The sequence below is a fragment of the Musca vetustissima genome, unplaced genomic scaffold, assembly GCF_032173495.1.
Source record: "Musca vetustissima isolate MV318-11 ecotype Yass unplaced genomic scaffold, APGP_CSIRO_Mvet_v1 utg451, whole genome shotgun sequence".
NCBI lineage: Eukaryota > Metazoa > Arthropoda > Insecta > Diptera > Muscidae > Musca > Musca vetustissima.
In genome coordinates this window covers 78,936-223,114 of record NW_026877818.1, presented here as the reverse complement: position 1 = coordinate 223,114, position 144,179 = coordinate 78,936, and the positions used below count along the sequence as shown (strand labels likewise).

The following is a 144,179-nucleotide window of genomic DNA, read 5'->3' as shown; positions in this document are numbered from 1 at the left end:
ATTTAACGTTATTATTTGCAGATCGAGGCACATTTGCAGTGAAAACCCTGTGGATTTTACATTATGTTCTTTTCCCGACTGGGCGGCAAGTTCGAAAAACAATTCTCGGAAAGAAAGAAATATCTCGCTATACAATAAAGGACTCCCAGAAGACGTTTTTGTTTTTGGGAAAGACTTTGCAAGAATTACACGACCATATTGATTTTTTGTTAAAGATGAAAGAACATATTCAGCCTTTTATATTGGGAATCGGAAGTCTGGACGATATACATGAAATTTTTGTTTATTTTGATGGTGACCTCATACGGTTTCCTAATTTTCTTCGCTCTTTGGATATTTGTTTTAAAATGTTCCATTTATTTAATTTACAATATCCCACAGCATCTGAAACATTTTGGATCTTTTTGGAAAACTACTTTTTTGAAATAAGTTCATGCTCAAAGAAAAAGTCAAAGGTAAGCATCCTCTTGGATGATTTAGAGAAACAATCTGAGTAATTGGTTTCAATTTAATAAGTTATAAATTCTCAGATATTTAAAACACTAAATTAAATAATAATTAAGCTATTTTTATATTGATATCTTCATATCAATTAAAAATAAGTTCGAAAATTAGATTTATGCAAATAACAAACGTTCCTAAATTCCGCAGATTAAAAACTGACTGTGTATTTGAATTACCTCAAGTAATTACAAATAAAGACTTATAGACTATATAAGTAAAGAAAGTTATAGTATTTTATAAGAACTTGTATGCTAAAAATATATTAAATATATTACTGTTAAAAACAAATCAAAATGGACTGAAAAATGAATTATAACTAAGTAGAATTGTTTACAAAATATGATATGTAAGAAGAAACATGAACTTTTGTAACACTGATTAAATAATATTTACAAAATTAATTTTTAAAAACCGCTTGCAAAACAAGTCACAATATGAATTTATTATTTTTGAGTTTAACATAGATATCTAAGACCTCTTTTGTTTGTAAATGAATTAACAAAGATACGTTTTTACAAAATAAAGAAAAATAAAAAAATAAGTATGTGAATATATTCTTGTCTAAATGGTAAATAATGCCTGAACATATTCACACAACAAATGAAACCCGTTCATAAAAAATTAACAATTTCATAAAATCAAAGAAACCCTTTCATTATTTAAATGTACATCATTCATTTAGCATATGAAGGGGTTTCATTTGTTGTATTAATGTTTCATTTGCTGTATGAATATGTTTCATTCAATCTATGAACACATTTCATTGGATTTATGAAGACATTTTATTCTATTCATGAATAAATTTCATTATATCTATGAAGATGTTGCATTGAATTAACGATTATGTTTCATAGAATAAATGAAAGCTTCATTAAATCAATGGATTTATTTCATTACATCAATGAACATGTTTTATTGGGTTAATGACTTTGTCGTTAGTCCAATGAAACTTTTTCAATATATGTGTGAATATGATTCATTCGACGAATGCAACTATACATTAAATATGTGAAGATATTTCATATATTCTATGAACTTGTTTCAATACATCTATGAATGGTTGTCATTAATCTAATGCAATATTTCATCCATCCAATGATGGAAACGTTTCATTAAATAAATGTTTTCGAATCATTCATCCAATGAAATGTTTCTTTGGTCTTTTTTTAATGAAACATTTCATTGGGCCAATGCAGAAATTCATTATATTGATGCAGAAATTTCTCTCAGTGTATATGATACCCTTCACCACTTTGGGTATATTCAACAGATGAATCCTAAGAGACGTCGCATTTTTAAAGGATCAGTAAAATGAAATTCGATCCATAAATATGTCATTCTGCAACCGATTCTAAATTTTCCATTTCATCAAATATAATAGCTATATCTAAATCTGAACCGAATCATATATATTTTCGTCCGATTTAATGTAAATGGTGCACCAAAGTCCCTATATATCTTTCGATTTGCACAAAATTTGGCACAGCGTATTCAACCAAAGTGGTGAAGGGTATTATATAGTAGGCCTCGTGCAAATCAAAAGATATTAAGGGACTTTGGTGCACCATATTTGGGAGCTATACCTAAACCTGGACCGATTTTCAGGAAACTGAACACACATCATTCTAGACCTAATTCATTACGCTGTGCAAAATTTCGTGCAAATCGAAATATATATAGGGACTTTGGTGCACCATTTACCTTAAATCGGACGAAAATATATATGGGAGCTATATCTAAATCAAAACCGATTTTCACGAAACTTAACACACGCCATTCTAAACCTAATTCATTACGCTGTGCCAAATTTCGTGCAAATCGAAGGATATATAGGGACTTTGGTGCACCATTTACATTAAATCGGACGAAAATATATATGGGAGCTATATCTAAATCTTGACCAATTTTCAGGAAACTTCACATACATCATTCTGGACCCAATTCACTACGCTATGCCAAATTTCGTGCAAATCGAAGGATATTAAGGAACTTTGGTGCACCATTTACATTAAATCGGATGAAAATATATATGGGAGCTATATCTAAATCTGAACCGATTTTTACGAAACTTAACACACATCTAAATCTGAACCAATTTTCACGAAACTTAACACACATAATTTTAGACCTAAATCATTACGCTGTGCCAAATTTCGTACAATTCGAAGGATATATAGGGACTTTGGTATACCATTTACATTAAATCGGACGAAAATATATATGGGAGCTGTATCTAAATCTGAACCGATTTCCACGATACTTAACACACATCATTCCAGACCTTATTCATTACGCTGTGCCAAATTTCGTACAAATCTAAGGATATATAGGGACTTTGGTACACCATTTACCTCAAATCGGACTAAATAATATATGGGAGCTATATCTAGATCTGAACCGATTTTTCCCAATTTCAATAGGGTTCATTCTTTGGCCAAATAAATGATCTGTGCCAAATTTCATCCAATGCGAATCATAAATGCGACCTGTACTTTATTTACAATTTAACATGGATAGACGGAAGGACGGACATGCATAAATCGACTTCAAAAGTGATTCTATGCATATTCTCAAAAGGAACCATTTGTCTATCTCGTTTCCTATTGCCTGTTATAAACATATCCACAAAGACATAATACCCAGTACCACAGTGTGGTGAAGGGTATAAAAATTCACCCCTGTGTTGATTAATAAAAAAATATAATTTAAAAAAAATCCGCGCGAATTGATTTTTTGTTTTCTTCCCGCAAACTTTTTTCCTACCCCCAATACTAAAAAAGAGTTATCACTGAAAAGAAAACAAACAAAGAAAAAACAAACCGAACTCACTGTAAACTTTTCAAAATTTTGTTGCAGATAAAATAGAGATTATTTGTCAGGCACAAAAGGGTCGCCACAGCAATGGTGTCATCCACAGCTTCACACAAATGACACAGCATTCGATAGGTTTTACGTCTTTCGATCCAAAAGCTGCGTGTCGTAGGCTGAGCGCGTCCATCAAAACCAAGGTCAACATGAAAAGCCATTAGTTAATAAATGGAGAAGACAAACAAACAGACAAAAGACGACATTTGAAATATGTTTGTATTTACGAGTTTATCTCGTTTCGCTTCGATGTGTTTCGGTTTACCTTTTTCGAATATTTTTCCATGTAATCGTTTAACTGTCGAATCTTGGCCCTCATCGCCACACACAGGCACATTACAAAGACATCGTTAAAACTCCAGGCAAATGTCGAAAGGACATTGATGACCTTGCCGACAATGCCCATAAATGTGGTGTACTCGAAAAAATAAAAGAAATTACTGAAATTCGTAAAAAGGAAACTATTCAGCGGTTCATTGCGGAAGCGTGGGCAACGATTCACATAATAGATAATTGTCAGCATGCTGAGAATGTGTTCGGCTGGAAATTGATGAAAAATACGTATATAAATAAAATAATATTGGAATAATATAAAATTTTTTAAAGTAATTAAAATTTATTAATCATTCTAAATTAGTTTAAAATTTCCATTCGAACCTCTTAATGCCCCCAAAGCTAAAAAAAATAAACTCCCTCTAATATTAGCACCTTCAACATCGAATAACATTAAAAACAAATCCCTGAGATGGTAATAAAATCTCCGCTATTTTCAACATTTTATTACGAAACGAAATCACAGTGAGGGACATAAACTGGCCAGGATATAACCCAAAAGGGATATCTCGCTTTACTGCCCACCATTGTTTGTGTGTGTGTGTGTTTTTTCTTAACTTACTCAGGGAACAAGTGATAGCCACCAACATGACCATTTTGATGCGATGCGACAGCCATGAGCGTTCTTTTTCAGAGGTTTGTTGCGGCAGTGCCCTCTCCACTTGTTGCCATTGTTGCATTAAATCTGGCCATTTACCAGCCATGCGAAAGAAAATGATGGCAATCAAAAATATCGACGTATAAAACATGATACCCTCTGGAAATAGAGAACAGAAAGAAAAAGAACAAGAAGTGAATCTGATGATTGTTGATGACCAGAATAGAAACAGCACACACATAACAAACACCCACAACGGCACGAGGTAGTGGAAAATAAGCTGTAAAAAAATAAGCCGAAAATAGGAATATGAAAATAAATTTAAGCCACAGGCAAATAAAGTAAACAATGTAGCACACAGGAAGTAGGTAACTAAAATCGTAAAATAGAAAGACATATTCTGAAAAAAATATTTATAAACCAGTGAGGGGAGCATTATAGTCGGACGGGGCCGGTCATATGATATCCTACACAACTGTACAAAAAAGTAAGTTTGTGTGGTTCTATATTCTGAGCTTGGGCAATATTTCGCGATATTTGAGGCTTTTAGAAATTTGACCTATAAGTGTACTAAAAGTACTAAACATTACTAAATTTAGTTCTAATTGTATATTTATTGAACATATATAGCTAGAATCTTGAAGAGTTGATGTATGGAAATGGTTTAAGAAATTCGTACTTATTTGTATAAAAAGTACAAAATGGTACTAAATTTGGTACTATTTGCATTTAGTTGAGTGTATATAGATGGAATCCTGAAAATCGAAATTAGGACTACTATTGGAGTACAGGATTTTCGGTAATTTAAAAAAATTGTACTCATGTGTACGAAAAGTACTTAATGGTACTAAATTTGGTGCAAGTTTGATTTAGGTGAACAGATAGGGCTGGAGTCTTCAAATTGGGAATTAAATGATTGTTGCATTGTAGGATTGAGGTAGTTTTCAAAAATTTCATACGTTATTTATGGCGGTACCAAATATAAAATCTTTAAATGGTACAGCATTTAGTACATTTTTGATTTTGCTTGAACGGATAGAACTGAAAACATAAAAATTGGAATTCAGATTACTGTTGAAGATTGATCTATAGAGATTTTTTTGTATTGATGTGTACGAGAAGTACTAATTGGCACTATATTTGGATTTGGGTAACATGTGTTGTTTGGGAAACCTAAAATTTGGAATAATGGTTGCTGTTGGAGTATAGAATGTTAAAAATATCACAAGCATAGTACTTATGTGTACTAAATGGTACTTTATTTTGTACAACTTGATTATGTGTGATCGGATTGAGCTGCACTTTAGAATTTTGGAATAAAATTACTAAATGAAAAACAATAATACTAAATGGTACCAAATAGTTTACAAATTGTTTTGGTATGAGCGGGTAGGGCTGAGATCCTGAAATTTTGATTTAAAATTACAGTTAGAGTACAAGATTGAGATATGTCGGTAGTTTTGAAATTTCGTATTTATGTGTACTAAATTTGGTACAATTTAGATGAAAGTGAACGTATAGACATGGAAAACATAAGTTTGGAATGAAAATTATTGGAATTTCGTACTTATGAATACGAGAAGCACTAAATGGTACTAAATATGGTACAATTTGTTTTGTTTGAGCGGGAATTCAAAAAAATTGAATTAAAATTATAGTTGGAGTGTAGGATTGAGACATGCTGGTAGTTTAGGAATTAAGGTAGTAGTTTAGGAAACTCGTACTTATGGGTACGAAAAGCACAACTTTTGGTACAATTTGGACTTTGGTTAACGGGTAGAACTCGAATCCTGAAAGTTGCAACTTTGGTCACTGTGGGAGTGTATGATTGATATAGGTTTGGAATATGGATACAGAATGGAACGAAATCTGGTACATTTTGGTGAATAGACAGAGCTGGAATTCTTAAATTTGGACTTACGATTGAATTTGGGTACGAAAAGGGGCAATTCTTTGCCATGGTACCAAATCTCGGGACAATTTGGTTTTTAATGAACAGGCAGAGCTGGAACCTGCTGTGTTTGGACATTTCGAGGATCACTATTGTGAAAGCAAGATTGAGGCTACATTAGGAAATTCGTACTTGTGCAAAAAGTACTAAATTTGGTACAATTTGGACATTGGTGGAGTTAATTAATTGATGAAGTTTTAGAAATATTTTGACTTATGAGCTTGATCAGGAGAGATCCAAATGTGTGTAATCAATTTGAATCTGGTGCTAACTACCATGTTTTTTGCTACCGCGACTTCAATCAAATGCCCTTGTCGGATGTATCTACATGAAGGCTTTTTGCAGCTCCAAGAGTTTGTAACGATTTTTGCATTGAAATAAATAAGCGTTGTCCATGACCATATCTGGATCCTCATGAAAATTTTCAAAGCGACTAGCTGAGTCGATCTAGACATGTGTGTCCGTCCGTCTGCCCATTACAATTTTTAAACAGGCCACAGTTATGGAGCAATCTTCACGAAATTTTGCATGTAGGACAGCTTCTGGCCAATGAGGACCCTATTGTTTTTGGTAAAGATTGGTTAATATTTAGGGGATGAAATGGACCATACATTTTTTTTGTCTGATTTTCTGGTCGCTCCAGAGGCCGCAATTATGGTCCGAACATCGTGAATTTTTCATGGAGAAGGGGATCGGGCCAAAGAATAACTATGCTTGATTTGATAAATATAGGTCAATATTTAGCGGGCCAAATGTACCTTGCCTTTGTGTATGAAAAATGACAAAATTTTTATTCTATGGCGTATATATTTACTCCTAAAGGACATAGACCCTAAAGGACATAGTATATCCAAGAGGAGTGGCTGACCTTTAAATTGATACCTATGCTATTGTCGTATGTTCTCGGATGTGGGAGTTACACTTAAATGTGTGCAGGTGCTTACGTATTCATTATTATTTAGTATCCCATTACCACACTAGAGGGCGGAAATACAACCCTAATCTATTTGAAAATTTCCATGAGGTTCCAGTTATGGTCAAGGACCGCGCCTGTATTTTGATGATGATCAGATAATAATTTTGGGGTAAAGTGGACCGAAAATTTAATTTTTTGTGTTTTTTTCGAGTCGGTCTTTAGGCCACAGTTATATGTCGAACATCACCATATAACCCACGGTGAAGGCAATCTGAAGAAGTACTTAAAAGGGCTGTATGGATTATTAGTAATATTCGGAAAATATGTCATTGTAAGGAAGAGGTGCTGTTGACCTCTAATCGGACAAGAGGGTGCAAATGCCACGACATATTGTCCAGGCTCGAAATGAACATCCGCAGAAACTTAGAACTCCGTAGAAGTTTTGTAGGGTATCATATGGGCGGCCCCGTCCAACTATACTGCTCCACTCACTAGTTTATTATACACACACACTGTGGTACAGGGTATTATAAATTATTGTAAAAAATACGTTTGTAACAGGCAAATAAATTATTTAAAAAATCCACGCTATTGACGTATGGCTCCTTAAATTATTTAAAAATGCATATAATCACTTTCTGAGTCGATTTATGCATGTCCGTCCGTCGCATTTTTAATCCGATTTGGATGAAATTTGGTATAGCTCATTTGTTTGGTCCTAGGACGAACCCTATTGAAATTGAGGAAAATCGGTTCAGATTTAGATATAGCTGCCAAAGTCCCTATACATATTTCGATTTGAACGAAATTTGGCATGAAGTACTAAATTGAGCCTAGAGTGATGTCTGCAAAGTTTCGTGGAAATCGGTCCAGATTTAGATATAGCTCTCTATTTGCACGAAATTCTACATATCGTAGTGAATTTAGTCCAGAATGACGTGTGTTAAGTTTCGTGAAAATCGGTTGAGATTTAGATATAGCTCCCTTATATATTATTGATTGATTTTGAGCAATATTGATATTTGTTTGAAGTCGATTTAGATAATATCACATATTTCTGTTCATCCAACTTAATGTTAATAGTCGTGTTTAATATACCCATAGTGGTGAAGGGTATCATATATAGTCGAACCCGTCCGACTTTACTACTTTTCTTACTGGTTTTTAAATTGTAATTTAATTTACAAATATACTTACCAACCGAATCAAAATTAAACCAACCACGAAAAGCATAAGCAATATTAAATCCCGAGCATATGCCAAATAGAATTGTAACTATAAAGGAATACCAGGTGCGCACCGATCTCCATGTGAAACGTAAATCCTCCGAGGAATTTGAGGTAATGCCTTGGACAGGCATCAAGGCAAATATTTGGGCCATTATTAGAACTATAAAAATAATAATCACAACAACCACAAAAATACGCTGTCATACGTTCATAAACATTGTTTCATTGTAATAAAAATAAGAAAAAACTTTAAATTAAAACAAAAATATGATTAATAATTTCATGACACCTGGACGTATGGCTTCCTGAAAGCTTCCCGCATGCATATAATCCTCTTTACGGCCCCGTCTTAAGATTTGATGTTTTACTGCGAAAAAAAAAGATATTCTCATCTCATTAAGTCTTCAAAGTTAATTTAATGCCACATTCACAAAACACAATGACAAGTTCTTTTCTTTCTTTCTTTTTTTATGTTTTCTGCTAATAAATGTGGTCTTGGGTGGGTGGGTGATGGATGGGTGAGTGAGTGAGAGGAAGTGCTAATTTACTTACATTTCATGATAAGAGCTTTTCGCTGATTTGGCTTCGCATTTGCCGACTTCATTTTGAAAAATATTGAGCTGTTAAATAATAATGAAGAAAAAAATGAAATCATAAATATTAGGGGTTTTTGAAAGGAAATGGATTATTTATAAAATTATGAAAACGGGGCAAACCATATGATACCCTACAAAACTACCATGGTTGTCAAACTTTCTGTCGATTTATAATCCGAGCCTGGGAAATATTTCGGGATATTTGCTCTTGTCGGATTATTCAGTACAATCCTTCTAATTAGTTGTCCAGATTCCCTTCACCGTGGGTTGTGTTGTGATGTTCGGCTTTCAATTGTGTCCTATAGATCGACTCGAAAAACACACAAAAATAAAGTTTTCGGTCCACTTCATCCCAATATTATTATCTGATCATCACCGAAAATTATAGGCGTTGTCCTTGACCATAACTGGAACCTCATGGAAAATTTAAAAGCAATCAGCGCTATATTTCCGCCTTCCAGTGTGGTAAAATGTAACTCCCACATCCGAGTACATACGGCAATATAATTGGTATCAATTTCAAGGCCAACCAATCCTCTTGGATATACTGTCAACTTCTTGGATATATGTCCTTCAGGAGTAAATGCACACGCCATAGAATACAAATTTTGTAATTTTTCACACAAAAGTCAGGGTCCATTTGACTCGCTAAATATTGACCGATCTTTTTCCAAACAGGCATGCTTATTCTTTATCCCGATCCCTTTCTCCATGTAAAAATTCGCGATGTTTGGGCCATAATTGCAGCCTCTGGAGCTACCAGGAAGAGGGACAAAAATTAAGTATTTGGTCCATTTTATCCCTTAAATATTAACCTATCTTTACCAAAAAAAAAAAACAGTAAGGAAAGTAGTGAAGTCGACTATATGCTACCCTTCACCCCTTTGGGTATATTCATCCTTAAAGAGGTCCCATTTTTGAAGGACCATTAACATGAAATTGGAAATTAACTACAGTTCATTGTACAACATTATGTGGCAATCGGACAAATTTTGGGTCTTTAGTGCACAATTTAAATAAAATCGGAAGAAAATACAGAAGCTATGTCTAAATTTGAACCGAAACTTAGCACACATCATTGTAGACCTTATTCAGTGCGCTATACAAAATTTCGTGCAAATCGAAAGATATATAGGTATTTTGTTGCACAATCTACCTTAAATCGGACGAAAATATATATGGGAGCTATATCAAAATCTGAACCGATTTCCACGAAACTTAGCACACATCATTCTAAACTTAATTCAGTACGCTATGTAAAATTTCGTGCATATCGAAAGATATTTAGGGACTTTGGAGCACCATTTATCTCAAATCGGACAAAAATATATATGGGAGCTATTACTACATCTGAACCGATTTTCACGACACTTAGCACACGTCATTCTAGACCTAAATCAATACGCTATGCCAAAATTCGTGCAAATCGAAAGATATTTAGGGACTTTGGTGCACCATTAACCTTAAATCGGACGAAAATATATATGGGAGCTATATCTAAATATGAAGAGAATTTCACGAGACTTCACGTACATCATTCTAGGCCTAATTCAGTACACTATGCCAAAATTCGTCCAAATCGAAAGATATACAGGGGCTTTGGTTCACCATTTACATTAAATCGGAAAAATGTATATGGGAGCTATATCTAAATCTCAACCGATTTCCACGAAACTTAGAACACATCTTTCTAGACATAATTTAGGTACTTTGGTGCACCATTTACTTAAATCGGACGAAAAAATATATGGGAGCTATATCTAAATATGAAGAGAATTTCACGAGACTTCACGTACGTCATTCTAGGCCTAATTCAGTATGTTAAGCCAAATTTCATAATTTACATTAAATCGGACAAAAATATATATGGGAGCTATATCTAAATCTGAACCGATTTTCAACAGGGTTCGTCCTTGGACCAAATTTCATCCAATTCGAATGAAAACTGCGACCTGTACTTTGTTTACAATTTAACATGGACGGACTGTGGAAATGCATATATCGACTCAGAAAGTGATTCTATGCATATTCTCAAAAGGAACCATGGGCCTATCTCTATTACTTTTGCCTATTGCAAACATATGCACAAAGGCATAATACCCTGAACCACACTATGGTGAAGGGTATGAAAATCCTTGAAAAATAATTTTAAACCAGTCGGAAGGGGCCGACCATACGATACCCTACACAACTACCACGGAAGTCTAACCTTTTGTGAATTTTTATTCCGAGTCTGGGCAATATATCTATATAGTTGCACCCTCTTGCCCGATTATAGGTCAATTGCACATCTTCCTTACACTGACCGAATATTCAGTACAATCCTTCTAATTCCTTGTCCATATTCCCTTTACGGTGGGTTGTGTTGTGATGTTCGGCTTTCAATTGTGGCCTATAGATCGACTCGAAAAAAACACAACAAATAAGTTTTTGGTCCACTTCATCCCAATATAATAATCACCGAAAATCATAGGCGTTGTCCTTGCTCATACCTGGATCCTTATGGAAAATTTCAAAGCGATCAGCGCTATATTTCCGACCTCCAGTGTGGTAATGGATTACTAAATAATATCTAAATACGTAAGCACCTGTAAATATTTAAGAGTAACTGCCACTTCCGAATACGCAAGACAATATAATTGGTATCCATTTAAAGGCCAACCACTCCTCTTGGATATACTATCAACTTCTCAGGTCTATGTCCTTCAGGAGTAAATATATGCGCTATAGAATACAAATTTTGTAATTTTTCACACAAAAGTTAGGTTCCATTTGGCTCGCTAAATATTAGCCGATCTTAATAAAAACAGGCATGCTTATTCTTTTGCCCGATCCCCTTCTCCATGTAAAAATTCTTGATGTTTGGACCATAATTGTGACCTCTGGAGCTACCAGAAAAATCGACAAAAATTAAATATTTGGTCCATTTCATCCCTTAAATATTAACCGATCTTTACCAAAAACAATAGTGGTCTTCTTTGGGTAGAACCCATCCTACATGCAAAATTTCGTAAAGATTGGTCAATAACTGTGGCCTGTATCATGTTTACAAATTATAATGGACAGATGGACGGTGGGACACTCCTGTCTGGATCGACTCTGCTGGTCGTGATATGATTATCGGTGCACCAAAAGGACTAGGACCAATATTTCGCGGCGTTACAAACTCTTGGAGGCTGCACAAAGCTATAATACCCTGACAACATAGTTGTGTAGGGTATAAAAAACCAAGCCTTAAAATATTCATTGAAAATTCATTTAAAAATTCCACGCCTAAAAATATTCCTTGAAAATTCATTTAAAAATTTCACGCCTAAAAATATTCCTTGAAAATTAATTTAATAATTCCACGCCCAAAACATATTCCTTGAAAATTCATTTAAAAATTCCACGCCTAAAAATATTCCTTGAAAATTCATTTAAAAATTCCACGCCCAAAAATATGTATTGAAAATTATTTTTTAAGAAATTCGCCTCTAAAAATATTAATTGAAAATTAATTTTGAAAAAAAAAATCCACGAAAAAAGCATGACAAATACTATTGTCTACATTTGCCTGTGACCTGGAGCCCTTTAAAAGCTTTCGAAATTCCTTTAGAAATTCTTTCTTCGTTGCCGGGCCCTTAAATTCGCCACTTTACGATTATTGTTATTAATTGTTAAATTCGTTTCCCTTGCATGTGCTGTTTGTATTTGCCTTTAATAATCGTATTTATAATTGTCTGGTTTTTGGCAGACAAATTGTTGCCGAAACTATGGCTGAGAGAAGAACATTCTCATCTGTTGTCTCATTAGGGTGGAACATTAAAAATGTAAACAACTTTCTCATTAGACATTATTAAATTATGCAAACATTTATTTATAATTAATTATGTCTCTCTCTCTACCTCTCATCCACTACCTCAGAACAATATACAATATTAGTAAGTAGGTCATTTGCAGAACAGAGAATATGCGTGCCATTGCTGTTAGGCCTAAAAGTAGGCTACAGCCGCCCACCCTAAAAGTATGCACAACATTTGCATAATTTAGTATTTAAAGAAAAATTATTTTTCTCCTTGTAAGAAAATAAAGATAAACACAGTTCATATGGTAGGCAGTAGGAACACGTTTACCAACACATACTCACTGGAAGACATTAACCACAAATTACACATACACACACACACTTACTCATGTTCATTGTTTAATATCTGATGTCGTTGCCAAAATTTAATTTCCAACAAATGCCGTTTGGAGGAACTCAAATTACGTTGCTGTGCAAGAATTTTCATAATTTCCCTTTCTTTGCACTTTCCAGCAAAAAAAAACAAACAAATCGGAACACCCTTCGCAAATAACTGATTTGTTCTGAAACGAAAAAAAAAAACTATGACCCACAATGTTGAATTCTCAACATTCCAACTGAAATTGCCGTGTAAATGGCAAAATTGTTTTGAATTATTATTTTTATTGTTGTTGTTGTTGATTATTATTAATATTATTATTGTTGTTGGTGGTTGTTTTTGTGGTTTGCAAAATGTATTTTTTGCATGTTGTTTTTTTGCATTTCGCCATGGTAATTATTACTTTTGTAAACTCATGCTCGTGCAAGCATACCATGAGGACCTGCACATTGTTCACTCACACAGTTAGTCATTGGTTCATTCATGAATTTGGATAAACATTCTGACCATTCATCAACAATGATTGTGAAAAACCTGACGTTTTGGGGGGCCCATCCCTCAAAAGTAGGCAGCAACACTTTAGCAAATTTATTATTTACTGTAAATGTTTTTTTTTTTTTTGCACTTGAAAGTGGCACACCCTAGCTAGCCAGCAATAAAGGATGTGGTTTTGCAATAAACGAGATTTATGAAAAATTATGCAATTTTTTCCTACAAGTAGGTCATTGAAATATTTTATTAAAATAAATTTTAATATATATTTACAAAATTAATTGGCTGTTGTAAAAAAAAATTCCATTTTAAGTTGTTGTTTTAATATAATCAAGAGGATTGATTATTTCATCCGTTAACATAGGCGTGAATTTTTTAATAAATTTGTTCGTCTTTCAACACAAGCGTAATTTTTATACCCTCCACCATAGTATGGAGGGTATATTAATTTTGTTTTTCCGTTTGTAACTCATCGAAATAATCATTTCCGACCCTATAAAGTATATATATTCTTGATCAGCGTAAAATTCTATGACGATATAGCCATGTCCGACTGTCTGTCTGTTTTTTTGTCTGAATTGAGATAAATCACCAAAATTGTGCATGTCTGCAGGCAGGTCAAGTTCGAAGATGGGCTTTATCGGTCCACGTTTAGGCATAGCTCCCATATAAGGGTACCCCCCAATTTTCGGTATTTTGAGGTTCTTGAGCGCGTTTTTCAACTGAATTCGCTGAAATTTGTTACATTGAGTTCTTATTGGGTAGCAAATACCTCCACTAAATATTATAAATATAGGTCCATATTTTCGGATAGCCCCCATATAAGGGTACCCCTAATTTTGCGGTATTTTAGGGGGTTTGATCGCATTTTTCGACCGAATTTGCTGAAATTCGGTACTTTGAGTTCTTATTGGGTAGCAAATCTCTATACTAAAAATAATAAATATAGGTAATTTTTTTTCGGGTAGACCCCATATAAGGATACCCCCCAATTTTCGGTTTTTTAGGGTTCTTGAGTGCGGTTTTCAACCGAATTCGCTGAAATTTGGTACATGGCGTTCTTATTGGGTACCAAATTTCCCCAATAAAATTATATTATAGAAGTGTACCTACGAATTTCCAGTTTTTGGGGGGATTGACAGGATTTTTTCAACGAATTGTCTGTAATTTTGTAATTTGAATTCTTATTGGGTAGCAAACCCTTTCAAAAAAAAATTAAAAATATAGGTAAATTTTTTTCGGGTAGCCCCCATATAAGGATACCCCCAATTTTCGGTATTTTAGGGTTCTTGAGTGCGGTTTTCAACCGAATTCGCTGAAGTTTCGTATTTTGTAGTCGTATATGGTAACAAATCTCCCCACCAAAAATTATAAATATTTACCCCCTTTTAGGGGTAGTCCCCATATAACCCACTTTTTTATATTAAAATAGTTATCTGATTTGTTCCGAGTGTTGCTGTTCGATAGTCGTTACGGGGAATAGATAATTTTTACCCTACAAAGATTATTTAGCCATCTGTTGTAAGCATTCCGACTTCTAAAGATATTGTGATAAGAAAAACTCAAACATGACTATAATGAAATATATCGGCAGACATTTAGGCATCTCCTCAATATAGTGATACCACCCGAAGGAAAGAATTGAGATAAACAATTAAAATATTGGGTTCAAAATTGGCATATACCGGTCATTAATTAAGCATAGCCCTCATATAATGATATCCCCAAATATTCACTTTTTCCTACACTATGTAATCAATATTGGTCCCCCCTAGGCCATGCGTTATCAGCATCAGTCCACTTTTTGGATCTTACAGATTTTAGGAAAAACCCCCATTAAAAATTGGTGAAGTTTGTATTTGGTGTACATAATCGGTTTGTAGAATTATCGGTATATGCCCACTTTTTGGTATGTTCCCTATATTTTCATGTACCTGTCAGTATAACTATGGTGGAGGGTATTCAAAGTTCGGCCCGGCCGAACTTAACGCTTTTTCACTTGTTTTAAAATATTTTTTCCCCTAATAAAAGTCAGGCATGGATTTTTATACCCTACACAACAATGTTGTCAGGGTATTATACCTTTGCTCCGAGAGTTTTTAATGACGCGAAATATTGGTCCTAGACCCACCTTTAAGTATACCGATCGTCATATCTCGACTAGCTGAGTCGATCTGGGCATGTGCGTCCGTCCATCCGTCCGTCCATTATAATTTGTAAACACGATACAGGCCACAGTTATGGGCCAATCTTCGCGAAATTTTGCATGTACGATGGGATGTGGCCAATGAAGACCCCTATTGTTTTTGGTAAAGATCGGTTAATATTTAGGGGATGAAATGGACCAAATACTAAATTTTTGTCGGTTTTTCTGGTCGCTCCAGAGGCCGCAATTATGGCCCGAACATCGTGAAATTTTACATGGAGTAGGGGATCGGACCAAAGAATAAGCATGCCTGTTTTGATACAGATGGGTCAATATTTAGCGTGTCAAATGGACCCTGATCTTTGTGTGAAAAATAACAAAAATTTTATTCTGGGTCGTATATACTTGCTCCTGAAGGACATATGCCCGAGATATGACTTGGACCCTGATTTTTGTGTGAAGAATTATTCTATAGCGTATATATTTACTCCTAAAGGACATAGACCCGAGAAATTGATAGTATATCCAAGAGGAGTGGTTGGCCTTTAAATTGATACCAATTATATTGTCGTATGTACGTGGATGTGGGAGTTACACTTAAATATTGGCAAGTGCTTACGTATTCAGATATTATTTAGTAAACCATTACTACACTGGTGGCGGAAATATAGAGCTGATCGCTTTGAATTTTTCCATGAGGATACAGGTATGGTCAAGTACAACGCCTATAATTTTCGGTGATGATCAAATAATAATTTTTGGATGAAGTGTATCGAATACTTTTTTTTGTGTTTTTTTTCGAAACTTTCTACAGCCCATAATTAAAAGCCAAACATCACAATCCACGGAGAAGGGAATATGGACAAGTAATTAGAAGGACTGTACTGAATATCAGTAGTATTCGAAAAATATGTCAGTGTAAGGAAGAGGTGATGTTGACCTCTAGTCGGTCAAGAGGGTGCAACTATCTCGAAATATATATATTTGGATTTGGACGAAATTTGGCATAGGGTGCTGAATTGAGTTTAGAATGATGCGGGCTGAGTTTGGTGAAAATCTGTTCAGATTTAGATATATCTCCCAAATATAGTTTCGTCCGATTTTATGTAAATGGTGCACCAAAGTCCCTATATATCTCTCGATTGGCACAAAATTTGGCACAGCGTACAGCATTAAATACAGAATGATGTGTGTTAGGTTTTGTGAAAATCGGTTCAGAGTTAGATAGAGCTCCCATATATATTTTCGTCCGATTTTAAGTAAATTGATGTACCAAATTCCCTAATATCTTTGGACTTGCGCGAAATTTGGCATATCGTACTAAATTAAGTACAGAATGGTGTGTGTTAAGTTTCGTGAAAATCGGTTCAGATTTAGATATAGCTCCCAAACATATTTTCGTCCGATTTTAAGTAAATTGATGCACCAAAGTCCCTATATATCTTTCGATTTGCACGAAATTTGGCACAGCGTACGGAATTAAGTGCAGAATGATGTTTGTTAAGTATCGTGAAAATCGGTTCCGATTTAGATATAGCTCCCATATGTCTTTTCGTCCGATTTAATAGAAATGGTGCACCAAAGTCCCTATATATCTTTCGATTAGCACGAAATTTGGCATAGGGTACTGAATTCAGTTTGGAATGATGTGGGCTGAGTTTCGTGAAAATCTGTTCAGATTTAGTCATATCTCCCAAATATAGTTTCGTCCGATTTGATGTAAATGGTGTACCATTGTCCCTATATATCTTTCGATTTGCACAAAATTAGGCATGTCGTACTGAATTAAGTCCAGAATGATGTGTGTTAAGTATCGTGAAAATCTGTTCAGATTTGGATATAGCTCATATATATTATTTCTTTCATTTTTATGTAAATTGTGCACTAAAAATCCAAAGTTTGTTCGATGGCCACACAATTTTGTACAGTGAACTGTAGGTAATATAAATTAATCTCTGGCATGTCTCGTTGAAATCTTTTCAGATTTAGATATAGGTGCACCCAACTCCTAATGTTTATCAGATATTTATCCAAATAATCAACGGGTGTCCGATTGATATTTGTAAGAACCAACTCTATATCTGAACAAATGAATAATTTAGTATAGATTGCAGAATGGCATGTTTATGGATTCAATTGCATTTTACTGGTCCTTCAAAACTGCCACATCTTTTAGGATTCATCTGTTGAATATACCCAAAGTGGTGAAGGGTATCATATAGTCGGCCCCATCCGATTTTACTTCTTTCTTTACTGTTTTAAATTAGTCGTGGATTTTTTAAAATTATTTTCCAAGGCCTGAATTGTTTGAAATAATTTTTCCAAGGCCTGAATTTTTTGAAATAATTTTTCCAATGCCTGTATTTTTTTTAATAAATTTTCCAATGCGTAGATTGTTTTCACCCCACACAGATTCGATGGTAAATTTTCGAAATGGCTTTTCATACGCCAAACCACATGGTATTAGGCTGTCATTACGTTTTACGAAAAAAAATTAACTGACACTCATGACTGTCTAGCTCCATCAATGTCAGATTGTCGACGAATACAACGACATGGCAGCAACTACAACATCTGAAATTCGCTTGCAATGTCAAAACATTTGCATGTCAATGTCAGCGTCACCGCTCGTTTTCGCTTCTTTGTGAAACAAGTTTAGGTTGGCAGTTTTATTTTGAATTTTTGGCTAACCCACCTTCACTTTAAAGCCATTGGCACAAATGAGATGCCAAAAATTTGCCTTAGAAATTGTCATCTTCATTATTACACACACCCAATCTCTTTAGACAATACCGAAGAGAGGAGGTATAAGGAATTGGCAAAAAAAAAAAACTAAATATAAAAATAAAATTATAATTTCATTTGAAACGGAATATTTTATATTTTACGGAATGCGCAAAATGAAAATCCATGAATTTTATTGCGTATTCTTTGAATTCATAAATTTATTCATGTCATAAAATTTACATACATAGCCCGAGCGATATTTATATTATTCGCATAGTTATGAGATTTGAAATTACAATAAATAATATTTAAATAATTTTTTTTTTTTTTTTCAAAAAACCATCTGCCCATAAGGCTTGGTCTAATTTTTTTCAAAAAACCATACGACCATTAGTATGTAATTTTTTAAATATTTCTTTTTTTTATATGACCATCCTACAATTAGGCGTGGATTTTTTAAAGATTTTTTTCAAAGAACCATCCGACAATTAGGCGTGGATTTTTCAAAGAACCATCCGACCATTAGGCGTGGATTTTTTAAAGATTTTTTTCAAAGAACCATCCGACCATGAGGCGTGGATTTTTTAAAGAATTTTTTCAAAGAACCTTTCGATCATTAGGCGTGGATTTTTTAAAGATATTTTTCTAAGAACCATCCGACCATTAGGCGTGGATTTTTTAAAGCTTTTTTTCAAAGAACCATCCGACCATTAGGCGTGGATTTTTTTCAAAGAACCATCCGACCATTAGGCGTGGATTTTTTAAAGATTTTTTTCAAAGAACCATCCGACCATTAGGCGTGGATTTTTTAAAGATTTTTTTCAAAGAACCATCCGACCATTAGGCGTGGATTTTTTAAAGATTTTTTTCAAAGAACCATCCGACCATTAGGCGTGGATTTTTTAAAGATTTATTTTTAAAGACCATCCGACCATTAGGCGTGGATTTTTTAAAGATTTTTTTTAAAGACCATCCGACCATTAGGCGTGGATTTTTTAAAGATTTTTTTAAAGACCATCCGACCATTAGGCGTGGATTTTTTAAAGATTTTTTTTAAAGACCATCCGACCATTTGGCGTGGATTTTTTAAAGATTTTTCTCAAAGAACCATACGACCATTAGGCGTGTATTTTTTAAAGATTTTGTTCAAAGAACCATCCGACCATTAGGCGTGGATTTTTTTAAAGATTTTTTTGAGCTACCGAAATGGGCAAAAGGCGTGGATTTTTTAAAGATTTTTTTCAAAGAACCATCCGACCATTAGGCGTGGATTTTTTAAAGATTTTTTTCAAGGAACCATCCGACCATTAGGCGTGGATTTTTTAAAGATTTTTTTCAAAGAACCATCAAGACAAGGCTTGGATTTTTTAAAGATTTTTTTCAAAGAACTTTCGATCATTAGGCGTGGATTTTTTAAAGATATTTTTCTAAGAACCATCCGACCATTAGGCGTGGATTTTTTAAAGATTTTTTTCAAAGAACCATCCGACCATTAGGCGTGGATTTTTTAAAGATTTTTTTCAAAGAACCATCCGACCATTAGGCTTGGATTTTTTAAAGATTTTTTTCAAAGAACTTTCGATCATTAGGCGTGGATTTTTTAAAGATTTTTTCAAAGAACCATCCGACCATTAGGCGTGGATTTTTTAAAGATTTTTTTCAAAGAACCATCCGACCATTAAGCGTGGATTTTTTAAAGATTTTTTTCAAAGAACCATCCGACCATTAGGCGTGGATTTTTTAAAGATTTTTTTCAAAGAACCATACGACCATTAGACCTGATTTTTTTAAGAATCGTCCCTTCATACGATTTCATTCATCGATATATGGCCTTTAATCGTTCAATAAAAAATCTATTGATATTTGTTTTTTTCAAGTATTCGCATTTTATTAGCCCATCAAAGACCAGCTGTGACATAAATATTGACTTTATGGAAAATAAAAAAAAATACCAGAATATGACACGTCATTTTAATACATAAATCCATTAACAGTAAAATAACACAAATACACATAAAGATTAAACACATAATATTTTTTTGTCCCATTATCTTTTTCCTTTAATCATCCAATATCACCAAAGAGGATAATAAAAAATAGATATTCAACCCTTCCTTTGGTTACAAAGTGGTGTATGGACATCATTGCCATCGACTTGATCGAGTAGCACCAGTTCATAAATAACCAATGTACCGGCCATCTATAAAATATAACAAATATGAAAAAGGGAAAAACAACATATTATTGACAACACGATGAAAGGATATATCCAGGATATTGGAATACATTTGTATGTGTGTGTGTGTTTTTTTAATACTTACAGCCAACATCAGACGACGGGTAAGGAAAAAGAAACCTTTGCCACTCAAGGCTATCAAATCGGATATAATTATTTCATTGAGTCGTTTGAGCTGTAAATATAAAATAAGGGGAAAAGGGAGATATTCAAAATTTATTTAAAAATCTAAGCCTTTAAAAGGTCCTTGAAAAAATAATTTAAAAATAAACGCTTATGGCTATAACTTAAAAATAATTTAAGAAAGTCACAGGTAAATAAGGTCTATAAGAAATTTTGTTTAATAATCCAATCTTATTTAGAATCCCGAAAAAATATTAAAAAAATCCTTCTACAACTATTTAAGGTCCTTGAAAGCAAAAAATTAATTAAAAATCTTGAAGAAATTAATTAATTTATTAATTTTAGTAAGTTTTGTCAATCGGCCTAGGTATGGGTCTTAAGTGCACCATTTACTTAAAAACGGACGAAAGAATATATAAGCTATATGTAAATATTGGAGCTATATATAAATCTGAACCGATTTTCTCGACACTTGGCACACGTCATTCTGGGCCTAATTCAGTACTCTATGTCAAATTTCGTCCAAATCAAAAGATATATAGGGACTTTGGTGCAACATTTACCTTAAATCGGACGAAAATATATATGGAAGCTATATCTAAATCTGAACCGATTTTCAAGAAATTTTACACACATCATTTTAGTCTCAATTCTGGACGCTATGCCAAATTTCGTGCAAATCGAAAGATATATAGGGACTTTGGTACACCATTTACCTTAAATCGGACGGAAATATGTATAGGAGCTATATATAAATCTGGACCGATTTTCAGGAAAATTAAAACACATCATTCTAGACCTAATTTAATACGCCGTACCAAATTTCGTCCAAATCAAAAGATATATAGGGATTTTGGCACACCATTTACATTAAATCGGACGAAAATATATATTGGAGCTATATCTAAATCTGAACCGATTTTTAAAAAAATTTACCCACATCATTTTAGTCTCAATTCTGGACGACATGCCAAATTTGTGCAAATCGAAAGATATATAGGACATTGGCACACCATTTACATTAAATCGGTCGAACATATATATGGGAGCTATATCTAAATCTGAACCGAATTTCAAGAAATTTTACACACATCATTCTAGTCAAAATTCAGTACGCTATGCCAAATTTCGTGCAAATCGAATGATATATAGGGACTTTGGTGAACCATTTACATTAAATCGGTCGAAAATATATATGGGGGCTATAACTAAATCTGAACCGATTTTCAAAAAAAATTACACACATCATTTTAGTCTCAATTCTGGACGCCATGCCAAATTTCGTGCAAATCGAATGATATTTAGGGACTTTGGTGCACCATTTACATTAAATCGGACGAAAGTATATACGGGAGCTATATCTAAATCTAAACCGATTTTTCCCAATTTCAATAGGGGTTCGTCCTTGGGCCAAATAAATGAGCTGTGCCAAATTTCATCCATTTCGAATCAAAATTGCGACCTGTACTTTGTTTACAAATGGACAGACAGACAGACCGTTGGACGGACATGCATAAATCGACTTAAAAAGTGATTCTATGCATATGAGCCATGTGTCTATCTCGTTTCCTTTTGCCTGTTACAAACATATGCACAAAGTCATAATACCCTGTACCACAGTGTGGTGACGATTATAACAGCACACGCCCACATAATTTCCTTAAAAATAAATGTATGTTAACCTTGAAAAAAATATTTTAAAAAAATCTTCTCATATTCAATTCCCCCTATATTTACCTCCAAACACCAATGAGCCGTGGGTATTTCATAAATTGTACTCAATATGCCATAAGCTGTTTCATTTATCGCCGCCGCTGACCACATCATATAGAAGGTACGCACCGCCACATGCAGCAGGGAAAACCAAAAATATATTTCACTCATGAAATTATCACGATAGCTGAAAAGACAAAAAACAACAACAAAGAATCACCAAAAACAAAATTATTGAGGTAGGCAATTTGGTCCACTTATTACTCGGTTCAGTGGTCACATTTGATGCATTTTATTTATGAAGACCCAAACAACCATTACCCCGACTTACAGAAATGCATGAAACGTCTGGACGGCCAAAAAATATAAATTCTGGGCACACGACAGCATCACCAAACCGGACAAATCCGTATCGTAGAGCCACAGTAAATCTGTCAAGGCCAGGAAATCTTTGCGAACACCCAGCCAAAAGTCATTTGACATATGCTGTCAAATGTGTGATGGAGAGGGGAGAGGAGATAAAATAAACAGAAAAAATTATGGGGGGAAGGAAAATGTTAGTGACTGAAATATTAAGGAGATATCTGCTCACGCACACACACACACGTCCATACTCACTTTCTTTTGATGACACTGCACGTGCCATTTGAATTGATTGAAACGTAACGCCAAACTCTGCGATACCAGAATCAAGAAAATATCCACAAAATTCCATATGAAGGTCATCGATATGGTTATCCACTGGGAACAGAAGGGGAAATAGGGAAATGAAAAAAAAACGGAAAATATATATGAGGGTTGATAAGGTAATAATGCTTTTGGACATATTTTATAGTTAGAAGTCTCCAGGGAGAGGTCTTCTTAAGGAGGTCCTTAAAAATCTTCCATAAAAAATTAGTTTTTTGTAGCACTCTAGATGTCTTTTTAGACCTCTCCTCAAGCCTTAGGACCTTCCGGAGATCGTGTTTAGCTGTAGTATTTTATGAAGGTCTCAAGAGAACTCTTATATGTAATACCTCCCAAGACCTCCATCACCTCGCCCTTACCTGCAATAGTGGCACCAGCCATACCGTATATTCGATCAGTGAGAAGAATTGTAAACGTTCCCGCATATAATAGTTTTTCCAAAAGCCCACAGTTAAGTTACACTCCTTGATTTGCAGATGATTGCTATAAATGCCACTGCCCACATAGCACATGTGTTCCACTGGCTCCAGAAATAACAACAACAAAAATCCCAAAACAACAACACAAATAAAATCGACACAATTCAAGCCAGAAACATTTGAACATACCCACCGAACCCACCAAGAAGAGAGTACCTGTCACTCGTATCCGTTGACTTAACATTCGTGATTCCGGACAGGCGGCATAGGGTGGCCGCAAAAAGATCACTTCGAGACGTCGTGTGGTCTTAATCAAATTTGGCCACTTACGTGATAGCCACAGGAAAACAATGAAGCCGGTAAGGCATTCGATGCTAAAGCTTAAGGGCCCTACAAAGTGAAGAAGCAACAAATATTAAATACTTGTTTATCCTCCAGTCCAAAATATTATATACATATGTACGTTCATGTGTGTGTTACCTGTTGTTGTCAGCATTATACCCATTTCTGTTACCACCTTCAGCGAGAGAAACAAATCCATGGTGGCGAAGAGGCACAGGGTGAGTGTCACCAACACGGGCAAGCTACACCATCTGAAGCGTACCAGAGCGACATCAGCCTTTGGCCATACCCCCAATACCGGCATGGTGCCAAAGATACGTGACAACACCAAGACTGAAAAAGAGCAGAAAATGCAAGATGAAGGGGGGTTGGGGAAACTTAAAAAAATCACTGGAGTCACAAAAATGGCACAGAATTTATTTTTGGGAAAATAAATTCCATTTCAGGGAAGCACAAAATCTATGTGTGTATGTGACATTGTTGGAGGGTGTTTTTATATATCCGTAGGGGGAGTAAATGGTTTTTGGGAATAAATGACTTAAGCTAAAATGTCAGATGGTTCTTGGAAAAACAATTCGTTAAAAACTCCATACTAAGGGCCAGCTGATTTTCGAGAAAAAAATAACAAAAATCAAGCCAAGTGGCCAGATGATTATTTAAAAAAATTCTTTAAAAAATCCATGCCTAAAGGCCAGATGGTTCCTTGAAAAAAATCCTTAAAAATCCACGCCTAAAGGCCAAAGGTTCCTTGAAAAAATTCTTTAAAAAATCCACGCCTAATGGCCAGATGGTTACTTGAAAAAATTCTTTAAAAAATCCACGCCTAATGGCCAGATGGTTCCTTGAAAAAATTCTTTAAAATATCCACGCCTAATGACCAGATGGTTCCTTGAAAAAATTCTTTAAAAAATCCACGCCTAATGGCCAGATGGTTCCTCGAAAAAATTCTTTAAAAAATCCACGCCTAATGGCCAAATGGTTCCTTGAAAAAATTCTTTAAAAAATCCACGCCTAATGGCCAGATGCTTCCTTGAAAAAATTCTTTAAAAAATCCACGCATAAAGGCCAGATGGTTTCTTGAAAAAATTCCTTAAAAATCTACGCCTAAAGGCCAAAGGTTATTCGAAAAAAAATTCTTCAAAATATCCACACATAAAGGCCAGATGGTTCCTTGAAAAAATTCTTTAAAAAATCCACGCCTAATGGCCAGATGGTTCCTTGAAAAAATTCTTTAAAAAATCCACGCCTAATGGCCAGATGGTTCCTTGAAAAAATTCTTTAAAAAATCCACGCCTAATGGCCAGATGGTTCCTTGAAAAAATTCTTTAAAAAATCCACGCCTAATGGCCAGATGCTTCCTTGAAAAAATTCTTTAAAAAATCCACGCCTAATGGCCAGATGGTTATTTGAAAAAATTCTTTAAAAAATCCACGCCTAATGGTCGGATGGTTATTTGAAAAAAATCTTTAAAAAATCCACGCCTAATGGCCAGATGGTTATTTGAAAAAATTCTTTAAAAAATCCACGCCTAATGGTCGGATGGTTCTTTGAAAAAAATCTTTAAAAAATCCACGCCTAAGGAAAAGATGGTTCCTTGAAAATATTATTTAAAAAATCCACGCCTAATGGCCAGATGGTTCCTTGAAAAAATTCTTTAAAAAATCCACGCCTAATGGCCAGGCTTAATGAAAAGATGGCTATTTGAAAAAAATTCTTTAAAAAATCCACGCCTAATGAAAAGATGGTTATTTGAAAAAATTCTTTAAAAAATCCACGCCTAATGAAAAGATGGTTATTTGAAAAAAATTCTTTAAAAAATCCGCGCCTAATGACCAGATGGTTATTTGAAAATTTTTTTTAAAAAATGTACACCTAATGCTCTGATATTATTAAAAAAAGTAAAAATCCACTTAAAACTAATTCTTTGTTTTCGTGTCCTCCTCTTCGCTCACCCACTTACATGGTCCCAAGGCATGATGTAAAGTATTTCGAACACTTTTGGTGTTACGTTCATCATAGGACTGCACTTTAACTTGCACCATGTGGTCGGCGTATTCAATTTCTGATCTGATGTGTTCTAGGTTTTTTTACACACACACACACACACACACACACGAATATAACAGTTTTATTTTGTAATTGCAAATAGTTCTCCAGTTACAGAGTTTTTTCGTTCGGGTTTTTTGGTTTTAATTTCCCCAAACTGTTCTCGACAGTAGCTGCAACGTTCCTGCGAATGCCAGAGTTTAGAATTTTATCTACTTGTCCATTTTTTGTTTCCAACTGAATGTTTCAAGTAGGAATTTAAATACCATGCATTCGGTTCTTGTTGAAAAATAAATGTTTATTAAATTAAGATAGAGATCTGATGTAGTGGCAGACATTTCAAAAAAGGGTGATTACCTTTGGAAAGATCTATTTAGTTATCTACCAAAAAAGGTCAAATAAGTATGGGTTTGTATAGGAAATTTTTGGAAGGTTTACCTGACGCAAAGCAAACCATTATTCGACATTTAGCTTTGGATTTTTGAAATAATTTTTTCCCAAGAATCATCCTAACGTGAATATTTTTAGGATATTTTTCAAAGAAGCATCCGAACATAATGCATGAAGTTTTTAATATTTTTTTTAAAGAACCATCGGATCATAAGGCTTAGATCTTTTTTAAGGAACATTAAGATTTTTTTTCAAAAAACCATCTGACCATTAGACGTGGATTTTTTAAAGAATTTATTCAAGAAACCATCCGGTTTTTAGACTAGGACTCTTTAAAGATTTTTTCAAGGAACCATTCGGCCTTTAGGCTTGGACTCTTTAACGATTTTTTTCAAAGAGCCATCCGGTCTTTAGACATGGACTTTTAAAAAGATTTTTTTCAAGAATATTTTGAAAGAACCATCCAACCATTAGGCCTGGATTTGTTAAAGATTTTTTTTCAATGAGCCAACCGGCCTTTTGGTGTGGATTTTTCAAAAAAAAAATCAATGAATCATCCGGGCTTTATGCGTGGACTTTTTAAATATTTTTTTTCAAGGAACCATACGGCCTTTAGGCTTGGACTCTTTAAAGAATTTTTTTAAGGAACCATCCGACCTTTAGGTGTGGACTTTTTAAAGATTTTTTTTCAAGTAACCATCCGGCCTTTAGGCGTGGACTTTTTGAAGAATTTTTTCGAGGAACCACCCGGTCTTTAGAATTGGAATCTTTAAAGATTTGTTTCAAGGAACCATCCGGTCTTTAGACGTGGACTTTTTAAATAATTTTTTCAATGAGCCATCCGGCCTTTAGCCGTGGACTTTTTAAAAAAAAAATTTCAAGGAACCATCCAGCCTTTTGTCCTGGACTTCTTAAAGAATTTTTTCAAGGAACCACCCGGTCTTTAGAATTGGAATATTTCAAGATTTGTTTAAAGAAACCATCCGGTCTTTAGACGTGGACTTTTAAAAAGATTTTTTTCAAGGAACCATCCGGCCTTTAGGCGTGGACTTTTTAAAGAATTTTTTCAAGGAACCATCCGGCCTTTTGGCGTGGACTTTTTAAAGAATTTTTTAAGAAACCATCCGGCCTTTAGGCGTGGACTTTTTAAAGAATTTCTTCTAGGAACCATTCGGTCTTTAACCGTGGACTTTTTAAAGATTTTTTTCAATAAAACATCCGGATCATTAGACATGGCTTTTAATTCTATGAACCATCCGACCCTTTGGCGTGGATTTTTTAAAGAATGTTTTCAAATAAATTCCCGCATATTAAGATTTTTTCAAAGGACCATTCTACTATTAGGCGATTTTTTTAAAGAATCACCCGTACATTAGGATTTATTTTAAAATTGTTTTTCAATGAACTATCAGACCATTGAGCGTGGATTTTTTAATAAAGTTTTCCAGCGACCATTGGAACACAAGGTGTATATTATTTTCTAGAAAACATCGCATCACTAAGCTAGGATATGTTCCAAATTATTTTTCAAAGTATTTTTCGAATGTGTCTCATCACCCCATTTCAATTTTTTTGGTCTGCCTTCGGTTTTACTAATCAAATTCACCGGTTGTCCACGTTTCATGGTCATTGATACACAAGCACACACACATGCACTCTTCCTTATATATTTGACCAGCTTGCATGACTTGATTAATGGGATATGTCGTTTTTGTTGTTGGTTTTTTTTACCTGTGGAGTTTGTAAACTTTAACTGCCGTCACTGATATGTATCTGGTGTCTGTAACATCAACACCCTCCCATAATAGGTACGCTGTGTGTGTGTATGTGTATGCGATGGTCTGTTGTGATTGTTATCCTTTCGAATTGAATTCTGTTCAGTAAAGAATTTAATTTCTTGTGCGTATTTTTTTCTTAATGAAGGTGTAAACATTTAGTTTTTAAATGGAGCTTTGGTTTGGAGTTACAGGACAGGCGTACTCAGGGACACAGTTTTAAATGTGAATAATTAAAAAAAATAGTAAAGAAGGAAATTTCAAAATTTCCATGGTAAAAAAATAACAATTCCCAAAATTATGATCTAGAAAATTTCGAAGACTCTGGAATATCGATTCAGCTTTTAAAACATTTTATACAAATTCAAAAAAAAAGAATTTAAATTTTCACAATTGTCAAATATTTACATGCATTTAATGTCAGCCAATTCGAAGGCCATACTTGGTACTTTAATATTTAACATCTTGCCCTCCCCCAATTTAAACCATTTCACTCAACTGCAATGGAACCAGAAATGCAAATTACATCACTGATTGGAAATTTCCTATTTCCCACAAAGACATTAACATATTTGAATCTCCAAACCTTTTATAACATTTCTTAAATGAACTTAGAAATGTATGTAAATTGTGTGGTCTTTAGAAAATGCAAATTTTCATCTCACCTGTCCAAATGCATGACACAATTTTCCCATACGTAACTTAATTGCAAGAATTCAGTTGTTCACATTAAACTGATTTTTGGTTTATTTGTCAATACGAACATATTCGGAGAATATGTACAAAGAGTCAGGGATAATATTATTTTGAAAAACGAAGATGGTTCCTTGAAAAAAAAAATTAAAACAGACCCACGCCTAGTGGTCGGATGGTTCCTTGAAAAAAATTTAAAACAGATCCACGCCTAGTGGTCGGATGGTTCCTTGAAAAAAAATTAAAAGAGATCCACGCCTAGTCGTCGGATGGTTTTTTTGAAAAATTCTAAAACAAATCCACGCCTAATTGTCCGGTGGTTCTTTGAAAAAATTCGTTAAAAAATCCAAGCCTAATGGTCGGATGGTTCCTTTGAAGAAAATCGTTAAAAAATCCACGCCTAATGGTCCGATGATTCTTTGGAAAAATTCTTTAAAAAATCCACGCCTAATGGTCCGACGATTCTTTGGAAAATTTATAAAAAAAATCCTCGCCTAATGGTCCGACGATTCTTTGGAAAATTTATAAAAAAAATCCTCGCCTAATGGTCCGACGATTCTTTGGAAAATTTATTTAAAAAATCCTCGCCTAATGGTCCGACGATTCTTTGGAAAATTTATTTAAAAAATCCACGCCTAATGGTCCGATGATTCTTTGGAAAAGTTATTTAAAAAATCCACGCCTAATGGTCCGATGATTCTTTGGAAAAGTTATTTAAAAAATCCACGCCTAATGGTCCGATGATTCTTTGGAAAAGTTATTTAAAAAATCCACGCCTAATGGTCCGATGATTCTTTGGAAAAGTTATTTAAAAAATCCACGCCTAATGGTCCGATGATTCTTTGGAAAAGTTATTTAAAAAATCCACGCCTAATGGTCCGATGATTCTTTGGAAAAGTTATTTAAAAAATCCACGCCTAATGGTCCGATGATTCTTTGGAAAAGTTATTTAAAAAATCCACGCCTAATGGTCCGATGATTCTTTGGAAAAGTTATTTAAAAAATCCACGCCTAATGGTCAGATGATTCTTTGGAAAAGTTATTTAAAAAATCCACGCCTAATGGTCCGATGATTCTTTGGAAAAGTTATTTAAAAAATCCACGCCTAATGGTCCGATGATTCTTTGGAAAAGTTATTTAAAAAATCCACGCCTAATGGTCCGATGATTCTTTGGAAAAGTTATTTAAAAAATCCACGCCTAATGGTCCGATGATTCTTTGGAAAAGTTATTTAAAAAATCCACGCCTAATGGTCCGATGATTCTTTGGAAAAGTTATTTAAAAAATCCACGCCTAATGGTCCGATGATTCTTTGGAAAAGTTATTTAAAAAATCCACGCCTAATGGTCCGATGATTCTTTGGAAATAAAAATTCTCTAAAATATCGACGCCTAATGGTCCGATGATTCTTTGGAAAATTTCTTTACAAAATCCACGCCTAATGGTCCGATGATTCTTTGGAAAATTTATTTAAAAAATCCACGCCTAATGGTCGGATGGTTCTTTGAAAAAGATATTTAAAAAATCCACGCCTATGGTTCGGATGGTTCTTTGAAAAAATTCTTTAAAAAATCCACGCCTAATGGTCGGATGATTCTTTGAAAAAATTGTTTAAAAAATCCACGCCTAATGGTCGGATGATTCTTTGAAAAAATTGTTTAAAAAATCCACGCCTAATGGTCGGATGATTCTTTGAAAAAATTGTTTAAAAAATCCACGCCTAATGGTCGGATGATTCTTTGAAAAAATTGTTTAAAAAATCCACGCCTAATGGTCGGATGATTCTTTGAAAAAATTGTTTAAAAAATCCACGCCTAATGGTCGGATGGTTCTTTGAAAAATATTCTTTAAAAAATCCACGCCTAATGGTCGGATGATTCTTTGAAAAAAAAAAATCCACGCTTTAAAAAATCACGCCTATGGTCGGATGGTTCTTTGAAAAAAAAAATCTTTTAAAAATATTCTTTAAAAACTCCAGACCTAATGTTCCGGTGTTCCTTAGAACATTTTCTTTAAACAATTATGTTCCTTTGAAGAAAAATATTTAAAACTTGCAATTTAATGGCTCGTCTAGACCCTCTCTATTTACTTCAGATACTTCATACTAGCCTCGTGTTTTGAATCCTTTCATTTTATGTCCATTTCCTGAGAATGGCCTTCTTTGCAGTTTTATTACTTCTTCGTCTTGGCTGTCGTTATGGTGATTTCATTTGAAAAGTTTTTCAAGAAAGCAAAGCATCCCAATACCACAAAACATTTATTTCAAACATTTGTTCTCTGATTTCGATGTCCGTCAGATGCCAGGTGAAGGATGGGTTGAAAGTTTTGACCTGCACAAATGATTGCCTTGACTCAATAAAAATTAAATTTCATTATTGGAAGCCATTAGAAATCATCAGTAGCCATGTTGAGAGAAAGAGAGAGAGGCAAAGAGCGAGAGAGAGAGACCATCTAAGTGAACAGCAAAACATCTGGTAAGCCTTTTGTAAATATTTATTTGACTGAAAGGAATCCGAAGTGTTAAAGGACCACAACAATTTCTGTTCGAATATTGACACTTGACAGATGTGTAAAATTATTGTTGTCAATATCTCCTTGCCACATCGATTGTGCAACAATCGTGTGTTTGTGTGTGTGCTGGTGTGTAGGCTGTTGTTAGCTATTTGGTCAAGTAGCAATAATTGCTACAGCTTTTCAATGATGCTGCTGTTGTTGCTCTTGTTGTTGTTATTGTTACTGTGGTTGTTGTTGTCGTTGAGAATTACCAAAGTTGTCGTTATTGACTTTTATTTGATATTGGTTTTAATTAAAAATTTATGCCATTATGCTAAAATACAATTATGAGCATTTCTTTGGGTTATTCAAGTGTTATTGTGGTTGTTGTTGTTGCAATATGAATGTCAAAATGTAAATAGTTGACAGTTAGAATGTAATCGAAATGCGTCACAGTTATTCTGATGGCACACGTGTATGGGAAAATTTGTATTTATAATTTTTTTAGAAACATCCGACCATTTGGGGTGGATATCTTAAAGAATTTCTTCAAAGTACCTTTCGATCGTTAAGCGTGGAAAAAATCAAAGAACCATCCGAACCATTAGGCGTGGATTTTTTAAAAATTTTTTTCAAAGAACCATTCGACCATTAGGCGGGGATTATTTAAAGATTTTTTTCAAAGAACCATCCGACCAGTAGGCGTGGATTTTTTAAAAATTTTTTTCAAAGAACCATCCGACCATTAGGCGTGGATTTTTTAAAGATTTTTTTCAAAGAACCATCCGACCATTAGGCGTGGATTTTTTAAAGATTTTTTTTCAAAGAACCATCCGACCATTAGGCGTGGATTATTTAAAGATTTTTTTCAAAGAACCATCCGACCAGTAGGCGTGGATTTTTTAAAGATTTTTTTTCAAAGAACCATCCGACCATTAGGCGTAGATTTTTTAAAGATTTTTTTCAAAGAACCATCCGACCATTAGGAGTGGATTTTTAAAGATTTTTTTTCAAAGAACCATCTTTTCATTAGGCGTGGATTTTTTAAAGAATTTCTTAAAAGAACCATCCGAAACATTAGGCGTGGATTTTTTAAAGAATTTCTTCAAAGAACCATCCGAAACATTAGGCGTGGATTTTTTAAAGAATTTTTAACCATCCGAAACATTAGGCGTGGATTTTTTAAAGAATTTTTTCAAAGAACCAACAACAGAGGAGTGGATTTTTTAAAGAATATTTTTTGAGGAGCTATCATGGGTGTGGATTTTTTAAAGAATTTTTTCATGGACCAACATTAGGCGTGGATTTTTTAAAAAATTTTTTCATGGAACATTAGGCGTGGATCCGAAACATTAGGCGTGGATTTTTTAAAATATTTTTTCATGGACCAACATTAGGCGTGGATTTTTTAAAAATATTTTTTCATGGACCAACATTAGGCGTGGATTTTTTAAAAATATTTTTTCATGGACCAACATTAGGCGTGGATTTTTTAAAAATATTTTTTCATGGACCAACATTAGGCGTGGATTTTTAAAAAAAAATTTTAATGGATCAACATTAGGCGTGGATTTTTAAAAAAAAATTTAATGGATCAACATTAGGCGTGGATTTTTTAAAAATATTTTTTCATGGACCAACATTAGGCGTGGATTTTTTAAAGAATTTTTTTCAAAGGACCATCCGAAACATTAGGCGTGGATTTTTTAAAGAATTTTTCAAAGAACCATCCGAAACATTAGGCGTGGATTTTTTAAAGAATTTCTTCAAAGAACCATCCGAAACATTAGGCGTGGATTTTTTAAAGAATATTTTTTCAAAGAACCATCCGAAACATTAGGCGTGGATTTTTTAAAAATTTTTTCAAAGAACAACATTAGGCGTGGATTTTTTAAAAATATTTTTTCAAAGAACCATTTTGGATTTTTTAAAGAATTTCTTAAAAGCCATCCCATTGTCAGAAGGCGTGGATTTTTTAAAGAATTTCTTAAAAGCCATCCCATTGTCAGAAGGCGTGGATTTTTTAAAGAATTTCTTCAAAGAACCATCCGAAACATTAGGCGTGGATTTTTTAAAGAATTTCTTCAAAGAACCATCCGAAACATTAGGCGTGGATTTTTTAAAGAATTTCTTCAAAGAACCATCCGAAACATTAGGCGTGGATTTTTTAAAGAATTTCTTCAAAGAACCATCCGAAACATTAGGCGTGGATTTTTTAAAGAATTTCTTCAAAGAACCATCCGAAACATTAGGCGTGGATTTTTTAAAGAATTTCTTCAAAGAACCATCCGAAACATTAGGCGTGGATTTTTTAAAGACTTTGTCCTTTGTGGTTCATCATGGTGTATGATTTACATTTCCTAAATTAAATATTGCTCATACGCTCCCTTTGCCGTACTAAGCTCGTGTATGTAAACAAAGAAATTAATAAATCTTTTCCATGTAGTTTATTAACATTTAAATACATTTGTTTAATATTTTTGTTATCGTTAGGAATAATTTATTTAACGTCCTCAAAAATTATTACTTCCATTATAGCTTTAAATTAAGGAAATTTGTTCGGCAGCAGCAGCAGTCTCAGCTAGTGGTTCCTCAAAACGCTCATAATGTTTGCAATAATTTGTCACTTGTTTAATGGCGCCCTCATTAATAACATTGGATACCATCAGCTGATAAGTGACAACAGTGCTGGCCATCTATAAGCAATTTGCAATTTTTTGCACATCATCATCGTCGTCGTTAGCAGCAGAGATGTTGCAGGTCAACACAAATTTGTCAAAAGAAAGAAAAACAAACGAGAAAGCTTCATTAATTAAAATAAGCTGAGGTACAAAAACATCATCGAATATAAATTGTCATTACAGCCAAAATTAGTTTGCGAGTCAATGTAAAGAGACCGGCTGCCGTGAAAGCTGTTACATCCACCGATAGTTGTTGGCTAAAGCGTTGAGTCTTCAAAGGAGATTACAGCACATCAACAACCATCCAAGGGACCAACAATGAAAAACAAAATCCATTTTTAATAACCATTGAATAATGATGAAAAAAAAGAAACTCCCACCCACCTCTGTACACCAGGACCGGGATGGTACATCACGCAAACAGATGATTATCTTCTTCGTATACTCGTCCAGCATTGAGGCCAAAGAAAATGTTACAATCGTTCGGAAAATATTGTAAAGCAACGAGAACCAGAAAGCCATTTCAGCAACCCAATCTACACCAATGTTGCTGTAAAAGAAGAAGAAGAAGAAACAACAAGAACAGAAAAATGCCAAAGGACATGCATTTTGTAAACAGGAATCTAGATTTACAAGCAATGTCCTCATGGCCCAAGGATATAATGTACTTACCTAAAACTGTTAAATAATTGACAACAAATAAAGTACATATTGTTGGCACCTGACAGCAAAATCAGTGCGGACATTTCTTTGTTGAGACTGCGAAGAAGTTTTTTCACCAGCAGATAATGTTCTCGGGTTTCCAGCCAGAAGATTGAGGGCATGGGCTGAATAAAACAAGAAAACTTTTAGGGACCATTTACATTAAATCGGTCGAAAATATATATGGAAGCTATATCTAAATCTGAACCGATTTTCGCGAAACTAGGCAGACGTCACATCAGGTTCAATTCAGAATGCCATGCCAAATTTCGTGCAAATCGAAAGATATATAGGGACTTTGGTGCACAATTTACATAAAATCGGACGAAACTATATATGGGAGCTATATATAAATCCGAACCGATTTTCACGAAACTTGGCAAACATCACTCTAGACTCAATTCAGTATGTTATGCCAAATTTCGGGCAAATCGAAAGATATGTAAGGACTTTGGTGCATCATTTACATAAAATCGGACGGAACTATATATGTGAGCTATATCTAAATCTGAACAGATTTTCACGAAACATGGCAGACATAATTCTACGATCATTTCAGTACGTTATGCCAAATTTCGTGCAAATCGAAAGATATATAGGGACTTTGGTGCACCATTTACATTAAATCGGACGAATCTATGTATGGGAGCTATATCTAAATCCGAACCGATTTTCACGAAACTTGGCAAATATCATTCTAGGCTCAATTCAGCGTGTTGTGCCAAATTTCGTGCAAATCGAATGATATATAGGGACTTTGGTGCACCATTTACATAAAATCGGACGAATCTATGTATGGGAGCTATATCTAAATCTGAAATGATTTTTACGAAACTTGGCAGACATTACTCTAGGCTCAATTCAATATGTTATGCCAAATTTCGTGCAAATCAAAAGATATATAGGTACTTTGGTGCACAATTTACATTAAATCGGATGAAACTATATATGGAGCTTATATCTAAATCCGAACCGATTTTCACGAATCTTGGCAGACATCACTCTAGGCTCAATTCAGTACGTTATGCCAAATTTCGTGCAAATCGAATGATATATAGGGACTTTGGTGCACAATTTACATAAAATCGGTCGAAACTATATATGGAAGCTATATCTAAATCTGAACCGATTTTCACGAAACTTATCAGCCATCATTGTAGTCTCAATTCAGCACGTTATGTCAAATTTCGTGCAAATCGAAAGATATATAGGGACTTTGGTACACCATTTACATAAAATCGGAAGAAACTATATATGGGGCTATATCTAAATCCGAACCGACTTTCACGAACTTGGCAGACATCAATCGAGGCTCAATTCAGTACGTTATGCCAAATTTCGTGCAAATCGAAAGATATATAGGGACTTTGGTGCACCAATTACATTAAATCGGACGAAACTATATATGGGGGCTATATCTAAATCCGAACCGATTTTCACGAAACTTGGCAGACATCACTCTAGGCTCAATTCAGTACGTTATGCCAAATTTCGTGCAAATCGAAAGATATATAGGGACTTTGATGCACCAATTACATTAAATCGGACGAAACTATATATGGGGGCTATAAATCGGACGAAAATATATATGGGGCTATATATAAATCTGAACCGATTTTCACGAAACTTGGCAGACATTATTCTAGGTTCTAGGTTCAAATCGAAAGATATATAGGGAACGTTTACATTAAATCGGACGAAACTATATATAAGGCTATATCTAAATCCGAACCGGTTTTCACGAAAATTGGCAGACATCAGTCTGGACTCAATTCAGTATGTTATGCCAAATTTCGTTCAGATCGTAAGATATATAGGGACTTTGATGCACCAATTACATTAAATCGGACGAAACTATATATGGGGGCTATATCTAAATCCGAACCGATTTTCACGAAACTTGGCGGACATCACTCTAGTCTCAATTCAGTATGTTATTCCAAATTTCGTTCAGATCGTAAGATATTTAGGGAATTTGGTGCACGATTTACATTAAATCGGACGAAAATATATATGGGGCTATATATAAATCTGAACCGATTTTCACGAAACTTGGCAGACATCACTCTAGGCTCAATTCAGTACGTTATGCCAAATTTCGTGCAAATCGAAAGATATATAGGGACTTTGGTGCACAATTTACATAAAATCGGTCGAAACTATATATGGAAGCTATATCTAAATCTGAACCGGTTTTCACGAAACTTATCAGCCATCATTGTAGTCTCAATTCAGCACGTTATGTCAAATTTCGTGCAAATCGAAATGTATATAGGGACTTTGGTGCACCATTTACATAAAATCGGACGAAACTATATATGGGGGCTATATCTAAATCTGGACCGATTTTCACGAGACTTGGCAGACATCACTGATTTGTTTAAATGTATTTGTTCTTACCTTTCCCTGCACCTGTTTGATGCGCATATATATTTGACGAAATCTAGTCGCCAATCCAATACTGACCAAGGCAATAAAGGCATCGGTAAAATTACGTGGATAGGCCAGTGTTAAATTTAGCCACTAAAATTATAGTTTTTGAATTATTTTTGTTTAAATTTTTTGTTCAATGATCTGCATACCTCCAATACAGGCAATAACCAGACATGAAACGGTATTACCAATCTCAGATGAGGCCTTTCACGGTCATACAATGTTTCCCAATAGCTGACATTGAGATTACATTGGGTACGCTCCAAGTCGGCCTTTTGAAAGAAGTTGAAGACCAATAAACAGTGTTCCGCTGAAAAGTGTAATGATTTGGAAATTTTAAACCCAAAATGGCCTCACACATCACTCACTCAATCCACTGCACATAATAATCAAATACCAGAACCATAGCCAAAATTTCATATTAAAGGTGAAATAATTGGGATAGGGTGACTTAAAGAATATCTCCTCCATCTGACGCCATTGCCTCATAAGACGTGGCCATTTGGCGGACATACGCCAAAAGAAATAATGTTCCAGCAAGCAGACCCAAAATAGGGCAATTGTACCTGTAGAAACGTGTATTTTGATGTAAACTTTTTAAATTAAATTATTTTGCCTGTCAATCTCACCCAATGAATGAAAATTAATTCCTCTCACAAAAATATAATAATTGACCGCCACAAATTCCAATAAATTTAGAATCATAATTAGCGATGCATAGGCCACGGGAAAGCTCAACCATTTGTAGCGTAATTTCGCAATATTTTCGTGATAAACATTTGATATGGGAAATAAGGCGAACACCTGTGAGATAAACAAAACTGAAAAGAGAGGGAGAGAGAGAGAGAGAACAGAAACGGTTTTGTTATTTTCGTTTAAAGGTAAAAGTCCCTATATATATTTCGATTTGCACGAATTTTGGTACAGTGTAATGAATTAGGTCAAGAATGATGTGTGTTAAGTTTCCTGAAAATCGAAAATATATTTTCGTCGGATTTAAGGTGAATGGTGTACCAAAGTCCCTATACATCTTTCGATTTGCACGAAATTTGGCACAGCGTACTAAATAAAGTTAAGGATGATATGTGTTAAGTTTCCTGAAAATCGGTTCAGATTTAGCTATAGCTCCCATATATATTTTCGTCGGATTTAAAGTAAATGGTGTACCAAAGTCCCTATACGTCTTTCGATTTGCACGTAATTTGGCATAACGTACTGAATAAAGTTAAGAATAATATGTGTTAAATTTCGTAAAAATCGGTTCAGATTTAGATACAGCTCCCATGTATATTTTCGTCCGATTTAAGGTAAATAGTGCACCAAAGTTTCTAAATATATTTCGATTTGCATGAAATTTGGCATAACGTACTGAATTGAGCCTAGAATGATGTGTGTTAAGTTTCGTGAAAATTGGCCCAGATTTAGATATAGCTCCCATATATATTTCAGACCGATTTAATGTAAATGGTATACCAAAGTCCCTATATATCAATCGATTTGTACGAAATTTGGCATAGCATACTAAACTAAGTCAAGAATTATGTGTGTTAAGTTTCGTGAAAATCGGTTCAGATATATTTATAGCTCCCATATATATTTTCGTCCGATTTTAAATTTTAAAATGTGCACCAACGACCCAAAGATAGGCCGTTTGCATAACCCGTGTCAAGTTTCGTTGGAATCGGTTCAGCTTTATATATAGCTCCCATATGTAGTTTCGTCCGATTTTAAGTAAATGGTGCACCAAGGACCCTAAATATGTCCGATTACCGTAAAAGTTAGCACAATGAGCTGAAGTTACTGAAGTCCAACTTCTGTAAAGTTTCGTTGAATTCGGTTTAGATCTATATATAGCTCCCATATATATTTCAGTCCGAATTTAAGTGAAAAAGCTAAAAATATTCTCTAAAAATAATTTTAACCAGTGATTAATAAGCGGTCCGATTGATATTTGCTTTCAGTATGTCCGGTCCAAATGAAAAGTTTATTATAGGCTGCAGTATGCCTTGAAAAATACTTTTAAAAAAATCCACGCCTAAAAATAAATTTGAAAATATCCACACCTAAAAATATTCTCGAAAAAATAATTTTAACCAATGACGACCATATGATACCCTACATAACTTCCATGAACATCTGTGGAACCACATTCTGAGCTTGGGCAATATTTCGTGATATTTGCACCCTCTTGACCCACTAGAGATCAACAAATATTACTAATATTCAGTACAGTCCTTCTAATTACTTGTCCAAATTCCCTTCAACGTGGGTTGTTTTGTGATGTTCGGCTTTCAATTGTGGCCTGTACATCGATTCGAAAAAACAGAAAAAATACGTTTTCCGTCCACTTCATCCCAATATTATTATCTGATCATCACCGAAAATTATAGACGTTGTCCTTGACCATACCTGGATCCTCATGGAAAACTTCCAAGCCATCAGCGCTATATTTCCGCCCTCTAGTGTTACTAAATAATATCTAAATACGTAAGCACTTGTAAATATTTAAGTGTAACTCCCACATCCGAGTACATACGACACTATAATTGGTATCAATTTAAAGGTCAACCACTCCTCTTGGGTATACTATTAACTTCTCGGGTCTATGTCCTTCAGGGGTAAATATATACGTTATAGAATACAAATTTTGTCATTTTCACACAAAAGTCAGGGTCCATTTGACACGCTAAATATTGACCGATCTTTATCAAAACAGGCATGCTTATTCTCTGGCCCGATCCCCTTCCCCAAGTACAAATTCGAGAAGTTTGGACCATAATTTCGGCCTCTGGAGCGACCAGAAAAACCGAAAAAATTAAGTATTTGGTCCATTCCATCTTTACCAAAAACAATAGGGGTCCTCATTGAGCCGAACCCATCCTACATTCAAAATTTCGTGAAGATTGGTCCATAGCTGTGGCCTGTACGGACACACATGTCTAGATCGGCTCAGCTAGTCGAGATATGACGGTATATATATGACGGTAGGCTATAAATATCCACGCCTAAAAATATTCCGTAAAAAAATAATTTTAAAAATTCATGCTCAAAATATTCTCCGAATTTTTTTTTAAGAAATCTTCAAATTCTTTAAAAGGTTAAATTTAACAAATTATTCCACACATACTTTTTCCCATTGGCTGATGAAATGTCTGTCTCTCCATTAGCGCACAAATTAAGTAATTTATTTTTTCTAAAGCGCACTGTTTTATCGGTCCTCTCCGTTACACTGTTGTAATTCAATTACAATTTTAAACTAAAATTACCTATAATTTTTCCACTGACGATCCGCAGAAATTATCGGCCACAAACATGGTCTTCCACACCTCCTGTCATCTTTTGTTGAAAACTGTCAAGAAATGCAATGCAAAATTTGTATAACCTTTACCACACTGTGGTACAGGGTATTATGTCTTTGTGCATATGTTTGTAACAGGCAAAAGGAAACGAGATAGACACATGGTTCCCTTTGCGAATATGCATAGAATCACTTTCTAAGTCGATTTATACATGTCCGTCCGTCTGTCTGTTCATGTTAAATTGTAAACAAAATGCAGGTCGAATTTATGATCCGAATTGGATGAAATTTGGCACAGCTCATTTGTTTGGCCCAAGGACGAACCCTATAGAAATTGGGAAAAATCTGTTCAATTTTGATATAGCTCCCATATATTTCGTCCGATTTAAAGTCCCTATATATCTTTCGATTTGGACGAAATTTGGCACAGAGTACTAAATTAGGTTAAATTAAGTTTCCTGAAAATCATCCCAGATTTAGATATAGGTCCCATATATATTCTCGTCCGATTTAAGGTAAATGGTGTACCAATGTCCCCATATATCTTTTGATTTGGACGAAATTTGGCACAGCGTACTAAATTAGGTCTAGAATGATGTGTGTTAAGTTTCCTGAAAATCTGTCCAGATTTAGATATAGCTCCCATATATATTTTCGATCGATTTAATGTATATTGTGTACCAAAGTCATTATATATTTTTCGATTTGCACCAAATTTGGCACAGCGCACTGAATTAGGTCTAAAATGATGTGTGTTAAGTTTCCTGAAAATCGGTTCAGATTTAGATATAGCTCCCATATATATTCTCATCCGATTTAAGGTAAATGGTGTACCAAAGTCCCTATATATCTTTCGATTTGCACGAAATTTGGCACGGCGCACTGAATTAGGTCTAAAATGATGTGTGTTAAGTTTCCTGTAAATCGGTCCAGATTTAGACATAGCTGCCATATATATCTTCGCCCGATATAATGTATATGGTGTACCAAAGTCATTATATATCTTTCGATTTGCACCAAATTTGGCACAGCGTACTGAATTAGGCCTAGAATGATGTGTGATAAGTTTCCTGAAAATCGGTTCAGATTTAGATATAGCTCCCATATATATTCTCATCCGATTTAAGGTAAATGGTGTACCAAAGTCTCTATATATCTTTCGATTTGCACGAAATTTGGCACGGCGCACTGAATTAGGTTTAAAATTATGTGTGTTAAGTTTCCTGTAAATCGGTTCAGATTTAGATATAGCTCCCATATATATTTTCGTCCGATTTAAGGTATATGGTGTACCAAAGTCCCTATATATCATTCGATTTGCACGGCGTACTGAATAAGATCTGGAATGATGTGTGTTGAGTTTCCTGAAAATCGGTCCAGATTTAGATATAGCTTCTATATCTGACCAAATGAAAAATTTAGTATCGGTTGCAGAATGACATGTTTATGGATCCAATTTCATTTTACTGGTCCTTTAAAAATGCGACGTCTGTTAGGATTCATCTGTTGAATATACCCAAAGTGGTGAAGGGTATCATATAGTCAGCCACGTCCGACTTTACTACTGGTTACCTTACTGGTTTATCATGATTTTCTATGCATATCCTGATTATTTGTTTGTATACTGTGAATAGATATGTAAATAGTCATACTGTTGAATTTGCATTAGTTGCCTTTTGGGTAAAAAATGATATGAAATTAGTTGGTGACACGCATTTATTGAATTTATTTCCGATTATCACATCAAATTTAAATTATGGTACAAAAAATTTGAAAATTGGTACTGAAAATTAAAAAACACACACACATATATTAATAAATAAATATTTTTTATTAACCATCACAAATTATTTTTTTTCTTTTTCATTAATATGCAAAAATTATTATAATTTTTTTAACTACCTACATTTTGATAAATGTCTAAAAAAATTTAAAATTTTTTCTTAAATTTTTTTTAAGGGCCAACGAAGGATGTTGGATTTTTGTAGATTTCTACGAATTTTATTTGTTCAGTCTCCAACCCGCCATTTATCTATTCCATAACAATTACGTCATTAAAAATGTTAACATGAGAATGCCATCAAATGAATATCTAATTAAAAGATGTTGAAGAATAGTTTCACACATCTTACAACAATTCATACTGACAAGTCCTTTCAAACAAGGCAATGCCATACTCATTACCACATGTTTCAAAGTTCATTCTAACATACCTGAATAACAAATTAATTTGTCAGTGAGGCTTTATCTATGGTTTGATTTGTTTTTTTTTTCTTGTCGAAATCACACACAACACTCATCTTCTCTATCACGAATTCCGCCACCATCACTGCCACCATCGATTTGATGGATTACCGGATATATGGTCGTCGAACAGCAGCCTATTCGTAATTGAGTTGTGACTTTGGCTGACTGCCAGGCAACTGTTTGTTAATTAATTAAAACATTTTTATTCATTTGCGGAATACATTATCATTCGTGTTGTCGTTGTTGTTGCACGTGAGGTAGTTGTTGTTATCAACGTGTGTTTGAACTATGTATGTGTTTTCAGGTAGTGCTCAGTGTTTTCAGGTAGTTAACATCCGAAGACATTTAATTAGATGTTGGAATAAAAAAAACATGTTGCACCAAAAGTTCGGAATTGCGGATTTGGTTTTGAAATTGAAATGTCAAACGATATTTGTTCGAAGGAAGTAAGTAACGATGGAAATCTTTTTGATTGATTGCAAGATTGAAAAAAAATCATACAAAGTTAATTTAAAGCAGTAAGGAAAGCAGTAAAGTCGGTTGGGGCTGACTATATGATACCCTTCACCACTATGGGTATATTAAACAGCTGATGACATTTATCTAAATATGAATCTACCTAGATCTATCCATTAGTTTGTTACAATGGGACAAAAGTATGTAAATCGACTTCAAACGGGAGCTATATCTAAATCTCAATCGATTTTCACGAATCTTGGCACCCATCATTCTGGACTAAATTTACATTAAATCGGAACTATATCTACACCTTGACCGATTTTCACGAAACTTGGCAGACATCACTCTAGTCGCAATTCAGTACGTTATGTCAAATTTCGTGCAAATCGAAGGATATATAGGGACTTTGGTGCACCATTTACATGAAATCGCAGGAAACTATATATGGGAGCTATATCTAAGTCTCAGTACGATATGCCAAATTTCGTGCAAATTGAAGGATATATATGGGAGCTATATCTAAATCTGGACCGATTTTCTCGAAACTTGGCAGACATCACTCTAGGCTCAATTCAGTACGTTATGCCAAATTTGGTGCAAATCGAAAGATATATAGGGACTTTGGTGCACCATTTACATGAAATCGGACGAAACTATATATGGGAGCTATATATAAATCTGGACCGATTTTCACGAAACTTGGCAGACATCAGTCTAGGCTCAATTCATTACGTTATACTAAATTTCGTGCAAATCGAAATATATATACGGACTTTGGACACCATTTACCTTAAATCGGCCGAAAATATATATGGGAGCTATATCTAAATCTGAAGCGATTTTCACGAAACTTAACACACATCATTCTAGGCTCAATTCAGTACGCTGTGGCAAATTTCGTGCAAATCAAAAGATATATAGGGACTTTGGCGCACCATTTACCTCAAATCGGACGAAAATATATACGGGAGCTATATCTAAATCTGGACCGATTTTCAAGAAAATTTACACACCTCATTCTAGACTTAATTCAGTACGCTATACAAAATTTCGTGCAAATCGAAAAATAAGGACTTTGGTGCACCATTTACCATAAATCGGACGAAACTATATATGGGAGCTATATCTAAATCTGAACCGATTTTCACGAAACTTAACACATATCATTCTAGGCTCAATTCAGTACGCTGTGGCAAATTTCGTGCAAATCGAAAGATATATAGGGACTTTGGTATACCATTTACATTAAATCGGGCAAATACATATATGGGAGCTATATCTAAATCTGAACTGATTTTTAGTAAACATTGCACACATCTTTCTTGGCTTAATTCAGTACGCTGTGTCAAATTTCGTGCAAATCGAAAGATATATACGGACTTTGGTGCACCATTTACCTTAAATCGGAAGAAAATATATATGGCACATATCATTCTAGACTTAATTCAGTACACTATGCCAAAATTCATACGAATCAATAGATTTCCAGGGACTTTAGTGGAATATTTATCTTAAATCGGACGAAACTATATATGGGAGCTATATCTAAATCTGAACCGATTTTCACGAAACTTTGCGCATATCATTCTAGACTTAATTTAGTACGTTGTGCCAAATTTCGTGCAAATCGAAAGATATATAGGGACTTTGGTACACAATTTACCTTAAATCTGACGAAGATATATATGGGAGCTATATCTAAATCTGAACCGATTTTCACGAAACTTAACACACATCATTCTAGGCTCAATTCAGTACGCTGTGCCAAATTTCGTGCAAATCGAAAGATTTTTAGGGACTTTGGTGCACCATTTACCTTAAATCGGACGAACATATATATGGGAGCTATATCTAAATCTGAACCGATTTTTGGGAAACTTTGTACACATCTTTCTTGGATTAATTCAGTTCGCTGCGCCAAATTTCGTGCAAATCGAAAGATTTATAGGGACTTTGGTGCACCATTTACCTTAAATCGGGCGAACATATATATGGGAGGTATATCTAAATCTGAACCAATATTTCCAAATTTCGATAGGGTTCGTCCATGGCCCAAATATATGAGCTGTGCCAAATTTCATCCAATTCGGATTATAAATGCGACCTGTACTTTGTTTACAATTTAACACCAACAGAAGGACGGATATGCATAAATCGACTCAGAAAGTGAATCCACACCTATGAAAAAATCTTGACAAATAAACTTAAAAAATCCAATCCAAGTTAGGGGCGCTATCTCTATTCGTGTGCTACCCAGCATCCTGAATTTTATAATTTTTGGTACGTAGAAAATTTACGTACCAAAATGAAAATCCAGAATAACAATTTTAGCCAGTTCAAATTCATGAAAAATACCTAGATTTGCAGGATACCCTTATATGCAGGGTGCCGTCCATCTTTGAGTGGATGGTATAAAAATCCACACTTGCTTTGGTTTTTAAAAATATTTATAGTCCTTTATTATTTCACTCAACATTTTGTTCATTATATAAATCAAAATTATCCTCGAAATGTTCATATTTTTCACAATAGTCGGTGACTTGTTTGATCGAACCCTCATTGATGACATCGGTGACCATTAGCTGGTAGGTGACGACAGTGCCGGTCATCTGATATCCCAGGAAAAGCAAAAACAAAAATTAAAGTTTTCTTTTTTAACAACAAAGACAAACAACAACAACAATTGGCTATTGGGTCAATATTTACCCCCAATATTAGTCCTCGTGTCAATGAAAAGAATCCGGCCGCTGTAAAGGCTGTCACATCCACCGATAGCTGTTGACTAAAACGCTGAGTCTTTAAAAGCAGGCAGCAAAGAGGATAAATAAAATTAAGAAAGAAAAACAACAACAAATCAATGTACTCGAATCAATAACAACGGCAGCAACAACGCACACACACACACTCACCTCCACACACCAACTCCTCGACGGGACATCACGTAAACAGGATAGAATTTTTTTGGTATATTCATTGACCAGCGATGCCAAATAGAGGGTCAGCAGTGTCCGGACAATGTTGTAGAGCAGCGAAAACCAAAATGCCATTTCAGCCACCCAATCAACACCAATGTTCCTAGACAAAAAAGCAAAAAAAAGAAAATTCTTAACTTTGTCCTTTAAGGATATCGAAAAAATAAATCATTTTCCGATTTTATCATCGAAATCGATTTGGTTTTTGTTTTTACATCCCACTTCATTTTGGGCCTGGACTTACACGAAACTGTTGAATAATTGAAAGCAGATGAAATACATGTTATTGGCACTGGCCAGCAGAATCAGGGCGGACAGCTCATTGTTGACAAGCCGCAAAAGTTTCCGCAGCACCAGATAATGTTCACGAGTTTCTAACCAAAAAATTGCTGGCATTGGCTAGACGTGGTATGAGGGAGGGGAAAAATAAAAAAACAACAAAACGAGTTTAGTAAAATGAAAGTTTTTGCGGGATATGGCCAGAAGTTAGGCTTGAGGTGTAAATGGACACAGAAAAAAAAATTCATTAGTAGCTTATTGTTCCCCTTGTAATGGAAATACTAGAAGGGGAATGAATTTTCCCTTTTTTGGGATTGAATCAAATTAATTTCAAAATATACAAGAAATTTGAAGACTCTAAATAGGCATGGATTTTTTTAGCGGTTAATTTTCGAGGCATAACAATAGATGGGGATTTTTTAAATAATATTTTTAGGCGCGGATTTTTATACCCTTCACCACACTGTGGTACAGGGTATTATGTCTATGTGCCTATGTTTGTAACAGGCAAAAGGAAACGAGATAGACCCATAGTTCTTTTTGAGAATATGCATAGAATCGCTTTCTGAGTCGATTTATGCATGTCCGTCTGTCTGTCCATGTTAAATTGTAAACAATGTACAGGTCGCATTTTTGATTCGAATTGAATGAAATTTGGCACAGCTCATTTATTTGGCCCAAGGACGAACCCTATTGAAAAATCGGTTCAGATTTAGATATAGCTCCCATATATATTTCCGTCGGAATAGTGCACCGAAGCCCATATATCTTTTGATTTGCACGAAATTTGGTTCAGCTTACTGAATTAAGCCTAGAGTGATGTCTGCCAAGCTTCGTGAAAATCGGTCCAGATTTAGATATAGCTCCCATATATATTTCCGTCCGATTTAAGGTAAATGGTGCACCAAAGTCCCTATATATCTTTCGATTTGCACGAAATTTGGCATAACGTACTGAATTGAGCCTAGAGTGATGTCTGCCAAGTTTCGTGAAAATCGGTTCAGATTTAGATATAGCTCCCATATATATTTTCGTCCGATTTAATGTAGATGGTGTACCAAAGTACCTATATATATTTCGATTTGCACGAAACTAGGCATAACGTACTGAATTGAGCCTAGATTGATATCTGCCAAGTTTCGTGAAAATCGGTTCAGTTTAGATATAGCTCCTATATATAGTATCGTCCGATTTTATGTAAATGGTGTACCAAAGTCCCTATATATTTTTCGATTTGCACGAAATTTGGCATAGAGTACTGAATTAGGTCCAGGATGATGTGTGCTAAGTTACGTAAAAAATCGGTCTAGATTTAGATATAGCTCCCATATATGTTTTCGTCCGATTTAAGGTAAATGATGCACCAAAATTTCTATATATATTTCGATTTGCACGAAATTTGGCATAACGTACTGAATTGAGCCTAGAATGATGTCTGCCAGGCATCGTGAAAATAGCTCTAGATTTAGATATAGTATCGTCCGATTTTATGTAAATGGTGCACCGAAGTCCCTATATATCTTTCGATTTGCACGAAATTTGGCAGAGAGTACTGATTTAGGTCCAGAATGATGTTTGTCAAGTTTTGCGAAAATCGGTTCAGATTTAGGTATAGCTCCCATATATAGTTTCGTTTGATTTAAGGTAAATGATACACCAAAGTCCCTATATATCTTTCGATTTGCACAAAATTTGGCATAGAGTACTGAATTAGACCTAGAATGACGTACGTGAAGTTTCGTAAAAATCGGTTTAGATTTAGATATAGCTCCCATATATAGTTTCGTCCGATTTTATGTAAATGGTGCACCAAACTCCCAATATTTGTCCGATTGGGACAAAATTCTGCACACAGTACAGAATTAGGTCCAGACAGATATCTGCGAAGTTTTGTTAAAATCGGCTCAAATTTAGATATAGCTCCCATATATAGTTTCGTCCGATTTTATGTGAATGATACACCAATCTCCTCATACTTGTCCGATTGGGACAGAATTTTGCCCAGAGTACTGAATTAGGTTCAGACTGATATCTGCGAAGTTTTGTTAAAATCGGTTCAGATTTAGATATAGCTCCCATATATAATTTCGTCCGATTTTTGGTGAATAATAAACCAAACTCCCAAAATTCGTCTGATTGGGACAAAATTTCCTATATATTTTTCGATTTGCACGAAATTTGGCATAGAGTACTGAATTAGTCTGTCTGGGCTGATGTCTGCGAAGTTAAAATCGGTTTAGATTTAGATATAGCTCCCATATATAGTTTCGTCCGATTTTATGTGAATGATACACCAATCTCTTCATATTTGTCCGATTGGGACAGAATTTTGCCCAGAGTACTAAATTAGGTCCAGACTGATATCTGCGAAGTTTTGATATAGCTCCCATATATAGTTACGTTCCCATATAGTTTTGTGAATGATAAACCAAACTCCCAATATTTTCCCCATTGGGACAAAATTTTGTACAGAGTACTCAATTAGGTCCAGACTGATGTCTGCGAAGTTTTATTAAAATCGGTTCAGATGTAGATATAGGTCCCATGTATAGTTTTGTCCGATTTTTTGTGAATGATTAACCAAACTCCCAATATTTGTCCGATTGGGACAAAATTTTTTACAGAGTACTCAATTAGGTCCAGACTGATGTCTGCGAAGTTTTGTAAAAATCGGTACAGATTTAGATATATCTCCCATATATAGTTTCATGCAATTTTTGGTGAATGATACGCCAAACTCTCAATTATTTTCCGATTGGGACAAAATTTTGCATAGCAAATGAAATTGAGGAAAAAATTATGTGTGATAAGGTTTGTTGAAATCGCTTCAGATTTTGATATAGGTCTTTAATATAGTTTCGTTCGATTTTATGTAAATGTTGCACAGAAATGCCTATATTTGTTCGATTTACTCGAAATTTGAAGAGGGTCTTAAATTAATTTGTCATTCAAAATTTTTAGACATTGAGTTAAAAAAATATATATTTTTAAAAAATCACAAATCATAATTACCTTCCCCTGTACAGCTTTCATGCGTAAGTGTAGCTGACGAAATCTAGCCACCAGTCCAATGCTAATAATTATAATGAAAACATCCGTGAAGGAACGGGGATAGGCCAATGTCAAGTTTAACCACTGAAATATGAAAGACAAGACGTAAATGCCTTTTCCTTTACCAGTACTCACAAATTTCAAACTCACCTCATATATGGGCAGTGTCCAATATTGAAATGGCAACACCATCGACAGGTGGGGTCTTTCGCGCCCATACAAAGTTTCCCAATAGCTGACATTCAGATTGCATTGCCTCCTTTCCAAATCACTCTTTTGAAAGGAGTTGAAAACCAACAAACAGTGTTCCACTAAAACCACAAACAAAAACAATTCTTCTATATAAATTTTACAATTACAAGTGATCCACAATAATTTGAAATCATCGGCTCTAACTTACAACCACCACTGACCATAATCAGCAAATACCAAAACCATATCCAAAATTTCATATTGAATGTGACATACAGATGATAGGGAACCTGCAAAAATAATTCCTCCACCTGACGCCATTGACGCATTAATTTGGGCCACTTTGTGGCCAAACGCCAGAAGATTATATGCTCCCAAATGCAAACGAAGAAGAGGGAGACGGTACCTGGAAGGATGGAGAGGAACAAATGGATGTTAATTTTATACTTTGGCCATTTTAGCAAGACTTGACTTACCCGATGTATGGAAATTAACACCCGTCTGCCAGATATAATAAATAACAACTCCAAATTCCATGATATCCAAAATTAAGACCACTCCCGAATATATGATCGGTATGCTCAGCCATTTGAATTGAAGTCGATTGACATTTTTATGCAACAAATTTGTGACGGGCAGTAGGCCAAAGCATTGCGATATGAAAAGGACTAAACGAGGAGATGAAATTATTAAGTTGAGAAATAATTAATAATAATTTCAAAAATCCACGCCAATTGTTGACACAAAAAATTAATTTAAAAACCAGTGAGCGGAGCAGTATAGTCGGACGGGCCGATACTCTACAAAACTACCACGTAATTCTAACTTTCTGCGGATTTTTATTCCGAGCCTGGGCAATATTTCTTGATATTTGCACCCTCTTTTCCGATTAGAGTTCAATACATATCTTCCGAATATTACTAATATTCTGTACAGACGCCCCTCTAATTACTTGTCCAGATTCCCTTCATCGTGTGTGATGTTGTGATGTTCGGTTTACAATTGTAGCCTATAGATCGTCTCGAAAAAAAAAACAAACAAAAAAGTTTTCGGTCCACTTCATCCCGAATTGTTATCTGATCATCACCGAAAATTGTAGGCGTTGTCCTTGACCATAACTGGAACCTCATGGAAAATTTCAAAGCGATCAGTGCAATATTTCCGATCTCTAGTGTGGTTATGGGTTATTATCAACTTGCCGGCTCTATGTCCTTCAGGAGTAAATATATACGCCATAGAATACAAATTTTGTCATTTTTCACACAAAAGTCAGGGTCCATTTGACCCGCTAAATATTGACCGATCTTTATCAAAACAGGTATGCTTATTCTTTGGCCCAATCCCCTTCTCCATGTAACAATTCGAGTAGTTTGGGCTATAATTGCGGCATCTGGAGCGACCTAAAAAACGGACAAAAATTAAGTATTTGGTCCATTTCATGCTCTAAATATTATCCGATCTTTACCAAAAACAATAGGGGTCTTCATTAGGCCGAAAACATCCTACATGCAAAATTTCGTGAAGATTGGTCCACAACTGCGGCCTGTATCGTGTTTACAATATATAATGGACAGACGGACGGACACACATGTCTAGATCGACTCAGCTAGTCGAGATATGACGATAGGTATAATTAAAGATGGGTCTAGGACCAATATTTTGCGGCGTTACAAACTTTTGGGGCTGCACAAAGCAATAATACCCTGACAACATAGTTGTGTAGGGTATAAAAATCTACGCCTATTTTTCACACAGAAGATTAACTTAAAAAATCTACACCTATAGTCGGGCGGGACCGACTATATGATACCCTTCACCACTTTGGTTACATTCAACAGATGAAACCTAACATACGTCGCATTTTTAAGGGACCAGTAAAATGACATTGAATCCATAAACATGTAATCCTGCAACCGATACTAAATTTTTCATTTGGTCAGATATAGAAGCTATATCGAAACCTGAACCAATTTCAGGAAACTTGACACACATCATTCTAGACCTAATTCATTACGCTTTGCCAAATTTCGTGCAAACCGAAAAATATTAAGGGACTTTGGTACACCATTTACCTTAAATCGGACGAAAATATATATATGGGAGCTATATCTAAATCTGAACCGATTTTTGACTAAACTTAGCACACCTCATTCTATACCTAATTCATTGCTCTGTGCCAAATTTCATGCAAATATATATATAGGGACTTTGGTGCACCATTTACCTTAAATTGGACGAAATCTGAACCGATTTTTATAAAACTTAACACACATCATTCTAGGTCTAATTCATTAGATGTGCCAAATTTCGTGCAAATCGAAAGATATATAGGGACTTTGGTACACCATTTACCTTAAATCGGACGAAAATATATATAGGAGATATATCTTTATCTGCACCGATTTTCACGAAACTTAGCACACATCATTCTAGGCTTAATTCAGTACGCTGAGCCAAATTTCGTGCAAATCGAATGATATATAGGACCTTTGGTGCACCATTTACCTTAAATTGGACGAAAATATATATGGGAGCTATAACTAAATCTAAAAAGATTTTCACGAAACTTAACACACATCGTTATAGACCTAAATCATGACGCTGTGCCAAATTTCGTGTAAATCGAAGGATATATAGGGACTTTTGTGCACCACTTACCTTAAATCGGACGATATATATGGAAGCTATATCTAAATCTGAACCGATTTTTGACTAAACTTAGCAGACCTCATTCTAGGTTTAATTCAGTACGCTGAGTCAAATTTCGTGCCAATTAAAAGATATATAGGAACTCTTGTGCACCATTTACCTTAACACTAAACTATATATATGATCTGTATCTGCACCGATTTTCACGAAACTTAGCACACCTCATTCTTGGCTTAATTCAGTATGCTAAGCCAAATTTCGTGCAAATTGAATGATATATGGGAACTCTTGTGCACCATTTACCTTAAATCGGACGAAAATACATATGGGAGCTTTATCTAAATCTGAACCGATTTTCACGAAACTTAGCACACCTCATTCTAGGCTTAATTAAGTACGCTGAGCCAAATTTCGTGCAAATTGAAAGATATATAGGACCTTTGGTGTACCATTTACCTTAAATTGGACGAAAATATATATGGGAGCTATATCTAAATCTGAACCGATTTTCACGAAACTTAGCACACATCATTATAGATCTAAATCATTATGCTGTGCAAAATTTCGTGCAAATTGAAACATATATAGGAACTCTTGTGCGCCATTTATCTTAAATCGGACGAAAATATATATGGGAGCTATATCTAAATCTGAACCGATTTTTCCCAATTTCAATAGGGTTCGTCCTTGTGCCAAATAAGTGACCTATCCCAAATTTCGTTTAATTCGGATCATAAATGCGACCTGTACTTTGTTTACAATTTAACATGGACAGGCGGACGGAATTTTCCCATTTGCCAAGAAATGCCAGCACAAAATTTTGTCATAGAATTTTTTAATTAATATTTTTCAAATACTATTTTTTCGAAAAAAAAATAACACCTACTTTTCCGTACCGACTGATGAAAAGTTTGTTGTTCCATACCAACTTTAGTTTGTCGCAAAGTTTTGAAAACGTAATCACATTTAATTAAATAATATTTTCTATTCAGTTTCGGTATTGTTAACACATTCCATGGAATGACGACGCCCCTTACTCGCTCGCCCGTTCACCAGACCGATGTTAACAGTTGTTGACAAAAATCCGCCTGACTTTAATGAGCAAATTTTGAAAACATCCGTGAAGGAACGGGGATAGGCCAGTGTCAAGTTTAACCACTGAAATATGAAAGACAAGACGTCAATGCCTTTTTCTTTACCAGTACTGATAAATTTCAAACTCACCTCATATATGGGCAGTGTCCAATATTGAAATGGCAACACCATCGACAGATGGGGTCTTTCGCGACCATACAAGGTTTCCCAATAGCTGACATTCAGATTACATTGCCTCCTTTCCAAATCACTCTTTTGAAAGGAGTTGAAAACCAACAAACAGTGTTCCACTAAAACCACAAACAAAAACAATTCTTCTATATAAATTTTACAATTACAAGTGATCCACAATAATTTGAAATCATCGGCTCTAACTTACAACCACCACTGACCATAATCAGCAAATACCAAAACCATATCCAAAATTTCATATTGAATGTGACATACAGATGATAGGGAACCTGCAAAAATAATTCCTCCACCTGACGCCATTGACGCATTAATTTGGGCCACTTTGTGGCCAAACGCCAGAAGATTATATGCTCCCAAATGCAAACGAAGAAGAGGGAGACGGTACCTGGAAGGATGGAGAGGAACAAATGGATGTTAATTTTATACTTTGGCCATTTTAGCAAGACTTGACTTACCCGATGTATGGAAATTAACACCCGTCTGCCAGATATAATAAATAACAACTCCAAATTCCATGATATCCAAAATTAAGACCACTCCCGAATATATGATCGGTATGCTCAGCCATTTGAATTGAAGTCGATTGACATTTTTATGCAACAAATTTGTGACGGGCAGTAGGCCAAAGCATTGCGATATGAAAAGGACTAAACGAGGAGATGAAATTATTAAGTTGAGAAATAATTAATAATAATTTCAAAAATCCACGCCAATTGTTGACACAAAAAATTAATTTAAAAACCAGTGAGCGGAGCAGTATAGTCGGACGGGCCGATACTCTACAAAACTACCACGTAATTCTAACTTTCTGCGGATTTTTATTCCGAGCCTGGGCAATATTTCTTGATATTTGCACCCTCTTTTCCGATTAGAGTTCAATGACATATCTTCCGAATATTACTAATATTCTGTACAGACGCCCCTCTAATTACTTGTCCAGATTCCCTTCATCGTGTGTGATGTTGTGATGTTCGGTTTACAATTGTAGCCTATAGATCGTCTCGAAAAAAAAAAACAAACAAAAAAGTTTTCGGTCCACTTCATCCCGAATTGTTATCTGATCATCACCGAAAATTGTAGGCGTTGTCCTTGACCATAACTGGAACCTCATGGAAAATTTCAAAGCGATCAGTGCAATATTTCCGATCTCTAGTGTGGTTATGGGTTATTATCAACTTGCCGGCTCTATGTCCTTCAGGAGTAAATATATACGCCATAGAATACAAATTTTGTAATTTTTCACACAAAAGTCAGGGTCCATTTGACCCGCTAAATATTGACCGATCTTTATCAAAACAGGTATGCTTATTCTTTGGCCCAATCCCCTTCTCCATGTAACAATTCGAGTAGTTTGGGCTATAATTGCGGCATCTGGAGCGACCTAAAAAACGGACAAAAATTAAGTATTTGGTCCATTTCATGCTCTAAATATTATCCGATCTTTACCAAAAACAATAGGGGTCTTCATTAGGCCGAAAACATCCTACATGCAAAATTTCGTGAAGATTGGTCCACAACTGCGGCCTGTATCGTGTTTACAATATATAATGGACAGACGGACGGACACACATGTCTAGATCGACTCAGCTAGTCGAGATATGACGATAGGTATAATTAAAGATGGGTCTAGGACCAATATTTTGCGGCGTTACAAACTTTTGGGGCTGCACAAAGCAATAATACCCTGACAACATAGTTGTGTAGGGTATAAAAATCTACGCCTATTTTTCACACAGAAGATTAACTTAAAAAATCTACACCTATAGTCGGGCGGGACCGACTATATGATACCCTTCACCACTTTGGTTACATTCAACAGATGAAACCTAACATACGTCGCATTTTTAAGGGACCAGTAAAATGACATTGAATCCATAAACATGTAATCCTGCAACCGATACTAAATTTTTCATTTGGTCAGATATAGAAGCTATATCGAAACCTGAACCAATTTCAGGAAACTTGACACACATCATTCTAGACCTAATTCAGTACTCTCTGCCAAATTTAGTGCAAACCAAAAGATATTAAGGGACTTTGGTACACCATTAAACTTAAATCGGACGGAAATATATATATATATATATATATATCTACCTAATCTGAACCAATTTTTGACTAAACTTAGCACACCTCATTCTATACCTAATTCATTGCTCTGTGCCAAATTTCATGCAAATATATATATAGGGACTTTGGTGCACCATTTACCTATAAATTGGACGAAATATATATGGGAGCTATTTTTATAAAACTTAACACACATCATTCTAGGTCTAATTCATTACATGTGCCAAATTTCGTGCAAATTGAAAGATATATAGACTTTGGTACACCATTTACCTTAAATCGGACGAAAATATATATAGGAGATATATCTTTATCTGCACCGATTTTCACGAAACTTAGCACACATCATTCTAGGCTTAATTCAGTACGCTGAGCCAAATTTCGTGCAAATCGAATGATATATAGGACCTTTGGTGCACCATTTACCTTAAATTGGACGAAAATATATATGGGAGCTATAACTAAATCTAAAAAGATTTTCACGAAACTTAACACACATCGTTATAGACCTAAATCATGACGCTGTGCCAAATTTCGTGTAAATCGAAGGATATATAGGGACTTTTGTGCACCACTTACCTTAAATCGGACGATATATATGGAAGCTATATCTAAATCTGAACCGATTTTTGACTAAACTTAGCAGACCTCATTCTAGGTTTAATTCAGTACGCTGAGTCAAATTTCGTGCCAATTAAAAGATATATAGGAACTCTTGTGCACCATTTACCTTAAATCGGACTAAACTATATATATGATCTGTATCTGCACCGATTTTCACGAAACTTAGCACACCTCATTCTTGGCTTAATTCAGTATGCTAAGCCAAATTTCGTGCAAATTGAATGATATATGGGAACTCTTGTGCACCATTTACCTTAAATCGGACGAAAATACATATGGGAGCTTTATCTAAATCTGAACCGATTTTCACGAAACTTAGCACACCTCATTCTAGGCTTAATTAAGTACGCTGAGCCAAATTTCGTGCAAATTGAAAGATATATAGGACCTTTGGTGTACCATTTACCTTAAATTGGACGAAAATATATATGGGAGCTATATCTAAATCTGAACCGATTTTCACGAAACTTAGCACACATCATTATAGATCTAAATCATTATGCTGTGCAAAATTTCGTGCAAATTGAAACATATATAGGAACTCTTGTGCGCCATTTATCTTAAATCGGACGAAAATATATATGGGAGCTATATCTAAATCTGAACCGATTTTTCCCAATTTCAATAGGGTTCGTCCTTGTGCCAAATAAGTGACCTATCCCAAATTTCGTTTAATTCGGATCATAAATGCGACCTGTACTTTGTTTACAATTTAACATGGACAGGCGGACGGAATTTTCCCATTTGCCAAGAAATGCCAGCACAAAATGTTGTCATAGAATTTTTTAATTAATATTTTTCAAATACTATTTTTTTTTTTTCGAAAAATAATAACACCTACTTTTCCGTACCGACTGATGAAAAGTTTGTTGTTCCATACCAACTTTAGTTTGTCGCAAAGTTTTGAAAACGTAATCACATTTAATTAAATAATATTTTCTATTCAGTTTCGGTATTGTTAACACATTCCATGGAATGACGACGCCCCTTACTCGCTCGCCCGTTCACCAGACCGATGTTAACAGTTGTTGACAAAAATCCGCCTGACTTTAATGAGCAAATTTTCAACTACAAATAAATCAACGCAGAACAGAGAACTTTGGCTGCAAGTTAAATAAATACAAATATGGAAACAAGGATAATGCACACAGACACAAACACACACACACACCTTCATGTGTGTTTGTCTGTGTGGTGGTCCTCATTGTCAGTCCTTTGCATCGATGGATGTTGTTGCATGTCTGCGTTTAATTTGCTCGCCGTGAATTACAAATGAACAACAAACAACCCAACGAACCAACCAATCAGTCGCCCATTCATTCCCATCATAACACAACCAACCACAAAAGGATCTGGTGGAACCGTCCAAGAGGAAAACTTATCTTTCTTATTTAATTTTTAATTTTATTTATTTTTATTTTATTAACTTATTTTCCTCAAAGATGAACCAACAACAACATACTTATTCTTATTTAAATGAAACTCCAAATGTTATCTAATTTGTTGACTTAACCACAGAGGTCGGGTAAGCCCATAGCGCGATTCGGTTCATCGAATTGCAGCAGCACCAATTCATAGGTCACTATAGTGCCGGCCATCTGAAAAATAAATAAAATAGGTGTGGATTTTGAAACACTGTGGTACAGGGTATTATGTTCTTGTGCATATGTTTGTAACAGGCAAAAGGAAACGAGATAGAGCCATAGTTCCTTGTGAGAATATGCATAGAATCACTTTCTGAGCCGATTTATGCATGTCCGTCCGTCCGTCTGTTGGTGTTAAATTGTAAACAAAGTACAGGTCGCATTTATAATCCGAATTGGATGAAATTTGGCACAGCTCATTTATTTGGCCCAAGGACAAACCCTTTTGAAATTGGGAAAAATCGGTTCAGATTTAGATATAGCTCCCATATATATTTTCGTTCGAATGGTGCACCAAATTCCCAAAATACCTTTTGATTTGCACAATATTTGGCATAACTTACTGAATTGAGCCTAGAGTGATGTCTGCCAAGTTTCGTAAAAATAGGTTCAGATTTAGATATAGCTCCCATATATATTTTCGTCCGATTTAATGTAAAATGTGCTCCAAAGTCCCTATATACCTTTCGATTTGCACGAAATTTGGCATAACATACTGAATTGAGCCTACAATGATGGCTGCCAAGTTTCGTGAAAATCGGTCCAGATTTAGATATAGCTCCCATATATAGTTTCGTTCGATTTTATGTAAATGATGCACCAAGATCCCTATATATCATTCTATTGCCACGAAATTTGGCATAACGTACTGAATTGAGCCTAGAGTGATGTCTGCCAAGTTTCGTGAAAATCGGTTCAGATTTAGATATAGCTCCCATATATATTTTCGTCCGATTTAATGTAAAATGTGCTCCAAAGTCCCTATATATCATTCGATATGCACGAAATTTGGCATAACATACTGAATTGAGCATACAGTGATTCTGCCATGTTTCGTGAAAATCGGTTTCGATTTAGATAATGAAAATCGGTTCAGATTTAGATATAGCTCCCATATATAGTTTCGCCCGATTTTAGGTATATGGTGCACCAAGTCCCTGGAAATCTTTTCATTTGCACGAATTTTGGCATCGAATTTGGGTATCATATAGTCGGCCCAGTCCGACTTTACTACTTTCCTTACTGGTTAAAATTTGTTTCTTACCCCAAACAAAAGACGTCTCGTCAAAAAATAAAACTTCTTGCCCGACAAGGCCACCGTTTGTGTTGTCATTTGGAAAATTAAACGTTCCACCTAAAAAATTAGAAACACATACACATATCTGAAAATATACAAAAAATTTCCATCACGCAACCCACCTCAACACACCAGGTGCGGCTGGAGACCCGACGCAACACGGGCAAACCTCCTTTGGACTCATCGTTTATCGATGCTGCCGAAAGGAAGACAAATGCCGTGCGACCAATCAAATACAGCAGAGAATACCAAAAGTAAATGTAATTGATGGGCCAGCGTAATTTACTGTGCGGGAGAAGTAAGAAGAAGAAGAAAAATACTTGAATCCTTTATGCCAACTGCCACGCAATGATGATTCCATTCAACTTACTTGAAAACATTCAACAGCTGATAGCAAACGAAATACAAATTGTTAATGCACGACAACAAAATTATGCCCGACAAATCTTCGTCGACACAATCCAGCAGTTCGCACAATTTCACATAATGTTCACGTATTTCAATGAACACCGTTTCGGGTACTTCCTGCCAACAGAAAGAAAGAAAAAACATAACAAAAGACGGATAACAACGGAAACAATTGAAATTCAATTGGGGTAAAATTTCGGCGGATGGGAAGGTAGAGGCTCGGAAAAGAAAAAAAATTGATTGCTCTAAATTTCCATCGATTTGCAATTTTCCATTTAGAGTCTAGACATGACAAAGTGAAGTGGTTTACGTTCCTTCCTTCCGAACCAGCCCTCCTCCCAACCATTTAGAGGTGAAAATCCATTCAACAGCTTACCTTGTTAGCCAATTTGTTAATACGTGTCGTTATTTGCTCAAAACGATAGGCAATACCCTTGCTCACCATCATAATAAACATGTCCATGTAGTTCCAAATGAAGGTGCACAGGCCATTGACAATCTGAACAAAGGAATGGAGAAGAAGAACAAGCATGAATTTTTATACAAATTATTTTAAATTATATTTTTCAAGGACCTGTCCCCGTCCGGCTGTCCATGTATTTTTGTGAACAAAGTAAAGGTCGCATTTATCATCCGATTGAGATGAAATTTGGCGCAGCTCACTTATTTGGCCCAAGGACGAACCACATTGAAATTTAAGACAATCGGGTCAGATTTAGATATAGCTCCCATATATAGTTTTGTCCGATTTTAGGTAAATGGTGCACCAAAGTCCCAACATATCTTTCGATTAGCGCGAAATGTTGCATAGTGTACTGAATTGAGGGTAGAATGATGTGTGTCAAGTTTCGAGAAAATCGGGTCAGATTTATATATAGCTCCCATATATATTTTCGTCCGATTTAAGGGAAATGAGTCTCCAAAGTCCCTATATATCTTTCGATTTGCGCGAAATTTGGCATAACGTACTTAATTAAATCTAGAATGATGTATGCTAAGTTTCGAGAAAGTCGGGTCAGATTTAGATATATCTCCCATATATATTTTAGTCCAATTTAAAGTAAATGGGGCACCAAATACCCTACATATCTTTCGATTTGCACGGAATTTGGCAAAGCGTACTCAATTGAGTCTAGAATGATGTGTGTTAAGTTTTGAGGAAATCGGTTCAGATTCAGATATAGCTCCCATATATACTTTTGTCCGATTTTAGGTAAATGGTGCACCAAAGTCCCTATATATCTTTCGATTTGCACGAAATTTGGCATAGTGTACTGAATTGAGGCTAGAATGATGTGTGTCAAGTTTAGAGAAAATCGGGTCAGATTTAGATATAGCTCCCATATATTTTTTCGTCCGATTTAAGGGAATGAGTCTCCAAAGTCCCTATATATCTTTCGATTTGCACGAAATTTGACATAACGTACTGAATTAAATTCAACATGATTTGTGCTAAGTTTCGTGCAAATCGGTTCAGATTCAGATATATCTCCCATATATATTTTCGTCCGATTTAAGGTAAATGGGGCACCAAAGTCCCTATATAACTTTCGATTTGCTCGAAATTTGGCACGGTGTACTCCATTTAGTCTAGAATGTCGTGTGTTAAGTTTCGAGGAAATCGGTTCAGATTTAGATATAGCTCCCATATATATGTTCGTCCGATTTAATGTAAATGGGGCAACAAAGTACCTATATAGCTTTCGATTTGCACGAAATTTGGCACGGTGTACTCAATTGAGTCTAGAATGACGTGTGTTAAGTTTCGAGGAAATCGGTTCAGATTTAGATTTAGCTCTCATATATAGTTTTGTCCGATTTTGGGTAAATGGTGCACCAAAGTCCCTATATATCTTTCGATTGGCACGAAATTTTGCATAGTGTACTCAATTGAGTCTAGAATGACGTGTGTTAAGTTTCGAGGAAATCGGTTCAGATTTAGATATAGCTCTCATATATAGTTTTGTCCGATTTTATGTAAATGCTGCACCAAAGTCCCTATATATCATTCGATTTGCACGAAATTTAGCATGGTGTATTGAATTGAGTCTAGAATGACTTGTGCCAAATTTCGAGAAAATCTGGTCAGATTTTTATATAGCTCCCATATATATTTTCGACCGATTTAAGGGAAATAAGTCTCTATATATCTTTCGATTTGCACGAAATTTGGCATAGGGTACTAAATTAGATTCAGAATGATGTGCGCTAAGTTTCGTGAAAATCGGTTCAGATTTAGCTCTTATATATATTTTCGTCCGATATAATGTAAATTGTGCACTAAACACCCAAAGTTTGTCCGACCGGCACACAATTTTGTATTTACACTTGATGTTGTTGTTGTTGTTCTGCATGTTCATGGGGATTTTCATGCCTCTGGGATGGAAATCTGTCCCTACCATACCTCGTGTGTTAAGCTTCGAGAAAATCGGGTTAGATTTAGATTTAAGTTCGTTCAAAAGGCGACGTCTGTTAGGATACATATGTAGAATATACCCAAAGTGGTGAAGGGTATCATATAGTCGGCCCCGTTCGACTTTACTACTTTCCTTACTGGGTTTTAAATGAATTTTTCAGTGATCACAAATTATTTTTTAAGGACCACAATTAGGCGTAGATTTTGTTTGAATTTTTTAAATTACTTTTTTTTCTTAAAACCCACAACTGCGCTGAGACCTTTGAAAAATATTTGAAAAAAATGCATCTGTTTAAAATCAAACTTACCAAAATGAACACCCCAATAAACATATTATGTGGCAATATTTGAAAAACATAATCATAATTGCGTCGAATATAATTATTGAATGATATATCCGCTGTGATATTATGCAGCGGGGCACATATTTCCTGGGTGCGTCTAAACGAAAATATAGCCGAGGACAAATAAAGGCCATGTTCAGCTGAAAACAAAATATTTAAAGTACAAAAAAATATTTAAAATTTTTAAAATCTACCTACCAACCGATAAAAATATAATCACCGTCGCTGCAAATCGTACCCGATAGCTCAAACTCCGTTTCGGCATCTCATAGGGTTTCTGGGTGAATATCGACTCAATTCGATACCAATAACACATCAGTCTCGGCCAGTGAGGTGCCAACAACGCGAACAGTAAACACGAACATTGAACACAACCGAAAAATACGAGACCAACTGAAATCGGGAAAAATATAAGGGACCGTGAGTGTGGTGAATATTTTCCTCTCCCGGGACTTACCAAAATTCTTGGCATTAATGCCAATTTTCAATAAATGTTTCAAGGTGGTCAGTGTCAGTATTGAATTGCAGCACATAAAGAATACCGTTATCAACACTTGAATTGATTTCAGTGAAAATTTTAAGTGTTTCGGATTCGATCGTCGTATACCACGCACGGGTAGAATGGCAAAGCATTGACCTAGAAATAAAACTAAAAGAAGAGATTTTTTTAAAAATCCACAACTTGAAAAAATAATTTTAAAAATTCACGCCGACGTTGGGACATTGGAAAATATATTTTTAGCAAATCCGAAAAACCTTAAATCGAACGAAAATACATATGAGAGCTTTATCTATATCGGAACCGATTTCCACGAAACTTAGCACACATCATTCTAGACTTAATTTAGTACGCTATGCCAAATTTCGTTCAAATCGAAATATATATAGGGACTTTGGTGCACCATTTACATTAAATCGAACGAAAATATATATGGGAGCTATATCTAAATCTGAACCGATTTTTACGAAACTTAGCACACATCATTCTAGACTTAATTTTGCATGCTATGCCGAATTTCGTGCAAATCGAAAGATATATAGGGACTTTGGCGCACCATTTACCTTAAATCGGACGAAAATATATATGGGACCCATATCTAAATCTGAACCGATTTTTACGGAACTTAGCACACATTAATATAGACTCAATTCACTACGCTATGCCAAATTTCGTGTATATCGAAAGATATTTAGAGACCTTGGGGCACCATTTACCTTAAATCGGACGAAAATATATATGGAAGCTATATCTAAATCGGAACCGATTTCCACGAAACTTAGCACACATCATTTTAGACTTAATTTAGTACGCTATGCCAAATTTCGTGCAAATCGAAAAATATATAATGACTTTGGTGCACCATTTACCTTAAATCGGACGAAAATATATATGGAAGCTATATCTAAATCTGAACCGATTTTCACGAAACTTAGCACACATCACTCTAGACTCAATTCAGTACACTATGCCAAATTTCGTCCAAATCGAAATATATATATAGGGACTTTGGTGCACCATTTACATTAAATCGAACGAAAATATATATGGGAGCTATATCTAAATCTGAACCGATTTTTACGGAACTTAGCACACATTAATATAGACTCAATTCAGTACGCTATGCCAAATTTCGTGCATATCGAAACATATATAGGGACTTTGGCGCACCATTTACCTTAAATCGGACGAAAATATATATGGAAGCTATATTTAAATCTGAGCTATATCTAAATCTGAACCGATTTTCAGGAAACTTAACACACATCATTCTAGACCTAATCAAAGGATATATACGGACTTTGGTGCACCATTTACCGTAAATCGGACGAAATTATATATGGGAGCTATATCTAAATCTGAACCGATTTTCTCAATTTCAATAGGGTTCGTCCATGGCCTAATAAATGAGCTGTGCCAAATTTCATCCAAATCGAATGATAAAGGCGACCTGTACTTTGTTTACAATTTAACTTCAACAGACGGGCGGACGGACATGCATAAATCGACTCAGAAGGCGGTTCTATGCATATTCACAAAAGGAACCATGTGTCTTTCTCGTCTCCTTCTGCCTGTTACAAATATATGCACAAAGACGTAATACCCTGTACCACAGTGTGGTGAAGGGTATAAAAATCTACGCTTATGATGGCCCTCGTCTAACTAGCTAACACAATTTTTTGATGGAGGTAGTACTTACTTGGACTCACCGCCCTTTGAAAAGTATCATCCACACTGTTGTTATCCACATAGTCCTCCTCGTCATCCTGCAGCTGAGTTGAATCCTCAACCGGAAATTTTTTATTCGGTTTATAAATTGAAAAAACACTTTCATTCAGATTCATATTTTCAATTGGTGTTTGTGATTTCCTTAGAATCGCCGAATTCGACACACCACCATGACTATCAAAATCGTCATAGCCATTCGGACTTCCACGAACATAATTCACATCCTCAACAATTAAATTGTTGCCCGACGATTGGTTAACAATATTCCGCATGGAAATCATGGATTTCTTGGAAAAGCGATCAATGCAATTCGATTGGTTCATAACTGGAGAAATGTTTGTTGTTTTTTGTGGCCCTTACTCGTTTACATTCCAGTCGGAAATGAAAACTTTTACCAACTTGTTTGCAATTTTTATATCTGAACGGGGTTTTTTTGCTCAGTGAAGTAGGGGGCGTTGTTGTTGTCGTTTTTTTCTCTCCATTCTATCTGAAGTGTCAACCACTTTGATGATGAATATTTTATGAGATAAATGCGGGTTAATGCGAACATAAAGTACGGTCTTTGTCATGCAACCTAAACACAATGCTAATGCCTCAAAAGTGCAACAAATTCCAAAAGTAAATATTGCAAATAAATAAGGTGACCATAGAGAGTCCTTAATACTTTCGTAATGGTTTACGTGTGTTTACACCTAAGGATAAGTTATGGCAAAAGAAATATTTTGTATAGAGGTTTCGCATCTTTAATTTAAGTAAAATAAGTAGGGTTTGCAATGTCGCAACATTTTTTAAATGACCACGAGATTTTGTAAAGGGACCATCTGGACCCAGTAGTCTGAATTTTTAATGAGTTTGAAAAGACATTTTTTCTACCAATAAATTTGGTTTTTTAGCATAGGTTGCAGAATGACATGTTTAGGGATTGATGTTAGTCGGTTTTGATATAGCTAAAGAACACATATTTAAGTTCGTTCAATTTCATGTCAATGTTCCTTCAAAAAGGCGACGTCTGTTAGGATATAGGAATATACCCAAAGTGGTGGAGGGTATCATATAGTCGGCGCAGTCCGATTTAACTACTTTCCTTACTGATTATTATTATACCCTGCACCACACTGTAGTACAGGTCAATATGCATTTGGGCATATGTTTGTAACAGAGAATATGCATAGAATCACTTTCTAAGTCGATTTATGCATGTCCGTCCGTCCGTCTGTCTGTCCATGTTAAATTGTAAACAATGTACAGGTCGCATTTTTGATTCGAATTAGATGACTCATTTATTTGACCCAAGAACGAACCCTATTGAAATTGGGAAAAATCTGTTCAGATCTAGCTTAGCTCCCATATATACATTCGTCCGATTTAAGGTAAATTGTGCACCAATGTCCCTATATATCTTTCGATTTGCACAAAATTTGGCACAGCGTACTGAATGAAGGATGGATTAAGGTGTGCCAAGTTTCGTGAAAATCGGTTCAGATCTAGATATAGCTCCCATACATATTTTCGTCCGATTTAAGTTAAATGGTGCACCAATGTCCCTATATATCTTTCGATTTGCACGAAATTTTGCACAACGTACTGAATTACATATGATGATGTGTGCTAAGTTTCATGAAAATCGGTTGAAACTTAGATATAGCTCCCATATATACATTCGTCCGATTTAAGGTAAATGGTGCACCAAAGTCCCTTTGTGTATTTCGATTTGCACGAAATTTGGCGCGGCGTACTGAATTGAATCTAGAATAATGTGTGCTAAGATTCGTGGAAATCGGTTCAAATTTACGTATAGCTCCCGAATATATTTTCGTCCGATTTTATACACATGGTGCACCAAAGTCTCTATATTAACTTCGATTTGCACGAAATTTGACATAGCGTACTGAATTGAGTCAGGAATGATGAGTGGTAAGTTTCGGGAAAATCGATTAAGATTTCGGTATAGCTCCCATATATACTTTCCTCCGATTTTATGTAAATGGTGCAGCAAAGTTCCTATATATCCTTCAATTTGCATGAAATTCGGCATAGCGTACTGAATTGAGTCCAGAATGCTGTGTGATACGCTTCGGGAACATCGATTCAGACTTCGATTGAATGACATTCGCCCATGTGCTGCATTTCGAGTTTGCTCGAATGTGAAACATTTTCCCAAATTTGGTGTGCTCCATTCCGAATTCCCAAAAAAATATTGGGAATATAATTCGAGCACATATAGCCTTGTTGATTGAAAACGAAGTGAGATCGTACGTGTTTTTCTGAGCACGTACAAGTTGAAAAATAACTCTGAAGTAATATTTAACGTGTTTTTACAACATTTATTTAAAAAATACAGTATTTACATTAGTTTTTATAGTAAAATTAAAGAAAATAAAAAAGGGCTCCTTTTATCAAAAACAGCGCCTAACATTTTTGAGATCAATCCGGCAACTCAACCACCATATGATCAAAATAAAAATAGAATCTATAAAAAATCTACTTTTAAGATTTCCAATAGTCCTTTTAATAATGTTTCTTGCAGATGTGTGCACTTTATTATATCGATGTTGACAAGATCCATGCTCCACTTGTTTATAGGCCGTCAAAAAATTTTTTTAAAGTGTAACCACTGTCTCCTAGAAGCCAACTATTTTGCATACCATTTCCTCTTTTGTTAATGCTGCCTAGCTGCACTCATATGCCAAATAAAAGCATCATGGCTGGATCCTGGTCTGCAGCTATCCACAGCTTGCACACAATTTTTTTTACAAATTGTTACAATATTTTACGAATTGTTGTGCGATCAACACTTATATTTAAATCATTTACCACTACCCTCTGAAACCCACCAACAGCCAGAAATCTAACTGGAGGCTTTCGGGAATGACACCCTTGTGTATGAAAGGATCCACTTGTCTCAAAATATCCATAAATGCTTATTTTAGCACGTTCCAGTATCATTAGACTTTTTCTGTTAGAAACCAGGGCAATTAATAAGCCAGCAGGCATATTTTTTCTTAATTTTGTTGGTAAACAAATTGCAATTTCCAATGAAACATATGTTTTTTTATTGAACACATTTCGTAACATATTGAACACAGCTATGCTTTCGAGCCGCACTTTTACTCGAAATTGAGCACACCATTTTGCACAACATGGGAATTTAAAAAAGTATTGGAATTCAAAAACTCTCGGAACATGTCACATGGGCGATTATTACGTTTTGTTGAAATTGGTGCAGATGAAGCTACCTTCCATATGTATTTCGAACGGGCGTCTGATTGAGATTAAATTTTTAACAGTGGGACGTACCAAATAGCGTGTATCAAGGCATGAGTATGTTCCTTCGAGAGAACATCGACAGTGGTGAAGGATATCATATAGTCGGCCCAGTCCTACTACTTTTTATACCCTTCACCACACTGTGGTACAGGATATTATATCTTTGTGCATATGTTTGTAAAAGACAAAAGGAAACGAGATAGACCCATAGTTCCTTTTGAGAATATGCATAGAATCACTTTCTGAGTCGATTTATGCATGGTTGGTTGGTTGGTGTTAAATTGTAAACAAAGTACAGGTCGCATTTATTATCCGAATTGGATGAAATTTGGCATACTTCACTTTTTTTGGGCCAAGGACGAACCCTATTGCAATTGAGGAAAATCGGTTCAGATTTAGATATAGCTCCCATATATATTTTCGTCCGATTTTATGTAAATGGTATACCAAAGTCCTTATATATCTTTCGATTTGCATGAAATTTGGAATAGCCTACTCAATTAAATCTAGAAAGATGTGTGTTTAGTTTCGTGAAAATCGGTTCAGATTTAGATATAGCTCCCATATATAGTTTCGTCCGATTTTATGTACATTGTGTACCAAAGTCCCTATATATCTTTCGATTTGCACGAAATTTGTCATAGCGTACTCAATTAAGACTAGAATGATGTTTGCTGAGTTTCTTTCTTGAACGGTTAATATTTAGGGGATGAAATGGGCCAAATACTAAATTTTTGTCGGTTTTGTGGTCTCTCCAGAGGCCGCAATAATGGCCCGAACATCGTGAAATTTTGCATGGAGAAGGGGATCGGGCCAAAGAATAAGCATTTTGATAAAGATCGGTCAATATTTAGCGGGTCAAATGGACTCTGACTTCTGTGTGAAAAATTACAAAAATTGTATTCTACAACGTATACATTTACCCCTGAAGGACATAGACCCTAGAAGTTGATAGTATATCCAAGAGGAGTGGTTGACCTTTAAATTGATACCAATTATATTGAAGTACTTGGATGTTGGAATTACACTTAAATATATACAGGCGCTTACGTATTCATATATTATTTAGAAACCAATTACCACAAATATAGCGCTGATCGCTCTGAAATTTTCCATAAGGATCCAAGTATGGTCAAGGACAATGCCTATAATTTTCGATGATTATCAAATAATAATATTGGGATGAAGTGGACCGAAAACTTAATTTTTTGTGTTTTTTCGAGTCTATCTATAGGACACAATTGAAAGTCGAACATCACAACACAACCCACGTTGAAGGGAATCTGGACAAGCAATTATAAGGACTGTACTGAATATTAGTAATATTTGTTGACCTCTAGACGTTGAAGAGGGTGCAAATATCGCGAAATATTGCCCAAGAACCAATGAAAGATAGATTTTCGTGGAAGTTGTGTAGGGTATCATATGGTCGGCACCGTCCGACTATACTGCTCCGCTCACTGGTTTTAGAATATTTTTTCTAAGAACCTAACATATTTTTGTTTGCATATTTCTGTTTAAACAATTTAATTATTAAACATTTTTCACCTGACCAGAATGACACACCCAAATATTGCATGACCGAATGTTTTCGCTACTGTTGTTGTTGTTTATTTAGAAAATGTGGTAAATTATAGGGAAACCCGCAACAGATGACGGTTAAAATTATTATTTTAAAAAATCCCAGTTCGGATTGGAAACAAATTAAAATAAAATACCCACACTTTTGATGGTCCTTGTAAAAAAATAATTTAAAAAGTTACGCCTATTATTAAAAAAAAATCACATAGAAAAATTAATTACAAATAATTTTCTGTAAGGTTTTTAGACCTTAAAAAAAATACTTTTAAATCATTCACACTTGTGTTGGATACCCTAAACACTAATTTAAAAATGTTTTTTGGACTTTGAAAAAAAATTGATAACAAAAGAAAATGCTCCAATGGATTGCTAAAGTATATAATAAATATTTATTTTTATATAAAAAATTAATAATAAATTTAAGCACACAAATCAGGTAGACCGTCTTCACGACTTTTGGAATCCAATTGCAGAAGCATAAATTCATATGTTACTATTGTCGACATTAGCTGCAATACCAAAATAGATATATATGTAACAAACATTTCAAAAAAACCCCCCTGCTTACCCCAAAGAACCCCTGCCGTGTTACGGTATAGAAATATTTACCCGTCAATCCAACGGTTTCATCTAATAGTTGCGCCATAAAACGTTGTACCTCCTCGGTCCAACAGCCACTCGGTACCAAATACAAAATTTTCAAGGGCAGCAGCGAAGCCTCACGTATTCTTGAAGCAAACATAAAAACACCACAGGTATGACCCAGTAAAAATACCAATGCTACCCAAAAATACACGATACTAATGGGATAGCGATGTTTTCTAAAGGGGGGGAGGAAGTTATTACTTTACAACATTTCAAAGGCTGCAAATGGAATAGCTAACGTAAATATATTTAATAATTGATTACAAATGAAATACATATTGTTTAGCGCCGAGATAAGCACAATTGCCGATAGATGTTCGTTCACCTTCTCCATAAATTCGCATAGCTGGATGTGATGCTGTCGTATTTGATTCCATAGAGCGTCGGGGATGTACTATAAAAATAAATAAAAGAAAAAAAATTAAAAAAAAACCATACCGGTGTTGAGACCTAACAAAATCCAAGCCTTGAAAACAATAATTTAAACAATTTACAGCTTATTGGAGACCTTGAAAAACCACATAAAAAAATTCACGCCTGATTGAATACCTTAAAAAATAAAAAATTCGCCAGTTCGCCTTTTAAGGGACCTTGAAAAAATAACATAAAAAATACACGCCTGTTTCGAGACCTAGAAAATGTAAAAAAACGCCATTTTGAAGACCTCGAAAAAATAATTTAAAAAACCACGCCTGATCGGAGGCCTTGAAAAAAACAATTTAAAAAATCCACGCCTGATCGGAGGCCTTGAAAAAAAAATAATTTAAAAAAATCCACGCCTGATCGGAGACCTTGAAAAAATAATTTAAAAAATCCACGCCTGATCGGAGACCTTGAAAAAATAATTTAAAAACCACGCCTGATCGGAGGCCTTGAAAAAAATAATTTAAAAAAACCACGCCTGATCGGAGACCTTGAAAAAATAATTAAAAAAAACACGCCTGATCGGAGGCCTTGAAAAAAATAATTTAAAAAATCCACGCCTGATCGGAGACCTTGAAAATATAACTAAAAAATCCACACCTGATCGGAGACCTTGAAAAAAAAACAATTTAAAAAATCCACACCTCATCGGAGACCTTGAAAAAAACAATTTAAAAAATCCACGCCTGTTCAGAGACCTTGGACAAAATAATATAAAAACCTGTAAGGAAAGTAGTAAAGTCGGACGGGGCCAACTATATGATACCCTTCACCACACTGGGTATATTAAACAGATGCATCCAAACAGACGTCCCATTTTTAAAGGACCATTAATATGAAATTGAATGAACTATAATATATGATCTTTATCTGAATGTGAACCGACTTAGATCAATCCAAAACATTTGTTAAAATGGTACAAAACTATGTAAATCGATTTCAAACAAATACCAATCGGATATCCGTTGGTCTATTTCTATAATTCTACAAGACACACAACTACGTTATTCTATGCTCAATTTTGTGCGTTGTGCGAATTGCATGCCTATCTGGCAAATATGTGGAGTTAAATGCACCATTTACTTAAAATATGACGAAAATATATATGGAAGCTATATCCAAATATTAACCGATTTCAACGAAACTTGTCACAGGTTAGGTTATACAAATTTCAGTACGTTTTGTTCCTATAAGCCACTTTGGGTCTTTGGTGCATCATTTACATTAAATCGGACGAATATATATATATATATGGGAGCTATATCTAAATCTGAACCAATTTCAACGAAGCTTAGCAACGAAGCTTCGCTCCACATGGCCTAGCCATCGTAGTCGCTGCAGCACAATACCACTGACTTTGTCGATGTCCGCGAATAAATTTAAAAACTTGTGGTTCATTCGACGCCGATATTCACCACCGACGCCGATCTGCCCGTAGATATTTCGGAGTATTTTTCTTTCAAACACCCCAAGAGCTGCCTCATCTGCTTGCGCAAGTACCCATGCTTCAGATCCATATAACAGCACGGATAGTATCAGCGTCTTGTAAAGTGTGAGTTTGGTCTGACTGGACGTGGCCTTGTTTCTAAACTGCTTCCTTAGACCATAATATCATTTGTTGGCCATCACAATCCTTCTCCGAATTTCAAAACTGATGTCATCCGTTTTATTTATGGCGGTAACAAGGTATATAAAATCTTTAACTACCTCGAAGCTGTAGTTCTCAAGTTCAACAGTTTGACCGAGTCTACTCGACGTCTTGGGCGTTGATACCATCAGCTTGGTCTTCTCGCCGTTTACTGCCAGACCCACTTTGGCAGACTACTTCTCAATTTGTTCAAAGGTGGCTGTTAGCGCTGGCAATGTTTGACCCATTATATCGATGTCATCGGCGTAGGCGAGTAACATGTGGTGTACAGAGTGCCATTTCTGTTCACCTTTGCGTCTCGTATGACCTTTTCACACGACAACTGTCACCTTGTCTGAATCCTCATTCGGTATTGAAGGGCTCCGAGAGGTCCTTTCCGACTTTAACTGCTGACCTTGTGTCACTTAAAGTTTTCATGCATAGACGTATTAATTTTGCAGGAATGCCAAACGCAGACATGGCTTTATACACCTCTGAACGGATAGGGCTGTCGAATGCGGTATAATAGTTGACGAATAGGTGAGATGTGTCGATGCGTTTTTCGTGGGTCACAGACAAACTGTCACCTTGTCTGAATCCTTTTTCGGTATTAAAGGGCTCCGAGAGGACCTTTTCGACATTAACTGCTGATCTTGTGCCACTTAAAGTTATCCTGCATAGCCGTATTTATTTTGCAGGAATGCCGAACGTAGACATGGCTTTAAACAACCCTGAACGGATAGGGCTTTCAAATGCGGTTTAATAGTTGACGAATAGGTGGTATGTGTCGATGTGTTTTCCGTCGGTCTTTTCCAGGATTTGGCGCAGAGTGAAAATCTGGTCAATTGTGGATTTGCCAGATCTGAAGCCGCATTGGTAATAATAATTTCATTAACCATTGGATTCAATCGTTCACACAGCACACTGGATAGCACTTTATATGCGATGGGAAGAAGCCTAATTCCTCTATAGTTAGCACATATCGTCTTTTCTCATTTCTTGTGCACGGGACACAGGATGCTGAGGTTTCAATCATTGGGCATGCATTCCTGTAGCCAAATTGTACTAATCAGCTGGTGCATGCCTGAATAGTTCTTCTGGTAACCCGTCGGCTCCTGCTGCTTTATTGTTCTTGAGCTGATAAATATATATGGGGGCTATATCTAAATCTGAACCGATTTTTCCCAATTTCAATAGCGTTTGTCCTTGGGCCAAATAAATGAGCTGTGCTAAATTTCATCAAATTCGGATTATAAATGCGACCTGTACTATGTTTTCAATTTAACACCAGCAGACGGACGGATATGCATAAATCGGCTCAGAAAGTGATTCTATGCTTATTCTCAAATGGAACTGTGGGTCTAACTCGTTTCCACGCCTGTTGTAGAACCTTAAAAATTATTTTTATAAATCCACGCCTGTTGTAGAACCTTAAAAAAATATTTTTATAAATCCACGCCTGTTGTAGAACCTTAAAAAAATATTTTTATAAATCCACGCCTGTTGTAGAACCTTAAAAAATATTTTTTTATAAATCCACGCCTGTTGTAGAACCTTAAAAAATATTTTTTTAAAAATCCACGCCTGTTGTAGAACCTTAAAAAATATTTTTTTATAAATCCACGTTTGTTGTAGAACCTTAAAAAAAATATGTTTATAAATCCACGCCTGTTGTAGAACCTTAAAAAATATTTTTTTATAAATTCACATTTGTTGTAGAATCTTAAAAAATATTTTTTTATAAATCCACGCCTGTTGTAGAACCTTAAAAAATATTTTTTTATAAATCCACGCCTGTTGTAGAACCTTAAAAAATATTTTTTTATAAATCCACGCCTGTTGTAGAACCTTAAAAAATATTTTTATAAATCCACGCCTGTTGTAGAACCTTAAAAAAATATTTTTATAAATCCACGCCTGTTGTAGAACCTTAAAAAATATTTTTTTATAAATCCACGCCTGTTGTAGAACCTTAAAAAATATTTTTTTATAAATCCACGCCTGTTGTAGAACCTTAAAAAATATTTTTTTATAAATCCACGCCTGTTGTAGAATCTTAAAAAAATATTTTTATAAATCCACGCCTGTTGTAGAACCTTAAAAAAATATTTTTATAAATCCACGCCTGTTGTAGAACCTTAAAAAAATATTTTTATAAATCCACGCCTGTTGTAGAACCTTAAAAAAATATTTTTATAAATCCACGCCTGTTGTAGAACCTTAAAAAATATTTTTATAAATCCACGCCTGTTGTAGAACCTTAAAAAACATTTTTATAAATCCACGCCTGTTGTAGAACCTTAAAAAAATATTTTTATAAATCCACGCCTGTTGTGGAACCTAAAAAAATATTTTTATAAAAAAAATATTTTTATAAATCCACGCCCGTTGTGGAACCTTAAAAAAATATTTTTATAAATCCACGCCTGTTGTAGAACCTTCAAAAAATATTTTTATAAATCCACGCCTGTTGTAGAACCTTCAAAAAATATTTTTATAAATCCACGCCTGTTGTAGAACCTTAAAAAAATATTTTTATAAATCCACGCCTGTTGTAGAACCTTAAAAAAATATTTTTATAAATCCACGCCTGTTGTAGAACCTTAAAAAAATATTTTTATAAATCCACGCCTGTTGTAGAACCTTAAAAAAATATTTTTATAAATCCACGCCTGTTGTAGAACCTTAAAAAAATATTTTTATAAATCCACGCCTGTTGTAGAACCTTAAAAAAATATTTTTATAAATCCACGCCTGTTGTAGAACCTTAAAAAAATATTTTTATAAATCCACGCCTGTTTGTAGGCTTTAAACATTATTTTTAAAAATTTCAAAAATTTACTTACACTTCCTTTCATGAGTTCGATGCGATCTGCAAACTGTTGAAAACGTGTGGCCAGCCCCAAACTAACAGCCATAATGAAGAAATCCATAAAATTCCATGTGACCGTAAAGGCGGTATTAATGAACTGGTCATAAAAAGTGAAAAAGAGAGAGTGAGAGGGAGAGATAAAAAAAGGAATCTTATTAAAACAGGCATAAAATTTTTCTTGCAAGGATTAAAACGTTAACTGAAGTCGACCTACAAATGCACAAATCACCACCATAATATGATAATCAAAATAGGTGAAGACATCGCTCATCAGGGCCGTTATTAGGTATTCCTTGTAAGAGTGACGTGTATCCTCCGGATGACAAATTAGACGTTCCATTAGGAAATTATAATAGTGGGAGGCATAGTAAAGGCTATTCTCCACTAAGACCATCAGCACAAGAAAATAACGAAAAAAAAACAACAACAAAAAGTAGTTACTTAATTAGTTCGCTGTGCTAAAATATGGAACTTTTATCATATTTATTGTGGTTGTTGTTATAAAACTTGCTGCATGTTTGCTTACCCAGGGCCAGTGACCAAAAAACTATTGTCAAAGTTCGCAACTGTTTTTGGAGCGACCTTTTCGGTGGCTGATAAGGTGGCTTCAGGAATATTAAATCGATACGTGTCCAGTGCATAATTAGCTGAGGCCAACCTCGGGCTATGCTTAGGAAATTGAGGAAAACTGTCATGCACATGAAGAAGAAGACAATGCCAACTAGCAATAGAAATAAAAAAATTATATTAATTCCATTTTCAACACCATATATTTTCATGGTCTCCAAAACCAAGAATTTAAAAAAAATATATTCAAACATTTACTCACTTATATTTTTCGGATTCAGACCGGCATTCAATAGATTATCAGATACATGTAATGTCTTCCAGCTACCAAAAAAGAGGAACAGAAACGTTGTTGTAAATGCTAGGCAGGGTATTTTGAATGCCAAACGATACGGATTGCTGTCCATGGAATTGACCAAGGGCATTAGACCAAATATTTGGGCCACCAAGAGACCTAGATTAAATTGAAAACAAACAAACGCACACACACACATTAAATTATAATTGAAGTAAAACTCATCTAACTCCGAATCTTACATGGCCTAACGGCACGATGAAATGTATCCAAACTCCTGAAATCCTGTTGCCGCTGAAGCAAAGTAAATTTCTTTAAAATCTCCTTTTGATTACGACGACGTAATTTGAGATTTGACCAAACTTTCCAGTGGTCTTTCGGGAAGGTCATTCCGTTGGTGTTGTCGTTGTTGTTGTTGTTTGTATAAATGAAAAACTAAAAATATTCCAGAGACCGCCTTGATTATGGCAAATTCCGGTTGATACTATTGACCACATTTGTGGCTGCCCACATTCGGCTGACCTGACCACAGTTACGATTGCATGTTGACATCAAAATAATCAGGGCATAAATTATCCGAATTTAATTAGGGGGTTCGAAGCAGTTTTGTTGTTGTTGTTTTTGTTGTGAAAACACAGACAGACATATTAAGTAATTATAATGGTCCAATTAAAACGCACTCACGCCTAATTCGCAGCCCATTAGGAATTCTGCGTTCAGTTAATTGTGGTTAATTATGTTTATAATTAAACGCGATTGAAATCGTTTTTCAAACTTTTATTGTTTCAAAATATTTTCTTTAAAATAAATAAATCTTGAATTATTAAATATTTTTGTGAATTTTGTAAAATTAATTTTTCAAAATCTCCAAACAGGCGTGGATTTTTAAATTGATTTTTCAAAGTCTCCAAACCAGCGTGGATTTTTTTAAAATAAATTTTTTCAATCTCTCCAAAAAGGCGTGGATTTTTTAAAATAAATTTTTTCAATCTCTCCAAAAAGGCGTGGATTTTTTAAAATAAATTTTTTCAATCTCTCCAAAAAGGCGTGGATTTTTTAAAATAATTTTTTCCAAACAGGCGTGGATTTTTTAAATCTATTTTTCCTATCTCTCCAAAAAGGCGTGGATTTTTTAAATCTATTTTTTCAATCTCTCCAAGAAAGCGTGGATTTTTTTAAATCTATTTTTTCAATCTCTCCAAACAGGCGTGGATTTTTTTAAATCTCTTTTTTCAATCCCTCCAAAAAGGCGTGGATTTTTTTTTTAAATCTATTTTTCCAATCTCTCCAAAAAGACGTGGTTTCTTTAAATCTATTTTTTCAATCTCTCCAAAAAGGCGTGGATTTTTTTAAATCTATTTTTTCAATCTCTCCAAAAAGGCGTGGATTTTTTTAAATCTATTTTTTCAATCTCTCCAAAAAGGCGTGGATTTTTTTAAATCTATTTTTTCAATCTCTCCAAAAAGGCGTGGATTTTTTTAAATCTATTTTTTCAATCTCTCCAAAAAGGCGTGGATTTTTTTAAATCTATTTTTTCAATCTCTCCAAAAAGCCGTAGATTTTTTTAAATCTATTTTTCAATCTCTCCATAAGCCGTGGATTTTTATACCCTTCACCACACTGTGGTACAGGGTATTATGTCTTTGTGCATGTGTTTGTAAACGCAAAAGGAAACGAGATAGACCCATAGTTCCTTTGGAGAATATGCATAGAATCACTTTCTGAGTCCGTCCGTCTGTTGGTGTTAAATTGTAAACAAAGTACAGGTCGAATTTATAATCCGATTTGGATGAAATTTGGCACAGCTCATTTGTTTGGCAAAAGATTTGTCCTATTGAAATTGGAAAAAATCGGTTCAGATTTAGATATAGCTCCCATATATATTTTCGTCCGATTTAAGGTAAATGATGTACTAAAGTCCCTATATATCTTTCGATTTGCACGAAATTTGGCATAGCGTACTAAATTGAGTCTATAATAAAGTGTGTTAAGTTTCGTGAAAATCGGTTCAGATTTAGATATAGCTCCAATATATATTTTCGTCCGATTTAAGGTAAATGGTGCGCCAAAGTCCCTAAATATCTTTCTATTTGCACGAAATTTGGCAGAGCGTAATGAATTAGGCCTAGAATGATGTGTGTCAAGTTTCCTGAAAATCGGTTCAAATTTGGATATAGCTCCCATATATATTTTCGTCCGATTAAAGGTAAATGATGCGTCAAAGTCCCTAAATATTTTTCGATTTGCACGAAATTTTGCATAGCGTACTAAATTGAGTTTATAATGATGAGTGCTAAGTTTCATGAAAATCGTTTCAGATTTATATATATCACCTATATATATTTTCGTCCGATTTAATGTAAATGGTGCGTCGATTTGCACGAAATTTTGCATAGCGTACTAAATTGAGTCTATAATAAAGTGTGCTAAGTTTCTTGAAAATCGGTTCAGATTTAGATATAGCTCCCGTATATATCTTCGTCCGATTTAATGTAAATGGTGCGTCAAAGACCCTAAATATTTTTCGATTTGCACGAAATTTGGCATAGCGTATTAAATTGAGTCTATAATAAAGTGTGCTAAGTTTCCTGAAAATCGGTTCAGATTTAGATATAGTTCCCATATATATTTTCGTCCGATTTAATGTAAATGGTGCACCAAAGTCCCTAGATATCTTTCGATTTGCACGAAATTTGGCATTGCGTACTGAACAGAATCTATAATGTTGAGTGGTATGTTTCGTGAAAATCGGTTCAGATTTAAATATAGCTCCCATATATAGTTTCGCCCGATTTTAGGTAAATAGTCCACTAAACTTCCTATATATCTTTTGATTTGCACGAAATTTGGTACAGCGTAATGAATAATGTATAGAATGATGTGTGTTAAGTTTCGTGAAAATCGGTTCAGATTTGGATATAGCTCCCATATATATTTTCGTCCGATTTAGGGTAAATGGTGTACCAAAGTCCCTATATATCTTTAGATTTGCACCATATTTGGCACATCGTAATGAAATCGGTATATAATGATGTGTGTTAAGTTTCCTGAAAATCGGCCCATTTTATATATAGCACCCATATATATTTTTGTCCGATTTAAGGTAAATGGTGCGTCAAAGTCCCTAAAAGTTCTTATAAAGTCCCAAAGTTCTTATAAGTCTTTCGTTCAGCCCCATGTCAATGTTCTTCCGAAAAGTCTTTTAGGTGGCTTTGTAGAGTATACCCAAAGTGGTGAAGGGTATCATATAGTCGGCCCCGTCCGACTTTACTACTTTCCTTACTGGTTTTAAACTAATTTTATTTTTAATATTGCGTTCCTTTGTTTCCAATGTCAATGTCCAATGTCAATGTCCTTTAATTGGTAATATAGGTTCCACACAAAATCCAAACTATTGAGAATATTCAAATGAAAATAAAATATAAATAAAAACAAATGCGAAAACCTGGAAAAGGGAAATTGTAAAAAACAAACACCCACCCTCCAGAAATGCACGTGGCATCGAAATTAAAAACAAATAGTGGTCGACAAAAGGAAAGGGAGCAAAAACACCCCCAAAACCGGCATGCACGATTTTAGCCGGGTCAACAAAAATTGTTTACAACAAAACATGTTGACGCCAAACACAAATTTCACTTTCTAGGTGGCAAGACAAAGAAATGATAGATCGGTTGCCAAGGTAACCCTAAGGGTTGTGGGCTGTCAGATTACGGCCCTTCTTGACGGAAAAAAAACGTCATTTGATTGAATCACAGCCCCAGGAAAAGGACATAGTCAGGAGGAAAATAAAAATGTTTACTCAAAAGATAAGCTATTAAATTTTCTTGGTGGATAGGAATTAGAAAAAGGATTTTCTTCCTTTATTGGAAATCGTAAAAATTCATAATTCAAAAATGGAACTACCCGAAGTTGTGTCGGTAAGAAAATTCAAGGAGTTAGCCCCCGAGCAAAAGGATGAAGTTTATGAAACCATTTTGGAATTGGCCAGAGTCATTGATGACTTACCCAAGAAGTCGTTACGCAAAACTTTGGATTTAACCTTGGCCATATTGGCATACAAGGGCCAGCAAGTCAAAGAGCTGGAAGCGGAGCTAGATGACAAGGATCAGGGAAGTTTGGGTAAGTCTGTTTTATTTTATTTATGAATGACCTCACTTTGTTTTAACCGTCGTGCTTTTTACGATTTAGAGTCGCACAACGACCGTTTGGTGGATGAAAATGAAAAACTGAAACGCATGATTAGCGATTTGGAGGATGAGCGTTTGGAGTATAAAAGGAAAATCAAAGAGGTGGGTAGACCTTTAAAAAATTAATGTTAAAAATCCACGTCTGCTTGGAGACCTTGACAGATAATTTAAAAATATCCACGTCTGTTTGGAGACTTTGAACATTTTATTCGGAAAAAATCGTCGGCTATTTTGGAGACCTTAAAGAATTAATTTGGATTCGGAGACTCTTTGGAGACCTTGAAAAATTAAAATTTCTGCTCTTATTTTTATTTCAGCTAACCGAAGAAATGTTTTCCCTGCAGAAGAGATTGCAAGAGGCAGCCAATGCTGAGGGCAGTGACAAGGACTCATCCGATCCCTTATCGGAATTGGATAAACAGGAGACCCTGCTGCGTAATATCAACACAAAAAATAAACACATTAAACGTCTGCTAAGGGAAATTGAGGTAAGAGGTTTCAATATTTATTTCCAATTTTCTAACTAACTTTCGATTTTAAATTCCCAGTCTTTACAAAATCAAAATATCGAACAATCCAAAACAATATTGACCTTAGAGAAGGATTTACAACACAGCAAGGAGTCCGTGATGAAACTCAAGGCGGATATCACTTTGCTGCAAAGTGAAAACTCGGCCCACAAAGAGAACATTGAAGAATTGAACATCGAAATTAAGCGCCTGGAAGGACAGGTGACCTATTTAGAAGATGAGCGTGACAAAAGTGAGGCAGAAGTAAAGGAATTTGTGGACAAATTGGAGAAAAAGGCCATGGCATGGAAGAAAATTATCGATGAAAAAGATCGGCAATTGAGAAAACTCAAGGAGAGAAGTGAGCGACCCGAAGATGCGGAAAGCGTCAGAAGCAGTAGTGAGGCCACCAAGGAGAGTGAGGTCACAAATGAGCAGGAGGAGAGATCACGATTGTTGCATGTAAGTAGTAAATCTCTTTTTTATATGCCAAATATTTCATCGATTCTCTCGCCCTCTCAGTCCCTCGAATGCCGTGACAAACTCATCGAACAACTGGAATTAAAAATAAAAACAATGGCCGAAGAAATGATTGCCTCCACAAAGCTAATGAATAAAATCACTGCCGAGCGGGAACACGAACGCAATCCGAATAATCCCCGACCTTGCTGCAAAACCATTGAAATGGCTTTGAAGACCAGTAACGATAAGGTACGGGAACTTACCGAAATGTTGGAGCGGGCCGAAGAAGAATGTTGCTTGAAAGCTAAACAAGCTTTGGAAGCTTCCAATGCTTTGACGGCCTATCAAAAAGGTGAAGATGGTTTGATGACTGCCTTAAGGAAATGTTCCTCGCTGGAGAATAAATTACAATCGCGTGACAAACAAATTAGGGCCTTAGTTATGGAGCTAAATTCTCTACATGAAATAGCTCAGGAGAATACGCTGCTGAGGAAACGTCTCAATATTCCCGAGGATGTGATAATAACAACGAAAAATCTCACCGCAAAAGAGAGAAATAAAGAGAAAATGATTGAAAAGCTGACGTTGAAATTGAGAGCTTCGGAGGAGATGCGATTGCAGCTGAAAATGGAGAAGTGTGATTTGAGGTGAGTTCCAAAAATCCAAGTCTGTGTTGGGACCTTGAAAAAAATATTAAAAAAATTATATTTATTAAAATCCAATTCTGTGTTGAGACCTTGAAAAATTAATTTTAAAAATCCACGCCTGTTTGGAGACCTTGAAAAATAGTATTAAAAATTTCCAAATGTTTTGAGACTCTGAAAAAAATATTTTTAAATAATCAACGCCTGTTTGGAACCTTGAAAAATTAATTTTAAAAAAATGTTTTTAACAAATACCACGCCTGTACAAATCCACGCGTTCGGAGACCTTGAGAAATTATTTTCAAAAATCCACGCCTGTATGGAGGTTTTGAAAATATATTTTTAAAACCCTTGAAAAATTAAATAAAATCCTCACCTTCTTTTTTTATTCCAGAAAGGAATTACTGGAACTCCAGCGTCAGCTAAATATTAGCCCTGAGGCCCGGACCATATCTGAGAACCCTACACTTACCACCACTGAACCAAAACGGGAAGAGCAACGTGCCGAAGTACCCTTACCCAAATCTCCCAAAATTACACCAAAGCGTAGAAATAGTTCCGCCACACACCACAACGATGCTACCAGAGAAATTGGCGAAGTCGAAGATTCTTCGAATTCCGCAGATGCCTCGTTGATGGTTACCGTTTGCAATCAATGTAATGGCAATATGAGAATTGAAATCCAGGACCAAACTACCAGAGACATGGATCTTAAGTATCAGGAAGCCTTGGAGGAAAATGAAATCTTGAGGCAGGGCATGTTGGAGATTTTGGAGAAACTGAGAGAATATGATGGTGAGAAAGAGATTAGAGATGAGATTTAGATTTTATGTAAATTTATTTTTTTGTATTTCAGATTGTTCCGATAATATTACCATAAATGATCTGCTACTCGAACGTTTAATTAGAGCATTGAAATTGTCCAACTCTTCCCGAAATTCTCCCAAACATTTACATAATGAACTGCAACTGCTGAAGGAGAGAGAAAAGGCGCTGGAAGAGAGATTAACAGGGCATATACCACAAATCACCCAGCAGGAAATGGTGGTGACAAATGATCAAGAGGAAAATCCCAATTCAGAAGATCTTAAATCTCTGGAAAGTCTACGTGAGGAGGGTGAAATAAAGTCTCTACAGGAATCATCACCTTTACAATTACCCCAATATCTGGATAGTTCCACAAGACCCACCACACCCAATAAAAGTATAAATATACCAAATATACAAACACCACGAGAACCCCTGGACACTGAAGCTCAACGGCAACATGAACTGGATTTGGATGAAATGAAAATCTATAAAAAATATTATGAAGAGCTACAGTTGCACATGAAGGCCAGTGAGGGGGATCTCATGCAAACATGTGCCCAACTTACCGATAAAGTTGTCAATTTGGAGAGGGATTTATCAAGGGAAACCAAAAGTTCCGCTTATATGCGTCAGGATTTCGATACAACTTTAAATAATTTGAAAAATCTTGAACTACAACTAATCGACAAGGAAACTAACTACAAATTGGAAATTTCCGCATTGAAAGCCACAATTGAAAAACTGGAACACGAATTGGAATATCACAAAGCAAATTTCAGTTACAACCAAGAAGATTACAATGATTTGCAAAAATCTCTACAACAAAGTCAGACACAATTGGCCCAGCTCATCAAAGAGGTGTTGGCGGGGAAATATGGCAACGATTTGAAAATACCCGATATGTGTATGGATTATGGTATTATCCAGGATGATTTACAATTATCCTTTGTCACACACCAAGAATTTGAAATACAAAAACAGACACTTAAAGAATTTGAGGCTCAGCGTTCGGAACTGCAAAGGAAAATATCCCAGTTGGAATCGTTACTTGAAATTGCTCAAGATCAAATAAGTTCACAACAAAAGCTGCTAAATGATATAACCGATAATCACATTAATTTACGGCATCTGGTGGCCGATTTGCAAAGCTCAACGGAGGAGAAGTTGTTAATGGCGAAAATTCAAAGGGATTTGGATGCGGGTAAGCACTACTCAGGCATCTTAATATTAAAATATATATATATATATAAAATTATCTCTTCTCTCATCCAGCCAAATCGGAAATCAACAACCTAAAACATGAACGTGATACCCTAAAGCTGCAGGCCAACACCCTACAACAGGATCTCATAAGTCGTGAGAATGCCAACAAGGATTTGACACACAGCTTCCAAATTGAACGCCAAAATGCCAACATTAAAATCAAGTGGGTCTTCATTCTGTCACTCTCTCTTTTTTCACAATATTTTTTGTGATCTTATCCCTCTCCCTCTCTTCTTTCAGATTTTTACAAAAATCTCTAAATTGTCTCCGTGAAAAATATGCCAAATTTACACCGCTTGTCTTCCTCACCAATTTTGTATTTTCCTATAATAAATTTCTGCAAAGAACTTCGAATCCCAATTCTCCTCTTAAAAAGGATAATAGGGAAGATATTCAACAAATCGTGGATACAGTATTGGAAGAACTTCTACAGGAGAAAATTGGACACATGGAGGCTAATCAACAATTAATTAAGGTAAGAAGGATGGAAGAAATAAAAATCGCAGGCCTATTTTAAACCAGTAAGGAAAGTAGTAAATTCGGCCTGGGCCGACTATATGATACCCTTCAGCACTTTTGGTATATTCAACAGAGGAATCCTAACAGACGTCACATTTTCGAAGGACCAGTAAAATGAAATTGGATCCATAAACATGTCGCTCAGATACAGTTGGTCAGATATAGAGTTGCTTCTTACAATGGGACAAAATTATGTAAATCAAGTGAAAGCAAATATCAAGCGGACACCCGATATTTGATAAATATAAGGAGTTTGGTGCACCTATATCTAAATCTGAACCGATCTCAACGATACTTGCCAGAGATGAATTTATATTTCGTGCAAATCGAAAGATATTTAGGGACTTTGGAACCCCATTTACCTTAAATCGGACGAAAATATATATATGGGAGCTATATCTAAATCTGAACCAATTTTCACGAAACTTAACGCACATCATTATAGACTCCATTAGGTACACTATGCCAACTTTCGTGCAAATCTAAAGATATTTTGGGACTTTGGTGCACCATTTACCTTGAATCGGACGAAAATATATATGGGAGCTATATCTAAATCTGAACCTATTTTTCACACATCATTCTAGATAGGGTATGCTGAATTTCGGCCAAACAAATGAGCTGTGCCAAATTTCACCCAAATCGGATTATTGATCACAATTTAACACCAACAGACGGACGGACGGACATGCATAAATCGACTCAGAAAGTGATTCTATTCATATTTTCAAAAGGAACCATGTGTCTATCTCATTTCCTTTTGCATGTTACAAACATAGTGTGTGGTGAAGGGTATAAAAACCGACAACAGTTTGGAAAACTTAAAAAAAAATCATTTAAAAAATCCACGAATTTTTGGAGACCCACGCATTTATTAACCCTTTGATACCCCATTTTAATTTTTTTTCATTTACAGCTCGTCAAATCGGAAACCCAATGTAAACTATACGAAGATCAAATAAAACATCTCGAAAAGAAATGCTTCGATCTGGAAAAAGATCTTCAGGAAATGAAAATACGAATGGCTACAGAATCCGAACATTGGCATACTATCGAAGCATTATTTGGCAAGGATAATGGTAACAAAGAAAATGATGAGGTAGATGAGAAGGAAAAAACTTTCAAGGAAGAACAAATCTCCACCATGGAAATTGGTTGCAACACAGAACCTCTGATTACATCACCGCCCATACCAGCCGAACGAAAACTTTCGGCCAAATCGAGACGAAGATCCTCTATTGAAATGATAGATCGGAATCTATCACCCATACAAACACCCACAAAGCGAGTCATAAAAGAAGTGGGTACACAAACAGAAGACTTGAACAATCAGGCTAAGAAAGTAGATATTGAAAGTCCTGCCAAGGAAGAAATAAAACCGAAGAGTCCCGAAAATAGGAAGACACCAACTTCAACTTGTGAAGTAGAGATTCAAACTTGCGTGCCACCATTGGAATCGAAAACAGTACAAACTCTTGAAAATGATGCGAAGGATATGGAGAAAGAATCTAAGGAGAGTCCCAAGGAAACGGAGCTAAAGGGAGCCTTAATGAAATTACAAACAACGGAGGAAAGGTAATGAAATATATGGTCAATATTTTTGTCTCATAAAATAAATCAAAATATTCTCCTCAGTCTGTCGGAAGCCCAGCGGCAAATAGAAGATTTAAAAACCCAACTGAAATCCTTGAACAACTCTCAAGAAGCCCAAACACCACCTTCAGCAGCCACTGAACAAAGTATGCCTAGCCTTCAATCCGATGTTATTGAGGTACATTTTTTTCATAATATTTACAATCCTTCCCCTAAAACTGTCATACGATTTTATTTTTGTTTTAGAAAACAATTTTATCCTTCCACACTTTATTGAGTGAAAAGGACAAATCGATTGGAAAATATCAGGACCTACTGCAAGCCGAACGTGAACAGGCCCACCTGAATGTTGGCAAACTCACAGGAGAGATTGATGGCCTTAAGAATACCATCACAAATCTAAATTTCAATATTAAAACCAAAGATATTGAAATTTTGGAATTGAAAACGCAATTGGAAACATTAACGGAGCGTCGCAATTCAAATGAGAAATTGGAATTGGCAAGAAGCGTTCCTGGCCCTGAGGAAAATGTCGATAATAGTCTGCATGAAATGACTGATGAAAAAATTGAAGAATTATTTGAAGAGAATTTAAGTCCTACGGCGGGACCAGCTTCTCCTGTAAAAGTAGCTCAGGCATCCGTCACGGAGAAACATGAATTGGAAGGTGTCAAAGATATACCCGAAAACTATTCAAAACAATTGAGAGAGCTAAAGGAGAAGGCCAGCTATTGGGAGAGCACACTGAAAGTGAAGGAGGATGAGATTGCAATTTTGAGAGAAAAGTGAGTATATAGCGAACAAATTTTGAAAAAATATTTAAAAAATCAACGGCTGTTTGGAGGCCTAGAAAATTTAATTTTAAAAACGCACGGCTGTTTGAAGACCTGGAATATTTAATTTAGAGAACCCACGACTGTTTGGAGACCTAGAAATTTTATTTTTTAAAACTCCACGGCTTTTTGGAGACCTTGAATATTTTTTTTAATGATCCAAGCCTTTCTTGTAATTTATTTTTTCAGAATTCGCCTACTGGACGAGCGTGATAAGACCCCGGCAAATAATAATCTGGAAATTGAACAGCTAAGATCCCTGCTGGAGGAAAAAGATCGTCACATCAATGAACTAATGGACACATTAAATAATTTCCATGTAATGATCCTGTAAAACGTTTTTTTTTCTCCAGCCATTTAATTTGTATGTCAAAATTCATTTCAGGACGATCAGCAACGTTACATCAATGATTCCTCCAATTATTCAGCCGATCAAATTGCCAAACTGGCCAGTGACTTGACACGCACAGAGGCCACCAATAAAATCTATCAAACTCAAGTGGAGGCAATGCGCAAACAGTTGGCCAATTTGGCCCAGCGCGAGAAACAGGCACGGGAATTAAATCAATCTCTGCGACAGCAGCTTATCAAACGACCCGTGGTATCCATTAAAACGGAGCTAAATGCCCGTGTCAAAAATGAAAATTTGCAAAAGCGCCTTCAGCAACTGGAACTCGACCTGGAGGAGGCAAGGGCAGAAATTCAAAGACAGAAGGCGATAATTGAAAGCAAAAGGGCACGCAGCGCCAATGAGGTGGGCCTGTGGGAGAAACAAAAACGTTGGCAGCAAAGTGCGGAAAAATACAAAGCCAAGCTGGAGGAAACTGAAGTCATGTTGGAAAAGACCCGAAGCCTGTTGCAATCGGCTCGCACCACTATAAATCGTCTGGAAAAAGACAAACAAATCTTGGAGGCCAAGTTGAGTCGTTTCACCCAGCAGCATGTTCAAAATTCGATGAAATGTTGTCGCACACCCTCGTGTCCCAATCTACATCATCACGGCTCACCGGGACATGGCAGCAGTGGTGGCGGTGGTGGTGGAAAATATACCCCCTCAGAAAGTCCTGAAACATACACGGGGGCCAGCAGTGAATGTAGTTCTCCGGGACGTTGTTCGTCCATTCAACAGCCATGTGGGAAAACACATTTTTCGCCATCCGCTTCTGTCCAAGAGGCTCATGATGAAATTATACAGGCCCTCAAGGCTCGCATTGAAATGCAACAACGGAAAATATTGGCCTTGGAACTGGAGGGTAAAGGTAGCAATGCCTTGACCACAGAAATGGAAAAACTTCAAGAGAAACTTTCCGCCATTGAGGCACAAAATATCCGGTTGGAGGCTAAGAATTTACAGCTGCAATTGGACAATGATTTGCTGAGGCAGGGTGATGGCACCGAACGTCTGCAAAAGAGAATAAAACATTTGGAAGAGTGAGTAAAATTTTTTCTATACGGAAAAAATTGCACTGATGTGAAATTTTTTCTATAAGCAAAATAGGAAATTTTTGAAATACGGAAATTTTTATTTCAATGATAAATATTTAAATTATCGATTTCTTCTCTTTAAAGCTATATAATTGCCCTCAAAGAAGAAAGAGCTTCCTCCGAGGCTCGACGGGAACTCTGCAAATGCAATGGCCTTAAGGTAAATATACAATCGGGACAATCTGCCGAACACACTATAATATCTTTGAGAAATATTGTCGAGAAATTAAAAGCCGAAAATAAATATCTAAAAGATGGCCGTAGATCCTGCGAATCCAGGGTAAGTTTTTTGAAACAAAATAATAGGAAAAATGTCAACTTACCCCATCTTCCATTTTAGATTTCCATGGACAATTCTGGGCCTGATTCAGCACGTCTACAACAAATGTATAGCGAATCAATGGATAAAATTGCAACGCTACAAATGGAATTGAAACAACAACAGCAACAAAACAAATGTCCTCATTGTGAGAATAAAAATAAAATTCTAGACAATCCATCATCCTTGACGTCGTCATCGCTGCAAGATGAATTGCATTATGTTAAGGGACAATTGATTAAGAAGACACAACTGCTGCAAAAGGCCAAAGTCCTGCTGACACGTGCCGCTGCCAAGGAAAAAGTTTTGAAAGAACAATTGTCGATGTGGAAACGTAAATGTTCGGAGCTGCAAAATGTACCGGTGATTGATGAAATTAGTGAATAAGTGGAGTCCTTTTTTGTTTTGAAAATTTGGAATAATCATATCTTATTTTTGTTATGTTCAATTTATTAATTTGTTTGTTTTCGATTTGTTCTGAAAAGAAAATAAAAATCTGGTATTACTTTTTAATTTATTTTAATTTAATTACTTTTTATTTCAAATTGGAAATTTGCTTTGAATATTTTTCTTTTAATTCATTTCTACTTCATTGGCATTGTATTTCAATTGCAAAACTATGGTATTTGGTGATGTCTGATCGGCCACATTTATTTGTTGGCCATCCTTAAGGCCCAGTTCACCCAATGATTGGGTCAGATTTGCCCGAGTACGTTCTTCAATGCTTTTTACTGTCGACATATAAAGTGTTTTATTTTTACCATCCATCATAGTTGTGATACCTGGAAAAGAGAGGGGAACATAAAGAATATGCTCAAGAGAAGAGAAATATAGAAAGAGAAATATAGAAATTTGTATTTAAAAAAAAATTCGAAGTTTATTTAATTTATGAATTTAATTTATTTTCTATAAGGGAAAAATTGCACTGATGTGAAATTTTTTCTATACTCAAAAAAATTGCACAGATGTGAAATTTTTTCTATACTGAAAAATTGCACAGATGTGAAATTTTTTCTACACTGAAAAAAATTGCACAGATGTGAAATTTTGTCTATACAGGAAAAAATTGCACTGATGTGAAATTTTTTCTATTCGGGGAAAAAATTGCACTGATGTGAAATTTTTTCTATTCGGGGAAAAAAGTGCGCTGATGTGAAAAAAATTGCACTGATGTGAAAAAAATACGGAAAAAAATTGAATACGGAAAAAAATTGCACTGATATGAAATTTTTTCTATACGAAAAAAATTGCACTGATGTGAAATTTTTTCTATACGGAAAAAAATTGCACTGATGTGAATTTTTTTCTATAAGGGGAAAAAATTGCACTGATGTGAAATTTTGTCTATACTGGAAAAAATTGCACTGATGTGAAATTTTTTCTATACGGGAAAAAATTGCACTAATGTGAAATTTTTTCTATACGAGGAAAATTTGCACTGAGGTGAAATTTTTGCTATATGGGAAAAATTTGCACAGATGTGAAATGTTTTCTATACGGGAAAAAATTGCACTATGCGGGAGAAAATTGCACTAATGTGAAATTTTTTTCTATAGGGAAAAAATTGCACTGGGGTGAAATTTTTTCTATACGGGAAAAAATTATACTATGCGGGAGAAAACTGCACTAATGTGACATTTTTTTCTATACGAAGAAAATTTGCAGAGGTGAAATGTTTGCTATATGGGAAAAAATTGCACTGATGTGAATTTTTTTCTATACGGGAAAAAAATTGCACTAATGTGAAATTTTTTTCTATACGGGAAAAAATTGCGCTGATGTGAAATTTTTTCTATACGAGAAAAAATTGTTGCTTACCTGGCTGTTTCATTTGAAAGCGAGGATTTTCGCACAAGATCTTAATTAAATCCTCCAAAGTCGTTGTATTCGGATCTTCGATATTCACAACCTGTGGTACATTGCTGCAAGCCAAACAATTTTCCGATTTCTCTGCAGCATAGGTGTACGTATAAATGCCATCGATATCATTGAAATTCATATAATTGGACATGCTGTCATAACAGCTGGTGGCCAATTTAAATACCTCCGTTGCACAGGCAGCGGCAATAACTGCATTGGTACTAGCCACCGCGGGTATTATGTGTTTTATAACACCCTGAACAAGACGATATGTCACTCCACTTATATTATACTGATTGGCACGCTCCAAGGCACGTTCGTATACCCAACCAACATGCTGGGGATCATCACCATCCAAGGTGCAATTGAATGGATTCTCTTTATCCCATTGTATTATCTTGACATATTCAATGCAATGTTCCGGCAGTCGGGGTGTATTAGCTATCGTGCATAGGGGATAATTAATTTGTGGCGGAAACAAATCCAATGTACACTCGATGCATGCCGTAAAACTGGGTAATATAACACGGGCATTACCTTTAAAACCTTCAGTGCCACCATCAATCATGGGTATAATTGACGACGGATCTACACTACCATCTTCGTCATTATAGCGTAGCATTGAAATCAACATGCCATTTATCCATCTACGGGCCACAATGGAATCCAAACCGCAAACGATAATGTGGAATTGTTGATAAAATGATTCATCGAAATCTTGTATCTTGGCACAGTGCGGCGTGACATGGCATGTTGGTATGCGCTTGTTGATGAAGTTCGCCGCGCACTCAGCCTTGGAGGAGCCAATATCGTTGCGACGAAACAAAAATTGTCGATTCAAATTGGACAATTCAATGGTGTCCATATCAATGACATGGATGTCACCGAAACCCATAAGGGCCAGGTCTTTTAACAACTCACATCCTAAACCACCAGCACCTGCAAAATAGAACATTAGGGACATTAAATACCAAACATTTTTGTGGAAAAAAAAACTGTGCAATTCCAGTTCCTTACCAATAACCAACAGTTTACAGGTATTTTGTAAAAATTCCAAATTATCAGGAGCCGGCGTAAAATCGGCCTTACAAAAAGGACCAGCCCTTTCCAAAATATGTCGCAAACTATGCCATCGTTTGCTGTTCAACGAACTAGTAGATGCTGGTGACATGGTGGAGCTCATATTCCCGCAATTCCTGGCCAATAGATTAACACCGAAAACAATAATTCACAATTCCAATCATTCACAATAGCAACGATGATTTTTTTGCAAATTGCCAGGAATGTCAGATGAGAAGGGGCAATGGTTTATTACGAATGAGGCGATCAAAAGCAATTTTCAAAATTGCCGGTTTTTGTTTAGAATAAGTTGAAAGGAAATGAATAAAACAGATGATTGAGGTTAGGGTTGCCATGCTTTGTATGTTTATATTTATTGTTATTAATTTCGGCAATATAAAAACTGGATTTGCTTTTATTTTTATTTATTAAAATTGTTTTTCCATTTTTTATTGAGACTTTGAAAAAATGAATTAAAAAACCTCACCTGCAATGAGAGCCTAAAAATTTATTTAGAAATTCCACTGTGCAGGGCCCTTGAAAATTCCACTCCTAAGCAGAGTTATTAAAAATGACACAAATCAAAATGCGTCATCCTTGGCTGGTGAGGATAACAATTGCACCAGCACCGATAATGAAGATTCCATTGAATTTCAACAAAGGACTAAATATTTTCGTAAAAAAGTAGCTAATGCTATAGCGCGCACAACAACAAAACCTCGAAAAATTTCCACTCCTATGCAGAGACCTTGAAAAAATTAATTTTAGAGCAGCCGCTTCTGTGTTGAAGCATTTAAAAAAACCACTCCTGTGCTAAAGAAAATAATTATTAAAAAAAATCGACTCATGTCTTGAAAAATTAATTTTAAATCTAGGTTTGTGTCTATATTGAGGCCCAAAAAAAACATTTTAGAAATCTTCGTCCGAGTTAAAACCTTGTAAATTAATTTACAAAAATTCACGCCTAATTGGACATCTTGAAAAAAAATTTTTTTAAGAAACATGCCTGCATACATTTCACATGTAATTCAAGGCGATCGAGCCCATTAATAAACAGAATTACAATATACATAGTACACAATTAACTCCTCCTTAAAAGATAAAACTACTCCACTTAGCATAAATAATATTAATATTATTTAAAAAACAATTAAATGGAAAATTAATTTTAAAAATAAGTAGGGAAAATATTTTTTAAATCCATTGTTGTAATACAAATTACAAAATTATTCTTCGAGAAATCCTATTTTTAAATATGAAAAATATTTTTTAAAAAATCCTCTGTTAAAATATAAAAAAATGTATTTAAAAATTCATCGCTGGGTCAGATTTTTTTAAAAAAGTACATTTTTATAAAGAATCGTTTTAAAATTATTTTAAGAAAAATATTTATGAATAGTAAACTGTTTTAGCAATAAATAGAGCAAGATTTTAATTGAAATTATTTGCATTGTGTGTTCTGTGGCATATTTCTCTATGGAGGAACGCTTTTTACTATAGTTTGCCAAAAAGTTCACACAAGTATCCGTTTAAATTTGACATAACTGACAACATATGACTTTGCCGAGCCAGTATTATTTCGACCGGCGACAGTAAACAAATTGCAATAAGGAAGAGGAAAATAATATAACAATTACAATTTTATTTCGCTTTTTCCTAAATAATAAATTACAACAATTACAAAATAATTAACAAAATTCAAACTAAATATATATTTCTCTTCAGTGAATTGTATTGTCGGCGCTCCTCTTTACCAATCAGTCAACTTGTAACTCTGATTGGCGTCGGTTGTTGGTAGCAGAAATTTGATTGCTTGTTCATTAATGTTTAACACGGCGCGTATCGATATGTTATAAATAATCTAATCTCTCTGACGAAAATCCTAATCATATGATATTAAATACTTTCTAAATACAACAACGACCAGAGTAATATCGCAGCAAAAGACGTACAATTGTGTTAATTTGTTAGGCCTAGCATGGTGGGCATCGCGTGCTATTTGTGAGTTTATAAAGAGTGTGTCATAAATATTTATGAATGAATGAAAAGTGAAATTGTCTAATTTGTATGATTAAAAAAGAAGTATATGAAAATAAAACAACAGTTATTGGCAATTATCTGATGTATGCAAGTGAAAGAAAAACACAAAAAGAAACCCGAATCCCCCATTAATGCAACTCGGAAATAATGCATTTGCAAAATTTTGAAGGTCATTGTTCTCTGTTTGGCATCAAACAGCAAATATAAACAAGATAGGGACAGAGAGTTGAAGAGCGACAACTCTCGCTCTCTCTTGTTTACAGCTGAGATTTCTCTGTGTTACGGGTGTGGAGAAATTTGTTGTTGTTACACTGGGATTATTTGCGGTTTATTTTGTGTGAACGAAGTGTGGGTGGGGGATGCAGAATCAAGACCGGCCCGCCCGTCATTCTATAGAGCATAATTGAAAAAAAAAATAACAAAGGAAGTTTTCATAAATGTCAATATTTTCGGACAAAAACAACGGCGATAAAATGCAAATTTGAGTAAAAAACCAAAAGCAAATCCCAAGCCCTTGAAACAAATTGTGCTGCAACAATCAAAAGAAACATGGTTCGCCTGGATCAAGAAGAACGTTACACGCTCCTGCCCCTGAGTTCTTCCAGTTCAAATGACACAAATCAAAATGCGTCATCTTCGGCTGGTGAGGATAACAATGGCACCAGCACCGATAATGAAGATTCCATTGAATTTCAACAAAGGACTAAATATTTTCGTAAAAAATTAGCTAATGCTATATCGCGCACAACAACAAAACCTCGAAAATTTTCCGCCTATACATCGGTATCCGCAAATCAATCACCTGCTTCATTATCTGCGCTACTATCAAATAATCGTCGTAAATTGTATAGCAGTCGAGGATTTGGCAAGCGATTTCTGCGACTACTCTTTTGTGTTTTTATGATACCTATGTCGCTATTTCTGCTCCTCTACAGTTCTATATTTTCCGGATCGTCGTCACGACAATGTAAGTGGGAATTATTCAAGTGTGTATTTTTTAATATTTTCCTATTTTTAAGAATTGACAGATTAACAGATCGTGAGAGTAATTATTTTAGAGTGCCTATATTTTTATATATTCAGCCTTGTGGCTAATGAGGGTATGTTCACTTCGATAATGTGCCTCATCATTAAACCCTAAAATGTTGCTGAAAATTAATCATCATGAAAACGGACTATCCGATTTTTTTTTTTTTTATTTATTTCAAGAAAAAATATACACATAATAATATAATAGCCCCAGCGCCTCTTGGGCATTTTAGGGGCAACTGATTAAAATTTCAAAATTTCAAAACATACTTTCAAAATAACAAAGAATAAAAGTGAAAAGAAATAATTTTAGCTGGGATTTAAAATTTGAGATTCTGGGAATATTTTTCAGACTTTGAGGGAGATGATTGTATTCAGAACAATTCATTTATTCAGAACAGAACATTCGAACCGAACTTTGCACAACCTAATATTTGTACCTAGCCTGTATATTGTTGGAAGGTGGGACTTGTCGGCGCATTCCTTCTAAGTACGTCCCCTACAGAAGGTCAACATTTTTAAATTGTTACAAATCCAATATTCATGTCCGATTTTGTCTAAACTTTGCAAATCGTAATATTTTTACCAAATCCTGATCAATTCCGAAGATACGATTCATTCATCCACTTCTTCTGGTATCTCTCTCACAATGTATCAACATTTTGAAAACTCAAAACGAATGCAAGGTCCGATTTCATTCAAACATCGCAAATCGTTATACTTTTGCCAAACCTTGGTCATGTCCGAAAATGGACCCATCGTTCTGGTACCTTCCTCACAAAAGTGTCATTATTTTGAAAATTTGTTAGTTAAATACCAAGCGAATTGAATGTCCGATTTTATGCAAACTTTTCAAATCGTAATACTTTTACCAAACCTAGATCATGTCCGATCATGGTACCTCCCTCACAAAGTATCAAAAATTTGAAATTTTGTTAGTTCAATGCCAAGCGAATGCAGTGTCTGATTTGACCCAAACTTTGCACGTCATAATATTTTTAACTTGGCTAGACCAATTCCGAAGGTGGGACCCATCGGCCCACCCCTTCTGGTACCTCCCCCACAAAGTTTCAATGTTTTGAATTTGTTTTTTATTTCAATATCAAACGAATGGAATGTCCGTTTTCACTCAAACTTTAAAAATCGTAATACTTTTACCAAACCTAGATCATACCCAAAGTTGGGCCCCATCGATCCACTCCTTCTGGTACTTTCACTGAAATGAGACAATATCTTAATAATTAACCCAATATCAACGAATGAAATGTCCGATTTGATCCAAACTTTGCAAATCGTAATACTTTTACCAAACCTACATCATACCAGAATATGGGACCCATCGATCCACTCCTTCTTACACCTCTCCCTTTTTTTCTTTTTATATTCAATTAAAATTATTTTCCTTCTCTTCTCTTCTCTTTTTCCAGACCCACTACCCGATTGGGATTTCGATGTCTCACGTAATATAAGTGATTATGTTTTGCCACTGAACGACACGACGATATTGGAGCCACGACAAAAATGTGCTGATAAATTTTTTCTATTAATTATTGTATGCTCCGGTTTGAATAATTTCGAAGCAAGGTGAGTGTGTAGAGCAAATTGCCATTTATCTCGTTAATATTTTGACGAAATCTTTTCACTTGTTTTTTTTTTTTATTATTATTATTGGTTTATTCATGGAACCCAACCAACCATTCAGTACTTCAGTTCAGCTGCCAGTTTCATTTTTCTACTATCACATTTGATTGATAAGCTTTTGGGGGGACAGTAATGATTTGATAAATTGTTATAATTGGTAAATGAAAATACTGAAAAAGAACGAAGAAAGAAATCAACATTGGGAAACCTACATTATGAGGGATTTTTTGTCTAATATTGGATTTATTATCGACAAACTATTGGAAAGGCCAATAAAATATATTTGGTCTGGTCAACTAAACTACCACCACTTTCTAAGTATCATAAAAAACTTAAATTGAACAGGGAAATTAATGTTCGTGATAAAATAATCGCGTGTCTTATGCTGCCGATCATGTTGTTTTGTTTTAAATTGTTATTCAATATAGACTCCGTGATAATCTGACTCACCTGAATAGTCTTTCGGCTAAATATGGTTATATATTCGTTAAATTTATTCCCTTAATTTTATCATTTGGACAGTTCAATATTACAAAACTTTTTGGAATCTCTAAATGCAAAAGTCATATTTTGAAATAATACTGATATTAATTGAGATATTTTGCTTCATATCATCTAACCTTCGTATGTGTGTTCCACACCCACTCCCTGCCCCTATTGCACAATTTTCTGTTAGAAGAGTTTATTGACAATACAATTCATTGCCAATAACCGTTGTAATAAATGGCAACTTTCGTTTTGAATATCACTTTTATTCTTATCTCTGATATTGAATAGTTAAAATCGAATCGTAGTAATTTAATGTAAAAATGTTTATTATTTTTCAATTATCTTTGTTTTTAATTTTAGACTGGGCTAAAATATAATGAATTGCATATACTTATAAACACATATATATATATATATATATCTTATTATTTATTGCTGTGTCAGGTTCTAAGCAAAAAAACAAAGTATTAGTAAATAGTTTACGGACACGTAGCTCAAGCGAAATTGAAATAAAAAATTCGTTGTTGTAGCAAATCGGAAGTACGGAATGTTATTAAAAACCAGCAAGGAAAGTAGTAAAGTCAGACTGGGCCGACTACATTATACCCTTTAAAACTTTGGGTATATTCTATATATGTATCCTAACAGTCGTCGCCTTTTCGAGTGAATATTAATTCACTTTTCATGAAACTTAGAACACATCATTCCGGATCTAATTTAATACCCTATGCCAAATTTCGTGCAAATTGAAAGACATTTAGGGACTTTGGTGCCTCATTTAACTTAAATCGAACGAAAATATATGGGAGCTATATCTTAATCTTGCCCGATTTTCTCGAAACTTAGCACACGTCATTCTAGACTCAATTCAGTACCCTATGCAAAATTTCGTGCAAATCGAAAGATATATAGGGATTTGGTGTCCCATTTACCTTAAATCGGACAAAACTATATATGGAAGCTAAATCTGAACCGATTTTCACAAAACTCAACACACATCATTCTGGACCTAATTGAGTACTCTTTGCCAAATTTCGATTAAATCGAAAGTTATATAGGGTTCACCATTTTCATAAAATCGGGCGAAATTATATACCGGAACTAAATCTAAGTCTGAACCGATTTTTACGAAACTCAGCACCCACCATTCTGGACCTAATTCAATACACTATGCAAAATTTCGTACAAATCGAAAGATATATAGGGACTTTGGTGTCCCATTCACCTTAAATCGGACAAAACTATATATGGTAGCTAAATATTAATCTGACCCGATTTTCTCGAAACTTGACACACTCCATTCAAGGCTCCATTCAGTACCCTATGCAAAATTTCTTGCAAATCGAAAGATATATAGAGACTTTGGCGCCCTATTTACCTTAAATCGGACGAAAATATATATGGGAGCTATAACTAAATCTGAACCGATTTTCACGAAACTTGACACACATCATTCAAGGCTCAATTCAGTACCCAATGCACAATTTCATGCAAATCGAAGGATTTATAGGGACTTTGGTGCCTCATTTACTTTAAATCGGACGAAACTATATGTTCTGGTTTTTTTGTGTTATTTTCCGATTCGATCTATAGGCTACAATTATAAGCCGAACAACACAACCTACGGTGAAGGGAATATGGACAAGTAATTAAAAGTGATGTACTGAATATTGGTAATATTCGGAAAATATGTCAGTGTAAGAAGATGTGCTGTTGGCCTCTAATCGGGCAATAGATTGCAACTATCACGAAATATTACCCAGGCTCGGAATAAAAATCCGCAGAAAGATAGAGTTCTGTGATAGTTGTTTTGGGTATTGTATGGCCCCGTCCGACTATACTGCTTCGCTGACTGGTTTATTAATATTTTTATTTTTTCTTTTCAATTTCAGACAAACAATACGTGAAACCTGGGGCAATACAACCGAATTTAATTACCACATGTTTGAAAAACTACATTCACATTTGAGCGACAAATATTTGCCGACGAAAAAACAACGCCTGAAATATTATCGGGAATTTCTAAAAATGAATGGAAATGTAAGTTAACGGATGCTTTGGGGTAGCTTTATTTATATTTCATATCTCATTGTGTCCGATAAGTATTTTTAATAAATGCATTTATTTTAATTTCAGCAAACCTCAACGTTTCACACAGCCACTGTACCTGTGCGTATTTTATTTCTATTGGGACAAAATAAACAGGAATTTGCACAACAGCACACAAGCAACGGTGGTGGTACTTTTGGAACAACAGCAACTATAAGTAGTGGTAGCAGTCACAGCACTGGTGGTGGTGGCGGCAGCTCACTTTATTTCAATGAAACCCAGACACGCCTAAGACAAGAAGCCGAACAATATGATGATATTATACAAGAACAATTTATCGATTCATATAATAATCTAACGATTAAGTCAGTAATGGCACTGAAATGGATCAAAGAACGAAATTGCTTTCGACAGGCGGCGTTCTTTATGAAAGTTGACGATGACACCTTTGTTAATGTGCCCAACCTGCTACATTTCCTTTTGGGCGGCACTGTGCCCCTTTACAATGAAACCTTAGATTATTACGATAGTAATTCCTATCAAACGCTCTCCGATTTAAATCGTCTAAATGCCACTGTCAACTATATGGTGGGTTATATGTTTTGTCGCGCTCCCGTCCTATCGAATGTCAAGAGTAAATGGTATATGCCATATTATATGTATCCGCAGGATATGTATCCCCACTATTTATCCGGTTCCGGATATCTAATGTCCATGGATGTTGTGCCCAAGCTGTATAACGCTGCTCTCAACACATCATTGATATATTTGGAAGATGTCTATGTGACGGGAATAAGTGCCGAAAAAGCCCACTTAAAACGGCATCATCATCCACTATTCAATTATGCTAAATCGAAACATATGTGCACCTATAAGGGTATGATCTCAATGCACAAGCTGCGTGTCGAAGATATGTATGCCTCATATAATTTCGTTACAAATCTAACATATCAATGCCCGCCACCGGGTAAATATTTTAAGCGTATACGACTGCGTAGATTAAATGGTTGTGGTTAGGTGGTATAATATGCGTACTATACTATAACATAATGTATTAAGTTAATGTCCATAGAACACACACATAACTATATGTATGCAAACGCACATTATTATTATTTTTATTATTAAGTTGGCACAAATACCACTCAGTATGTTGTAGGACTTTTTTTTAAATTTAAGTTTTTTGTTTGATAGATCTATGTTATACATGGTCAGTATGGAAAAATATGAAATGTTTCTACAGTTCTACGGGCATAATTAATTTTTACAAAATTGTGTGTTTATCGACTTTTCAAATTCCTGTAATCAATTTTTGTTACACAAAATGCGACCATGTATTTTGCCTTCATTTTGGGATGCTTGCCTTGTTACTGACAAAAAGAATCAGTCTAGCCATGTGTTATTAAAAAAAATGTTTTTGAAAATCCAAATCAATAAAAAAATTGTTGGAAAATATATATTTAATTTTTTTTAATCTATTTGAACACATATGTATCTTTTAAAAATATCTGGGTTGTGTTTGTTACTGAAAACAATTTAAAACAAATTGTATTGGTCCTTACCAGATCGTTTGGTCCTTATCATATAAGATAAGAGGTAAAAAAGTTCAAGGAATTTGAAAAAAATAGTCAATTCGCCATTTTTTTAAATATTTATGCTTATGATAAATAAGTTATGTGAGTATGGTGATATTTGACACAATTGGATAATTTATTGTCATAAGAAATTTATGATCTTGTATATCACCAGTATTGTATTGTAAAGGCTTTGTATTATATATGCATCTTTAATCAAAAATAAAAAAGTATTTGTTTAAACAAATACTGTTTGCGGACACGGCAATTTCGTATATTATGGATAAATAGTTTTATTAGAATATCCAATTGTGTGTATAAAAGAAAAATCATTTTGGCAATTTATTCGTCATAATTAAGTATTCGTTTCAGAGAATTACATATATTTTATTTAAGATAAATATTTTTATGGAAAAGTATTATCTGTTGTGTAGTTCAACTATATCAACTATACTCACATAAATTAATATTAAACTATACACAAATGCAAATTTCCAATTTAAAATTCAATCCCATGCTGTAAAGAAAAATCATATTTTTGTGATCTTTTTTTTTAAATTTAAGTTAGCAATTAAATGTGTCTTTTTTTTTGTATTCACATTAAACGATTTATTTAAATTTCATGATCATCTGCTCATAGCTATTTATCGTTGGTGCTCATTTGGACTTGTGTATTATTAATTAAAAAAATTATGTTGTTGTTTTCTGTAAATAACTATTTGGCTGTTAATAATTTATTTAAACTAGTAAAATTTTAAGATATTTGAACATTGAAAATTAAATGTATTATTAGTATTTTTGGAATGTGAAATAAAAAATTAAAGGCAATCAAAATTTAGTCAAACATAAATTATTTTTTTATTTGGTATTTCAAAATTTTGTATTTTTTGGAATGTGAAATAAAAAATTAAAGGCAATCAAAATTTAGTCAAACATAAATTATTTTTTTATTTGGTATTTCAAAATTTGTTGAAAAAAAATCGTCACCAGTATTAAATAATGACAAATTAATGAAAGAAATGTAAGCCAATTTTGGCCCTTAATAGTACGTTTACATTGTACCGGATTTAGTTAACCCAGTGGGTTTCAATTGTCAATTCCATTGCATATTTGTCAAATAAATCCGCATAAAGTAGGTTAACCCTGCAAAAAGTTCTAATGTAAATGCCGTTTAAAACACAATTTTAAATCCACGCCAGTGTTTGTGCTTTAAAAAACATAATTTAAAAAAAATAAATAAAAAATCCTCGACTGTGCTGCACCTACAAAATATAATTGTAACCAGTAAGGAAAGTAGTATAGTCGGACTGGGCCGACTATATATTACCCTTCACCACTTTGGGTATATTCTACATGTGTCACCTAACAGACTCCGCCTTTTCGAAAGAACATTGGCATGAAATTGAACGAACTTGAATATGTGATCTTTATGCCTTTCTGGAAACAATGCTAAATTTAATTTACATAAAATCGGACGAAAATATATATGGGAGCTATATCTAAATCTGAACCGATTTTCACGAAACTTTGCACACATCATTGCAGACTCAATTCAGTACGCTATGCAAAATTTCGTGCAAATCGAATGATATATAGGGACTTTGGTGCCCTTTTTACCTTAAATCGGATGAAAATATATATGGGAGCTATATCTAAATCTGAACCGATTTTCTTCAATTTCAATAGGGTTCGTCCTTGGGCCAAATAAGTGAGCTGTGACAAATTTCATTCCAATCTGATCATAAATGCGACCTGTACTTTGTTTATAGTTTAACATCTACAGACGGACGGACATGCATAAATCGACTCAGAAAGTGATTCTATGCATATTCTCAAAAGGAACCATGTGTCGTTTTCTTTTGCCAGTTACAAACATATGCACAACGACATAATACCCTGTACCACAGAGTGGTGAAGGGTATAAAAATCTGTTTTTGCCCTTAAACAAAAATTATTTTAAAAAATCCACGCTTGTATAAAAGAAAATAATAATTTAAAAAATCAACGCTGGTGAAAGCTGATTTGATTAATGAAAATTTTGATTAAACAAAATCTAGGCTTATTTCCCTGGCACCTATATTTTTTTACTTCAATAACTTTTTATAGTTCCCATTTTTTCCGTTTAGCACACATATTTCTAGTATATATGTAGTTAGTATTAGAATAGGCTAGAAATGTAGATAGTAAACAAATACATACATATAATTTAGAAAAAATAATAAGTAGTAGCTACAAAATCCTAATTTCATCAAAAAAAAAAAGAAATTGCTATGAATGGCAAATTTTCTATCCTAACACAAAAAAATAAAAACACACAAATCTATAGGTTATAATAATACAAAGTACTCGAAGTATGTCCATTAGATTTTAAATAAGTAAAAAATTATTATTTATCCTGACTAAATATGTTTTTTTTTTTTTCAATAAAAAAACCTTCCTATATTAGAAAAATGGCTCAAAGTGATATAGGATTCCGTCTATATCAAACCACATTGGCTGATCTATGACTATTCGTTAGTCTAAATTTATTAGAAATATATTCAGTAAAAATTATTGATATGAAAATAAATTAATTTGGTTGTCATGTTTTATATACAATTAATTAAAAATAAGGAACAATCACAACACACCTCGATTATAAAGTATTATTCTCTAATAATAAAAATAATGAACAAAACTATTCAAAGAAAAAAGTCTTCCCAAATTCGAAAAATAAAAAAATATATGAAAATAAATGTTAAAAAGAATGAAGTTTTTTTCTTTGTTTATTTTAAGATTTGAATTTATACTAAATAACAAATAATTAATGGAATTGTTGCAATAAATAAATTCAAATATAACGAAATGTTATTTTAAAAATAATAAAAATTTTATTTTTTTGACTTTATTGTTTAGTGGTTTGTATGAATAATTCAAGCTATAAAAAATAGCCTTTTTAATTTTTTCAATCTATCGTGTATAAGTTCTCTTATTTATTAATACAAAAATTAGGAAATCCAGGTTTAAATAATGTCTTAAAAAATTCAAGGCTAGGGCTTGGCATTGAAAATGTATTTTAAATAATATGCCTTGATGAAAATATAAATTTTCAATAAAAAATGTATTTTCAAAACCCTACAAAAAATCTCGGGAGTGAAACCCACCCATTTTTAACCTTTGAAAAAATATATTAACAAAATCTAAAAAAAAGTTTTAAATATCCAAGATTTTAACATTTCTGTGGGCTGATAAAAAAAAAATTAAAAAAAATCCTCGCCTGAGTTGCTTGATAAAAAAAATATTTTTAAAAATCCATGTTACATTGTTCTTTTTCTACTTCAAATGAGTTTTTTATATATTTTTTTAATACAATTAAAATTTCAACTTAAGTGTAAATAAACAGCAATTCAAAAGTGATTTTTTTCTCTAAATACTAAAACACATTTTTGTTATAAAAGCTGGATTACATCAAAATTCTTAACAAATTATAGCATTAAAAACAATATTTGGAGAATAATTATGTTTTTACGGATGTTGGGACCTTGGGTAGACCAAATTCATCGGTTTCGATGCCACTCTGAAATGAAAAAATGTGGAATTAAAATCAGCACACAACGACAAAGATAACTTCAGATAGTTTTGGAATTTTAGATAAAATAATCAACTTCTTTAACCATCTCAATTAATTTTTTATTTGCAAATCATTGGTTTAAAAAAATATTCTAAAAAATAAGTTAAATGGACTTTAAAGCATTTTTTCTTTTTAATGAACGCTAAAAAAATATTAAATGTTAATGATCTGAAATTATTTTAAAATATGGGTTTTTTTACAAAAATACAAGTTTGGTTCTGCCAGTTAAAAATATATATATTTAAAACCCTAAGCTCATTGGACTGAAATTCATTGAAAAAATATTATATAAAAATAAAATATTATATAAAAATCCGCGCTTGTTTTTATCCTTACATTTTTTTAATCTAAACTTATATATATGCTCCTTAAAATCCCTCTTATTGGTATGGTGATCCCTGAAAAATATTCTTAAAAAATGTTCGCTTCTTTTTCTTATGTAAATATTACAAAAAAATATAATAAAATATTACAAAAAACTAAAGCTGAATGGTCCATTAAAAATTCTTTAAGAAATCAATTTTTTTACGACTGATAGTCCTTTAAGAAAAATTCTTAATTCTCAAATGTTTTTGACTGAATTTTCTGTATAAAATTCAAGCATGTATTTAAAAAACAAAATTGTTGGAGCCTATTGTGCTTAAGCCTATTTTCATTTGCCCACCAAAACAATGTGGTATATCCATCCACCTTACCTTACTACCCGGAACTAGACTATCAGCACCCGGTTCTCTATCCGGAGCCGAGGGTGCCTTTACAACATCATCCAAATAGCTGGTATCATCATCGAGGGCAATTTCATCACCCAAAGCGGCCAATTCAGCTTCCAATTCATCGTCATCGACCTCGGGCATGCCATATGTGCGACCCATAACCTCTTGGACATCATCGGCTTGTTCCAACATATCGGCCATATCATCGTGTATATCCTCGATTTCTTCAATATTGATTTTCTTGAATTCTTTTTGCATTTGTTTGACACCAGCCTTCATGGCCACCACCGTAGCCTGGGTATCCTTCAACGATTGGGCAGCATAATTTGCCTGTTCCATGTTAAATGATTGATTGCGCAAGGCTTCAACTTGTTGTTCATAACTAAACAAATAATACTTCATTAATAACAAATTAATCGTTGTTTTTAAGAAAACCTTCACTTACGCCTTCTTTTGTTTCAGCACACGCATTGCCTTTTGTTTAACCGAATTCTTTGCCGGTCCCTCACGCATCTTGGACATTTGTTCACGATATTTACGCAGTTCATTTTCCAACTTGTTGACTTTTTCCTCAATGTTGGCTGCGCGTTCATCAACCTTTTATTTGGTAGTTAAACAAATAAAACAATGAGATTTTTTAATTATTTTATACATTTTTTTTCTCATTCGTTACTTACTCCCTTGATGCAGTCATTGATATTTGGTGGTGGCACCTTCTCTTTACCACGGCCAAACAAGCGATTCATTTTGTAGTTGTTTTATTAGTGGAAAATTTAAGATTTTATTTAAATGCAAAATTAATAAAATTATTTGCTTTTTGGCTGTAAAATCTTCAGAATTTTTCCAATTGATTTGTTTGCTAGTCAGCTTCACACAAAGATAAAAATGACTAATTCAAATGTTCAATTGAACGATTCACGAAATGGAACAAGTGAACTAGGTCTCATTATCAAATGTGTGGAAGGCAAAATCGAAAAAAATCTAATATGTTACGAATGTGAGTGTATGGCAAAAACAATGAAAATGTTTACGAATGGGAAGAGGTGAAAATTAGAGGCAGCTGTAGTTGTCCTTATAGCTGGTTTACATAAGGTATGTTCCCATACTGAACGAATCTACAATTTGTTTCGTTATCATAAAGGAAAAATTGTTATTGTAGGAAAAATTAGTATTTTGCAGTAGAAGAACAGACCAATAATACTGTATTTTTTCATATGTGATTCATATAAGCTTCGTTCCTTTACGTTTTTTATATCACAATGAGGAGAAGAATACATTTAATTTGTCATTTCGTTTGCAATATCTTGACATGTTCCAAATTACGATAGATTTTGAAGTTGATGCAGTTCACGGTAAATTCACAGATTGAGTAAATTGAATTGAAAATTTTCGAGCTCTATTCATGGGATTTTTTAAACATATTTTTGTGTCATATTCAAAATGACACAAGTATTACGTTACCATGTATCACGTTATAACGTTATAAAATAAAGGAGACACCGACAAAACTCAAATATGACTGTGATATTCCTTTATAATTTGACATTTAATAATAAACGAATGAAATAAGCTTGCCTTAAATCATTTTATGTACATCCATTATATTTAAAGGACCCTATACACTATTAATCAAGTCGTCATGCCGACGAACCCCTTTTTGTATATGTGAGATTGACTAGTGTATGGCAAACTCTTCAATCACTCTTCCAAAAAATCAGTTGTATTTTTATTCCGTCACAATTCTATTATTTTTGTACACATAATTATTTACTGACAACTTTCGAAATGAATATTATTCACCAGGGTTTCATTTTCAAAATAAAAACTATTTAGATTTTTTTTCAAAAAAGAACACATACTATGATAAATGCTGTATGGCATGATGTATAGTGTATGGGACCCTTAAGACTGACTGTATTGACATATATGACAGTAACATTGCGGGAACACAGCAGATGTATCATGCTTAATATGTACATTCCGTGATTCAATAATTATCTCCTTGTGTCTTAAACAAAACTGGCAATGCCATATCCCCATTACTTTTGTTTAATCACATGGCAACACCCCATAAAGCATGCCATCAAAAACAAAACTTGACAGTTCTAAAAGTAGTTCTAAATTTCAGTTTGCAAACGGAACGGTAACAAAAGAACAGCTGATAAAACAATTGGCCATCTGTCATAATCGTGAATTCAAAGAGAGAACATCGACCGAAAAGAGGACGGATGGTGTCACAAAAAAATAAAGCACTGAATTTAATACTTAAATAATAATGAGGAATTTAGAAATCATACGTTTTTACGAAGAAAAATACCAATTAAATATATAATAGAAATAGTTGAATAAAGTGCAATATATAAAATAAGAATAAGTGAATGAAAATATTTGGATATAAAAAGAAAAGCTCTCATGTGAAAGAAAAAGTTATATTTGCTCAAGTGTCTTCTTCTAAACAAAAGAAAAAATTTCAATTTTAAGCAAAAAGAAACAAAAGCAATTTTGCTCAGGAAGTTGTTGTAGTGTATTACTAAAGAAAATATAGAAAAAAACAAGGTAATTGTGCCATCCTGCAAAAAACAAATTCAAGGCAGCTAAATGTCAGCCGACTAAGGCTCTGTTCTGTTCCGTTCACCATCAATTTCTTTGTGTGGAAAATTTGCTGTGACGTTTGCCATCATTCACCCACTTGTTTGTTTGTTGGCGAAACAGACTTCGTCCATCATAAAAATATCATCACAGCTGTTAAAGCAGGGACCAAAAGGGAAAGCCAAACACATATCGTTGACACAATGACGTAGATACAGCGACATTGTTTATAAAACAAATTTTGGGAATTTCTACCTCCATTACAACAAAGTATTCAAACGAAACGTAAAGTTCATACACACCCACAACAATTTGCAAATACCAGACACCCACACACGCCATAGGGGCAACTTGGCGCACGAGAACGTATTACTTCCGTGGCTGTGACAGCAACCAACATCCAACCCCTAGCTGCTGTTTAAAGTTTCTTTCTTTGTCTACCCGCTGTTTGCTTGCTAGCTAGCTTTTTCGGCTATTATGGAAAGCTCAATGATATTGGCCGCATTACATGGTGATGAAACTATTTATGCAAATTTGGGTAATATTGTCGCACCCGATGAAGACGACAACGACATGATGATGGCTGATGACGATAATGGCGGCATGGCATCGACCACAGCCCATTCTCTAATGCAAAACCTTTTGTCGACAATGGCAACTACGATGGAAAAGGCAACTGAAGTTGGAGTTCTAGCATCAACAACAACAACTGCGGCACCAGATCATGATTCCACAGTGTCAATGGATAATTTCTACCCGGCGTTGGTACAATGTTTTGGTATTATTATTTGTGGGTAAGTGATTTGAGATTAATTTTATGATTTTTGTAAGTCGGATTTAAAATAGTCACAAATTTAATTCAAAGTAATTAAAAATATATATATATAAAAAAAAATCAAAACGTCGTGGACATACAAAAAATATCTAAAATCAATTTGATATTTTATAACGGCTTTCGTTTTTTATGAGGACTATATGAAAGTGTGGCCTGAAATAACAAAATGAGATAAAAACTGTGTTGAAAAACGTCTAAAACGGAAACTTCCAATATTGATAATGTTTAGTAGAGAGATTTTCTGCCTAATGGCAGAACTTTCTTTCCATAAGCCCAGCTTAAAAAAGATTTCCAGGCGCGTCGGTTTTTTGCGCAGTTTTTCCACTTTGAAAGATCATATTCAGCAATGTTGTCTTAAACTTGATCTTTCCATCTTATTCGTGGCCTTCCCCTTCTGCGTGAACCATCAGCTGGGGCATCTTCATTCATTCTCACAACATGACCTAGCCAACACATGCTGCAGCTCAATACGTTTAACAATGCCGATGTCCGAGAATAGCTGGTACAGCTCATTGTTCACTCGACGGCGATATTCACCGTCAACGCAGATCGCCCCATAGATCTTTCAGAGAATTTTTCTCTCAAACACTCCAAGAGCTGCCTTATCTGCTTGCGTAAGTACCCATGCTTCAGATCCATATAATAGCATGGTTAGTATCAGCGTCTTGTAAGAGTGTTTCGACTTTAACTACTGATCTTGTGTCAGTTAAAGTTATCCTGCATAGCCGAATTAATTTTGCAGGAATGCCAAACGCTGTCGAATAGTGGAATGTGTCGATGTGTTTTTCGTGGTCTTTTTTCCAGGATTTGGCGTAGAGTGAAAATGTGGTCAATGGTGGATTTGCCAGGTCTAAAGCCGCATTGGTATGGCCCAATAATGTCATTGACCATTGGCTTCAATCGTTCACACAGCACACTCGATAGTACTTTATATGCGATGGGAAGAAGGCTAATTCCTGTATAGTTGGCACATATCGTCTTGTCTCATTTTTCGTGCACGGGACACAGGATGCTGAGGTTCCAATCATTTGGCAAGCATTCCTCTAGCCAAATTGTACTAATCAGCTGGTACATGCTCCTTACCAGCATCTGACCACCAGCCTTGAATAGTTCCTCTGCTTTATTATTCTTCAGCCGAATGATTGCTATTCTGACCTCATCTTGGCTAGGGGGTATACACTCTATACCGATATCTATTATTGGTTTATCCTCTTCGCCGCTGCTATTTGATACCAGAAAATTTTCAAAATGCTCCTTCCAGATCCTCAGAACACTATCTGTATCTGTCACCAGGTTTCCTTCTTCATCTCTACAGGAGGATGTGCCTGCTCCAAAGCCTTCGGTTTGGTGTTTTACTCGTTGGTAACATTTTCGGACTTCATTCTGACTCCTGTACATCTGGATTTGCTCCTGCTCGCGTGGGTCTCATCTTCCAACATAAAATAAGTTTAAAAGAAATATTACAATGTGTATTTTTGGAATCACATCCGAATTTTCATACTATTGTTATTGGATTAATAATTTTCAACATTTTAAACCCCACATGAAATACCAGAAAATCGAATCCAAAGAAGAGATCTATTATCTTTGGATTCGATCTAGTATAAGTAAAAATATTACGATGTTCAAAGTTTGGATAAAGTGGGATATTCCATACAAGTTGTCAAAATATTGACTCTTTTGTGGGGGAGGTACTAGTTGGAGTGGACAGAAAAGCCACATCTCCCAACAATACACAGGCATGAATAAAAATTTAGGATATGCAAAGTTTGGTTTGTATCGGATGCTCTGTTCGCATGGGCATATAGCCCTCATTAGCCACAAAGTTGAGGGTATAAACACTGTTTATACCCTCAGTCTTATGGCTAATGATGGTATATACACTTTGATACGGTGAAAATGTGCCTCATCAAAATATTGGCTTTAGACTCCAAGATTCATTGGACCAAATCCGTTTCAGAAAATTTGGAGTCGATTTACACATGTCCGTCCGTTGTCCCTCTGTCTGACTGGATGGTCCGCACGATAACTCTCGAAGGCAGCAACCGATGTCATTCAAAGTGTGTACATCTTAATATTTTTTTCAAACAGAGTTTAAGTTCGAGGTTGGGGAATATCGCTCAACCTCTTTCTGGTACCTCCCCAAAAATGGTCAAAATTTTCAATATTTGCAAATCCAATATCATTCGAATGGAAAGTCCGATGTGAACCAAACTTTGCACAAACCATTATTTTTGCGAAGTCTAGATTAAGTCCGAAGATGGGACCAATTGGTCCACTCCTTCTGGTACCTCCCCCACAAATGGTCAAAATTTCAATATTAGTAAATCCAAAATATCTGGCAAATGGAATGTCTGATTTGAACGAACAAATCTTTACCAACCCTAGATCAAGTCCGAAGATGGGAATCATTGGTCCACTCCCTTTGGTACCTCAGTAGTCCACTTCTTCCGTTACCTCCCTCACAAATGGTCAATATTTTACAAAATTTTATCAACATTAAATCCGAAAGCTTTCTTATATAAAGCGAATAATAAAATCGGTGTGTAATTCCGAAGACCTCTGCAAACCATAGGCTGGGGGTATATATCTGTCGGCAACACCGACTGACACTTTTTACTTGTTTTGGGATACTTTTGACCAGAACCGAATGATCTTTACAATGAATTTTTTCAACAACCGATTTAAATGATGTCAAATTTGCCCGGAATTAAATCCCATAAATTATCTAATCGCAATTCATTATTATTTAATAAAACTATACTTTCAAAATGAAATTCATCCATCCATGGTGATATACATTATGATTGATTACTGTCTTTTGAACGGATGAGTGAATGTATGCCAAATTGGCGGTAATCGTTGAATGACCGCAAATTCTTATCTCGTTTCTGGTGTTGTTGTTGTGTTGTCGTTTCTGGTGGGTCTGTTGGCTTAAATTGGCCATGAACTTGAACAATAAACTTAAAATGGTATATTTGAAAGCTAATAAATAAGGAAACATTAATATAGTCTGTTCATGAAAAAGGTTACTCATAAACAACATTTTTCAAGGCTAATTCATAAATCCAAATTTCTAATTGGCAAAAATAGTCTTTTGGATTTAGATGTTTTTTTATAGAAATAACAAAATTTTAATATTTTATAAAAACTTTTTCTAAACACACAATTAATATAACCTCCATATTATTGGGAAGGGTTCAAGTACTTCTAGCATTGCTTCGAAATTCAATGCAATATAAATTTCTTTGTTTATACAAAAAAGAAAGAAATCCTTCGTACAATGGGTGTTAGGAAAGTTGAGAATGTATTATTGTTAGACGACTCCTTCCCACTGTCGTAAACCTTTCTTTTATTGCCAAGTAAGTTTATAGCCTCCATAATGTTTGACCTTGACTAATAGTTCAACTAAAAATAAACAAAACAAAAAACACATCAACATCAAAACCTACTTTCAAAATTTGTTTTTATATTTGTTTATTGTTGCTTTCGTGTGGTGGTGGTGTTGGCGGAAGAGGTGAGGTGAGGGGGGCATCACAACCGGCAAAATAGGTAAAGAGTTATTTGAACTTTTTTCCATTTCGTCGTTTTGTTTTCAAATGCCAATACAATAAATAACCATGTTGTTGTGTTGTTTGATGGTCGGGTCTAGAGAATTTGTTTTGTTTTTTTTTTTTGCCAAACATGTAAATCATGGCTGGTATTTCCCGCAACGGAACTGCTGCAGCAGATATATATAAAAAAACACAAAAACACAGGTTAGGTACAGGAAATCGACAACTTCAGTTGTATTGATTTGCAGTTTTTGTTGTTGTTTTTTTGTTCGCTAATGCCTTCTAAACATTTACCTATTATGACTCAAATGTCAAGTAAGTGATAGTTATTCGAATTGGGGGAGGTGGATTGGCAATAGCCCCTTGCTGGGGTACTGTTATGGGGGGAAATGAAACTAATAGCTTGGCATCTATTGACATCTGGTCGGTTACTTGCCATTCATGTTTGAAAATTGAAAGCTATTTATTTAATATCTTTCGTTTTGATTTTTCAATTTGTAATTTGCATTTTATGGATTTATTGATTTGTTATTAGACAGTAGAAATTTGTTTAACAATATTCTAGTTTGTTGTTGTGTTCTATACCATTATATGATTACTTTGTAATTTTGTAACAGATAGTAAATAGTTAATGGCTATTAGAGGAGTTATCTACTACATTGTATTTTGGTATGTAATTATTTCTTTTACATTAATTGGTTTTAAAAAGATTTATTAGATGTCTTTCACATATCGAAATATGGTAAAAAATGGAGAGGTAGAACATGGGCATAATTTCTTCAGGGATATAAAATTAAAAAAAAACATACTAATTGAAAAAATGCATTATCGTTGGGACCTCTCGCAGCCATTTAATACCGAACGAGGATTCAGACAAGGGATAATTTCTTCAGAGATATAAAATAAAAAAATACTAATTGAAAAAATGCGTTATCGTTGGGACCAATTTGGGAAAAGTTTCGATGAGATTGAATATTCGGTCCGCTTCATAAGAGATGTACAACTTTTTAAAATGTTGACCCTTTGTGGGGGAGGTATCAGAAGGAGTAGACCTAAAAGTCCCATCTTTCAACCGTATAATTTTACGGTCATAATATTCTGTTCACGTAATATTATAAATAATAAATTCAGCAAAATGTTTGCCATTTTGTGGGAAGATACCAGAAGAGTGGACCGGTATCCTTATTTGATATTCGAACTTAATCAAAATTTGAAAGATATTTGACATTACGTCGGAAATTCCACACCATTGTTATTGGATTAAAAAATTTTCAAAATCTTGACCCATTGTGAGGAATGTACAAGAAAGAGTGGACCAATGAGTCTGATTTTTGGATTCGATATAGTTATCAGAAGGTGTGGACCGATATTTCCCATCTTCGAACTTGAACTATGTTTAAGATATCCTACGTTTGGATGAAAGCGGTTAATCCCTTCGAGAGTTGACGGGCCCACAAGTCGGCCACACGGACGGATGGACTTTTGTAAATCGACTCCAAATATTGTGAAAAGGATTTGGTCCAAAGAAATCCAATATTAGGATTTTTGCCGTATCCTATTAAGATTTAGATTTTTACCACATCCGAGTGTATATACCCTCTATAAGGCTGATGGTATAACAAAAATCACAGACCTGTGGGTCCTATTTTTTTCTTTTGATACCAAGTCACAGTAAATTTTCAAATGTCTACAAATACCTATATCTTAACATTTAATTGAATAATACATTTTGAAAAGACCTCAACCCCTGGAAACCATACCTCCATTGCCCAACAATTTACTTTACACACCTCCTGCTTCTACCTCGGCACCACATAATGCAATTTGCCACAAGCACGTGACTCATACCGAACAAAAAAACCAAAAACAAAAATAAGAACCGTTTATTGCAGACACAATCGATATTCACCTTCGTTCAAATACTCACGTTCGAAATTAAAAAAAATAAAACACTTGTAATTGATATGTACGTATGTATGCATGCATGGATGTATACCTCCAAGACAGAAACACATTGAAATGTAAATGATAATATGTATATTCGTATTTGAACACCGATTGCTTAACAATAAAGCAAAAAAATGCCTTCTGTAGAACATTTTTTGGGAAAGGAAATATTTTTTAAATATTTGGAATCTTTTTTACCTTTAAATTAAATTTACAGCTTAATTATTTAAAAAAAATGGAAATGTTGATAAGTTTAACACATTCAAAGTACCATAATCAATCTGGAAATTCGAAACTACAGACCCTAAGGCTGGAAAATCGGTCTAAGACTGTGAACATACCGAAAATGTCATGTAGAAACATGAAATGACATTGAAAATGTTCAGTAAATAATTTATATACCCACCAACACCCGGAATGCCAAATTACAGCCCTTTCGAAATCTACGATAAACGCTCAGTTCTAGTAAAATTAATTTTTATAAATCTACGCTTATGTCTTCCTGAAAAATGTACACTTCTGTCTCTGAAATCCTTCGAAAAATTATTCCTTAAAAATTTACGCCTTGGGCTTTAATAATCCTCCTAAAGGAAAGCATTCATTAAAATCTACGCCCTGGGCTTTAACAATTCTCCTAAACGAAAGAATTCCTTAAATATCTACGCATCTCTCAATCCATCTAAAAGTATTCCTTAAAAAAAACTACGTTTTTGTCTCTTACAGTCCTCCTAAATTAAAAAAAAATAAAGCTTAGGTCTCCCACAATCCACCTTAAGATATTCTATATAACATGACTCTTAGATCTTGTACATTCCTCCTCAAAATTCTTCGTTTATATTATACGCTACAAATCTATGAAAATTCTCCTAAAATTACTTTTTAAAATTCTACGCTTACGGATCTCATGATCATCTTACACTTTAAATATCTAAGTATGTGCCTCGGACAATACTACTAAAATTATTTTTGTTTAAAGTTATGTTAAAGTTATGGCCAGCGACAATCCTCGTGATTTTCTTCCTCAAAATAATAAGACAATGGCACTTCCGGACCTCCTAAAAATATTCATGCAAAAAGTCAATGCTTTGGTTTTTCAACACCTCCTAAAAATATTCTTTAAATATCCGGGTTTTTGGCTCTGATAGTTCTTCGACAAAAAATCGCTTTTGTGGCTATATTGGATCTCCACGCCTAGTCTGATGGTTCTCCTAAAAAATCAGTGTTTTCGGCTCTGTTGGTTCTTCTAAAAGATCCGCGCATAGGAGACTGCTGGTTTTCCTAAATACATTTTTTTAAAATTTCACGTTTTTGGCACTGTTGGTTATACTAAAAATATTCTTTACAAAATCCACGTTTTTAGGTCTGTTGGTTCTCCTTAAAATATTCTTTAAAAAATGCGCCCAGTGATCGGCTGGTTTTCCTTAAAATATTCCTTAAAAAATGCGCCCAGGAATCGGCTGGTTTTCCTAAAAATATTCTTTAAATATTCACGTTTTTGGCTCAGTTGGTTCCCCTAAAAATATTCCTTAAAATAATCTACGTTTTTAGTTCTGTTGGTTCTCCTAAAAATATTCTTTAAAAAATTCGCCCATGGAGTCTGTTGGTTCTTCTAAAAATATTTTTTAAAAAACCGCGTTTTTTGGTTTTATTGGATCTCCCTCTGTTAGTTCTCCCAAAAATATTCTTTAAAAAAATATACACCTACGGATCTCCTGGTTCCTCTAAAAATATTCTTCTAAAAATCCGCGTTTGTTTTTATTCTATCGGATCTCTAAAAATCATTCTGTGTAAAATCGCGCCAATGGGCCTGCTGGTACTTCTAAAAATATTATTTAAATAAAAAATACATAACTAGGGGTTTGTTGTTTTTTCCATAAATATTTAAAAAAACTACGGGTCTGTTGGTTCACGTAAAAACATGTTTAACAAAAGACCGTCTGTGGCACTTTTGGTTTTTCTCCTTCTCTCTGTTGATCCTCCTAAAAATACTATTTAATGTTCCTTTGTCCTTGAAAAAAAAAAATATTCTTAAAAAATACCTTAGAAATTATTATTTTTATTTTATTTATTATTTATAATTAAAATACCTTAGAAATTATTTAGCATTTATGCTGGAATTTTTCTTTTCAATTTGTTTTGAATTTTAAATGCTTCTTTTTTTATAAATTGTTCTATACCATGCATAAACATGCAATAAATTTATTATTTTACAACAATCAAAGGGGTGATAGAACTGCGCCATAACTTCCCTGTTTTTCTGTCGTCTTCGTTGAAAGTAAAAACCGATTAAAAAAATTTAAAAAAAAAAAATTACAGCTATGTCAACATGCGGCGGACAATTACGTAGCACTTTGAAACGTAATTCAAATGTAATTGACTGTAAAATAAAAAAAACAACAAAACATTCATAACGTCATATAGAGAAAATAAATGTATTTTTTAACAGTAGTCGTGGTAGATAATTAGTTGTTGGTTTTACAAACGTACTAACATTTATTTATCAGTGACAAAAACAACAAAAACCAAAGAATGTTTACAATCGAAAAAAAAAACAAAAATACCGCGCATTTCAATCTTCAATTCCAATGGGCTTCGATCTTCAATCGCACGCGCAGACACATGGCTCGCAGAAACGGATGAACGCTGCCCCTTGTGTACTTAAAATTTCGATAAATTGTAATTAAATATTTGATCTGTTTGTCAGTCTATCTAACGGGTCGATAACTTCGATTTGTTTGCGGCATATTTATATTTACACGCAATTAGGGCAGTGTTACGAGGCACATTTTTTTCCAATTGACATATTTTTGTAATTGATCTTAAATGGGATTTAGTTTTGTCATGTCATCGTAATCGTCGTCATTTTAAATAAATAAAATTGATAATTTATTTTCGTTGTAATTGAATTTCCCAAGTATCTTAAAAAAATAAATAATGAGCCTAAATTGCACCACATTTGTGCATATAGATGATCTATTTATTATAAATACTATTTTATTTTTTGAAATGCAATGATCTGATGTAACTTCGAATGGTCATTGTCGAAATCAATTGCGAATTATTGCATTGCATAATTTATAGAGAATATTTTGAAAATGACCAGCGGAGCCATATGTTTAGATTTTTTAGACATTATTTTGAGGAAGATCAACATAGCTCTTTGGGCGGATTTTTAAAGATATTTTTTTTTTGTTGAGGATAACCCTTAGCTTGGATTTTTAAAAAAATATTTTTAGAAGGACCAGCAGACGCCTATGAATGGATTTTTTTACAGAATATTTTTAGCAGAACCATATTTTTAAGAATATTTTAATATTTAATTTAATATTTTTAAGAATATTAGAATATTTTTAGTAGAACCAACAGATCCTATGAGTGGATTTTTAAAGAAAATTTTTAGCACAACCAACTGAGCCTTAGTCGTTAATTTTTAAAGAATATTTTAGAAGCACCAGCAGACATCTAAGGCTGGATTTTTCAAGAATCTTTTAAGGTGGACTAACAAAGACCTAGGCGTAGATTTTTTAAAAAATATTTTTAGGGAATTATCGGAGTTCTAGGCGCAAATTTTAAAGAATATTTTTAGGATGACCAACAGATGCCTAGTGTGGATTTTTAAAGAATATATTTAGGATGTTGGAGGACCAACAGAAGCCTAGGAGTGGATTTGTTAAGAATATTTTTAGGATGACCAACAGAAGCCTAGGCGTGGATTTTTAAAGAATATTTTTAGGATGACCAACAGAAGCCTAGGCGTGGATTTTTAAAGAATATTTTTAGGAGGATCAGCTGACATATAAGCATCGATTTTTCATAAATACTTTTTGGAGGACCAACAGATGTTTAGACTAGATGAGATTTTATTTATGGGGAATATCAGAACAATGAAGAAAGTGTATTAACTTACCTTAAGTACAGTTGCGTTAAAATATAAGATTGCAATAAAAAACTACATGTATTTAAAAAACCTACTCTATAATTATCGTTTACAGCCACTAGCTACCTAACAATGAGACCCACGCCCACATTACAACAACACCAACAAATTGACATGTTCAGTCAAAATAACATCCCCACTTTAAGTTACAATTTAATTGGGATTCCGTGCCACTTACAATGGAACAATTTCAGAAAAACAACAACAGCGACAACAAAAACAGCAGCAGAACTTCAAAAATCAATATTTAACACAGGTTGTTGATTGTGAGCCTGGTGTCTGGTGCGAGTGAAACTTTAAACAAAAAACGATTACATCGACTAGGCGAGTGAATAATAATTTTTATCACAAATTTTATTAACAAAAAAAAAAAAAAAAATCCGAACAAAAGAACATTCCTCCCCAATATGGAAGTGCGATGTGAGGTGATTGTGGAGTCAATTAATTTTTCATATCACATGTTTAAGATACATGGCGTGTCTGTCCGACAATTGTTGACAATTAGATACTGTTTTTTATATAAAGAACTCCCTGATATGTCAGTGGATAACACGTACTCGTACTTCTATCCGAACTTGTTATTATAAATAAGTGTCGACACTCATTCTCTCCTGGGAATTTTTATTGTTATCTTTAATAGCTATTGTATGTTGTTTTGCTTTTGTTTTTGGTTTATATTTTATCTTTTGTTTTTCATCTTAGTAATAGGATGGGATAAATTAAATATTTCAGTATTAATTTTCCACAATTTATCTTTTTGTTTTGCTGTAGTTGTTGTTAATTTAACATGTGTCATGATTTATTTGCAATTTAACACTGAATATTTATTTTTATACAAAATTTTGTAATAAATATTTGAAATTATTGTCTTATTTTTTTGTTAGAAATCATGACGAAATTCGTTTCTGAATAGAAAATTATTATTAAAAAAAATAAACTTATTTAATATCAACTAAAAGTATTACTTAAAAATCGACGCCTACGGCTCTTTTGGTTTTACTAAAATATTCCTTAAAAATCCACGCCTACGGCTCTTTTGGTTTTACTAAAATATTCCTTAAAAATCCACGCCTACGGCTTTTTTGGTTTTACTAAAATATTCCTTAAAAATCCACGCCTACGGCTCTTTTGGTTTTACTAAAATATTCCTTAAAAATCCACGCCTAGGTCTCTTTTGGTTCTACTAAAAATAATCCTTAAAAATCCACGCCTAAGGCTCTGCTAAAAATATTCCTTAAAAATCCACGCCTAGGTCTCTTTTGGTTCTACTAAAAATAATCCTTAAAAATCCACGCCTAAGGCTCTGCTAAAAATATTCCTTAAAAATCCACGCCTAGGTCTCTTTTGGTTCTACTAAAAATAATCCTTAAAAATCCACGCCTAAGGCTCTGCTAAAAATATTCCTTAAAAATCCACGCCTAGGTCTCTTTTGGTTCTACTAAAAATAATCCTTAAAAATCCACGCCTAAGGCTCTGCTAAAAATATTCCTTAAAAATCCACGCCTAAGGCTCTGCTAAAAATATTCCTTAAAAATCCACGCCTAAGGCTCTGCTAAAAATATTCCTTAAAAATCCACGCCTAAGGCTCTGCTAAAAATATTCCTTAAAAATCCACGCCTAAGGCTCTGCTAAAAATATTCCTTAAAAATCCACGCCTAAGGCTCTGCTAAAAATATTCCTTAAAAATCCACGCCTAAGGCTCTGCTAAAAATATTCCTTAAAAATCCACGCCTAGGGCTCTGTTGATTCTGCGAAAAAATATTCCTTAAAAATCCACGCCTAGGGCTCTGTTGATTCTGCGAAAAAATATTCCTTAAAAATCCACGCCTAGGGCTCTGTTGATTCTGCGAAAAAATATTCCTTAAAAATCCACGCCTAGGGCTCTGTTGGATCTGTTAAAAATATTCCTCAAATATCCACGCCTAGGGCTCCGTTGGATCTGTTAAAAATATTCCTCAAATATCCACGCCTAGGGCTCTGTTGGATCTGTTAAAAATATTCCTCAAATATCCACGCCTAGGGCTCTGTTGAATCTGTTAAAAATATTCCGTAAAAATCCACGCCTAGGGCTCTGTTGCTTCTGCGAAAAATATTCTTAACAAATCCACGCCAAGGGCTCTGTTGCTTCTACGAAAAATTTTCCTTAAAAATTTACGCCTAGGGCTCTTTTGGTTCTACTAAAAATATTCCCTAAAAATCCACGCCTAGGGCTCTTTTGGTTCTACTAAAAATATTCCTTAAAAATCCGCCCCTAGGGCTCTTTTAGTTCTACTAAAAATATTCCTTAAAAATCCAGGCCTAGGGCTCTTTTGGTTCCACTAAAAATATTCCTTAAAAATCCACGCCTAGGGCTCTTTTGGTTCCACTAAAAATATTCCTTAAAAATCCACGCCTAGGGCTATGTTGGATCTGCTAAAAATATTCATTAAAATCCACGCCTAGGGCTATGCTATGCTTGGATATACTGAAAATATTCCTCAAATATCCACGCCTAGGGCTCTGTTGGATCTGTTAAAAATATTCCTTAAAAATCCACGCCTAGGGCTATATTGGTTCTGCTAAAAATATTCCTTAAAAATCCACGCCTGGGGCTTTGTTGGATCTGCTAAAAATATTCCTTAAAAATCCTGGCCTAAGTTTCAGTTGGATCTGCTAAAAAAATTCCTTAAAAATTCACGCCTAGGGCTCTGTTGGATCTGCTAAAAATATTCCTTAAAAATCCACGCCTAAGGATCTGTTGGATCTGCTAAAAATATTCCTTAATAATCCACGCCTAGGGCTCTGTTGGATCTGCTAAAAATATTCCTTAAACATCCACGCCTAGGACTCTTTTGCTTCTACTAAAACTATTCCTTAATAATCCTCGCCTAGGGCTCTGTTGGATCTGCTAAAAATATTCCTTAAAAATCCACGCCTAGGGCTCTGTTGGATCTGCTAAAAATATTCCTTAAAAATCCACGCCTAGGGCTCTGTTGGATCTGCTAAAAATATTCCTTAAAAATCCACGCCTACGGCTCTTTTGGTTCTACTACAAATATTCCTTAAAAATTTACGCCTAGGGTTGGTTCTGCTAAAAATATTCTTTAAAAATCCACGCCTAGGGCTTTTTTGGATCAACTGAAAATCTAAGCTTCTAAAAATATTTTTTTTTAATTCTTTTCACGCCTTTGGCTCATGGAAACCTCCTAAAATATAGATTACAAATCTACATTTAGGACTAGGGTAACTCGGCTAAAAACATTCTTTAAAAATTCAAGCTTATTGATATTTTGGACCCCCTAGAAATATTCCTTCTTCTGGTGGTCCTCCTAAAAATAATCCTTTAAAATTATTAGTTATGGTTGTGATAGAGCTTGAAACTTATTTTTTCTTTAATTATCTGACACATAATTTGATTTAAAATGATTGAAACTCAAAACCGTCATTAATCATTGCCGTAAGTCGCCGCCAGATTTCTGTAAAAATCTATTTAATTGTGGCAATTAATTAATTAAGTAATTCATTCAGAGAATCATCAACTAAGGAGGAGGTCAATTAAAATCATTTGGATTCTTGATAAAAATGTTAAATGCGAATTAGTTTCAACTGTCATTGGTTGGCTCAGCTCAGGGCAGTTAAAAAAAAATTGAAAATTGAAAAAAAAGAAACAACGAAATGATGCAATAATCACTTGGCCAAGAAAATCCCCTGGATGGATGTTAAGGTCTTAATAAATAACATCAAATGTAAAAATATCGAATCCGAGAGGTTTGTTCTTCAATGCTGAAAAGAGGTTTACCTCTTCTAAAACAAAAAATAAAATATCATTTGTATGTCATATTGACTCACATTTAAAATTTATGATAAAAATATGAATATGAACCGAATTGTATTTGGCGACTCTCTTTGTCCTCAAAACACAATGAATAAAATTGAATGTGTTTTATTTATAAAAAAAACTGGAATTTTTTTATTTGTTCTGCATTTCATGAGTAATTTTCGTTATCCCCCTAAATTACAGCAAATTGTTGTCTGACTCCGTCGTTTAATATTGACTAATACACAGTTATTGCAAACAAAAAATTAAAATTGAAACGTGATTTGTCAGAACAATAAAAAATTAGCAGTGCAGAACAGATGTTCTTTTCGAAGATGCACCAGGTAGATAGGTGGAGCGACAGAATAACCCACAGGAAAAAAACGCTCATTAACAATTCTAAAAATTGATGAAACATCCAACCGAACATTCATTCACATTCATGTGCAATTCACAAATATCTACAATCTTGGCAAAGTCCATACAAAAGCTGCATAACCACCCTTGAACCGGGAAGTAACAGATTTGTTGTTATTGTAGAATGCATGGCATTTACTTCCTGTTTGGTAAATGGGAGAAAGGGATAGAAGGGTTGATTTTTATTAAATATTTCTTTGAGAAGGGCCAGCTGGGCCATTTGATTTTTTAAAGGAGTGTTTTTGGGAGAATCAGCAGAATCATAAGAAGAACCAACTAAGCCCTAGGAGTGGATTTTTAGGGGAATCATTAACGATTTTTTAAAGAAAATTTTTAGGAGATTTGGAAAAGCCTTTGAGTTTTTAAAGAATATTTTTCGCAGAACTAGCTGAGATCAACGGGTGGATAATTTAAAGAATATTTTGAGGAGAACCAGGAGAGCCATATGCGTGGTTTGTTAAAGAATATTTTGAGGAGAAGCAGCAAAGCCTTGGGCGTGGATTTTTTAAAGAATATTTTTAGAAGAAGCAGCAAAGCCATAAGCTTGGAGTTTTAAAGAATATTTTTAGGAGAACTATCAGAGCCATAGGCGTGGATTTTTTAAAGAATTTTTTTAGGAGAAGCAGCAAAGCCTTAGGCGTGGATTTTTTTTAAAGAATATTTTTAGGAGAAGCAGCAAAGCCTTAGGCGTGGATTTTTTTTAAAGAATATTTTTAGGAGAAGCAGCAAAGCCTTAGGCGTGGATTTTTTAAAGAATAATTTGTGGAGAAGCAGCAAAGCCTTAGGCGCGGATTTTTTTAAAGATTAATTTGAGGAGAAGCAGCAGAGCTATAGGCCTGGATTTTTTAAAGAATAATTTGTGGAGAAGCAGCAGAGCTATAGGCCTGGATTTTTAAAGAATTATTTGTTGAGAAGCAGCAGAGCTATAGGCCTGGATTTTTTAAAGAATATTTTGAGGAGACGCAGCAGAGCTATAGGACTGGATTTTTTAAAGAATAATTTGTGGAGAAGCAGCAGAGCTATAGGCCTGGATTTTTAAAGAATTATTTGTTGAGAAGCAGCAGAGCTATATGCCTGGATTTTTTAAAGAATATTTCGAGGAGACGCAGCAGAGCTATAGGACTGGATTTTTTAAAGAATAATTTGAGGAGAAGCAGCAGAGCTATAGGCCTGGATTTTTTAAAGAATAATTTGTGGAGAAGCAGCAGAGCTATAGGCCTGGATTTTTAAAGAATATTTTGAGGAGAAGCAGCAAAGCCTTAGTCGTGGATTTTTAAAGAATATTTTGAGGAGAAGCAGCAGAGCTTTAAGCCTGGATTTTTTAAAGAATATTTTTAGGAGAAGCAGCTAAGCCTTAGGCGTGGATTTTTTAAAGAAAATTTTTAGGAGAAGCAGCAAAGCCTTAGGCGTGGATTTTTTAAAGAAAATTTTTAGGAGAACCAGCAAAGCCTTAGGCGTGGATTTTTTAAAGAAAATTTTTAGGAGAACCAGCAAAGCCTTAGGCGTGGATTTTTTAAAGAAAATTTTTAGGAGAACCAGCAAAGCCTTAGGCGTGGATTTTTTAGAGAAAATTTTAAGGAGAAGCCGCAAAGCCCTAGCCTGTTTTTTTAGAGAATGTATTTAGGAGGATAAATAGAGCCCTAGCCTGGATTCTTTATAGAATATTTTGAGGAGGATAAAGATAGTCATAGCATGGATTTTTTAGAGAAAATTTTTAGGAGGATAAATAGAGCCCTACCCTGGATTTTTAGAGAATATTTTTAGGATGATAAATAGAGCTCCAGCCTGAATTTTTAGATACCATTTTTAGGGTGATAAATAGAGCCCTAGCCTGGATTTTTTTAGGAGGATAAATAATGTAGGAGGATAAATAGAGCCCTAGCCTGGATTTTTTAGAGAATATATGTAGGAGGATAAATAGAGCCTTAGTCTGGATTTTTTAGAGAATATTTTTAGGAGGATAAATAGAGCTAGGGATTTTTAGAGAATATTTATAGGAGGATAAATTGGGTCCTATCCTGGATGTTTTAGAGAATATTTTTAGGAGGATAAATAGAGCCCTAGCCTGGGTTTTTAGAGGATATTTTTAGGAGGATAAATAGGGCCCTAGCCTGGATTTTGTAAAGAATAATTTTGGGAGCTTAAATAGAGCCTTAGACTGGATTTGTTAGTAATTTTTTATAAGATAACCAGCGGAGCTCTAGTCGTGAATTGTTAAAGAGTATATTTTTGGAGAATATTTATTGTTTGAATTATTGACCTGCAAGATAACAATAAATCTTTTGTTCGAAGGGATTGCTAACATGTTAAAAAAACCGCATGTTTTGTCCTGACACCTCCGCAGAAAAATTCCTATTGTATTGGTGGACCTCCTATAAAGATTGTACATAGTTCACTTCTTGCCTCTCTGATATACCTGTTACGAAATAAATGTCCACCTATCTATTGCCCTGATAGACATGCAATGCACATCTCTCAAAAACTTTCGGAATATTTTTTTAAACTCCATTTCTATTGTCCTGAAAGACTTTCAGTTCTTAAAGTTTTGGAAGATTTACGATTTAAAATTCTTGAAATTGTGTCCATAAATATTTCAAGACACCTTTAAAGAATATGTTTGCATCCATACTTTTTAATGAGGCTTATCAGAGCCTTTAGAATGGCTTTTTTAAAAGAATGTAAATTCTAAAAGAAAATGTTTAAAAATCCGAGCCCATAGTCCTCAGTATATATTTTTTTTAATTTGCCGGAAATTTCATCTACCTGGACGATGTCTAAATAAAATTGTTTAAAAATTAACCTCAAAACCATCTATGAACAAATATTTTTTTGCACATAAATCTATAAAGACGATTTCCAAGAATACGGGTAACTACATATCAATCAAAGGTTGCTTCAATTTTTGGATAATTCAAAACCAAATCACAAAGTTCACTGACTTTATTCGATCGAATTAAAAAACGTAAATTTGCCATATACGGGGGAGTATTTGTTGTTGTGGTTTTATTTTTTCTTTTTTTATAATTTTGGGCATTCAATTGATAGATTGATTTTGAACGGGTTATTTGTTTATTGTCCCAAAAAATAAAAACAACAAATATATAATACAATTTTGTATTTTTTTGTTGTTGGGTTTATTTTTGTCTACCCATTGCACTACTACTCACTTGTCTGAGTCATTTTTGTTGTTGTCTGTTTAAATAATTTAAATACTGGACACGCGTATAAATCAATTCCATGTTGTTGTTATTATTATAGAAAGCCGGTTAAATACTCAATATTTAAACATTTCATTCGCACTATTTGTTGTAATTGCTTGTAATTAGAGACGTTTTTTTGTCAGACGGCAGGAAATATTTTGCAAAGCGGCGGGGAATATCAGAATAGAAAGTTTTCTTATTTATAATTATTTACCACCAGGTAATTAATTTACGGCCACTATTGTAATTAATTTCTAAACTCTATAATTACCATAAAGTGCGTAATTTATTTCCTTTTTAAAGATATCTATTGCCGTCGTTGTCTAATAAGAGAAAAGAAAACATTACATCCTGTTTGTGAAACCAATGAGAAATGGGTCGGATTGCAAATAAACGAATTGTCTAATTCCTATTGCCCTAATAGACCTTGAAAGAAAATGCTTTAAAAGTTTACTCATATTTTCCTGATCTACTTTGAAAGAAAATTCTTTACTCATATTGTCCTGATCGACATTGAAAGAAAATTCTTTAAAAATTTACTCATATTGTCCTGATCGACCTTGAAAGAAATTTCTTAAAAAATCCACGCCTGTTATCCTGATAGACCGTCAACGGAATTTCTTTAAAAATCCACGCCTATTGTCCTGATAAAACTTCAAAGAAATTTCTATAAAAATCCACGCCTATTGTCCAGATAGACCTTCAAAGAAATTTCTTTAAAAATCAACGCCTATTGTCCTGATAGACCTTGAAAGAAATTTTTTCCATTATTTTACAAAATTTGAATTTCAGCATGTGTTTCATAAAAAAATCGGAATCTATAAATGATATGATTACACTTGGTAACTGCAACGGCAAACATCACCTCAAAAGGTTAATGAACACAGCTGTTATTTCTAGACTCTCGGCAAATCGAAAATAACCCCAAACCACTAACCAAGCCAGACTAGGAAAAATATACATTGAGTTTTTTTAAATGCTGATTTTATAATATTTTTTTTGATTATTTGTATTTATTTGTTGAAAATGGCCACATGTTGATTTTTAAAAGCAATTCGATTCAATATTAACTGAAATGTTAATTAAATAAAAAAGAACAGCCACGCTGTTTTTATGATACTTGCAGGAAAAATGCGTTTAGACATTAAAATTATATGCAAAATAAATATGTTATCGTAAAGGGTAATTGGAATCAATTACAACTTAGCCGAGCCTATCACATACACATTTTTTTCAATTTGCTGATTATTATTTTTTTGATTCAGCGGTAAAAAAAAATCTTATCAACATTTCATGCATGCATTTAATTTTTGCATTTCAATATTGAAATTATAAGACATCAATCTGCATTTTTGAAAAAATATATGCGTGGAATTTGTGAAAAATATTTAAATAAAAATATTTGCTAATTTTCGTGAAAATCGGTTCAGATTTAGATATATCTCCTATATATATATATATATATATATATTCGTCCGATTTAATGTAAATTGTGTACCAAAGTTCCTATATATCTTTCGATTTGCACGAATTTTGGCATAGCGTAATGAATTAGTTCTAGTATTATATGTGTTAAGTTTCCTGAAAATCGTTCCAGATATAGATATAGCTCCTCTATATATTTTCGTCCGATTTAATGTAAATGATTTACCAAAGTCGCTGTATATCTTTCGATTTGCACAAATTTTGGCATATCGTAATGTATTATGTCTAGAATGATGTGAGCTAAGTTTCCTGAAAATCGCTACAGATTTAGATATAACTCCTATATATATTTTCGTCCGATTTTATGTAAATGATTTACCAAAGTCCGTATATATCTTTCGATTTGCACGAAATTTGGCACAGCGTACTGAATATGGTCTATAATGATGTGTGTTGAGTTTCATGAAAATCGGTCCAGATTTAGATATAGTTCCCATATATATTTTCGTCCGATTTAATGTAAATGTTGTACCAAAGTTCCTATATATCTTTCGATTTGCACAAAATTTGGCATATCGTGGGTGTTACGTTTTCTGAAAATCGGTTCAGATTTAGATATAGCTCCTGTATATATTTTCTTCCGATTTTATGTAAATTGAGCACTAAAGACCCAAACTTTTTCCGATTGCCACACCATTTTGAACAATGATAATTAATATAAGTTTATCTCTTGCAAGTTTCGTTGAAATCCGTTCAGATTTTGATATAGCTTCTACATATATATTTTCGTCCGATTTTACACCAAATTGGCACAAATTTTGCACGACTTACTGAAGTTAGTATAACCTAGAAATTGGATATAAATGCCGCTAAAAGGTGGGTCCGATTGACACAAAATTTTGCACAACGTAAATCGATTTTTAAATTGATTTACATATCTGACCAAATGAACAATTTAGTATAGGTTACAGAATGACACGTTTACGGATCCAATTTCATTTTACTGGTCCTTCAAAAATGCGACGTCTGTTAGGATTCATCTGTTGAATATACCCAAAGTGATGAAGGTTATCATATAGACGGCCCCGTCCGACTTTACTACCTTCCTTACTGGTTTTCTGTGTATTTGTATGTCTGTGTGTAAAAAATTGACAGCAGTTGATTAATACAACAACAAATCTGATACCAGAAATCTCCAGACTCCCAGCAACCTCAAAAAAGTTGTTTCAAAATCCTCACTTTGATAACTCTCCCCACTGTGATATTCTTAAAAAATTCCTTAAAAATTTGCCCAATTTGAAAATATTTTTTTTTTCATTTTCTTTCTTCCTATTAAAATAAGAATTTGAAAATTCACGCTTACTGTTCTCAAAAATCTCAAAATAATACTCTTTATAACTTACTCATTCCATATCTCTCTGTATTGTAGTTTTATGAACACTATTCATAAAATATATGAACTAATTTTTTTCCAGTGTATATATATATGTATTTGTGTAATAAAATCGAATGTAATATATATAAGGGCACGTGTGACTTCTGACATATTATATATTTTTATTTTTTAATATTCAACAAATATGTTTTGTTGAAGTGCCTATTGACGGTGAATAAGATTCTCTCTCCCTCTCTTGAAATTTTTTATGACAACAACTGATTAATATAACAAATTCCTAATCAATACTTTCTTATCTCCCATTAAATAAAATAAATAGCAATAAAGTTATTTTTAATAGAAATAGAAATTTAAAATAATATTTTAAATTTAATAATAATAAAATTGTTTTTGTATATAAAACATGTGATATATAAATAATTGTCTATGCTAGCAGCAATTTAAAATACTGAATTTTATTTAACCAAAAGCCGAAACAAAATCAAACAAGAAAAATAATATATACTATTTTTATAGATTTAAATTTTCATTAAATATTGTCTTCATATTCTGTGATTTTATTTTTGGTTAAAAAAAACTACAATTTATTTATATAAATTTAATATTGCTTAATTATCTAAAAACTACTATTTTCCATATTTATATACAAACTGTATTGAATCTTAATGAGTGATTATATTGAATTGGATTATTTTTTCAAAGTCAGTTAAAATGATTTTTTGAAGGTGTAAACCTCAAATGTAATTGAAAACAATAAACAAATCTGACGCAATTTTTAATGTTTTTAACAAGAAAAATGCAGTTCGCTTTTTTCTCGGGGTTCAGCTAAAAGTCAATTACAAAATTTCAATTTGTTACAATTAATGATAAGGATTTTTTTTTCTAAAATAAATCAAAATCAATGTTTGTATTTGATTATTCAATTCTAATTCCATATTTATTTGTGCAGTTATCTGGCGGGACGTTTTAAAATCATCACAAATGCCGAAACCAAAGGCCTGGGAACATTTGTGGGTACATTCGCCCTACCCTCGCTGATTTTCTTGTCACTGGTCGAACTGAATTGGAGCAAAGTTAATTGGACGTTTCTATTGGCAATGATGATCTCCAAGGCAATTGTATTCTTTGTGGTGCTGTTGATATCGCTGATTGTGGCAAGGCCATTGAATTATGCTCGAGCGGGGCTGTTGGGTATATTCTGTACGCAGAGTAATGATTTTGCAATTGGTTATCCGATTGGTGAGTGGAAATTTTTTTTTCTTTGGAAATTCTCTTTAAATTATATTAAATTAATTTTGAATGTTTTCTAATCTTCCAGTAATGGCCTTGTATCATGATGTCCACCCGGAATATGCTTCCTATTTGTATTTAATGGCACCCATATCCCTGGCCATTTTAAATCCAATTGGTCTCATTTTAATGGAAATTGCCAAAATTGCTAAAAATAAAACGGAACAGGTGAGGGTAACAATGAAATTTTGTATTACTTTGATAACGTGAAAAATATCGAAATTTATTTATAGATTCAAAATCCCCCATTGTGTCCGGAAACCTGTCCTGCGGAGCAGATGGCAAAACGCAATCGCTGTTTAAATGAAAAAACCCTGCTTGTTTTCAATACCATAAAATCGTTATTTTTCAACCCCCTATTGCTGATGACTCTGCTGGGTGTGGCCGGCTCCTTTATATTTTCCAATGGCTTACCCGAAATGATGGCGAGTGTTTTACGCGTCTTTGGTCAATCATTTTCGGCCACAGCATTATTTTTATTGGGCTTAAAAATTGTTGGACAAGGTCGTTCTCTCAAGGGATCGGAATTTTTGCTGCCCGGCATTTTGATATTGGTTAAAATGTGAGTAAATACCAGGGCTTGTGCTGGTCCTCAAAGAAAAATATTTTAAAAATCCACGCCTTATCCTAATCGTTGAAAATTGTTTTTTTAAATACAATTTTTGAAAAATCTACGGCTTTTGTAGATCCTAGAGAAAATATTTTAAAAGAAATGGTTTAAAAAATTCCCGTCAATTGATGCTTTTTGAAAAATACATTTAAAAATCCATGCTTATTTATGGCCCATGATTTTTTTAATCCTTGCATACCGATATTCTTTGAAAACAATTTTTTAAACAAAGGCCTAGTTTACTTAAAAGAAAAATACATTTAAAATCAATGCTTATTGATGGCCCATGAAAAAAAATATTTTTTTTAAATCCCTGCCTACCGATATTCTTTGATGTACTTAAAAAAAGAAAACATTTTATCTGGTCCCTGAATCCTTGTAAAAATGTATTTTTTAATTTCTTGCATGAAAGAAAATGAAAATTTTGATATATCTGTGGCTTGTGTAGATCCTAGAAAAAATATTTTTAAAAGTCCCCGACAATTGTTTTTTTTAAATACATTTAAAAATCGATTACTATTGATGACCCATGAATTTGTTTTTAAACTTGCATACCGATATACATTTTTTAAAAAATTTAGAAAAAAAATCTACGTTTTGCCTGGTTCTAAAAAAAATATATTAAAATAATCCACGTTTTATCTGATCCTTAAAAAATATTTAAAAAATGCTTGGAAAAAAATAATTTTTTTTATTTCATGCATACGGATATTCCTTCAAGAAATATATTTTTTAAATCCTACGCCTAATGAAGATTCTTGAACAAATATTTTTCAGATATTTCTTGAAAAAATATTAACAAATTTCTTTTTTTTATTCCAAATCCAAATATAAATGAGCAAATATTTTTTCTTTCAGTTTGGTCCTCCCCCTGGTATGCCGACAAACCGTGAATATTATGCAGGCTGGTTCTGATTTTAATGATACCACCGAGTTGAGCACATTTGGTTTTCTCTATGGTACATTTCCCGCTGCCCCAGGGGCATTTGTTATTGCCACACAATATAATATTGAAGTGGAATTGGTAAGATTACAATTTTTATTTTTAAAATTAAAAATAATTTAAACTTTAATTTTTTTGGTTTTCAGATTGCCAAAAGTATGGTTTTGTGTACGTTCATCTCGGCACCTCTCATGTTTATATCGGCAAAAATGATTTCATTGACCAATCTCAATCCCATTGACTATCTCCATGAATTGGATGCATTCTCATTCGATATTAGTGTAGCTGGAGTAGCTGCCTGTATTTGGATGTTGTTGCTGTTGATCACTACAAAACGTTTTAAACGTCTGCCACATCGTATCACATTCTGTTTGGTATTGTCACAAGTGAGTTGGCCAAAAACATCCCTTAAAAATACTTTAATAATATATGAATTAGGTGACTTCTAAAAAAATATTTTTGTAAGTCATGTTCCTTGAATAAGGTATTATGAGAAGGACACGCCTAATTTCAATACATCATTGCCTAAGGTTACATCTCGAAAAAAGGACTCCTATGGCTATATACGGAAAAAATATTAAAATATATTTTTGAAATTTTTTAGTTCTAAATAACCTAACCTTAATTTCCTTCTTTTTTATTATCCAGCTAATGTGCTGTGTCGGTGTCATACTGTGGTCCAAATTGGAACATCATCAAAAATGGCCATTGATGATACAATTTTTCTTATTCAACATCGGCACTTATAGTTCACGATTGTGGACGGGTATTTTGGCCATTTCATTGCTATTTTTACAATGTCGCAGTTTATGTTTTGTATTGAAACTGTGGCCTTATATGGTGAGTAATGAAAATATTCTTTATTATTTTTAAATAATTTATTTTTGTTTTTTTTTTTAATTTTCTCTAGATTGCCTTTGCTTGGGGCATTCCAACATTAATATCTGGCTTGTTGGTGGCCTTCGACAGCAATGTTATGTCCGGGGAGAAACATAATCCCAGTTTTCAATATGGCAATGCCCAGGCGGCAATATCAGTATTTATGTTGGTAATGTGTTTCATCGGTAAGTGAAATGCCAAGATCGGCAGCATATTAAAGATAACAATTGGAATATGATGAGAAATTTTTGAATTGAAGAGTTACTAACTAAAATATCAGCTTTATCATATTGTTAATGTGTCTAACAAGGAACATTATTTTACAATGTTTTATGGACAAGTTAAGTTCATATGAGAAATATTTAAAATGTAGTTCCTTTACGCAATTAACAATATAATAAAATGATGTATTTGGTTCATAGTGATGTTTTCATAAAGTTTTCAATCTGATAAAAATATAATAAAAACATCACTTGTTTCGCCTAGAATCATTTTATTAATTTTTTCTTCTCACAACTTCCAGTAACTGTCGGTTGTTTGGTGATGCATCAACGCTACAAGAAACGTTATGAAAAATATTTAACCTATGCTCGAGAATTATCTAATCCTGAGTCAGGTAAGATACTAATTTCTTTTTTGGTGTTAAAAAAATAATTTGTTCTCCTTCTTCTTCTTAGAAAACTCCGATCTGCAATCCACAATATCGACAGCAAATCTTTTATCGAATTCCGGCAATTTACATCAAAGACGCCGTTATACATCCTACTCTTCATCCGATGATGATGATATGCTACCAAATACAGGAAATGCTGGTGGTGGTGCTTGTAATGGTTCCGTAACCAATTCGAATAAAACTACTACTGGTAATGCAGATGTTGGTGGTTGCGGCAGTGGCAATTGTTGTTCATCCAGTAGTACAACAACAACAAGTCCCACAACAACAGTGGTCGTTGACATTGAAGATCTACTGAACAAACGTAATTTGGAGCAGAGTAAAAAAGATTCCGAGGAAACGGATATCACCCAACCCAAAGACGAACAATTAAATCAAGTGTAAGTATTTTGAATTTTTTTATTTAAATTGAAGTGAATTCTTGGAATTTTTTTATTTTCCAAAAATTGCTAAAAAATATTTAGAAAATCCAATATTAAAAACAAACCAATAGGAAAAGTAGTAAAGTCGAACGGGGCCGACTATATGATACCCTTCACCACTATGGGTATATTAAAAAGATGCATCCTAACAGAAGGGCCATTAACATGAATTTGGATGAACTAAAATATGTGACCTTTATCTAAATGTGAATCGACTTAGATCAATCCATAAACATGCCATTCGTTTGTTACAATGGTACAAAATTATGTAAATCGATTTAAAGCAAATATCAATCGGGCATCGGTTGTCTATTTGGAGCGAAGTCGGTCGGAAATATATGCACTAAATCTGTACTTCTACGCGCAATTACGTCATTCTATTCTGAACAAATGGTGAAGAGTTTGGTGAAACATTTACTTTAAATCGGATGAAAATAGATATGGACGCTACTCCAAATATGAACGTATTTCAACGAAACTTGTCACAGGTTAGGCTAGACTAATTTTGTTCCTAATGGACATATTTTGGGTCCTTTGTTCCTACATAAAATCGGACTTAACTATATGGGAGCTATATCTAAATCTGGACGGGTTCCAAATTTCGCCCAAATCTATATATATATATATATATGGACTTTGGTACATCATTTACATTAAATCGAGCGAAAACATACATGAGAGCTATACCTAAATCTGAACCGATTTTCACGAAACTTCACACACATCGTTCTAGGGTTTATTCAGTACGCTGTGCAAAATTTGGTGCCTTTGGTACACCATTTACATTAAATTGGTCGAACATATATATGGGAGCTATATCTAAATATGAACTGGTTTTCAAAAAAATTTACACAAATAATTCTAGACTCAATTCAGCATACTATGCCAAATTTCGTGGAAATCGAAAGATATATAGGGACTTTGGTGAACCATTTACATAAAATCGGCGGACATATATATGGGAGCTATATCTAAATCTGAACCAATTTTCAAGAAATTTCACACACATCATTCTAGACTCAATTTACTACGCTATGCCAAATTTCGTGGAAATCAAATGATATATAGTGACTTTGGTGAACCATTTACATAAAATCGGTCGAACATATATGGGAGCTATATCTAAATCTGAACCTATTTTCACGAAATTTTACACACATCATTCTGAAAATTCATTTTATTTTAATTCTTTGAGATTTCTTAAAAAAAATATTTTAATTTAACATTTTTTGAAAAAATAAAAAATATTTTCAAAAAAATAATAAAATTCCACGTCTTATATTTTTATAATTAATTTTTTCTTTTTATTGTTTTTAGTAACAATGGCATACGTTCCGGCATTTGTAATCCATCGTTTAATTGTGGAGCCAGCACATCACAAAATTGCCAATCGATTATTGAACGCTATGAAGATCAGACGCGACGTGATTTGGAACCACTGGAACATGCCACAGATGGTGATGAACATCAGACATTGAAACACATTGTCTTGCTTATTATATTGCTGTGCTCAATGTTTGTGGTATATATTGCGGAATATGGAAAATAAATAATTGAAAATTTATTTTAATTTTTGAAATATTCACTTTTTTCAGGGTCTGGCTGTCTCCATTTGGACTCTGGTTATGGAGGGAATGTCGGGAATCTATTTAGAATTAAGTTTCCTGGATGCATTCTTAAATTTCGGACAAAGTTTAATTGTAATGGCTGTGTTTATAGGAGATATTGGAGAGTTCTTGCGACCATTGATTAAGCTGTGGCGGAAAATATGGTAAGTTGGGAGGAGGGGACATTTTTGGGAAGGCACAGTTAAACAGTTTTTTAAATCATTTTTTATTTATTCTATTTTTAGGTATGGTGCTAATGTTGTCACACTACCACATTGGTCACAGGTTAGTCAAGAGACCAAGCACATTTGCGAACAATTTAGAACACATCACTTGGAGAATTGTAAGAAGGATATTGCCAAGGATCGCAGGTGAATACAAAATGAAAAAATATATTTTTTTAAATTATTTTCATATTAAATCATGTTTGTTTGTTTGTTTACAGATGGCGCATTAAAACCTATCGCAAAGTATTTTATGGCTGCGAATTTGTCGACTGGCTTATTGAGGTGGGCCTATCCAAAGATCGCCTGGAAGCGGTGCATTATGCCAAACATTTGGTCAATGGCCGTGTTTTACGTCACATCAACAATGTCTATCATTTCGAGGACAAACAATTGTTGTATAATTTCTGTAGTCGCATGTAAATAACTCCGTTCGTCACAGAACACGACGGACGTTTTAATCACAAGTGAAATATGTCACAAAAAACAACCAACCACCCCCTTTGTTTATATTTATATTTACCTATAGTTTGAAACATTATATTTTTTTCTTTCCAAGCTGTGATTTGTTTTACTATTTTATAATTAATTTAGAATTTAGTTTAAATTTATTTTCAAATATTTTAAATATTATTTGATTTATTATTTTTATATTGAATAAGAGTTTCACAAATTGTTTTAGAATTTTTTTCTGTTTAGTTTTAGTTAGATGATTTGCAAAGCAAGGATGTATCACAAAAAGAAAAAAGTTAGTAAAGCTACAATTTTTTTTCTTCTTGATAATTGTAAAATTTTTAACAATTATAAATTTAAAAAAAAAAACATTATTTTAAAAGAATTTTCTCTCAAATATATATTATGAGAAATTTACTTTTATAAAGTAAAAAAAGAGTTTTCAAATTCTTTCCAAAAAAAAAAATAATTTTCTTGTTAGATAATTGAAATATATTTATAAATTAGCTGGGCTATATTTGCTATAAGAAATTAGTCTCAATTATTTGTCTGTGTAAATCTTATTGTCCAAATCTTCTTTATTTTCTTTAAGAAATAAATTTTTATCAACATCCAATTGTTGTTAACAAAAAAAAAAAAAACACAATTTTCAGATTTTGTCTTTTTTTATTATTCAAATGTCTTCGATATTTTGGCAATGTGTAGAAAATACAAAAGTAAATTTCTTCAAGGCTTTTGTTCCATTTTTTTGTAAAAATTAAATCCGATCGGTCTGAACATTCTATAAGTCTAAACCATGAAAAATGAAAATTATAACATATATATATATATATTTTTTTTTTTTGCAACGATATGCAAAAAATTGCTTCTGGGATTTATAAAATGCCTACCTTTACTCGTGAATTTTTCATTCTTATCATCTCGAAATTCATCAAATTGTATTACAGATTCGATAAGAATCTTCGGTTGAATATTCCTTTTCAAAAAAAGTAAAATTTTTAAATTATTTATTTATTTTTTGTAGAATTTTATTTTTGTTTATTAATTATTTTTTTAACAATAATAAAGAAACCAAATGCTGTGGCTTCAAATTGAACACAAAAAATTAGGGAATATTTTTTAGACATTTTTTTCTCAAATACATTTATTTATACACCAACTTTATAGGCAATATAAAATATATTTAAAAAATATTGGTATCAAAATCATGCTTATACAAAAAAATATAAAAAATTATCTATTTAAATTTTAAATATTATAAAAATAAAAACAATATTTATTTTTGAAGAAAAAATATCAAGATTATGGTCACAAAGATGCTTATAGAATAATAATAATAGAAAAATAAAAACAATTTTCAATACAAACAAAATCGATATCAAAAACAAAAACCATTTGTGTTTTAATTTTTTTTTTTTAATTAAATTTGCTGACCTTCATATCCAACTATTTGGGTTAACGAGAATAAAAAAATCCGACTGAGAATTTTATTTTTGTTTGAACCCTATACCGATAATAGTCAAGTGTAGCGTGGCATTGGTTATATTGAAAATTGAATCTTTAAATGGATTTTTATTGTTTTTCTTTTTCTTCATATGACACAGGCTCACTGTATTGTATTGAGGCAGTTTTTGCTTATTCTAATTTGATTATATATGAAAAAAAAATAAACGTCTCATTTTTATGCCATATGAAATATTCTTTATATAATCGCGAGATATTTGCATGGGTTCAATATCCATTAGGAGGAAGGACAGTGATTTCAAAAATATATAAACCTAAAAATATTTTTTGGGAGATCCTGTAAGGGTTTTTTTGAATTAATAAAAAAATATTTTTTCAAGGAATATATACATATAGAAATATATATTTTTTTCAAGGATCTTCAATAGGCGTGGAATTTCAAAAAAAAAAAAAAAAAAGAAAAATAACATCCTTAACAGTTTTTAAAGGATTTTCATTAGGCGTGGAATTAAAAAACATATTTTTAAGCACCTTCAATAGGCGTGGAATGTAAAACATATTTTGTCAAGGATCATCAATAGGCGTGGAATTTCAAAAAATTAACATCCTTAACATTTTTTTAAAGAATCTTCAATAGGTGTGGAATTAAAAAAATATTTTGAAGGTCCTTCAATAGGCGGAGAATGTATAAAATATTATGCCAAGGATCTTCAATAGGCGTGGAATTGAAAAAAAATATATATTTTTTTTTCGAGGATCTTCCATAGGCGTGGAATTTCAAAAAAATATATATTTTTAAGGCATGGTTTAAAAAATATATTTTAATAGGCTAGAATTTTTTAATAATATTTTTTTAAGGACCTGCAAAGGGTGTGGATTTTTTTAAATCATTTTCAAATACATTTTTGTTTACATTTCCAAAGTACCAAGCAAACAAATTATATATTTTTTCAAAACACACAATTGACTGCATTAACAAAAAAATTAAAAAAAAAAAACAAACAATAAATAAAATCCAGATTGTAAAAACGTGATCAAACTATAAAATTGCGAGATCAAAAATATATGGCTGACCGATTGGCTGGATGGATGGATTGATGGATGCATGGCAAGGCGTACGTTGAATGCAATGCAAATTCCAAAAACATTTTCATTTTTTTCTGTTCTTTTCTACTTGGATGCGAACTTACACAAAAGTGCATTCGCACTGAAGAAAACATCCAGCATAGCTCCATTGTGTGCATGCGTGTTAATTGAATTTTAAATATTTTTCGAATTGTTTTTTTTTTTTTTTTGCTTTGACTTCATTTGCCAAATCCAAAAGACTAAAAGGCAAATAATAATAATATATGCGAAGTTGCTTGTTTGCTATGATATACTGAACCCTCTCATTGAACCTGGGCCAATCACAGTGTCGCCAGCTAACAATACAAAAATAGTAAATTGAAAATATGCCGACAATCCATATCCAAGTACGCAGATTCTGCTTGCTATGCATATGGGCCAGTCCGGCAATTGTACCAAAATATCAGCCTTAAACAGCAGCAACATTTCCTCTTATGCCTAGAATGGACCCGAATGGGGGTAGTTATGCTAATATGCACACATACATATGTTCGTAAGCAGCAAATAAATTATTATGCAGCTTGCACATGGCAAGGCCTCAATCTGTGGCTTATCTTTGAGCAATCGTTTAAATAATGAATTTTTCGTTTTTTACAGCCACTGACGAAATAGGTTATGTATTGAGTGCAAAAAATTTATTTAACAAATCCACATATAAAAAAGTCCATGAAAGAAAAGTTAAAAACAAAAAAAAATATTTTCAAAAAAATCCACGCCTTAAATGACAGAACAGATTTTCAGGAAACTTAGCACACATAATTCTAGACTTAACACACATCGTTCTAAACTTAATTCATTACGCTATGCCAAATTTCGTGCAAATCGAAAGACATATTGGGACATAAAATCGGGCGTAACTATATATGGGAGCTATATATAAATCTGAATCGATTTCTACGAAATTTAACACACATCGTTCTTGGCTTAGTTCAGTACGTTACGCCAAATTACGTGCAAATAGAAGGATATTTAGAAAGTTTGTTGCACCATTTACATAAAATCGGACGAAAATATATGTGGGAGCTATATAAAAATCTGAACCGATCTCTACGAAATTTAACACACATCGTTCTAGACTTAATACAGTACGCTCTGCCAAATTTCGTTCAAATCGAAAGTTATATAGGGACTTTGGTACACCATTTACATTAAATCGGATGAAAATATATATGGGAGGTATGTCTAAATCTGATCCGAATTTCAGGAAACTTTGCACACATCATTCTAGACTTAATTCAGTACTCTATGCAAATCGAATGATATATTGGGACTTTTGTACACCATTTACATAAAATCGGGCGTAACTATATATGGGAGCTATATATAAATCTGAATCGATTTCTACGAAATTTAACACACCTCGTTCTTGACTTAATTCAGTACGTTACGCTAATTTTCGTGCAAATCGAAGATATTTAGGGAGTTTGTTGAACCATTTACATAAAATCGGACAAAAATATATATGGTAGCTAATCAAAAACTGAACCGATTTCTATGAAATTTAACACGCATCGTTCTAGATTGAATACAGTACGCTGTGCAAAATTTCGTGCAAATCGAATGATATATTGGGACTCTTGTACACCATTTACATAAAATCGGACGAAAATATATATGGGAGCTATATCTCAATCTGAACCGATTTCTACGAAATTTAACACACATCGTTCTAGACTTAATTCAGTACGCTACGCCAAATTACGTGCAAATCGAAGGATATATAGGGACATTAGTGCACATATGGGAGGTATGTCTAAATCTGATCCGATTTTCAGGAAACTTTGCACACATCATTCTAGACTTAATTCAGTACTCTATGCAAATCGAATGATATATTGGGACTTTTGTACACCATTTACATAAAATCGGACGAAAATATATATGGGAGCTATATCAAAATCTGAACCGATTTCTACGAAATTTAACACACATCGTTCTAAACTTAATTCAGTACGTTACGCTAATTTTCGTGCAAATCGAAGATATTTAGGGAGTTTGTTGAACCATTTACATAAAATCGGACGAAAATATATATGGGAGCTATATCAAAATCTGAATTGATTCCTACGAAATTTAGCACACATAGTTCTAGACTTAATTCATTACGCAATGCCAAAATTTTGTGCAAATCGAAGGATATATAGTGACTTTGGTGCACTATTTACCTAAAATCGGACGAAAATATATATGGGAGCTATATCTCAATTTGAACCGATTTTTCCCAATTTCAATAGGGTTCGTCCATGGGCCAAATAAAAGAGCTGTGCCAAATTTCATCCATTGCCAAATTTCATTCATCAAGAATGCGACCTGTACTTTGTTTATAATTTAACATGGACAGACGGACGGACATGCATAAATCGACATAGAAAGTGATTCTATGCATATTCTCAAAACGAACTATATGTCTATCCGACCATACCACGGTACTCTAACTTTCTGCGGATTTTTAATACGAGCATCAGAAATATTACGTGATATTTGCACGCTCTTGCCCGATAAGGCCAACAGCACCTCTTCCTTACACTGACATATTTTCCGAGTATTACTAATATTCGCTACAGCCCTTTTAATTACTTGTCCCTTAACCGTGGGTTGTGTTGTGATGTTCGGCTTATAATTGTGGCCTATAGATCGACCTTGACCATAACTGGAAGCTCATGGAACATTTTAAAGCGATCAGCGCTATATTTCCGCCATCTAGTTTGGTAAAGGGTTACTAAATAATATCTGAACACGTAAACACCCGTAAATATTTAAGTGTAACTTCCACGTCTGTCCTTCAGTGGTAAATCTATACGCTATAGAATACAAATTTTGTAATTTTTCACACAAAAGTCAGGGTCCATTTGGGTGGATGTTTGGGTCATCACAATTATGACATTAAAACCGATAAAAATTGAGTATTTTTATTTTTATCGTGTTTAGAAAATATAATGGACAGATCTACTCAGCTAGTCGAGATATGACGATCGGTATACTTAAATGTGGGTCTAGGACCAATATTTCGCGGTGTTACAAACTCTTGGGGCTGCACAAAGCTATAATACCCTGACAACATAGTTGTGTAGGGTATAAATATATACCTTTTGGAGATCTTAGATAAAAATATTATTAAAAATCTACGCCCATTGATGGTCTTTGAAAAATCTGTTTAAAAATTATACGCCTTTTGAAGGACTGTGAAAAAATATTTTTAAAAAATCCACGCCTACTGAAAGTCCTTGAACAAATATTTTTTCTAAAAATCTATGTCTATTAAAGGCCTTTTGAAGGTCTTTTCAAAATCGAAGCCTACTGAAAGTCCTTAAAAAATAAAAACCACGCCTTTTTATTGTCATTAAAAATAGTTTTTAAATTCCAGGCATTTTGAAGGTCCTTGCAAAAATATTTTTTTTAAAAATCCACACCTTCGAATTAGTTGCCTTTTCAATTCAATGAGTGGATTTTTTTAAAATAATTTTTCATGTACCAAATATCTTAAAGGGGCATTTATGGTAATTAACAACTATATATACCCAAAAATTCATAATTTACAAAAAAAAAACAACATCAAAACAACTCATTAACCCAAATTGGTTGATGAAAATTTAGGTGAATAATTTTACCAAGTTGAATTCGGTAGTGGGTCAATGAGTTTAATTAGAAAACAAAACAAAAAAAAAAACAATTCTGCAAAAAGTAAAATTCCAATGGAAATATTTCCGTGACGTATGATCAACAAATTTGCTAATTAAAGAAAGAAGGGAGAAAAATATAACGTATACGCTGTAGGGGGCCTACGGGGATGCTATTTACATTCGCCATCCTATTTTTAGGCGCAAATAGAGCAACACTAGAAATGTGTAATAATTTAATGTATTAATAATAACACTTTCTCTAACAAACACACACACACTCATACATACAAAACATTCCCCCACACACACACACATTCAGATGAAATCATCAATGAAATACAATAAACAGAACATTTTAATAATGTTATCCCTCTAGAGAGGATAATGACCTCTATATGGTCTATGGTGAATTCATGTTTTTGTTTTTTGGAGAGGCTGGAAAGGGGATAAGTATTACAACATAAATAAAGGGGGCAGTTCAAATTGCCATTATTACCACTCATGAACTACAGGTGGGTGGTTCTGCGCAGAAAATTTTCCTTTGAACAAGGAAATTGATTTATGAAATTTATATGGGAAAATATTTACTTCTACTATGGCGGTATGTCGGTATTTGTTTAATGTGAAACGTGTTGTTTAATTAACCCAAATTTTGAAGTAGTAACAATCTATCGATTTTTTTTCTAAATATACATTTCTGAAGAATATTTACAATTGGTTGGCAAATAACTGTCCAGGGGGTATTTTTATTGCTATCTACAATAATATTTGCTTAAATATGTTTACGAAGAATTTTTTTAATTTGAAATCATTAAATTGATAAGATATTTGTAATCCATATTGAAAACTCATAATGAAGGCGGGAATTTTATAGAAATATTTGGTTGAAGACCAACAACAATGGTGATTTTTTTTTCAAACGTTTATCCGAGGAAAAATGCTTTTAGAAATCCACGATTAATGAATATTTTTTAAATCCACACCAAAAACTATTTTTATACCCTTCACCACACTGTGGTACAGGGTATTATGTCTTTGTGCATATGTAAGGAAATGAGATAGACCCATGGTTCCTTTGGAGAATACGTATAGAATCAATTTCTGAGTCGATTTATGCATTTCCGTCTGTCCATGTTAAATTGTAAACAAAGTGCAGATCGCATTTATTATCCGAATTAGATGAAATTTGGGACAGATCATTTATTTGGCCCAAGGACGAACCCTATTGAAATTCGGAAAAATCGGTTCAGATTTAGATATAGCTCCCATATATAGTTTCGTCCGATTTTAAGTAAATGGTGCACCAAAGAGTCAAAATTAGGCCGATTGGCACGAAATTTTTCACAACGAATTGAAGTTAGGATATCCAAACGTGTGCCAAGTTTTATTGAAATCGGTTCGGATTTAGATATAGCTCCCATATATATTTTCGTCCGATTTTTAGCAAATGGTGCAACAAAGAGTCAAATTTAGGCCGATTGGCACAACATTTTACAAAACGTACTGAAGTTAGGATGGCCTAACGTGTGCCAAGTTTTATTGAAATCGGTTCAAATTTAGATGTAGCTCCCATATATATGTTCGTCCGATTTTTGGTAAATGGTCCACCAAGAAGTCAAATCTATGCCGATTGGCACGAAATTTTGCATAGCTTGCTGAAGTTAGGATACACTAACGTGTGCCAAGTTTTAGTCAAATCGGTTCAGATTTGGATATAGCTCCCATATAAATTTTCGTCCGATTTTTATTAAATGATCCACCAAGGAGTCAAATCTAGGCCGATTGGCACGAAATTTTGCACAGCGTACTGAAGTTAGGATACACTAACGAGTGCTAAGTTTTATACAAATCGGTTCAGATTTAGATATAGCTCCCATATATATTTCACATATAGACACAATAATGCGAGGTCTGTTAGGATTCATCTCTTTAATATACCCTTGGTGGTAAAGGGTATCATATAGTCGGCCCCGTCCGACTTTATTACTTTCCTTACTGCTTTAACATTGTCAATGGCTATCAGTAAGATTGGATTGTTGAAATATATATATTTATACCCTACACAAGTATGTTGTCAGGGTATTATAGCTTTGTGCATGCCCAATAGCTGGTAACGCCGTGAAATATTAGTCCTAGACCCACCTTTATGTATACCGATCATATCTCATATCTCGACTAGCTGAGTCGATCCAGACATGTGTGTCCATCCGTCTGTCCATTATAATTTGTAAACACGATAGAGGGCACAGTTAATGACCAATCTTTAGGAAATGTGGCATGTAGGATGGATTCCGTCCAATGAAGACCACTATTGTTTTTGGTAAAGATTTGTTAATATTTAGGGAATGAAAAGGAGCAAATACTTTATATTTGTCTGATTTCTGATCGCTCTACAGGCCGCAATTATGTCCGAACATCGTCAAATTTTACATGGAGAAGGGGATCGGGCTAAAGAAGCAGCATGCTTGTTTTGATAAAGATCGGTTTATATTTAGCGGTTCAAATGGACCCTGACTTTTGTGCGAAAAATTACAAAAATTGTATACTATGACGTATATATTTACACCTGAAGGACATAGATCCAGAGGGTGCAAATACCAGAAATATTGTCCAGGCTCGGAATAAAAATCAGTAGAAAGTTAGAGTTCCGTGGTAGTTGTGTAGGGTATCCTATGGTCGGCCCCGTCCGAAATTAGTGCTCCGCTCACTATTTTTTAATTATTTTTACATGGCCATCTTTCAATTATTATTCAAGGACAAATTTCAAATAGGCGTGGATTTTTAAAAAAATATTTTTTGAGGTTTCCAGGACCAGCTTTTGCCGTGGATTTTAAAAAAAAATATTTTTTGAGGTTTCCAGGACCATCTTTCGGAGTGTACTTTAAAAAAATATTTTTGAGATCTCCAGGACCATCTTTTGGCGTGGATTTAAAAAAAATATTTGTTGAGGTTTCCAGGACCATCTTTCGGCGTGTATTTTTAAAAAATATTTGTTGAGGTTTTCAGGACCATCTTTCGGCGTGTATTTTTAAAAAATATTTTTTGAGGTCTCCAGGACATCTTTTGGCGTGGATTTTTAAAAGCATTTTTGTAGGACCATGTATTGGCTTGGAGTTTTCAAATTATTTTTTCCAGGACCATCTTTTAATTATTTTTCAAGGAACATCTTTTGGCGTGGATTTAAAAAAAATATATTTTTTCGTGGTGTGGATATTTTTTCGAAGTAATATATAGTCGTGGATTTCTAAAAATATTTTTTTTTTCGAAGACCATCTTTAGGCTTGGATTAATTTTTTGAGGTCTCCAGG

The 144,179-nt window shown here is 34.1% G+C and overlaps 9 protein-coding genes across 9 annotated transcripts in view; 4 read left to right on the top strand and 5 right to left on the bottom strand.

The window, feature by feature from the left end:
- LOC133322504 (uncharacterized) overlaps positions 1 to 1,049 on the top strand; it is a 1,979-nt gene extending 930 nt beyond the window's left edge. Inside the window, exon 4 of the mRNA XM_061531492.1 lies at positions 22 to 1,049. Within this exon, the coding sequence (XP_061387476.1) occupies positions 22 to 497 (476 nt within the window). The 3' untranslated portion in view covers positions 498 to 1,049. The remainder of the gene's footprint in view (positions 1 to 21) is intronic.
- A 2,280-nt stretch (positions 1,050 to 3,329) lies between these two features.
- Positions 3,330 to 13,266, bottom strand: LOC133322497 (gustatory receptor for sugar taste 64e-like). Its single transcript, XM_061531486.1, has 7 exons — positions 13,166 to 13,266; positions 8,949 to 9,016; positions 8,686 to 8,763; positions 8,365 to 8,556; positions 4,265 to 4,459; positions 3,635 to 3,909; positions 3,330 to 3,488 (listed from the first exon to the last, which is right to left on the bottom strand). Exons 1-7 carry the CDS (start codon positions 13,264 to 13,266, stop codon positions 3,330 to 3,332), a joined length of 1,068 nt encoding a protein of 355 aa, XP_061387470.1.
- A 7,361-nt stretch (positions 13,267 to 20,627) lies between these two features.
- On the bottom strand, positions 20,628 to 62,821 carry LOC133322503 (uncharacterized). Its single transcript, XM_061531491.1, has 37 exons — positions 62,731 to 62,821; positions 62,472 to 62,666; positions 62,238 to 62,413; positions 59,890 to 60,012; positions 59,476 to 59,630; positions 59,228 to 59,390; positions 59,073 to 59,162; positions 57,898 to 57,982; positions 54,146 to 54,337; positions 53,878 to 54,075; positions 53,628 to 53,788; positions 53,441 to 53,561; positions 50,231 to 50,422; positions 49,963 to 50,160; positions 49,713 to 49,873; positions 49,524 to 49,646; positions 46,477 to 46,631; positions 46,170 to 46,335; positions 45,967 to 46,056; positions 45,788 to 45,869; positions 37,886 to 38,077; positions 37,625 to 37,822; positions 37,406 to 37,566; positions 37,224 to 37,346; positions 34,794 to 34,948; positions 34,506 to 34,671; positions 34,303 to 34,392; positions 34,005 to 34,136; positions 26,004 to 26,064; positions 24,182 to 24,376; positions 23,891 to 24,091; positions 23,642 to 23,802; positions 23,214 to 23,336; positions 22,927 to 23,081; positions 22,620 to 22,782; positions 20,845 to 20,934; positions 20,628 to 20,723 (listed from the first exon to the last, which is right to left on the bottom strand). Exons 1-37 carry the CDS (start codon positions 62,804 to 62,806, stop codon positions 20,628 to 20,630), a joined length of 5,364 nt encoding a protein of 1,787 aa, XP_061387475.1. The 5' UTR covers positions 62,807 to 62,821.
- Positions 62,822 to 69,767: 6,946 nt separating this feature from the next.
- Positions 69,768 to 76,167, bottom strand: LOC133322502 (gustatory receptor for sugar taste 61a). Its single transcript, XM_061531490.1, has 8 exons — positions 76,020 to 76,167; positions 75,745 to 75,936; positions 75,456 to 75,636; positions 75,130 to 75,355; positions 74,890 to 75,012; positions 70,233 to 70,387; positions 69,917 to 70,169; positions 69,768 to 69,857 (listed from the first exon to the last, which is right to left on the bottom strand). Exons 1-8 carry the CDS (start codon positions 76,165 to 76,167, stop codon positions 69,768 to 69,770), a joined length of 1,368 nt encoding a protein of 455 aa, XP_061387474.1.
- A 3,503-nt stretch (positions 76,168 to 79,670) lies between these two features.
- LOC133322501 (centrosomal protein Cep290) lies at positions 79,671 to 88,788 on the top strand. Its single transcript, XM_061531489.1, has 16 exons — positions 79,671 to 79,896; positions 79,966 to 80,066; positions 80,282 to 80,452; positions 80,513 to 80,935; positions 80,996 to 81,582; positions 81,974 to 82,374; positions 82,436 to 83,590; positions 83,662 to 83,815; positions 83,893 to 84,127; positions 85,088 to 85,746; positions 85,807 to 85,942; positions 86,011 to 86,549; positions 86,787 to 86,916; positions 86,983 to 88,028; positions 88,167 to 88,362; positions 88,423 to 88,788. Exons 1-16 carry the CDS (start codon positions 79,671 to 79,673, stop codon positions 88,786 to 88,788), a joined length of 6,525 nt encoding a protein of 2,174 aa, XP_061387473.1.
- Positions 88,789 to 88,964: 176 nt separating this feature from the next.
- Positions 88,965 to 91,446, bottom strand: LOC133322492 (nedd8-activating enzyme E1 catalytic subunit). The gene is made up of 3 exons (XM_061531481.1): positions 91,279 to 91,446; positions 90,220 to 91,200; positions 88,965 to 89,183 (listed from the first exon to the last, which is right to left on the bottom strand). Exons 1-3 carry the CDS (start codon positions 91,442 to 91,444, stop codon positions 88,975 to 88,977), a joined length of 1,356 nt encoding a protein of 451 aa, XP_061387465.1. The 5' UTR covers positions 91,445 to 91,446; the 3' UTR covers positions 88,965 to 88,974.
- Positions 91,447 to 93,909: 2,463 nt separating this feature from the next.
- LOC133322500 (uncharacterized) lies at positions 93,910 to 99,592 on the top strand. The gene is made up of 4 exons (XM_061531488.1): positions 93,910 to 94,327; positions 95,817 to 95,973; positions 98,412 to 98,559; positions 98,656 to 99,592. Exons 1-4 carry the CDS (start codon positions 93,910 to 93,912, stop codon positions 99,583 to 99,585), a joined length of 1,653 nt encoding a protein of 550 aa, XP_061387472.1. The 3' UTR covers positions 99,586 to 99,592.
- Positions 99,593 to 103,638: 4,046 nt separating this feature from the next.
- Positions 103,639 to 105,219, bottom strand: LOC133322493 (charged multivesicular body protein 5). Its single transcript, XM_061531482.1, has 4 exons — positions 105,143 to 105,219; positions 104,911 to 105,062; positions 104,448 to 104,847; positions 103,639 to 103,698 (listed from the first exon to the last, which is right to left on the bottom strand). Exons 1-4 carry the CDS (start codon positions 105,209 to 105,211, stop codon positions 103,639 to 103,641), a joined length of 681 nt encoding a protein of 226 aa, XP_061387466.1. The 5' UTR covers positions 105,212 to 105,219.
- Positions 105,220 to 107,531: 2,312 nt separating this feature from the next.
- Positions 107,532 to 134,632, top strand: LOC133322498 (lysosomal cholesterol signaling protein). The gene is made up of 14 exons (XM_061531487.1): positions 107,532 to 107,848; positions 128,511 to 128,800; positions 128,880 to 129,019; positions 129,085 to 129,413; positions 130,320 to 130,485; positions 130,551 to 130,790; positions 131,053 to 131,244; positions 131,315 to 131,468; positions 131,807 to 131,899; positions 131,961 to 132,336; positions 133,696 to 133,900; positions 133,974 to 134,149; positions 134,231 to 134,356; positions 134,431 to 134,632. Exons 1-14 carry the CDS (start codon positions 107,532 to 107,534, stop codon positions 134,630 to 134,632), a joined length of 3,006 nt encoding a protein of 1,001 aa, XP_061387471.1.
- The last annotated feature ends 9,547 nt before the right edge of the window (positions 134,633 to 144,179 follow it).

What these genes read in the sequence shown, in the direction of transcription:
- LOC133322497 (XM_061531486.1), bottom strand. Translation starts at nt 13,266, where the DNA reads ATGAAAATTCTTGCACAGCAACGTAATTTGAGTTCCTCCAAACGGCAT. An exon ending in ATATTAAACAATGAACATGA is followed by an intron (nt 9,017 to 13,165) that starts GTAAGTGTGTGT and finishes ATTATTTAACAG; the next exon opens with CTCAATATTTTTCAAAATGA. An exon ending in AAAAGCTCTTATCATGAAAT is followed by an intron (nt 8,764 to 8,948) that starts GTAAGTAAATTA and finishes TTTTTTTCGCAG; the next exon opens with TAAAACATCAAATCTTAAGA.
- LOC133322503 (XM_061531491.1), bottom strand. Translation starts at nt 62,806, where the DNA reads ATGTGCTGCAATTCAATACTGACACTGACCACCTTGAAACATTTATTG. An exon ending in GGGCTTACCCGACCTCTGTG is followed by an intron (nt 54,338 to 57,897) that starts GTTAAGTCAACA and finishes CTCCTCGTTTAG; the next exon opens with TCCTTTTCATATCGCAATGC. An exon ending in TGTTAATTTCCATACATCGG is followed by an intron (nt 50,161 to 50,230) that starts GTAAGTCAAGTC and finishes CCATCCTTCCAG; the next exon opens with GTACCGTCTCCCTCTTCTTC.
- LOC133322502 (XM_061531490.1), bottom strand. Translation starts at nt 76,167, where the DNA reads ATGACCTTCCCGAAAGACCACTGGAAAGTTTGGTCAAATCTCAAATTA. An exon ending in TGGTGGTGATTTGTGCATTT is followed by an intron (nt 75,013 to 75,129) that starts GTAGGTCGACTT and finishes TTTTATGACCAG; the next exon opens with TTCATTAATACCGCCTTTAC. An exon ending in CAATTATTAAATATATTTAC is followed by an intron (nt 70,170 to 70,232) that starts GTTAGCTATTCC and finishes CCCCCCCTTTAG; the next exon opens with AAAACATCGCTATCCCATTA.
- LOC133322501 (XM_061531489.1), top strand. Translation starts at nt 79,671, where the DNA reads ATGGAACTACCCGAAGTTGTGTCGGTAAGAAAATTCAAGGAGTTAGCC. An exon ending in ATAAAAGGAAAATCAAAGAG is followed by an intron (nt 80,067 to 80,281) that starts GTGGGTAGACCT and finishes TTTTTATTTCAG; the next exon opens with CTAACCGAAGAAATGTTTTC. An exon ending in ACACATTAAATAATTTCCAT is followed by an intron (nt 86,917 to 86,982) that starts GTAATGATCCTG and finishes AATTCATTTCAG; the next exon opens with GACGATCAGCAACGTTACAT.
- LOC133322492 (XM_061531481.1), bottom strand. Translation starts at nt 91,444, where the DNA reads ATGAGCTCCACCATGTCACCAGCATCTACTAGTTCGTTGAACAGCAAA. An exon ending in CTGTAAACTGTTGGTTATTG is followed by an intron (nt 91,201 to 91,278) that starts GTAAGGAACTGG and finishes TCTATTTTGCAG; the next exon opens with GTGCTGGTGGTTTAGGATGT. An exon ending in CTTTCAAATGAAACAGCCAG is followed by an intron (nt 89,184 to 90,219) that starts GTAAGCAACAAT and finishes TCTCTTTTCCAG; the next exon opens with GTATCACAACTATGATGGAT.
- LOC133322500 (XM_061531488.1), top strand. Translation starts at nt 93,910, where the DNA reads ATGGTTCGCCTGGATCAAGAAGAACGTTACACGCTCCTGCCCCTGAGT. An exon ending in CGGATCGTCGTCACGACAAT is followed by an intron (nt 94,328 to 95,816) that starts GTAAGTGGGAAT and finishes CTCTTTTTCCAG; the next exon opens with ACCCACTACCCGATTGGGAT. An exon ending in TTGAATAATTTCGAAGCAAG is followed by an intron (nt 95,974 to 98,411) that starts GTGAGTGTGTAG and finishes TTTCAATTTCAG; the next exon opens with ACAAACAATACGTGAAACCT.
- LOC133322493 (XM_061531482.1), bottom strand. Translation starts at nt 105,211, where the DNA reads ATGAATCGCTTGTTTGGCCGTGGTAAAGAGAAGGTGCCACCACCAAAT. An exon ending in GTGCTGAAACAAAAGAAGGC is followed by an intron (nt 104,848 to 104,910) that starts GTAAGTGAAGGT and finishes TTATTTGTTTAG; the next exon opens with TTATGAACAACAAGTTGAAG. An exon ending in GTCTAGTTCCGGGTAGTAAG is followed by an intron (nt 103,699 to 104,447) that starts GTAAGGTGGATG and finishes TTTTCATTTCAG; the next exon opens with AGTGGCATCGAAACCGATGA.
- LOC133322498 (XM_061531487.1), top strand. Translation starts at nt 107,532, where the DNA reads ATGGAAAGCTCAATGATATTGGCCGCATTACATGGTGATGAAACTATT. An exon ending in TTTGGTATTATTATTTGTGG is followed by an intron (nt 107,849 to 128,510) that starts GTAAGTGATTTG and finishes TTATTTGTGCAG; the next exon opens with TTATCTGGCGGGACGTTTTA. An exon ending in AAGCTGTGGCGGAAAATATG is followed by an intron (nt 134,150 to 134,230) that starts GTAAGTTGGGAG and finishes TTCTATTTTTAG; the next exon opens with GTATGGTGCTAATGTTGTCA.